Source organism: Parasteatoda tepidariorum, chromosome 8, assembly GCF_982258835.1.
Source record: "Parasteatoda tepidariorum strain Cologne lab strain chromosome 8, Ptep-v5.0, whole genome shotgun sequence".
Classification (NCBI taxonomy): domain Eukaryota; kingdom Metazoa; phylum Arthropoda; class Arachnida; order Araneae; family Theridiidae; genus Parasteatoda; species Parasteatoda tepidariorum.
The window spans coordinates 51644891-51782497 of NC_141762.1; the positions used below are offsets into that span (position 1 = coordinate 51644891).

Genomic DNA, 137607 nt, shown 5'->3' on the forward strand with positions numbered 1-137607 from the left:
AAAAAACAAAAACAATGAGCATCTAATGTATTGAAAAATTAGAGCCTGTTTAGTTACGAAGCATGCGCATTCTTATAATTTATTTTCATACAGATGCAAAAAGCCATCTTCTCCTCAAATATTTCAATGATTTATGTTTCTCTTTTTCCTTAAAAACAACTTTTAAATCTAATTAATGTTGATTAGTTTTAAAAACTATTTTTCTTTTATTAAGAAAAAACTGTTCTGCAGGTTGGTCTAAATTTATATAGTTCGAATATGGAGTTCGAATTCCTGAGAAATCGAATTTAAAAAAAGTCGATATTTAAAATTTGATTTCTCCCTAACTGTTCGATCAATTTCGTTGAAATATTACATTTTCCCACTTTAAATTACCTTCTTTTAAAACAATGTAAAAAATTTTTACCTTAGAATTCAAATTTTTTTAAGACTGTTATTAAATAAAATAATAAATATTTACTAAAAGTTTTTTTTTAACAATTTGCACAATTATAAACGACCTTCATAATTGTGAGGAAAAAAATTTTTCAATTTGCTTGAAAAGCTCTCGAATTACTTCTCAGATTGCGACTACACCTATATTTTGGGGTTCAGAAATCCAAATCCGTCAGAAAAAGGCATGTATAAACAGAAAGTTTAGAAAAAGTACGTTTTAGTATCGGATTATGTAACTTAAAATATCGTCCCTGCACCTATTAATTATCATATTTTAAGTCACCCCCTTGAACCATTGAGATGAGGAGAAAGTGAAGATCGGATCATTAGATCAAAAGTTATATCAGGGTGGTCCGTTTATTTATTTATTTTTTGAGCGCTGAACGTCTAAAAATTAATAATTCAAATATGTTTATTTTTTGCTTTATCTTTATTTTGTTCCATTGTGATGCGAAGAGAATTTTTCATAATTTGTTTTTTTATTAAATATACCAGAATGTATTCTGTTCTATTTCTGTACTTTTGTCCTTTTTTTTTCTACTGTTAGCAAATGAATTATTTCTAGATATTCATAAACTGAAACGTCAACTTCCTCTAATTTATTTCTTATTAAAGAATGTATTATTGTCGCTATTAAGTCTAGTGTCATATATGTAATTATGTGTATATTTTTCTTATTATCTGTTATTATTTAATGTTTGTAAAACTTAATTATGTTGAGAGCATCGTTTTTTTTATTGAACAGTAAATAAACTAATCAAAATATATATCATTTGATTGTAGCTATTTTATTTGTAATTATGATAACAAATCGTAATTATTTACACTGTGATCTTTAATGAATTTATTATATCGCGATGATTTTATTGTTTTGATGTTAGCAAAGCGTGATTATTTTTAAAAAAATATCAATTTCCTTCAGTTTTAATTTTGAAAATGTTGGGCAATCATCCGGTTATGTTATAGTTCTTCTTAAATTCAGAGTTACATTTGTTGTGTGTGAGTATTTTTGTTACCAAATTATATTTGTAAAACTTTAAAATATAATTGTGCTTAATTAAACAGCTGGTTAAAATTTTTATTGACAATTGGAAAAACGCAATAGAAACTTCTATAAATATGATAAAACGGGTCTTTTTATTTCTAACCAATGATGATTTTGAATACACGTGAATGCATACCTAACAATTAAAAAGAGATATTTTTATTGTTATATTTATTATTTATTTATAAATCTAATTTTTAAAAAAAATACAATGCAATCTTTTCAAAAAAATACAATGCAATCAATATTGCCAAAAGAGTTAAATACTTCAAACAATGCTTTTATTTCGTATTGCATAAAAAAAAAGATAATATTAATATTAGGAAACGTGCCAGTAAGATATTTGCCATAGGCGCTTTTTCCCATAGATACGCCTCTGCACTTTAAAACTATTAATTAATTTATAACTTTATTTGAGATAATATATAATTGTTTTCGCCGGAATCTAAATATTTTCAGCTCTACCCGATAACTCTCTGTGATAAAAGTTAGGGGGTTCCCTAACTTTTATCACAGGAAGAATCGACTGTACCCAGTTGCAGCTTATAAAACCAACACTTTGAAGCTCTTAAATAAATATGTTGTTTCTTCTTTTCTTTTTTTGTTGAAAAAATCTGAAATGTTTACCCAACTAATAGGCAATTTCAAAATTTTTAAACTTCTCCACTTCTCCAACTAATTCACTCCATAATGCATTAATTAATTTACAATTATCAAAATCGTTCAAAAATTTTTATACCAACTGAAATATTTTTAAAACTTGAATTTTTTTTTCTTCGAGAAAATCTAAAATGTTTTCCTTCCCAATAGACAAATTTAAAATTTATTAACTCACTACTAATTAATTTATTTTATGATGCATTAATTAATTTACAATAATTGAAATCGTCAAAAAAATTCTACATCAAAATAATAACTTTTGAAACGCTTAAACCTATTATTATTTTTTTTGCTGAGAAAATTCGAAATGTTTTCCTATTTAATAGGCAATTTTAAAATATTTAAACTCACACACTAATTAATTTATTCTACAGTACATTAATTAATTTACAATTATTAAACTCATCTAAAAAATTTTAGACCAATCTGAAAATTTTTAATGAGCCTAAATTGAACTTTTTTTTTTTTTCGAGAAAATCTAAAATGTTTCCTCAACCAGCAGTTTAATTTAAAATTCATAAACTCATCCACAAATTAACTTATTCTATAGTACATTAACTAATTTTAAAAAAATTAATCTCGTCTAAAATGTTTTAGATCAATGCATATCCTTTTCATTATTTATTATTTACTTTGCTACCAGAAGAAAAAAAACCTTTTTAAAAAAAAGTTCTTTCCTTTCCTCAAAAGCATTAATTTAAATAACTTCATAATTCAACTAAAAGCAGAAATATTTAATAAATTATAGATAATTGTGCAAAAACTTAGCTACGAGTTAAGAAATTCATGACTGATTAAAAAAAATTAATAAAATTTATACTCGGAAACCCTGTATCCTTACTCGGAACCCAATGCATCGGCAGAAACAACATTTAAATATACACTCCAGTCCTACCTAACTAACACTCTGGACACATAGTGAATGTCTATCTATATATCTATTGATTTCTAGAGAATAGTCACAACTGTCTGAATTGATAACCTAACAGCAACTGACGTCACATGATGTCATAAATAATATCTTCGATAACGAATAATTTAAAGCTTGTGCTTACATGTCCCTATACTATAAAATTATTTAATTGAATAAAAAATTTTCATGCTTATAAGTTGATGTTCATGCATATTATCATTTATTATAAAATTGATATGATTGATATTTTGTATGTTTAATTTACTGATTATTTTTTTATTCACACGAAGGGGAAAAAATTATTAATAATTAATAATCACAAGCATGATAATCTTTGAAAATAATTTTAAGTATTTTCAGTTCTTTTTAAACCAAGAAAAAATAATGGCAAGTATGAGTTACAATCCTAGAATAGAAGAAAAAGCATACAATAATAGAATGAATAGAAGTTAATAAGAATTTCAATAGATAGCGCCACTGAACTTTTTGCGCTGACAGGTGCTGTTGATAAAATTAAAAGAAGAAAAAAAGAGCAATGAAAACAGTGTCGCTATCTAGTGTTTTAGAAAACAAACTTTATTCTTTTCAGTTTTAAATTTTTAAGGTAACGTAAGAAAAAAATCTATATATCATAAATTATAATATTTCAATTAAAAAATTATGAGAAAAATATGCATGTAATAATTTTTGTCTTCAAGATTCATTTTAAATATTAAAAGCTATCTTTAGATAATTAATGATTCAGTTATTCAAATCTGATAAAATAAAAATTGCATTTTATTTGATCCCTGAAGATTTCAAATAATTAAATTTAAAAAAAATCTTTTTTTTTTCAAATGGTTAATCGTAAATCTATATTTTTCAATTAAAATGAATAATACTAATTATAATAATACTAAATCAATTATAATCCATTTCATAAAAAATCGTTTTTGATTCATGACAATTGCGCGATTTTTTAAATTTTTTTTATTTTATTTAAACAAATGGATAAAAAAAAACTTTCTTTATTATTTAACTTAACTCTGTGATGCAGAAGTCCTCTTAATAGATTTCTTTCTCTGACGCTCCATTTACAAGCAAAAATATGTTTTGGTATTTTTTTCTTATTAAAGAAATCTGTCTAATAGTTTCTAAAAAAATCTGTTAAATTATCAGATTTATAATTGAACTGAAATATAAAATTCTAAAAAGTAGTGTGAATTTTTTTAATTTTTTTTCTTTATTGATTTTCTGATATTTGCTAACAATTGATTTTGTAAATTAAAAAAATTTCAATGGTGAATATTTGTTAATCTACATTATCTTAAATCTACATAACTGCAAATAAGTGAAAATTTAAAAAAATTATTATTTGGAAATGAGTCATGTTTGGAAAATTTTACATTCAACGCAAGGATGAAAGAAAAAAATTTAAGTAAAAAACGGTGCTTTGTTCTGTATTTTATAAACACAAATGATCAAATGCTAAATGCAATATTTTTATTTTATTTTGACCTAAATTATTACAAAATAAGGAAAAAAGTGTAAAAAATATGTTGAATAAAAATTCTGCATCAAAGGGTTAAATAAATGCATGCATGCCCAGAAAGGTTATTTACACAACATAAAAAGATATAGGTACTAAAGAATAAAAATTGAAACATTCAAATATTTTAGTTTTAATTTTTTTTAAATACAAATTTAAATAATTATTTAACGAACCAAAACTAAAAAACAGATGAACATATAAGTAAAATACATTTCTAATATGCATACAGATTGAGACATTACGTATAAAATTACTTTAGCGATTACTGATCCTCGAAGCTGCTAGAACAGTTCCTTTCTCACGTTTAGAATCATTGAATAATCCTACTTTTATTACTTCTAAACTTTATTTTAAATATCGCTTAAATATTGCTACTTTAAAAAAATTTAAAGACAATTAAAAAGAAAAGTATATTGGTCCCAAGCAAACCCATGCATTGGGCTATTTTCAACCTTCTCATTTTATTTCATTGAAATTTAAGTGTACATTTTACTCTATTTTATCAACAGCGTCGAACAGTCAACCCAATTCTGATTTTACGACTATCAATGTTCAATTCATTAGCCTTGTAAATTTGAACCCAACCCAGAATACAAGGGAACTCCTGGATCAAGCACTGGGACGAACTAGACTTCGAGAACGATTTTTGGATGGAACTAATCCGCATTTGCGTTTCATAGCGAGGAAAACCTCCCACTGTTAGTTCGATGACAAGTGGATTCTAACCCATGATCCATCTACCACTGAGGATATTTTAAGTCAACACTGTCGTCGTACTAATATACAGTGCGGCTTTGAGGAGAACTCCTCCAGACTGAAAGTCTGGGGCTGTCTGCTGCTATGGTAACAAGCGAGAGCACATTCTAATGGGGGTAAAATGGAGGAAAGAAGGTGTCGATTGGTTTGCTCACGACGACCTACTTTAAGATTAAAAGAAAACTATTCACCCCACACCCCTATTCGAAGTGACCTTTCCTCGTAACCATAGTACCCGCCACGACGCGAGACGGGTGTCTGGGGGAGTTCTCCTGAAAGCCGCACTATACATTCATCCAATGTAATCCCTCACATTCGGGTACCATTTGACAAAATGATTCAAAACTGAAATAATGAAAATCTGATGATAAAAGAATGCATTTTTGAACTTTAAATTTTATCAAAACAATTCAGTCGCCAATAAAATGCTCTTACACTATCATACGACCATAAAAATCTACCACCACCAACAACAATAAAAGATTAAACTTTGTCACTTAAGAGACAACTTTAAAACGTTATTGTAGTATAGAAAATATGTTTTTAAAACTGAATAAACAAAGGAAAACTTGTTATGACGTTTATTTCATGACAAATTCGTTAGAAGTACTAGTTTTTAATTTGTTTTAATTTTTACCTTTTAGTACAGATATATTATGTACTTGATTATAAACTTCATTCGCTTCAAAAATACTCAAATAGGAAACAACGTCAACGTGCTTCAAACGTTCAAAAAATAGGCGCCCTTTGAAAACAAAAGTTTTGTTTCTTCTCATTTACGTCTGGCAAATCTTGAAAATGGATGCTTATTTTTTTAACTCTTCAAACATGTCGATTGTTATTTAAAGTTTGTGTGTTAAAGCGAATGACCTTTCTAATAAAATAATATCTTACCGTGTCAGTTTCTTGGGATTATTTATTTAATACAAAAATCTTGTTCTGTTACATAGTATTTGTAATGTCTCCTATGTAACTAATACAAGAACATAAAAATTTCCAAAAGTATAAAATATTTTCTAATTAAATGCTCTTCCATTTTTTATAATCCTAATTTTTTCAACAGCTAGGCCGAAGTAACCGCATCAAGGTCTTCCGTATATTATATAACGTAAGTCTAATGATTTCGGTCTTATTATTTTGTAGCTGTTTTGAAGTTAAAAAACAATAATTTTTATAGCTTACATCAGAAATGATATATAATATTACGTTTTATTAAATATCTAGTTTCTTATGGATGGAATAGATTGGAAGATTTGGATACCAGAAGAATGGTTTGGTGGTAGTGGCAACAGTATACGTAATTTTCCATTTTCTATATTGTTCTATTGTTGTGAAAAAGTAAACTAGCATTCATAGAATAATGTAGTCTTGTAATGTCATTTCATTTGCTAATAGCTTAGAAATACAAAAACAATAAGATACAATTCTACAACCATCCATTTTCGTTCGCTTGCTCTCATAGATATTGTGTATCCTGCAAATTGTTATGGATGGCAATTAAAAATTTTACCAAGATATGTATGCTTTAGTAGATGAACTAAAGAAAAATTCATGGTAATCTCTCTTTGTCAATCTAGTTTTAAGAGGTCGTTAACAAACGTAGAAAGATGAAATAATTTGGAATTTTTGCTGACTTCATCTCATCAAGGCAGCATATTTGACAAACATGAATAGCGCAATCTTTTATGCTTATTTAGTTGTTGGATAAAAATGCCGTTATGACTTTGTTTCCTTTCTTTTCCAGTCTTTATCCAGTACATTTTTAATGATTCTTTAATGTTAGTATAATTGAATGACTGTTATTTACTTTTTCTCCAACTATGGTAAAAAGTATACAATATGAGGGAGGCTCATCACGTATACATAAAACGCGCATATTGTAAAATGAAATAAAAGAAAATTATAATAACAAAATAATAATAGCATAATAATAATAGCAATAATTAAATATTCTTTTCGAGGAAAAATTTTCCTTGTAGTAGTAAAATATCAAATGAATTGACAATTATGACGAGAAACATTTTCAACTTCTCTATTATTTATACAAATTTTAAAAAAATAATTATGATGGCTTTAATATATTTTATATGTAATCAAAATTACTAGAGATTAAATTTATTGAATTTAAATTCATGTATCAAAGCACACATTCTGGTGAGTAAAGAAATGTTACGGAAAATCGGCCTCGTATAAATGACCAATTTTTCAGTAATATTTACAATTTTATAGCATGCATTATACAGCATACATTATCCAGCATACATTCTAGTGAGTAAGAAATGTTAAGGAAAATTGGCTTCTTATAAATGGCCAATTTTTCAGTAATATTTAAAAAATTTTGGCATACATTATACAGCATACATTCTGGTGAGTAAGAAATGTTACGGAAAATCAGCCTCTTATAAATGACCAATTTTTCAGTAATATTTACAATTTTATAGCATGCATTATACAGCATACATTATCCAGCATACATTCTAGTGAGTAAGAAATGTTAAGGAAAATTGGCTTCTTATAAATGGCCAATTTTTCAGTAATATTTAAAATTTTTTGGCATACATTATACAGCAGACATTCTGGTGAGTAAGAAATGTTACGGAAAATTGGCCTCTAATAAATGGCCAATTTTTCAGTCCAATTTCCAATTTCAATCTGGTTCATACGAGAGCTGTAAAGGAATAAGAAACAAGTGTTACGCAAAATTTTGATTTTGAACAAAATGTTTGTTAAGATTTCAAGGGGATGTATTCGTGTTAATTTATGTTTGCGTATGTAAAACTTTATATTATTAATATACAATGATAGAGGGAGCTACTCTGTTTCTGCTAAATTAATCCTATCAATGAATCTCTTTGTGCTGCCATTTTTTTCATTTTTGAAAAAAGTATGCTCTTTTAAAAAGACGCTGAGTACAAACGGGTTAATTAAGCCTTCCAAAATGTGGTGCATCTTCATGAAAACTGCTGATCGAAATTTTACAAATCAGTTTTGGCAGTAGCATTTTCTTAATACATCTTCTCTATACACATTGGTTAATTTTTTCTTGCTTAAACAGTCTTTTTACATTTCCGATAGTAAAAAAGTAAGATGTGTCGAAAATGCAGCATTTCACTTTCCTTATTTAAAAAGGTGCTAACCAAAACAAGAAGCTATAAATTTTTAACATATACAAGATATTTCAACATATTCATAAGCAAGAAGCTATAAATAGAAGCTATTTCTATTTTCGCAAGCTAGTTATATCTGCTTTCAAATTTTTTCACAAGCTATATCAGTTTTCAAAACATATAATGATTATGCGGTTTAAGTATGAAGCTGACTGTGAAGAAAATACAAGTAAGAAAGAGCAACACAATAGAAGTCAGTAAAAAATGATTTTTTTAATGAAATTTTCAACGATCGGGTTAAGCTTAAAACATTTTTTTTTTTTTACTGCACATATTTTAATCTTCATTTAATCATGTTACAAGTACAAAAATTTTGAGAGTATAAACAATACAATGTTTACAATTTATTTTTTTAATTATTCATAACTTTCTGTACTCATAATTAAAAAAAAAAAGAAGAAGAAAAGATAGAAAAAACAGCCCAATTAAATTCCGTTATGATTATGATATGCCGTTATGATTTTTGTAAACTGCATGATTGTAGTTTTCGTTGCACTAAAGATTTTTAAAAAATGAATTTTTTTTCAGAAAATGATGGTGATTTGATTAAAAAATTACATAAATAAGTTAGATTTTTATACATACACTAAAGACCAGTCAATTCAATTAAAAAATTTCCGCTCGCAACAACGAAAACTATATTTATTGTGAACATTGTGTCAAAAGTTGAAGTCGGTTGAAAATTGTAATAGTTAAAGATACAGCAAATAAGAGAAACTTGAATTTCGAGTAAATTGCGTTTAAAGTTTTGCGATCAATAATCCATATAAATATATAAAATTCTACAACTAATTATAATGTGAGTCGCTCAGAAGCCATTGCGAATAAGTCCAAAACACAAAAATTGAGAAAATTAATGTTTTTTGATACATTAGTTTTTAAAATTCTTGGTTTATTAATTTAATTAGAAAAGTGTATAAAGTCTTTTTTCGAGGTGTTGCAAAAAAACAAGATATGTACAGGATGTGTAAATAAAAACGTAAGTATTTATTGAAATAATGACAGCATCTTAAATATTTTAGGATTTATACCTTTTGGCAGCTGAAAAAGATAAGAAATTTATGTAAAAAATATTGATAAAAGGTGGACTTATTCGCAATGGCTTCTGAAATTATTATACAATATATTCAGAAGCTATTAAAAAAAGGGCTTTCTAACCTAGAAAAAAGTAACCAACGAGTAAATCCTTTAGTAACTAAGAAGATTATTATTTATTTCATCAAAATTTCCAAAAATCAGAAAATATCAAAAAATGGACTTAACCGCATTGGCTTCTGAGCGGCTCGTGTATCAATACCAGGTCCATAAGATACTTCTCCATTTTTAGCAGTCTCAAATGCTAGTCTAGCTCTTTTTCTTGTTGATCTACCGTCATACGACACACCAGCGTTTGCCAGCTGACGACCTTTCTCAGGTTTGTTCACATCGTTCTCCCAAAATTAACATAATATTATCGTCGGATACCACTTGACGAAGGCTGAGCCAAGTGCCAATTCCTGGTGAACGAACATTACTGTAATTTTCATCTTTCTTCCTTTTTTTTTAATATTTCTCTTTTTTCAACTGTTAATTTTTTAAAATTATTTTTTTAATGTAGTACATTTGGGGACATAAATCTATTCAAGCGACCTTGAAACATTAAACTGATATAATCAGCTCTTCAAGTTTTATACAATAAATTATGGGGAAAAAAGATAATATTATTACAAGACATAACTAAAAATATTTCATGATTATAAAGAAGATACAAAATTATTTTTATGAGGAAAATAAAAATCAAAAATCTAGATTATTATTTTTTCAATATGAACTAAGTAGCTCTCCCTATCCCCAAATAATAAATTAATGCGTTTTAAATAAATGAAGAATAGTAAATATGCAATGAATAACAACTGTTAACAGAAATGGTATTTAGTTTCGAAACGTAATGACATAAGAAAAATAAATTATGTACATCTATCCCTATTTTTTGCTTACTTATTTTTATATTTCGCAATGTGACCTTAAACTGTTGCCTTCAAGAGATGATTTCGATTTCTTTTTGGCGATGAGATATTTCAGATAATCAGATTAATTGTATTTTTTATTTATTTATTATTATTACTTTTTCATTTGAGGGACGTGTCTGTGTAGGCATTTCAAAGTCAAAGAAGTGCTTATTCTCAGCTCCTTTATATATTTTTTTTTCTTCATCTCTTTTTTTTATTATTATTCTTTTAATCAATTTGGTTGTCACCGTAGCAACTTTTTTAGTAGTTATTTTCAAATTATGTGTTGTAATTAGTTAAAGTTAATTACAGTACATTGCAAGTGCAACTAAGGAAAAATAAGTTTTTAAAATTTTTAGTCATTTTTTTTATTTCTTTTAACTGTACTTCAGTTGTATAAGAAGATGCAAATAAAGAAAGAAAAGTTGCTGAAATTTTTAAAGTAAATATTTTTTATTCTTTTTCTGCTCAGATATACTATAATTGTGTAAGAGAATTCAGCAAAAGAAAGAAAAGTTGCTGAACTTTTCAAAGTAATTTTTTTTCTTTCTAATTCAGCGCAGATATACTAACGATATATAGTTGTGTAAGAAAATTCAACTGAAGACAAAATATGTTTAAACTAAGTTTTTAATTTTTTCTTTTTAATTCTGCGCAGAGATACTATAAATGTGTAAGAAAATGCAACTGAAAAAAAGTTGCTGAATTTTTTTTCTTTCTGATTCCGTCCAAATGTACTATGATATACTATGTAGTTTCTTACACAACTGCTCAATTGTGTAAGAAAATTCAACTAAAGAAAGAAAAGTTGCTATAATTCAGTAATTTTTTTATTTTGTTCCAATTTAATGCAGATGTACTATTTCGTTGCAATATAAGTGTGCACTGCATGCACTTATGGCATTGTCAATATCAGTTGTGTAATCAGTTGTGTAATTGTCAATATGTGATCTAGACTCCAAAAATGAAAAGGAATGCAAGTTGCAATTTTTCAGTATTTTGCATAGTACAAGAAAGTCTTGCCCACTTCTTGTTTAGCTCCCCAACCCCCATGATTGCTTCACAGTGGTAACCACAATCTTACCACTTGAATTCTTTGGTAGTATACTTTCGTCAGTAGTTACCACAGACCATATTGCTAAAATAAATTATTCTTAAGGTTATATGAGTTTTGTATTAGAATTATATGGTATGCATTAGAATTATACGTATGTGAATTATGGGCTTTGTATTAGAATTATAGGCCACCATGATAGGGTTGATAAGATTTCTCCCCTGTTACAAATTAACTAATCTAACTATCTAAACTAATTTAAAACATAATCTGAATAAATGATGGATTGATGGTGCCGGTTAATGATTATGAGTAAACTGTTAAGTATGAAAGGTTAATTGTTAACATACTTTCCAAACAATCGGATGGAACAACAGAACAAGATTAATGTCAACATAACAAGTTTGATCAAATTATGTGTATGTGAGGTTGATTAGTACCCCGGGATTGGGTGATATCTGCAAGTTACGTTGTGTGGGTATCTCGATCCTGATTGCTTGTTGAAAGTGGTATTTGTTTACGTTTTCAACAGTTATTAATAAAGTTAAACTAAGTTGTGCGAAAGACGTCGAATACTTATATTTTAACAAATTCGATTAGCGATACGGCGTTGTATTTAATTAACTTTACGTCAATTAACATTCTAACTTACGTGAAGAGACTTCACTCGACTTTAAACACACCGTCTTGTTTATAAACGATCAGCTGGTGCTGAGGTCATAGGTCACGTGTATAGGTATCAGTGATCATCTTCTTCTCGAGTTGCAAGTACCCAATTTAAGATAAGGTGGAAATAAATAAATAAAACATGTAATACGATATTAAGTTTAAATGACTGACATTATCCAAGCTGAAATATTACATTTAAATTAGTAACAGAATGTTTCCAAAATTTTACGATATAAAATTATAGAAAAGGTACTCTCCATTAAATGCAATATCAAGGAAACTAATACCCAGCATGGAATGAAAGAAAGAAGCTTTTCTATTGGATGCCAAGATCATTATTTGATTTGGCACAAGACATGCGAATCTCATACAGGAAAGTGTATTGATATAGCTGTCTTCTTCATACATAATACAACTTCAATTTGAAAAAAGAAGTTTACGATTAATGATAGTAGATGATCACCAACATACTGAATCATTTATGTTTGTGGTAATCCCGAATGGATAATTTCTTTGAAAAATAGAGAAGAAACGAGGTAGTTTTGCTTCTATTTTTCAAACTTTTGAGTGGATCGCAGAAATTTTAAAAACGTATTTTTACGTGACCCGCTTGCAATGTGAAGGGAAAAAAAACTTAAAAATTTGAATTGAATCAGCCGATTACTTAGGCAGAAATAAAAAAAAAATACAATTTCTTTGAAAATGCGAAAAACATTAAAAAACGAAATTAATTTAATGGGGTTCAAACTTTAGACCGTTTTCCTGACCAAACAATATTGACACCATATTTTCTAGATTGCGGATACCTTGCATGTTTTGAAGGTCAAGAATCCGTCGAAAAAATGTATGTTTATTCAGAGAAAATATGTTTCATAGCAATAAATGTTGTGTAAATGTAGCTAAGAATTACATTAGTAGAGATGTTCTTTACATTAGATAAAGTGCATATACAGGAAATCATTCACAATGAATCATTAATTATTTTGTGAAATAAAAGAATTTTAGTTATATTACATTATAAAACGAATTCATCTGTATTATTGAAGTGAGGCAAAATTTCTTTCGTTCTCACAAAATATGTATGATGCACAATGCAAAATATATACACAATAAAATAAAGAATTTGTGCGTGTGCGTCAGAATACCGGATTTCGAGTAAATCAAAAAATGCTTCAAGTTCATAGTAATATTCTCGCCAAGTATTATCAATTTTAATTTTAATTTTATGCGAATAAAACAACTGTCTAAATTTTTCAGGACTTAATTTATATCGTTTTAGTAATAACTAGGAGGCTTCGCCTCCTGCTCGCTAGCGCTCGCCAACTCCAGAAACTGCTTTCGCAGTTCATTTCGGATTGCTTCGCAATCCGATCGTCGCTTTGCTCGCGCATTGAATACGTTCTTAACGTCTAGCTTTTGTATACTTTTTTGAACACTGAAGTTCCGAAAACTTGTCACTGTAGAAAATTCTAAACCTGTGCATTTCAATATTAATTTGAAATTGCAAACAGTTCGCATATTTTTCTTAATCGCACTATTCTAAATTTCAGTTGTTGAGAAAAGTAGCTGTTGTAAGTTTTGTTTTAAAGTCTTTCCCACCAGAGGGCTAAAACCATGCGTTGTAAAGCAATATGAAATAGTACTGAACGCCGAATGTAAAGCATCGGCTTCGATGAAGATAATTTTGTGAGAATTTTTTTGATAATTCGGTGAGAATTCACCCGATTAGACATATGATGCTCCCTACGTGCTCTTGCGCGCCGAAGCCTATCAATTAAATTAGCGTTTTATGTAATATAGATTAGCCATATGATGCTCACTACGTGCTCTTGCTGCTCACTACGTGCTCTTGCGCGCCGAATCTTATCAATTAAAAATGAAAACTGTTGCCAACGCGAGAAAAGAAATATCATCGGTTTTATTGATACATACGTATTAGCGTTTTATATAATATAGATAGATTCCTTCACAAGAAAATAGTTTTCCGCTAATTCTTCTGATTCTCGCATGATTATTTCAACTACATCTCTTGGTAAAACACTAGTCAAACAAGCCACCCATAAATTTAGCTCCATTTTAACTCGTTTCATTACTCTTTCGAAATGCACTAAGAATAAACTTATGTCGTCATTTTTCAAATCAAAGTACCTTAACTGAGATTGCCAGTCTATTTTTGGTTTTGGCGAATCAATAGGTAAATAAGTGCCAACGTTCCCTAGTTCCAATTTTCTTATTTCTAATTCATGCTTTCGCATAGCATCTCTCTACACAGCGGCGGCCTCTGCTTCTCTATCCGCATTTAAATTGAATATCATTCCTTGTACCAAATCCTCATCATAGTTTTTGCTATTTAAAATCAAGTTTTTTAGATCTACAACCTTAAAAGCATCGAGTACTTCTTCGCCAAGTTCCATTGCATTAACCTGTAACTCTGACTTACGTACTTTAGATAAATAAGACATCATAAATTAAAAAAGAAAAGAAACATAAACAACAAATTACCGTTCTTTTTATCCCGCTTCTGAATTGTAAGAGATATTTAACGTATATTTTAAATATATCTTTATTTAATCGTATTCGAATCCAAACTAGACATAGAAACATAATAATTGAGTATTGAGTATAGTAAAATGCAGCGAGCTCTCTGCTTATCGCTAATAGCTCTGCGTTTCAATAGGTAAGGCTTAATTTAGCACAAGGCAATAGTAGGTAAGGCTTAATAGCACAAGGTTAAATTCAATTGGTAAGGCTTAGATAGCACAAGATTGGAGCGAACTGCTAGAATCGGTTAGTGGCTTGGAAGAATTTTAAGAGGGATTGGATTTTGGTCCGGGAGTTGAGAGACAAGTTAACCAGATCAATGAAAGCTGGGCTCTGCAGGGATAAGGATTAATAGAGGTCTTTACGAGCATTTTGATAAAAGGAGCAGTCCAGGAGATAGTGTTCGTTCGTGTCTATATGTCCGCAGTTGGGGCACTTAGGACTTTCTACTAATTTACACTTATGTAGAATCGCGTTAGTTGGAAGTGTTTTCGTCCGGAGTCTGGCTATTAATACATCTAATTTTCGGGACTTGATAATGAGCGGTAATCTTGAGGTTCGTCGAGGTGCGGAAAGAATTGGAAGTAGTATTTGCACTTTTTACATTCTCTGTGTTCTTCATTGAGCTCTTATTTTTTTTCACCCTGTGCAAAGCACAGGTATTCATCTAGCAATACATTATATGAAAACAATATACATTGTAATCAAGTGCACAATTTAATTATAAAGTAAAATTATAAATGTCATTAATAGTTTAGTTCAAGATGTTCTTTTTCAAATTTTTCACAGTTTATATAACAAATACATGCTAGGTCTTTAATTTTATAAGACAATGAATGTAAATGTAGTTTGGAGTTTCATACGTAGAAATATTCTTTATATTTGACAAAGTTTATGTAGAGATACCAATTCACAATGCTTAATTACTTTGTAAAATAAACGCATTTAACATCTCTACATTTTACAACGAATTTAACATATTTTTGATAGTAATCGATATTTTCCTCTCACACGTAAAATATATATCATGTACTTTACAATAATACATTATAAAGAACAGTATTGTAAAAAAAGCACACTATTTAATCATAATAATGTAAGAAATAAAAGTTAGTAATGCTTTAATTGTTTAGAATGTTCCTTTTTAATATGCCCACTCTAAATACACTAACATTTTCAGGATATTTTAGTTTATAAGAGAACAAATGTAAATTTAGAATTACATTTGTAGAAATATGCTTTGTATTGGACGAAGTGTGTGCAGTGAAACTAATTCTCATCGTTTAATTATTTTGCAAAACAGATGTATTTAACATTCCTACATTTTACAACTAATTTATAATTTATTTTATATTAAGAAAGAACACAGTAGAAGTCTGTAAAAAAAGGATTTTTTAATGAATTTTTGACGGTTGGTGTTAAAATAATTTAAAATATTTTTTGTTTATCTTATTGTGCATAGTTTAATCTTTATTTTATCATGTTACAAATGCAAAAAATTTTAAAAATTAGCGCTTATATAATACTATGTTTATAACTTTTTTTTTTAATTACGTATAGCTTGCTGTAAATTTTCCTTCCATTGATACGCTACTATATTTTCATTCTTTCTGATTATTTATAGAAAACACACTTAATAATCAGTAAGTATTAAAATATACCATAACCTACTCCATACAAGCTCAAACGGTTCAAAATTTGCCTTATTTTTAAACGTAAGGATTTCATTTTGCTACCCGAGTCTTGAAACCGTTTCGCAAGTATTTGACACGTCGTCGCAACAGCGGCAACACAAACACAAAAATGCCAAGAAATAGCGGACTTAACGGCACAAGTCCCCGAGTCATGCGTGATAAAAGTTCTTCAATTAAGCCAATGGCCAGAAAAGAATCGCAAACGAACGGAGGATCCGGATTTAATCCCACACGATGGTGACCCAATTCTAAGTGTTCTACTTCCAATGTTCAACTCCGTAGCCTTAAAATTTTGAACCCTTTACAGAAGACAAGGGAACTCCTGGGTCAAGTATTGGCATAAATTTGCCTTCGTGGAGGACTCTTTGATGGAACTAACCCGCATTTTCGTTTCATAAAAAGGAAACCCACGAAAACCTCCCACGGTTAGTCTGACGGCAAGGAGACTCTAATCCATGATCCATTTACCACTGAGAATATTTTACGACAGCACTGTGGTCCGTACCAACTGGGTGTGGAATTCGTATCGACCAGCTATTGCTGGGATTCGAACCAGAGTCACCTCATTGCGCTCTATCCCCTGAGCCACCACGACTCCTCGTTATCATTCAATCTGGTAAGTCATTCAATCAGATAATTAAAAGGGTTATAATAAGTGATAAGGTACTTGGCGCCAAACAATATCGCCAATAGTGAATTGACATCAGACAAATATTTAAATTAAAATTTCAATCTAGACTTAAAATTATGAAAATAAATTAGTTTAATAAATTTTGAGGAAACAATTTTTCTCTATTTCTGCACAAAAAAGTGTAAAATAAACTTTCACGAGTAACCTACAAGAATTGTGTTGATATAGTCTCAACTAATTATCCAAGTAGCGTGTTTATTTTTTAAAGTTTATCATAAAATGTGTTGCAAAATTTTCGTATAAAAGTTTTAAAGAAAGCTGATAAAAATTCGGGGATTTATTTATTGTTATCTAAAAACCGCCAATGTTCCGTCTGCTTTCTTACGAAATTCGTAAGAAAGTTCTGCCACATATTTAAAGATAAAATTTATATAAAATGAACTTAATATCTGGAAAGTTAATTGAGTCTATATCAACTCGATTCTTATAAGCTGTTCGCAAAATTTTATTTCTTGCTTGTTTTTGCAGAACCATAGAAAAGTTGTTTTTTAAAATTATTTTATTTTATACTTTTTCGTATTAAGATTCGTTAAGTCTTTAAGAAATACTTTTTGCCTAATACTTTCTTACATGTTAGATTTTGGTATTTTTCATGTTTTTAAACCTTGTTTTAATGTCGGATTTTCAACATTGACTGTAACATATAACGAAAAAAACTCAAATAATCGATTGGGAATGTTCTTTGGAGCTATCAAAATGCATTAAAAAATACATATACTTCTTTAGAAAGAATACTTTCGGTTTTACATTACAACTAAAAGAAAATTTATTACGGATTGTGTCCTTAAAACTCTTTATAAAGGCCTACATACGTTGGAAAGAAGTGCAGTAGAAAATGCGAGTGGGAAAAACGGCATAACCCCGATGGTTTTTCATTAAAACCTCCATATTTCACCGTTATTTTATTGATGATAGTAAAATTATTCTCTAATTATTGTAAAATGCGTTTATTTCTGTATTATCTTACACACTGTATTTTTTTTGTTTTGTTTTGAAGTTTAATAAAAAATAAAAGTTGCATTTTATAGTAACATTTCTTGCTCCTGCATTACTGCAGACGCGACGTACTAAGATCCAGGGCTAAAGAGAATAGAAGGGCTGGTTCACTCCTTTGAAGTAGCTCTCGCCGCGCCAATCCTCCGATTTTCTCTAATGACGTCACTTTGGCGCAAAGCTCGCACTTTTACTTCAAGAACGGAGCGTTCGGCCTTACTAGCTCTAACTAGTATTGGAGCATTTCTTTTTGCGAGATATTCTAAGACATTTGTTATTTTCTATAATGACTTTCCTCAGTTTTTGCAGTGAATTTACAAGAATTTAAAACTATTATCGAAATGCCAGTTTGCGCGATTGCAACTTGAAAAAATTTTGATAGAAAAACAAAATGAAAAAATATAATTTTCCGCTTGTTCCCTAAAGTAAATGAACAACTATGTAAAGAATGGATTCCGAAATGACACAGTTAATATAAAACAGCAATAAGTTTATTCTGTCGTTAAGAACTTTTATAGAAATTCATTATCTAAATAGAAACCGCCTCGTTACTTCAAAAAGAAAGGCAGGTGAAAAAAATTGATAAAGTCAAATAAAATTAAAAAGTATAAATAAAATATATAGTATATAGTTGGAATTCTCCTAATTTCATAACATATTTTTTAATGTAGTTATTCTAAATATTTATGATATTTTTAAAAATTATATTCTCTTCAATTTAAATATCTATAAATTATATCATCGTAAATTTAAATATCTATAAGCAATTGTAAAATTTCTAATGTCATTATGAACCTAAATTATTATTTTGTTTCAGTAATTAGCGTTTAAGGCTGATGTTTCCTAATGATTAAGTATGAACAAATTGCTATTAACAGCATATTTTAAAATCAGGGATTCTAAATTTAACTCAACTTATTGTTATAAAAGAATATGAAGATAAAAAAAGTGTCGATATATGCTTTCATTTTTCTTAATAATTAAAGTTAAAACTGAACTTTTTAAAATAAAGTATTTATAGTGTCATTTTTGCCAACTAGTAAAACATTTTTATAAGTTTAAAATGATATTTTTTTTAATATAATGGCCAAGAAAGTTTTTTTGAACTATATTTATGAACGGAAATAATGTGTTAATTACGTAAAGTTTGAAAGCTAATAACCAGAAAAAGTCTAACTTATTTTTACGAAGAGAAAGATGCAAAGTTATCATAATATCTTTGCTTGCGATCTCCGAGATCTGTCGACACAGTGACGTCGTGAGGAGGGAAATCGTAGCTTCAGCTCTAAGAGCGGAGTGAACTAGCCCTTCTATTCTCTTTAGCCCTGACTAAGATCGACCTTCTAAAAACCCACATCCTCAATTAGCCTTTTCCGTTCCAAATAACGAGTTAAGTTTAGCAGAACAATTTAACAAGCCCTTAATAAAAGTTTTTTTAAATTTAAATACAATTTATGTAATTATAATTAAATAATAATAAATTTAATTAAATTAATTGTAATATTTAAAATTAATTTATATTTTTAATTTAAATTAAATGGGAAAGAAATCTGACTCTCTAACTGCCAACTTTCACTCATTTTGTGTCAAACTTTATTTTGATATTTAAAGGGGCAGTAGAATGTATGCTTTCAATTTATTCTTTAAATTAATAAATTTAATTTAAAAATAGTTTAATCGCTATTGTACTTAAATAAATAAAACATACATATGAATGTATTACAATTTCACTATTGTGTATTTAAGCTTTTACAAAATTCAGAGTATGTTTCTGTCTGCAATTGTACTTCAGTTTTCATTTAATAACTACTAATGAGGAAAATCTTCCTCGAAAAGATTAAACGTTGGCAGTGCCGTAGAGAGCTTAACTCGCGCCCGGGGCACAATACCTTTTTAGCGCCCCCCCCCCCCATTCGAAAACCATCTAATATTATAAGTAAAATATACTCGCAAAGTAATAAATAAATAAAGTAAAATAAATAAAGTCATAGGCTCAAGCTAGGCACTAAATTTGAGACAAAAAATCTAGTTGAGATAACAAGACTAGATTTTGAAATGTATATGATCATCTAGAATTAGTTCAAAAGATACCTATTATTTGTTTTACATATTAAAAAGAAATATTTTAAAAATACGCAGTTTTAAAACAATAAAAAAGTAAATATTCATTATCTGTAAGGAAATACATATATTTAATAATATGATTATAATACATTAATAAAACTAATTACTATGTATAAATTTTCCGCTATGATGAAGCAAATTTATCAATAACATCATTAAAGTTGATCATACTTTAATGATAAAGTTGATCGTAAGCTACTTTGCGTTTATAGAAATAAAAATAAATAGTGTTCTGAAAGAAAGAATGTTTGTACTTTGTACACTGTACAAACATACAAACACTTTGTACACTGATGTTTGTACCTTGTACACTGCAAATATTTGGAGATAATATATGTAACCACACAGCGTAGATGCCATAAAGAAGTGCTGACAGACACAGGTCGAGTCAGCCCTGACATTAGAAAAGACGCGTCATTTCTATTATGAATACATTATTACAGTTTGATAGTGTTCCTTTTTATTTACGAATTAACATTTATTATATTTCACTGGCACTAAATTTAAAATATATTTTCCAGAAATAAATTATAATAAAAATAAAAAATTATCCAACAATTTTTTTTGTTCTGCTGACCATTTGGCGCCCCTCTGTGAGTAGCGCCCAGGGCATGATGCCCCCCTTTTCTCCCCCCCTCGCTACGCCACTGAACGTTGGCTAGTATGCGATTTTAAAGTGGTTCTAAATTAGAGAATTTAAAAATAAGTTTCTATGATACTTCTGCATCTTACATAACAAAAATGCTGAGATTTATAGTGTTTCTCCACTGGAAAATTTGCCACTACAACGGCTAAGATTTTTCTTTTTTTGGATAGAAAAAAGAAGAAATTCCCTATATGAAAAGTCTACTAATCATTTTTAATAGGAGGGCAAACTTTCACACCCCTAAAGTTAAAATTTTTTGTCTGAGACGTCATACAGAAACATTTTCACATCAGAAATTTAATCCTTTGACACAGATGAAATACCAGAGTCATTTATATATATATATATATATATATATATATATATATATATATATATATATATATATATATATATATATATACATATATATATATATATATATATATATATATATATATATATATATATATATATATATATATATATACAGGGTGGTCCCAAATTCATGGTACAAACTTTAATGGTAGGTACAGGACATTGTAACAATGATTTATTGTATAGGAATGTATAGTCGCAAGTGACGCGGTGAGGCGTTAACAGGAGAAATAACGGCCGAAAGGAAAAACAAAGATTTTATTGAAAGCGTTGTTGACAAGTGTCATGTTTACAGTAAGTGTTCAAAATTGCGTCCACCAGAAGCGATACATGCTTGACAGCGTCGGTGGAGCGATTGGCGTACACGTTCAAAGACCCTGGTATTTCACGCACACCTGCAGCAGCTACAGATATGCAAGCGACGAGATCCTCATCTGAGTCAACTGGAGTCTCATAAACAAGATGCTTTAGATGCCCCCATAAAAAGTAATCGAGGCTCGATAAATCGGGAGATCGGGGTGGCCAAGGGATTGGTCCACCACGCCCAATCCATCGAGCACCAAACCTGGCATTCAGGTAATTCCGTACATCAATGCTGAAGTGTGCTGGCGCCCCATCGTGCTGAAACCACATGCGGTTACGAATGGCGATCGGAACATCATGCAGCAGTTGTGGTAACACTTCTTTCAGAAAAATAAGATAGCTTCCGCCACTGAGTCGCGTGGGTAGTAAGTATGGGCCAATCAAAAAGTCGTTCACAATACCAGCCCACACATTAATACAGAAACGCATGTGGACGCGTTGCATGTGGATTATCGGTTGCCCACACATGGGAATTGTGCGCATTAAAGACACCCTCGCGTGAAAATGTCGCTTCATCTGTAAATAGCACATCACCTATGAAATCCGGCTGCAACGCACATTGCTGCATCACCCACAGGCAGAAGTTCACGCGGAGAGGATAATCTGCCGGATTCAATGCTTGTACTTTCTGAAAATGGAAGGGGTGTAAGCGATTTTCGTTTAACACTCTGCATACAGTCTGATAACTCACACCTACGTCACGCACAACAGTTCTTGTGCTTAACTCGGGACTATCAGTCACAATGTTCAAGATGCTTTCTTCCTGCCTTGGAGTGCGTACAGCTCTTAATCGACCAGCGTCATGTCTGTTGACGTCGAACACACCTGTTTCAGAAAGTTGACGATGTAACCGTTGAAAAATTCTATTATCCGGCATTCGTCGATCAGGATACTCCGCGCGATACATTCGTAACGCACCTCTGCCGTTACCATTTGCACGGCCGTACATGTAATGCATGTCTGCTTTTTCTGCATACGTAAAGTCACCCATCGTCTACGGCAGCACAATTGTGAATTGCGCTTTTCCCTACTGCGATGCATCATTTTCAACGGCGGCTAAACATCTACTGCCCTCTACCGGCAATGATACCAACCGATCACTCCATTTCTCTTTCCTTTTATTTCCCCTGTTTACGCCTCACCGCGTCATTTGCGACTATACATTCCTTTACAATAAATCATTGTTACAATGTCCTGTACCTACCATTAAAGTTTGTACCATGAATTCAGGACCACCCTGTATATATATATATATATTTATATATATTTTTTTTTTTTTTTTTTTTTTTTCCCGCGCTCTAATTACAAGAAAAATATATTTTGGTGTTTTTGATTGTATAAAACAGTTTCATAGTTACTAAAAAAAATCTGTTAGATTATCGGAGCTATATTTGTATTAAAATGTAAAATCCAACAAGAGTAGATGGATTTTTTTTTATTCATATTCAAAGATTTGTCATTAATTGATTTTGTGACTTAAAGAAATTTCAATGATGAATAACTGTTTCTCTTAGATCTAAGTGACTGCAAATTCGAAAAATTATTGTTTGGAAGTGGACCATGTTTAGAAGATTTTACCTTTAACAAAAAAAAAAAAAAAAAAAAAAAAAAAAAAAAGACACCTGTGTTTCATGCTGAATTTCATAATCATCAATTTTTAAAACTCTTAAGTATAATATTTTCCCTTATTTTGACCTAAATAATAATACAAAATAACGAAAAAAAATATGAAAACTACGTTTCATAAAAATTTTGCGACAGAAAACTTATGTCCAATGTTGACGTCTATAATATAATATGCTTTACAGTTGAATATAAAACTATGTGAACACAAAAAATTAGTACAATTGTACTGAGACTTGAATATTATTAAGTTTCATAGTTTACATTTATAGTTTTTTGTAGCGCCAATGTCACAAAAATTTATTACTAAAAAAAAAAAAAAATCTCAATTTATTCTTGCGAAATAATAAGCCTCTGTTTATTGTTATATTTTTTAAATCTATTTTATGCAACTGAAAGTCATGCCATAAATTATTGCTGGAGCAATGAAGCAACCGAGCCACAAAGCATTTCACAACTTCTATTCAGGAAAAGAAACAAGCATAAATAACAGCCCGAGATTGGGAATTCTTCAGCGATGCCTATATTGTAAAAAAAAAAGAAGAAAAAAATTTTACAAATTCTTATATGTTATAAATTCTGAAGCCTCCTTTTTGTAAGGTTTAACGTCGCCTGGCGATGTGATTTTTAAAAAAAAATTCTGACGCCTAGAAAGCGATGCTCGATGGCAAAAAATGATAGTTTCCTTTAATAAAAACTGTAACTAGAAGAACAATTCAATTGTATTCAAACTGCGAAATACATATTCAAATTTTATTACAAAATCATGCCTTATTGTAATTAAGCTTTAAACTTTTACAGCTAAAGATGATCTTTTACCAGGAGGAAAATTTTTATGCCACCTCATGCATATAAATGATGATATAGATATAAAAAGAGATTATATGTTAAAATTAGAAATGAATCAAAAATTGGTTGCAATACACGGGTTTCTATTTGAATCCATAATTTCAACCAAAAATAGAAATTTCGACCAAACTGGAATTTTCTATACATCTCTACAATACATTCTAGTTAAATATTAATACAAATTAAGAAAAATCCAGAAAAATTATAAATTATTAAAAATTTTATTTAATGAAAACATATATAAAGAGGGCGTGAAATGAGGTTAGCAGAAGCAAGGGCTTAAACAAACAGTCGCAACGAATGCTGTCACTGTTGTCGGTGAATTAAGAGACAATTGGTGAATTGGTATTTTATGAAAATTAATGAAAACAAACTTATTAATTTTTGTAATAAGAAAATTAGGTTTATCATTAAGTTACTATTTAAATTCGTTCAGTTAGAATTAAAAAATTGTTTTAAAAAATGGCGTCAAAGTACTTAGTGCAAATTTGCATTAGTGTATGGATTCCATAATTAAAATTTTGGATTTGTTAAAAAAATTTATTGGTTTATAAAATGAAGGCTTGGGAAGCAAATTTTGGCAAAAAATTAATTTAGCAACATAAATGCACATTTATTTAGCAACTTACTGTTGATATAAAATCACTATTTGCTCTATTGTGCTGTGAATATTAAAGTAGTACTTAAATACTTTGCATTTACTACTAAAGTGCAGCATTTTCGCTTGTTTTGATTAATGTGTTTTCAATGTGATCTGTAATTTACCCACATTTGCTCAATGGCACATTGGTCAAGCGAACTGGCCTTCCAAGACAAATTAAAGAATTTTTTAAAGAAGTTGCAATTCTAGAAAATATTCCTTAAAACATTTTTAAAATCATGCATTCCTTTTTGTATTTTTGACAAATTGTATTTCATGTACTTAACTTAAATTTTCTCAAATAATAACGATTATTGAAATAAAGCTATTAAATCAACAATTTTTGATGAAAATTTTACATTTGTAACAATATTTGAGCTTTAAAATATACATTAAAAATAATATTAATCATGCTATACTTAAATACTTTTAACTAAGTCATTCTATGAGCACACAACCGAAAAAACAGTGAGTTCCAGTGCTCTGCACTAACATTTTCTTTTTTACTTTTTTATTAAAATATTATTTTGCTTTGCCTTCGAATTAACCAAGAAAATATAGCCTTAAATTTTAAAATACGCCGATTCATAAACTCATTTACTCTGAGTTTATGAATCGGCGAAAGTTCGATGTGGCACATAACAAACATTACTTGGAATTAAAATAAAATAAAAAGCAATATCATTTGAAAGCAATTGCGGGGGGGGGGTGGATTAAACCCTCATGACATGACCCTTTTGTCAGTTGCAATTGATTATTTACTAGGAGTAAATGAAAATCATCTTCAGTTCTTTTAAAAGTCTAAGAAGTTAAAACGGAGCTTTTAAAATCGTTTTAAAAAGAATATTTTATTCCTTGAAAATATAGTATCGCCGATTTCCTGAATCATTATCCCTGAAATATCTAACATTAAAGGAAATGCTTTTGATTTGAAATGCTAATTTCAATTTTGATTTGAAATTATAAGCCAAATACAATTAAATAAGATTTTTCTTCTTTTTTTTAGAAAAAATAGTTTTTTACTCCCCTCCCATCATTTTCTTAAAAATTTTGAATCTGAAAAGCGAAAATATTGGACAGAATTTTAACCAGTGGCGTGCATAGGGGGAACGGCCCCAGGTAGAAAGCCAGCCTCAGGTATTTCTAGCAATACGTATCTGGCTAAAGGAGCATCCAGTCGACGACTAAGAACACTAAAATTTAAAATTATGAAATTAAATTATTGCAACGATATTTTTTTTATCAGTTAAATATTAGGATTAAACAAACTATTTTATGAAGAATGAAATTAAGTTTTCAAACAAATTTAAAAGTGAAGTTTTATGTCATTAAAACTTGAATTTTTTTTTTTTACATCTAAGAAAAATTAAGAACATTTAGGCGAAAATAACAAACCATAAAATAATCCCCGCATTCATTTATGTAAATATATTTTTAATAAAAAAATATAAATTAAAATAAAAAGGAATTTAAATTATGAATTTAGATTTTTAAATGGATTTTTTTCTATAATTAAATTGCCTTATTTATTTATTTGACACTACTATTACTCTAATCCCCTTAACGGGAGCCGCTAATCGAAAAGTTAACCCTCAGAATCCACGTGCTTTGCACGCCACTGAGTAAAACAAAATCAGAATGCGAAATGAACACAATTGCATCATCAAGAATTATGTAGAAAAAGTACTATCATCAAAATTCGGGAGTGGAAAAAGGCATTTTTTTTTTCCTTTTCATTTTAATGTTTTTTATGGCTGAAGAAATTATATTCGTTTTTTTTTCTAAAATTACGTCACAACCACCTTTTGGCTAGTGCTCCTTAATGAATTTACTACGCAATACGCAACGTGTTACTCATCATCGCAGATCATCTTTTATTTGCCAAGAATCTCAAGGTGATTTGTACGCATGTCTTCACAACCTTGAATTCTCGAATTTCAATCAGTAAGCTTATTATCTTGAATTATTTCGGATTGAATCACTCCCAAAGCTGCACGCATTTTTTAAAAGAGAATTCGCTATATTTTAATTCTAATAAATTTTATATATTGTGAAGAACTAATATAAGGTCCTTTCATTTTATAACAAACTGTACAAGATTTCGGACGGCTCGTCGAACTCTATTTTTAAAACACTATTTTCATTGACCGGCAACACCGGCGAGAAAGGATTTTGTTTACTTTTTCTCTGTCGAATTTTGTGCAATGGCTGCTCGTAAGAAATTTAGTAACGGGACCAAACCTTTTCCAATTAGAGGTAAATTTTGATTAATTTATAATATATATGTTTCAAAAAGTATGATAATACTTGTATTTAAGTAACTGGTGTTTTTTTCTGTAATTAAATTGCTACGAATTTATATGAAATTCTAATGCGTATTTTCAAATGTCAAAGTTGGTTTTCATACAATATTCATCGAACCTGATAGTTATTTTTAATAGTAAAAAACTCACAAATACTTATATAGTTTATCTATAATTATGTTATCATTTACCAAATGTCACGATACGTGGTATAAGCTTGAAATAACATACAATTAAAATTCGTCTAGATATTGGGGAAAAAAATCTGCTAAATTCATATCTACTCTAAAGCAGTCAATACCTTGGTTATTTATATTTCTATATTAAATAGAAATTTAATATAAACACCTTCATACCAATTAAAGTTTTGAATAATGCAGTATCCCTAAATTTGCTAAAAAAATACTTCAACATAATGTGAAAGAAATCCTGGTGCTGTTTTTAAAAGAAAATTCGCCAAATGTTTTATTTATCATTCCTTCATATTTTATTTTACTTAGATAAGACTCTTTTGTAAGTTTTTTAAGTTAATGAATACCTTAATATCTATAAAGGAATTTTGAGTTTTTATAATAAAATTTAAACTTAGTTGGTACTTAATGTTTAAAATGAGAAATTATTTTATAGTGAGTTTTTTTCTTTTTTTCTTGTTTGTAATTAAGATTTTTTTACCTGATTTTCACTTATGTTTTTATTAGCAGATGTATGGTAAGTAATTTATGTTAATTTTTATGGAAAATAATTTATAGTAACATAGAAACTTGTTTAATATTGAGTTGTATTTTATAGGAACATTTGTTTTTATAATACCCTATGCATAAAAACAACTTTGTCATAAACTTTATTTGTATATTCATGCTGGCTCTGTTTATTTTTTGTTTCTGTTTGTCCTGAATGTCTACCCTTTTTTTTAAAAATTGTTTTCAGTTGAATTATTTAAGATAAATATTAAATTACTATAAAACTTTATTAGTAGTAAATTTTTTAATGTTTAGATAATCCATTTTACTTTATCTGAGACGAGACAAAAATCTATCAAACTTTCTGATATACTAAATTTGTGTTTACGAAGAGGAGTGTAAAATTGTTAATAATTCAGTGAAATTTTCTTAAAATAACTAATTTTTTTATTTTGCATTACATTTCTTACGATATTTTACAAACCACAAATTTAATATTAAAAAATGAGAATTGAAATAAAATGAATTAGTTATTATATATGTCGATCCCACTCCAGACGAATTTCTTTCTACCAGTTTGTGTTGATAAAACAGATCAAATGGTAGCAAGATGCATAATCTCATCCTGCTTTTTTGCAGAAAATATATTTTCTCCAGACAATAACAAATTATTTATTGCAAAAAACTTATTATGAATTTTAAAAACTAAAATGGTTGTGAATATAAGAATTTGATTTTATCTTCATCAATTACCACTCTTCAGTGATAAACACTTGTACTCAACTGGCAGCAAATGTTAAATGTTAAGATTATTTTTCTAATCCATGTTATGGTGTATAAGTCTAAAAAGGAATAAACACACAAAAGATAACTATTGAAAATTGGAACTATTGCGGGTGCCCTAGTGTGATTATTTTTCAGAATTAATAATTCTGGTGACATTGTAAATTTTTTAATTGTAAACCTGCTCTTTGTGTTTTATGATTAACCATCTTTAATTAGTAGAAGCTTGTAATTCAAAAGAAGTGAGGGGCTCTATTATGTATAATATTTAAGATACTATGTAAATTTTTATTCTAAAAACTTTTTATCATTAAATATTTTTTTTCTTACATTAAAGAAATTATAAATATCTAAGTCTTAGATTTGTACAATTATTTGTGTAGGTATGAAACATATATTTAAATGAAACATAAGTCAATATACTTCCTGACTAAACTTTTGAAGTTTGCCATTTTTCTTCTTCTTTTACTTAAAAAAATTAATTTCTCAGAAAAGTTTTTTTTAAATTTAATGCTGAATTTTTTCTTCCAATTTCTTCAAATTAATACCAAAGTTGAAAAAAAAAAAAATCAAGGTGCCCAAGCCTACTGTGGTATTTTCCAACCTCACCACTGCTGATTTACTTATCAATTATATTTACATCTTTTTGTTTCCCATTCTATTGCCCATAAGATAATTGTATCTGGAATATGTGATTAATCATATTTCAATTTGAAATATTGTTGAATTTGTAAAGAAATTAAAAACACGTTTGAAACTTTTTAAACCGAATACCTCTCTTAACCGAATGTAGGTTGCAAGTTTTTACTACATTTTACCCACAAACTTAGTTTTTCCTTTTCTCAAATTTATCTCAAATTTATTTTCTCAAAGTATGAAAGACTAGCATGAATGGAATGGAATGCCAAGGCATTTTATTTAATGCTGGATGTTTGTAGGCAAAATATGATATTTATTTGGTACTTTCGTTATGCTTTTTATGTAATATCTAGGCATTTTACAGAATGTCAAATGATATTGAGACAATTTATTAGACTATTTAAGTGCTATTTAAGCGAAGGATGAAAAAGTCCTGATAAGGCTATTAATGTTAGCAGCAAAATATTAAATGCTGACATTCTATACTGTGCCTACAGGGCCGGATTAACCTATAGGCACACTAGGCACGTGCCTAGGGCCTACGAAAAACTTGGGAGAAAAAAAAATTTTGACGAAAATAATTTAGTTTTAAAAACAAGTGTATTTTGCACAAAATTATGAAGATACAAATAAAAATATAATATTTTTCGGTAATAAATTATTTTGCAGAATCTTATGATCTAATATATTACTTTTTTGCGATTTTTGGATTCAACAAAATCTTGTATTATGCTGTCGAATTCCAAACTACGCAAAATGTCGTATTCAATAGACATAAGTGCGAGCGATGCCAAACGATCTTGATTCATTGTTGAATGCAAATAATTTTTTTTCAATTTTAATCTGGAGAACTTTCTCCTTCTGCATTTGATCCAAGAATCGACAAATATATTCTTAAATATCCTCTTATATTATATCCTCTTTTTGAAAAGAGGGGAGGAGTGGGAGAAGGAGGGGAGGGCCCAAAAACGGCTATGCCTAGGGCCTACGAAAGGTATAATCCGGCTCTGTATGCCTAGGTATTTTAAAGAAGCCTAATAGGCTCCTGCTCCAACACTGCTCCTCCATATACATACAGCACTGTAAAAAAACTAATATTTTGTTGGACAAATTTAAGTAAAATTGTGTATTTAGACACTCCCGAACAAATCACATTGTGCAACTGACAAATTCTGAGCCCAAGGTATGTGTGAAGTCATGTCTTGTCACATGGTGTTCAAAGTAAATCGCAGATGTATCCTACTTCAGCGGCTTTTCATTTGGTATTTTATAAAACTCTTAGGAAATGTTTGAAATAAATATTTTAAAACATTGCTGGTTAGTTTTACATATACAATCATATACAATGCCTAGGCATTTTACACATGCACCTAGGCACATGCTGAGTTTCAGACTTTTCCAGTAACATTTATGAAGGATGTTACCTCTATAATCTGAATACTTCAATTATTCGGTCTCTATTACTTTCTCCTGCCAGTATTCAAATGCTTCTCACAAACTATTTTTAATTATATTTCCTAAGTTTTCTATAAAAGATGTATGAAAAATTTGGAACAGTATAGTTTGGCACATGAAAAGTGACATTTTAACATGAAACTGCTCCTTATTGTTTCTAGAAGTATCTTTCAAGTTTCTAAAATTTTCTCTAATTTGTTGCACTATTTATAAAACTTCAATTGCCTACAGTAAAATCTGTTTTTCACCAAAAACTTTCCTTCCTGAACAATATGAAAATCATATTTCTAGAGCCTGATTTTGGTAATATTTCTTGAATTTATTAACTTTTATTGAGTTGCCTTCTAGTAAACATGGGTACCCTAACCTCAATATGCCCCAGTGATCTTTTCCCCCAATTTTTGGTTCTAGGCCTATTTTGTAGTCTGTCAGCTTACCTAGATTACATACTATGTTTGGCCCAGTATCAGATTCCTGCTCTTTTATCATTGAGTTTAATTTTCAATTCAACTCTTGTTTAATTTTGTTAAATTTTGAACAGTCTTAAGTTCCTAGATTGCTTGTAATATCTAGAGTTCTATATTGCATTATAGATGGATATTTTCTGATTGCTATTTTCTCTAATTTATTCATTTTTAAAAATACAAATTAATGGGTGATGATAAACAGTTCAAGAATATTAACTATTTTTTTATTTTATTTCTATTAGCCCATAGCCCTTGCTTGATGAATATATTCTTATTTTATAGTAGAATGAATATTTTATGTTATGCATTTCTTCCTGTCATACAGAGGGCGCTGTAATCATTCACAGTAATTCTGATAGTATATCACTTGTGTGACAGGCAATGGATTGATAAGAAAGGCTTAATGAGAAATGTAATGAATATTACACCATCATATTGTTTGTTTTTGTTTACAATTATTAAATTTGATTGTTATTAAATGACCTTTTTATTCTTCGCAACATTCACTAAGCCTTTTCTGAAATATATAATCAGTTTTAATTGACACTTAAGTTCTTAACAGTAATATATATAATTTATTTAAACTTATCTTCCTGAATTTTGACTTTTAAGTGCTTGTTTTTACTTTAACTTTAATGTTAATGTCGGAAAAAATCCTCTAAGTGTAGTAGATTTTTGACAAAATATTAATTATCTATCATTATTTAATTACATTATAAAAAAAAACTGGATATTTTCTGTGGATATTAACAACATTTAGTTGTATGAATAATTGTAAAGTAGGGATTATTAAGGCCAGGTGTGGTAATAAAACAAAACATTTTTCTATTTCTAATTAGATACTTGGAACTTAGATTTAAATACTAATTGAAAATAGAATTTTAATGTTTTTAAGTTTTCTCCTTAGACAAGTTGTTAGTTTGATGCAAATTGTAAAAACCTTTTAGTTTTTGCTTCTTTAGCATAACAGGTTAACATAATAAAAATAAAACAAGAGTAGAGAGCTTAGGTAATCATGTCTGAAGTAATGTTTTATAATTCTAAAAATAAATGTTCAACCCTGGTGTACAATCTATTTTGTATCCAGCATTTAGTTATAATTTGTCTTTAAATCAGACTGGAAAAAAAAATAGGATACGGGTCAAGGCAACAAATTTTTAATATAGTCTACATCAGTTTTACTTGCATACGTATCAGTTATACGTATTTTTATTTCTTTGTAAAATGTAGTAGTTGTCGCTGAAATGAATTTACATCACTTCCTTGTTACTATTTTTGTGAATCAATCTGGAGTGTTTTGCAATATCCTTGATAAAAGGTCAGAAAATATCAGACTTTGTATGCCGCTACTTGATTAAATCAAATTAATCTCTAATTCATCTTATTTTTATATAAAGAAAAAGATATGGAATGCGATCTTGATTTATCAAGATTGATATTGCACTTCACTCTCTTTGGATATTGCACTCTTATCTGATTTACAGATGAATACGAATTCTTCATAATCCATCTTTAAATGTAACTAAAGGACGCTAAACTTACTGTAAAAATAAAAATGCGTATTATGTTAAACTAAGACTTTTAACTGAAAGAACTCATCGAAGTTAGTTAAATTATTAATAGCGACACATCAGGATTTTCAAATTCAAATCTCAGTTGTACCAGAAAAATCTTGGGCTGAATTCTAGGCCCATTTGAATCCCTGCGATGGCTGGTCGAGACGAATCCTACACACGATTCGCACCAACCACAAGGCAGACTTAAAATATCCCGAGGGGAAGACGAATCATGGATCAGTCTACTTGCTGTCGGGCTAACCGTGGGAAGTTTTCGTGGGTTTCCTACCCATGTAACAAAAATGGGTGTTAATTCTATCAAAAAAGACCTTCAGGAAGGCTAGTTTCTTCAAATGCTTGATACAAGAGTTCCCTTGTCTGCTGGATTGGGTTCAAACTTATAAGGCTACAGAGTTGAACTTTGGTAATCGTATACTCAGAATTTGTCTGGCTATCCAACGTCGTTTGTAAAATATGAAATAAATTACTGGGCCACATTTTAGCCACTGGGCCACGCTACCGCCAGCATATTTTGAATTTGGTATCTAATGAAAAGTGATTAACTCAGAGAAAACACGTTTTGGTGCCCTCATTTTTGTAGTTTAACACACTTCAAGTCTGGTTGTGTTGCTGAAACCATCCATACTCTTAAATATGTATAAATTAAGTTTCTTGGAATAATCCTGTGAAGACTTAAAATCTTCCATAATTTTACCGAATAATTAAATATTTAGCTGCTTTTGCGATATTATTTATAGTAAAATGCCAATATAAAAACGAAGTAGCACATTTCTTTTGAAAACAAAAATGTATTTTTTAAAAAACAATGTAATGAATAAACCATAGAGTTGGACCAACTCTATGGAATAAACTATGAAAAAGACGTGCATTTATATTGACTTAGTAGGTACTTCCCATCTCGCTTTCCAAACCAAAATAAAATGGGTTAGACTTTTAATTAATATTTTTCTGCTAGCCATATTCAACTTTTATTGTAGTTCTCCTCAGTTTTTATTTCAGCGAAATCCATAATTCTGTTTATTTCATTCATTTCCAGCTTGTGTTTATTCACCAAAAAACAAATTCATTACAAAACTCTATTCAGCTTTAGGACTGTAAATTCGACTGCCGGATATAAAATCTATTTTAAGATTGGCATTTTTTCTTCGTCTTATCATTTATATTCTTCTAGCAACACTTTTTAGGAGTCATTGAGTTAAACCACTAAAATTTTAACTCAAGCTTTGTGCTATGTGACATTAGAATGTTCCATCCTTTGATGCAGAATTTATTGTTAAATATAATTTATTATACACAATTTTAAATGTGTTCCGACTAGCTAAAATAATCAAATTTTAACTAGAGCTTTGTGCCTGATGTCTAAAAGTTTTAATTGTTTCTGCTTGCTAACTGCGAAAGAACAGAATTTATCGTAATCATAATTATTTCCAAATTCTATCGTAAGTAGAAATTTTAAATATCTTTCGTTTCCACAGTTGCAATTTCAAAGTCTACAATTTGTATGACTAAGTAAAGGTTGCTAGCGTATGTCAATGCGTCAAGCTAATTTGAAAATCTACATTATTTTCTAATTTGCCTATTATTTTTTGGCATTTAGGGAAATGTTCAATCTCAATTTATCTAGCAATCTTGCAATGGACCTTTAATAAGATATTTACAAAAAAGCCTTCATTAATCTGCACTTGCTGTGTTTTCTTGACGCATTACAAAATGTCGGCTACAGTTTCCAAAGAACCGAATTAATCAAATAATTTTATAAAGGGCCGGAATAGCCTGGTCGGTAGGGCACTGGACCCATGTCCAAGTGTTCGTGTGTTCGATCCCAGGCCGGCCGAAGACTCCCCGTGTTGTAAAATGGTGACTGATGCACGTTAAATCTGTCGAGTTGCTAAGTCCTCCATGTTCCCTTAACAAATCAATACCTCTGGGGGTACTGATCCAGGAGTTGCCTTGTCTTCTGGATTGGTTCAAAATTACAAGGCTACGGAGTTGAACATTAGTAGTCGTAAACTCTAATTGGGTCAGCTGTTCAACGTCAAATATATAAAAAAGTAATTTTATAACCAAATAGAATTAATCTCTAATCGCAATTTTTACCACTTTCCAATTAGTTCCAGCACTCAAATTTCAGCTGAACCTCTGTGCCTGATGCTATTACAAGTTACAATTGTTTTTTAAATAGTGCAAGCGAAATTAACCGCCAATTCAAAATTTGACCTCTTTCTGGAATAAGCTGATATAAAACTAAAAATGGGGCAATAGCTCTATTTTTGATAGACTAAAAACGTCGGATGCATTACTTTTGTAATTAATTTCTATTATCACCAAAAATCCCGCTTAGTTCTTGAAAAGTAATGCGCCCTACATTTTTGTTTTAAAAAAGTAGATTAATTTCTTCCAAGACTTGAAAAAATGTAGTTTTTTTTTTTTATTTAAATTTTATCTGTATTTACTGTACATGTCTGTAAATGAATAGCGTGATAAAAAAAATGTAAAATAACACTGATGTAATGAAGCAGCTGATAAAAGCCTGATAAGTATGTTTGTAAGATTTTTGCTAAAATGAACGAGACAGCCCATTTTATTAAGTAATGAATAAAGAATTGATTTCGTCAAAATGATATCTAGCATTTTTTCCCAATTTCCATGGACGTTATGTAAACAAAATTTATATTGCAAATATATTTGTCATTGTGAAAATTCAGTCCATTGTTATCAAGCAATAATTTTTTTTATGATTTATTGTTTAAAGTACAATTGAATCATATTTTAAAAATTTAGTACTTTTTCGTAACTTGGATTTCTGTTATAAGTTAAAGGAACTAGTATTTTTCAGGGTTCGCCAAGTGGGCCCACTTTGAAAAAACCCGCCCGGGTTTTATTGGGCGGGCCCACCTTGAAAAAACCCACTTGGAACGATAAGTGGGTTTTTTCAAAAAAAAAATTTTTTTTTTTACTAAAACTTATTGTTTTGCATTTACTTTTATATAATTTATAGTGCAGCATAAATTTCTCATGATTTATATGATTAAGTTTTTAATATTAGTAAAGTAAAAGAAACTGGAATCTTCATGTAATTTTACAGTTGGTATCTACTATTGAAAACTTCAAGTGGGTTTTTTCAAAAAGTAATATTTTAATGATATTAAATCAAATAAAAATTTAAATAATATACTCTGAAAAGATCAATTTTTCAAATATAGTTGCATGCTTTATATATTAATAAACAGGTTATTATTATTAATTCATATGTTTAAAAAAATTGAAAAGAATTTTTTTTTTCTTTTTTTACCAAGTGATACATTAACAAATTTAAACAGTTTTATTTTCTGGCTTTAAAAAAAAAAGCTAAAACTTTTTATAAGAGAACTTTTTAAAATTATTTATCTAAAAATGAAATCATTTTCCTAGGGTTAATTATTTGAAAACAAATGGGACAAGTAACTGATACTCTTTATAATTATTCATAGTTTTAATTCCACTTTCTATTAACCTTATTATAAAAACATGTAAGACCATTAAATATTTATTTCAGTTTTTTATTTAACTCAAGTCAGATGAAATTTTGGTTTTTACTGATTATAAATATTTACAGATTATAATTTTATAATAGGTAATATCCATATGTTTAATAAATATAGTAAATAAATGAGTGTGAAAACAAAAAGATTAATAAACTTGTTCCTTTTATATTACTGCATTTATATTTTATAATTCCAAATTTAAAAAATTATGAAACATAATGCACTTAACAATAAAGAAGATTCAAATAGGTAGTGATAATGCGTTATTTAAACTTAATATAAAATACATATAACCAGGGTTCCCCAAGTGGGCCCACTTTGAAAAAACCCACTTGGTGTTTTTTTACAAATTGGTTTTTTTAAATTTGATTCAAAAAGAAGTAGCTCCTAATACTATCATTGGACGCATCGTTGAAGTTAACAAATATTTTAGAAATGTGCATCAAGCACATGGATGGACAAATGAAAAAAACTGCTTGATGACCCAATGACACTAGGTGGAATTCATATTATGAGCACGTAAAAACTTTTGCCAATAATTACCATAAATATGAAGAGATTGTTCTTCAACATCAAAATGAATCTAATAATAATACGTCAAAAATATTAAATAATGTTGGGCTTTACCAATAAACTATCAATTGGGAAAAACAGATATCAATTGTTTCTTAAGCTTTAAAAAAGCTTCAATCAGAAAACATTTCAATTTCAGAAGCTGTTGAAATATGAATTAACTTACTATCGTGTGATGAATTAGAACCCCATAAACATTTTGTAAAAAGATTCAATCAGGCTGTTCAGCCACATCATTTATTAGCATATGCGTCCTGGATCCCGAAACAAGGGGACAATTTTTAAATGATGAACAAGACCAATTAGCAGAAAACTGTCTTTCTAAGCATCATCCAGAATTCCTGCCACGTGTTATGGCATTCAAAATTTCCGATCCTGAATACTTTCCAAAATCAAAGATGCTTGAGTGCAAAAAATAGTGGAAAATTATGGCAAAAAAAATAGGTAAATAAATAAATAAGTAAATAAATAAATAAAATTCCTAGCTTCCACAAAATTTCTGTCAATTCTTTTTTATTTGAACTCAGCACCAGCATCCTCTGTCTCTATCGAAAGACACTTTTCAAGTTTCGGTTTGGTGCAGAGTAAACTTCGAAATAGATTAGGAATAGATAAAGCTACAAAACTCGTAAAAGTGTATCACCATCTAAGAGAGAAATGTAGACCTTTTGAATCTGTTGTATGATAATAATAATAAAGGAAAAAATTGGACCTTTTTTTTTTAAGTTAACTCTTAACATCTGCTGACAATTTTTAACTATTTGGAGAAAGTTTATCACAATTAAAAAACGGTTAAAAATTAAAATATTACTTTAAAGATTTTTTAAATATTATTTTTAAGATTTCATTTGAATACAATTTATTTTGTTTCTTTTAATCATGTTTAAAATAATGAAAGCAAACAAAAAAAAAAATTCTATGAAGTGATACATTAAACAATAAACAAATTTAAAAGTTTTATTTTCTGAATTTAAAAAAATAAGCTATAACTTTTTATATATGCTTTTTTTATAATTTTAAGATTAATTTGTCTTTTGAAACTATAAAGTTAAAATGTATCTAAAAATGCATATATTTATCTAAATATTTGAAAAAAGGGGCAAATAACTGATACTCTTTATACGTAAATTTAATTTCACTTTCTGTTAATCGTATTATAAAAACATGGAAGACCATTAAATATTTATTCCAGTTTAATTTTATTACAGGTAAAAGTCAGATGAAATTTTAGTGTTTACTTATACAACTCTATTTAATAAATAAAAATATTTTCACAGTAAAATTTATGAGCACTAAATGAAAAAACCCAATTTTCCCCGGGTTTTTTCAAATAAAACCCAATTTTCCCCGGGTTTTTTCAATAAAACCCAGGTGGGTTGGGTTTTTTCAAACCCTGGTATTTTTGGCTATTTTTTTTTTATTTGATGTTTTTTTTTTTTTTTAATTTTATTTCATTTAGCTTGTGTTAATTGATAAACAGACATACGTGTTATCGGGAAGTTGGTCCAAATTCACCAAGTTTAGTTCGAAGTTAACCATTACATAAATTTTTTAAAAAAAAATGCTTTTGCATAATTTATCACCTTTTTTTTTTAATTAAACGTGTTTTTAAATTTTGACAAAAAAGGAAAATATTCTAACGTTTTTACGTAATTTGATTTTGAACAATAAAAATTCGTACGTCGTAACATGGCTTTAAATTTTTTTAAATCAAAAATCTAAGAACAAAATAACTTTATAAAATATGAAATACTGTATTATCAAAGTTTCCTCTAACCCTTTTACTACACCTCCGTTTTTTACGCACTGAAATAAATAAAAAAGGGGACTAATTTTTTTTCTTTTTTGCAACGAGTCATTTGGAGAGGTAGAATTTAAATTATCCTTCCCATAAAATAGAAACTCAGAAAAGGAATTTTTGATCAGAAACTGAGAGAAATGTGTCCTTTAGAACATAAAGAGAAGACTCGTATCTTGACCAGTGATTTTTTATTTTTTGGGCATAGACAAATGGGAAACAAAAATTAAATAATGAAAAAATATCGAATGGCAATATCAACTACAAGTATTTTCTAAATGTTTGAATCAATTCAATATTTATAAATTAAAGTATTTTTTTTATCACCACTTATCTTAATATTGCACTTTGAACATGCTGTAATTATCATACATAACCTATTTACCCCTTTTTAAATTTTTAACATAGTTATTTTAGTCACATGTTTTGGAAATTTTTGAAAACAAACAAGGTGATGGAATACTCGGCGCCATTGTAGCCCACTTGCTTCGTTTGGAACAATCACTTGATTTTCAGAGCAACAGAGAATCCCTGCCAAAAAAGTTCTTTTTATTTTTTCTTGTCAAGTTCTAGTTCAAGCTCTCCGTCCTTACTCTTACGTTAAAGGTCGCGTAAATTAAGTGTTACAATCTTACTTGTCTCGCAAATTTTATTATTCCATTGAAGAACTTCTCAAGAATTAAGTCATATTCTTTCGCACACAAAAGATTTTGATGGGATTTATGTGAATGAGGAAATCTTTTTTCCTCTGAACTGACTAACGAATTTGAAGACTCGTTTTATTCTGAGATTCTCGCTGTGACAGGAAGTTCCCGATCAGGTGTTCTGGTTTCCGATTTCATTAAGTTAAGTTATCATGAATTCATGCAGAGGCAGGTATTTTCCTCGCCCTTTCGATATCAGAAAGCTATCGGGCTATAGGGTTACAGGTAATTATGTATTTGTTTATTCATATTTTTAATCAAGCAATAAGTAAAGTCACATTTGGAAATTTATTTTAAAACTCGCACCTGAATTACTTCTCAATTGAACAAGATTACTTTTGTTCTAAAATATGTTGGGCAAGTTTACAGCTTAATGTTGACAGCGTATGTTTTAGAAGAATAGATAACAAATTTAAAGCTTTATTCGAATTTTTTTCAAGCAAACGCTTCTAAGTAATCTTTTTTTATGCGAAAAGTTTAGTTTAAAAGAGGTAGTGAATTTTCTTTTAAATTATGGAAGTGAAGAATTTTTATCATGGTAGTAGCAGCCGCCCAGTTCTTTAGGGAGCGAAATTGAAATACGTAAAATATTTCTCAAAATTTCACAATTTTTTTTTTTTTTATCTGCTGAAAGATATAAATTTATTTTCAATTTTTTAACTTGCCAGCTAAATTTTAATCTGAGATCCGTTAAACCTACAAATTACCTTAAATTAACCTACAAAATATTCTTACATAAAGCTACAATAATTGTGTATTTTGAAAACTGTGTTCTGGGTTATATGTAAAATCGTGGCTTTTAAGGAGGGAAACAATGATGATTGAGAAACAATTACGGGGATTGGTGAGCGGAGCGAGCATATGAGGAGCCTCCTAGCGTACTAAAAATTGATTATTCCTCCTGTTTAAAAGATTCCGAAACAATCGTGCATTAAGTAATTTTTGTTCATATTTTTAACGAATTTATTTTATAATAGTAAAATTTCTTACATTTTTTGTGTATCGTAGAATTGTTCCTCTGGCCCAATACTCTGAAAAAAGATTTTTTTTATACGGTAATGAAATATATTAAAGAGGAATTATTTTAAAAATAAAAGAGACTTCGATTAAAATATTAACTTTATAAACAAAATGTACAAAAATGCCAAAAATAGTATTTCTATATATGTATACTTGTATATATATGTATATGTATAAGTTTTTCCTCTGCTTATTTCGTCAAAAATGTTTTATATAATGTCGCTTAAAATTTTATTTTTGGCATAACTTGGGCCCACGTTTACTTTCAAGCAAAGTAATTTGGTCAAAAAACTGCAAATTTTAATACAAACGAACGCGCCAACGCAGTCTGCGGAAAATTTTTACTATTAGTACTAAAGACAAATAATTTGCCTCTTCAAATGAAGTTTCTTTTTCGAATTTTCATGAAAAACTCGTTTACGCTCATTTTTCTCTCTTTTAAAATTCACAAGATTTAAAACATCGAGTTTCGTATTTACGCCATTTATTATCAAATATCGTGTTTCGTATTTACTCGATTTATAAGCCATGATTTTGATTTGTGTTCAAGTTAATTAAAAAATTTTACGTCGAAAATCTTATTCACGCGATCGTATAAATCGTATTAAATCGATCACGAAAATCGTATTTTAAAGTTAAATGTCGAGGTTCGTATTCGCGTTATTTAAAAAATCACATTTTATTCATATTTACTCAATTTGAATAAAATCTTACATCAATATTTTTATTAAAACTTTGATAACATTCTATGGATAAACTCTTACTACGTACTTTTTTCTTGTTTAAATTTTGGGTATTTTTTCAATTATTTGGAAAGTTTCTGCAATTTCGATTTACAAATTTTTTTAGTTTTTTTTTATTACCCTAAACTCATCCAAGTGGTATGGATCAAAATTGAGTTCTAAAAAAATTAATCATTTTTAAGAAAATCCTTGATTTTTCAAACTAATTTCTCCAAAATGAGGTCTAGTTAGGAAGACTGAGGTGGGCTGGTTAAAACTAGTTATAAGAGTTAGTGCATACAGAAGATTTTTTTAATTGAGATTTTGTGTTCCAAGAAAGTTTTTCATATTATCTTAGTCTGCCTGTAACTAATGAATGAATTCTTATGTCACAAACTTTTTATTACTGTATAGTACAGAACCCGTTATCCGGAAATCAGAAAACCGGAAAACTAAAAAAACCGGAACGAAATTCGATACATTTTCCAGCAATTTTTTAAGAAAAAAAATTTTTTTTTCCTCTTAGGATTTTAGGATTTTTCTTTCTTTTTTGAAAGATGTTTACCTTACCATCATTTCAGAAATAATCATTAGCGTATTACCTCATCGTTTTTTCTTATTTTTAAGATTATTTCCAAATATTTTTTTTTTTTTTTAGTTGGGTTTTACACTAAAAAAACGGCTTTTTGTAGCGATTCAGAAAACCGGAAAAATCAGTTATCCGGAATAGCGGTAGTCCCGATCGTTCCGGATAATCGGTTCTCTACTGTATTTGGGTTCCGACTGCATGACAGAATTATAACAGCTAAACATAACTTTTTGGCAGGAAATTTTTTTTTAAAAATTAATTTATCACAAAATGGCAGCTTATTTTGCAAACTTTTTCTTAAAATATACTAAGTAGGAGGTTACATTGTAATGTAAAGTACAATGTCAGGGGCCTGTCCAAGCCAGATTTACTCCTGTTTAGCGGTACCTTCCCAAATTGAACTTTTGGAAAAACTGTAGTTTCACAAAATACTTTTTCTTAAAATTTTATCTTTGTATCGTAAGAAAGGATAAATACATATTTTTGTGTTGATTTTTGATATAATTTTTAATTTTCACAAATTATGTCTAAATTTTCACATAATAGGTACCTCTCAGAAAAACCTAGCCAGACTTCTGAATGTAATTTCACTGAAAATGACTGAACCGAAGTAACCTCATTTTGACCCATCTCTTAAAAAATATTCCTTTTTATATAAACCCGCCTAAATCTTTTGCTTTACTCAATTGTTCACACACATCAAAATTTGTGACAATAAAATGATCCAAAAAGATTATGGCTAACATTTATTTTTACTGACCTAAATTTTGTAAATGCCAAAAAAAAAAAAATGAAGTCAATAATAAGGTATTAATAGCATTTGTATGTTGTGTTTAGACCATCAGATCTTTCAACCATTAAACTCTTACATTCAGAAACTTTCTTAAATGGCATTTCAGTTCAAACTTTTCAGATTATTGTCAAATTTTTATTTGTTATACTTCAAATTATTCTTGAATATTTCCAAACTTTTCAGATTATTGTCAAATTTTTATTTGTTATACTTCAAATTATTCTTGAATATTTCCAAACTTTTCAGATTACCGTCAAATTTTTATTTGTCATACTTCAAATTACTCTTGAATATTTCCAAACTTTTCAGATTACTGTCACATTTTTATTTGTTATACTACTTTAAATTATTCTTTAATATTTCATCATGTAAAAGTTTTTGCCAATTTTCTATTTTCATTTTTAAAAAAATTAGTAATTATAGAGTTGTCATCTGCTTATGGTCTGTGTTAGTTTAATGATATAATGTAATTTCTATTTAGATATTTTTTGTGATAATTGAATTTTTATTATTTTTTTTTTATAGGTGATCGTACCAACTATGTTAATTTGCCTCATGTTATTGCAATGGTTGGTTTGCCTGCAAGAGGCAAAACCTATATATCCAAGAAATTGACTCATTATTTGAATTGGATTGGCATCAAAACTAGAGGTAAAATTAAAAAATTCTAACTTATTATTATAAAATACTTTTAAAGTAACAAAAGAATTGGTCAATATTTTTTCATACTTCACAATCACAAAGAATTTTTTTATAGTTTATCTTAATATGCGTTAATGTTTGTAACCATATGTTTTATTCTGAGAAATATCTCTACAGCTCAAAAACTATTTCAAAATTTGAAGCTTAGTCCATATGTCAGGCCCATCCGGAATCTCCACTTCACAATTCATGTGAAAAAAAGTTTTTATTTTATCTATCTATTCCATTAGACTTTTTTTTAGATATGTATTACTTGAAAAAAATTTAAAATAGTTAGCGCTTATTAAGAAAGTCAACTATAAAAAAAAAATTTTTTTTTTTAGGACATTCAATTAGAAATTGAAGTGAATATGAATCTATGGGAATTAGGTCCGTTATGGATTCATTTCAATTGTAGTAGTGTTGTATAACTATTATATGAATCTGAATGGGGGTCCACTATAAATATGATTCCTAGTTCACTATGAGGATATTTATTTAACATCAGTTTACTCAATATTAATGTAAATTTATGTTTACTTTAAAGTAAAAATTGTTTTAGGTCAAGTATTATTTTTTTAAATTATTGTATAAAATATCAATGTCCATAATGGATTCTACTTCTATAAGAATAATATCAGCTTACTCAATATCAATGAAAATTTATATTTTAAATTAAAAATTATATCTCAATCAAATTATTTTAGGTCAAGTATTTATTTGTTAAATTCTTATTATAGTATAAAAATATCAGTATCTGCAATACTTAAATGAAAACAACTGTAGTTTATTATTTAACTGTAGTCCATTATTTAAACAGATATGCCATGGGACCTTTTTCAAATTCTGAAATTTATTTTCTTTTATTGAATTTTATGTGTCATTTTTTGGCTTTTGCTAAAACAGAATTTTAAAAAATGGCTACTAATATCCATTTCTTCCAGTTTTTAATGTTGGAGAATATCGTCGTTCTGCTACTGAGGCCTACAAAAATCATGATTTTTTCCGTCCTGACAATGCATCAGCGATGGCCATTAGAAAGTTAGTTTTAATTACTCAGCAATTTTCTTATTTACTACTTACTTAATAGTTTCAAAAGAAGTTCTATATTTTTAATATTCTTTTCAGCAAATGTGCTCTAGATGCTTTGGAAGATGCATGTAAATGGCTTGAAACTGAAGGAGAAGTTGCCGTAGGTTTCTCTTTTTTTTTTTTTTATATATATATAGAATAAAAATAGTATATAGGTAATATAATATAGGTTTCCTTTTCTTAATATTTTTATACACTTGCATATTATATTCCTTATGACAAATACTAATGTCATAAAATTTTACATCAAGAATGTAATGTTGTATCACTCAGTAGAAAATTATTTCTTCTGTAATTGATATAATGATAACTAGTTATAATTGATATAATTTTACCTAGTGTTTTCAAATTAATACTACAGTACAGACATGGGTGCAAGTCTTCTGTCCCCAGGACGGATTTCCGTCTTTCGAAAATATCCGCGGACGGAAGTAAGATGGAAACAAGACTGACTCGAAAACGGAAATCGGAATTTTTTTTTTCTGTCCTTAAAAATACTTTTTAGGTCTACGTTATTGGTCTACTTTCTTATGTCCTGTTGTTATTTTATCCAAAGACAGATGAATAAATATTTTTTGTACAGTATTTAAACTTGATGTATTATGGTAAAACTTTCTTAGATAGTTTGTATATGTCGAGGGGGTATTGTGTATGTTAGGTATTTCAATCAAAAAATTTTCAGTCTTGGCCTTCTTTCCAACTTGCACCTATGAGTACAGAACCCGTTATCCGGAAACCAAAAAACCGGAACGAAATTCGATAAATTTTCTCGCCATTTAAAAAAGAAAAATTTCTTCCTAATAAGATTTTACGATTTTTCTTTCTTTTTTTAAAGATATTTACCTTACCATAATTTTGGAAATAATCATTAGTGTATTACTTCATCGTTTTTTCTTATTTTTTTAGATTATTTCCAAATTTATGATTTTTTTTCGTTGGGTTTAACAATAAAAACACGGCTTTTTGTAGCGATTCAGAAAACCGGAAAAATCAGTTATCCGGAATAGCGATGGTCCCGACCGTTCCGGATAATCGGTTCCCTACTGTACTATACAATTCTCACACACAGTTTCTAAATAAAACTCTTCAGCTCAATTTTTAAAATGAAATTTATATTGAATAATCTAATTTGGAATTTTTAACTTAAAATCTTGTATGTTGAATAATGATGAGAAAATATTATCAGTGTAATGATAAGGAAACTCTGCATTTGTGAAGTCCTTGACACTATCTTTAGAAAACAAGTTAAAATGTAAATCTATTGTAAATTAAAATAGAAAGAATTATTGCAAAATTATTTTAGAACAATAATCAAAGCAAACTAGAGTTTTAGTTAAGATGCAAGGTAACAATTGGTTCTGTTAAACCTTTCTCCGCTTCAAAGTATTTAACAGAAAGCAAAATTAATAACTACTGCTATATAGCAAAATCTAAGCTTTGGTTTAGATATTAAGCTAGATAATAAGCTATCCAGCTTAAAGTAAAAAGTAATACAATCATGCCTAATCTTTTACATTGTGGTTCAAGCTAATAAAGGCATAAGTTTTATTTTTCATTATCTATCATTCTTATAAAATTGTAAACACAAATTTTGTCTTTAGTTTTCATCCCTAATCCCTTTAGTTTTCTCCACAACTACTTGGAATGGTTTTTACTATATGTCTATAAAATAAAATGTTATTTTTAAAAGTAATGTAGCGTTAATGGTTTTGTTGATTAAGGGCCACCCTCCAAGGGAAATATACAGGGCTTGGACAAAATAATGGAAGCACTTCTACAAAACTTTTTATCTTTCTCAAGATACATAGAGAATCATCTTATAAATTTAGAAGTGTTTACATTATACAATTTCTTGTACTTATCAAGGAAGTTTTAAAGCTTTTAGAGGATTGAGGGACCAACAATAAATTACAAATGGATAATAGTGTTTTTGGACACCCTATGCCTAAAAATGTAGCAATTCATTTGTATTTTGTAACAATTATTTTGGTTATTATATGCAATAATTGCACGGAATTTCGTAAATCTAGTTTAAATATTTATGGAGATGTGCATTTTTATAAACTAGTTTTTTTGTCTTACGTTTTTTGCTATACTATGATATCCAATAAAATTAAACAAAATTTTTGTAGCAATTTAAAATTGATTACAGAATTATATCTTTAAAATTTGAGCAAAAGGTGTTTAAAACTGTGCAAGATGAATAATTAAAGTAATTTTTTATACTGCCCATGCTCAGAAAAAAATTAACCTTTTTTTCTTATTTTTGTAGTGAATCTTATTTGGCAACTATTAAAAAAGTCCAATTTGAGTGTCTAAAAAAAGTTAAAAAGTTTCAAGCAATTTTTGAAGTAGCTTTTGAACTTTTTAAAAGAAGCTCAAATTGATTATGCTTTTCCCAAGAACTTCATTTTGTAATATTAAACAAGATTTATTAAAAATGATACCAGCAATGTTGGGGGTCATCCCATCTAAAACTATCTTTTCTTTTGCTTGTTTTATTTCCTTATATAATCACATTTTGGTGTATGAACGTTTATTGTAAGGTATCATAATTTGTTATTTAATTTTATCTTATGATGCAAAATATTTGTGGAACTTAAGAACTTTAAGCTTTCTTTTAAAAACTTCAAAAATTGCTTGATACTTTTTAAATTAAAATATTCTAATCTAGTTTTTTTCATTGGTTGCAGATATGATTCTCTACAAAATTATGAAAAAATTTAATTTTTTCCACACATGCAAAATATAAATAGACTACTTTAATTACTTATATATAGTAGCAAAGTTTTCAATGAATTTTTTTCAAATTTTAAAGCAAAAATTTTATAACTAATTTTAAATTGCTCTAAAAATTTTGTTTAATTTTACTGAATGTTTTTAAAGTTAAAGCATAAAAACAAAAAACTTAGCTTTTTATAAAAATGTATCTTCATAAATGTTTAAGCTTGGCTTACGAAATTTTATGCAATAATTCCATTTAATGGCCAAAATAATTTTTACAAGTTATTAATTTACTGCTTCATTTTTAATTTTTTTGGCACAGGGTGTTTAAAAATGCTATTTTCCATTTGTAATTGATTGTCAGTCCCTTAAACTTCTAAAAGCTTTTAACTTTATTGATATGTATGAGAAATTGCAAGATCTAAACACTTCAGAAGTTATAAAATGATTCTTTAAGTATTTCTCAAAAAATATGAAAAATTGTATCAGTGTAGAAATGTTTCTATTTCGTAAATCCCCTGTATAATTTATAAGACACTCTTAATTGCCTTTTTTAATGCTTGAAAAGCTTCCCTTCATAATCTTGTATAAAATTTTTTTGGTCAGAATCTAAGATAAAAATGCTGTGTCTTTATTTTATTGAAATTGTATAACTTAAATAGGTTTATGATGCAACTAATAGTACACGTGACAGGCGAAAATTGATTCAAGACTTTGTGTGTGAAAGACATGGGTTCAAGTTGTTCTTCATTGAATCTGTGTGCTTTGATCCTTCCATTATTGAAGTGAATATCAGAGTAAGTATGTTTGCACTTTCATGTTTAATATATATTGCGGAAGCTAGGCTTGAAAAATTTAAATAGTTTCACAGGCTTTGCTGAGCATGTTATTCTAACAGAATGCAAGCTCATATTAATAAAAGATTTTATATGCACCTAAAACATTAACAGTGCATCTTCAACACTTTCATTTGAAATATAAACCAATTGCATTAAGTAATTACAAAAGTAGTAGCTATTGCTACAAATAAATAATATGCTCAAATTAGCATTGATGAAGGCAAGCATAGCATTATTATTAGAGCATTATTGGCAAGTGCATGCTCTTCAACAGGCCTACTTCCTTTCTTCCAAAGTAGGCAATTGACGTAAGCTTTTTTTCAGCAAAACTAAGCATAATTAGTATTTTAAAAAAAGCTATTGTTTTATAAATTCTTTTAACAAAATTCAGTAGCTTTTAGTGTCTGTCAAATAAAATGGATTCTTCCTGGTACCATTTATCCACCTGGCATTTGGCAATTTTTATGTTAACTGGTGGAGGGCTTAATCAGTATTTTGCAATATTTTATTTCTGATTTAATATTCACATGCCTAGCAGATCATGTTAAGCAATATATTTCTAGAACCTTTGTGAATGCATGACTTATGTTTATATTTGTATTTATCTTTTCTGAGTACTGTATTACACACATAGATCCTTCAATTTGTTGAGCAATTCCTGGATGCTAAATCTTTAACAAAATATTTTAAATTTAAAAGACAATTTATGTGGCGTTCGTGACTAATGTATTCATTTTTGAAGTCATAATTAAATTTTTTAATAATTAAATCTTGTTTAAAATAGTATAAAAGCAAAAAATGTATGCCTGCATTTCAATTGTATTGTTGAATTTTTTTTTAGTAAACTAATATTTTTATTTAGAAGTAATTAAATAAAATTTAAAAAAAAATTTTATTCCTAAAAGTTCCAGTCAAAATAAATTTATAAATCGTGCATTTGGAAAAGTTTTTTTCCAAGATATTTCAATTTAATAAGTACTCAAATAATTTAATATATGAATATGCTAAATTCAAACCAAATTTAATCTTTTTTATTCTAAAATTTCAAATTTTACAGTGAAAATTGGACTTGTACTTAACATAAAGGAAAAATGCTAAAATTAGAAATTTTAATAAGTCCCATGGTTTCAGACCAGGGTTAGTCTATTATCCATTCAATTAGTGATATTAGCTTTAAATTTTTATATTACATTATTCATTTTAATTGCTACAATGCTTTGAATGGGTTTCTATATTGTTGGTATTTTAGCTTTAGAAGTGATATTGTAAACTAATTAGTTGAAAATTTTTTCCTCTTACATAAACTTATAATTTTTATAGAAATAGTTTTAGATGTGATATTCAATAATACAATCAGACAATTTTTTTTTTAAAAATAACATTTCATTTTATAAGAGTTTAATTTTAAATCAAATGTTTTTGTAGTTTTTTAAATAATTACCTATCAAACAGCTGTATAGTTTCTCCCCTTTTTTTAAGGAAGTTAATATTTAAACTGTTGGTTATAATTTTAAATCACTAAACTTGTTAAATTTAAAATCATTAAATGTTTCAGGAAGTGAAAGTGCATAGTCCTGATTACAGAGATAGTGATAAAGAGGAAGCACTAAGGGATTTCATACAAAGAATAGATCATTACCAGAAGGCTTACCAAACACTTGAAGAACAATATGAACCGAATTTCTCTTTCATGAAGATATTTAATGCAGGAGCTAAGGTCCTGGTTCACAGGCATGAAGGTGAAATAGTTATTTTTTCAATTTTGACAGTGCATCTCAAATTTAAAGCCCTTTTCAAAAGGCTCACTCTGTAATAGGTTAATTCCTGTAAGGTCTCAAAGCAGTATAGCTCTAAGCTTTTACCTTATTCGGATTCTTTTTTTCCTTTAAAAAAATAGTTACAAATTTTGGTATTATCTCTAACTACATTTTATATCATCATTCTTGTATTTTTTTATAGTTTTTTATTGCATTATATTTAATACAGTAAAATTTAAAAACAATGTTCTGCCTTAGAATGTTCCATTGGAAAAAAAAAAGTTCCATGTCTATTGATTTAATATTATATATAGTACTTCTTTACCCTATTTAATAGATATTTTCATATGTTTTTAAAATAACTTTTAGACTTATAAGTAAAATTGAAAATTCTTATTATCATGAATTTTTATTTTTCAAATTTTCGGATTGTAAAGTTAAAATTTTTATTATCTAACTGAACTAAAAAATAATATATGAGTGATCTTCTGCATTCTATTATAATGACAATGGATAATTTTTCAAAGATAAGGCTGTATTAATAATATTTTGATTAGGATGAAAACTTTGAGCAAAACTTTTGTTAAATGTATGTTATTAAATTTTGTTGTATATATATTCTTGACATTTGGGATTGGTTACTGGTTAATTTTGTTAAATGTTTCATTTTTATTGCAGGTCACATCCAAAGTAGAGTTGTTTATTACTTAATGAATATCCATATTTTACCACGATCCATCTACTTAACTAGAGTAAGAGTTTTTTTCTTTCTTTCGCATCATGAAATAATACATCCATTTTAGATGCTCTGATTAACATAGTGTTCTGTTTTGCAGCATGGTGAAAGTGTTCTCAATGTCAGAGGTAGAATAGGAGGTGATGGAGAGTTATCTGATAGAGGATGGGAGGTAGGTTTTTAAATTGCTTTAATGATTAGAGAAGTAGATATTTGGGCACAAATTCTAGTGGTCCAACTTTATTTGTACAGCATTCATTGAACTAAAGCATTATGACCACCTATTCAATAACACGTTGCACCAATTTTGGTTTTCAATGCAGCTGCAACTCTCTTTGTTATGGGTGCACCAAGTTTTTGGTAGATAACTGGAGACAGGTTGTACTAAATGTTTAAACAGCAGTCACATAAAGTCTAGATATTCTGACGTAGTTGTGTTTGATCTCTAAGCTGCCTTTCTATCACATGCCAAGTGTGCTCTATCTGATTAAGATCTATCAACTTAGATGGCCTGGACAGCAATTGGAATTCATTATTGTGCTTCGATTTACTGTCTTTGAATCACTCCAACACAATTCGAGACTAATAAATTGTGGTGTTGTCCATTTTTAGTTAGGTGAACAGACATTATGTATGGGCTAAACTGATCCACACTTCTGTCCAGAGCTGCCCATGAGAATGACCAGTCAAAGCATAATCCTGTTACCACCAGCCTGTCTATGACCTGCTGTATGTGCGGGGAGTAACTGTTTGTCTGAAAGATACTCGGATACAATAATTGGTGTGATAAATGAGAAATTTTGATTCATCTAACCAGGCAAATGTAGGCCTGAGAACATTGACAATGACACTTTGCCATCTGTGTCAAGTTTTACACAAGTGGGACATCTGCTATGCAGTCCCATATCCAAAAATATCTTCTGAACTGTGTGTTTTGAAACACTTGCACTTGGGGCCTGCATTGTATTTAGTTTTTATTGGTGCTAATTTAGTTTCTCTAAACAGGTCAGTCTCCAGCATTTCTTTTCTTTAATGATGCCTGGTCATCTGGCATCTACTGTTGGTTTCTCATTTTTTCTACTTTGCAGCAATACTTACAATGGTCGACTATGCACAACCTACCAGTCGTGCAGTTATGGAAATACTCGTTCAGTCTTCAGGCCATTTAGATCTGCCCTCTATCAAATTTGCTTATAAATCAGTAGCGTTTACCATCTCTCGCCAAAGTAAATGAAAGAATTCCGTACCTTTCCAGTTTCAGTTTAATACTATTCCAACTTAATCAAGTGCCCTCTTTGTCATCCGCGCGAGTTTTGTAAAAAATGTGGGGGTGGTAATAAGGTTTTGGCTCCTTTCCTTTTATCCTTTCTTTAAATTGTTCTGGTGTTTATCCTTTCTTTAAAATGCATTTTTTAATGTTGAAATTAAAAAATTTTTAAAATATATATTTTTTAGATTTAAGAATTGTTACTAGAAATTTTGTTTTTAATGTAATGTAGTTTTTTTTAAAGTCTTTTTTAGGAATTCTGAATGTTAAAGTGAGCTTTTTAATTAGTATTCTGAAAACTTTTCAGGTGGATAATCAAGTGTAATAATTTTTTTAAAATTTCATTTCAGTACACCAGAGCTTTAGCTAAGTTCATCAAAGAACAGGACATTCCTAGATTAAGAGTGTGGACTAGTCAATTGCTGAGAACTATACAAACAGCTGCTGGGATTGAAGCTCCCCAGGAAAGATGGAAAGCATTAAATGAAATAGATGCTGTAAGTTTTCAATTTTTTTCCGTGCAAAATAATTAAAATAAAATGTTTATCAAAAGTATGGTTGTAATAATTTATTTTTCAACACTAATTTTATATAAATTGTTTTAGATCATATTCAAAATTAGCTTCAATAGGTACGTTGAGAATTATAATATATATGTATATAATGTAATTTTTCCTCTTAAGTTAATTCCTCAACTTAATTATTTTAGTTTTTGTTCTTCCTATTACTGGATATTTATTTTTATTAAGTGTTGCTATGTGGTCAGGGAAACTTGAAATTGTCAGGTTTTTTGATTTTGGGATAAAAAGTTGGAATAATGCAATTTTAGGCCAAAACCTGAAAAATCTTGCAACAAACCTGAAAAATAACCAATTTTAAAATTGCCAGTATTAAATGATGCTCAAAGTAAATAAGTCTTACATTAATTTTAATTATTTTTGTAAAAAACATTTTTTACTAAGTTTTTAAAAATTGAACTTTGTATAAAATGTTGGTGTTTAATCGGAAGTAAATTTTAGATGGCTGACTATGCGACTCTTTAAATTATGTTTCATTGAAATTTTAAGTTTTTCAAATTTTTTTTTTCAAAATATGACTTTTATCTATGATTTATATTCTTGAGTGCTATATAGCTAGCAGGATCTTCTAGTAAGATTTTTTTTCTTAAATTAATATTGGCCTATTTTTTTCGAAATAGTGGGAAAAGTCCAAATTTTATTTCTAAAATTGTATGAAATCTTGTTAACTACTTTTTCTAACCAATTTTATATTTATCTTTATAATGGTTGTAAAAAAATAGCTTTTTGAAGTATTCATTTATCTGAAAGTTATGTAATTAAGCCCAATTAAAACCTGTAAAATTGAGTTGCATCATCTTTATTTTCTGTTTTAGGGTATTTGTGAAGAGATGACCTATGAAGAAATTCAAGAGAAATATCCAGAAGACTTTGCTGCCCGTGATCAGGACAAATTTCATTACAGATATCCAAGAGGGGAAGTAAGTAGGCATTAGACTACCTTTTTAGAATCCATTTGTGCAAATCTTTTAATTTTAACTCTTTGCCAACAAACATTTGACATTCGATCCCTTAAATTTTTTTTCCTCACTTAAATAATTGGGTGGCATTAACCGGAGGAAATTTTAAGAATTTTAGAAGACCAAATTTTATTAATTTCTATCTTCCAAGATATGTTTGTATATTAAAGGAAATTTAATATTAAAACTAGCCAACTTATTTTTGTTCCAATAGTAGTCTGATTTATCCTATGACTAATGAAGAAAAATTATGTTTTTATACATACAAATTATTAGTTACTTTTTCCATATTTAAGAATTATTGCAGTAAAATATTTATATATTTTTAAATCTCATATTTTTTTCTTTCGGTATGATTAACTAATTGGTTTGTACATCTCTCCCGTTTGTCATCAGTAATAAATTTTTTTAATGCAAATTACTGCCATCATTGTTAGAATATTTTTTTTTCTATTACATTAGAATATTTTTATTCTATTACATACCTGCCAACTTGTTCTGATTTATTGGAACATATTTTTTCCTTACTTAGTGGTAGTAAATTTTATGATTTAATATTATGTTATTTATTTAATATTGTTTATTTAGCAATTTAAATTTAAAATGATTGTTTCCACTACTAGATATACAACAACTAAAACATATTTATTTAACCTATTAATTGTGCAGAGAAGTTCATTAATGTAGGTCAAATTAAAGAAAGTTTACCATGAATTATAATTTCGCTGCTGTTTTAAATATTCTTACTTCTGTGGTAGGACTTCTGTAATGGCAGCAATGCTATCAAAAAATGCAAATAATTGTTTTGAAATTGTTCAAAAAAGATTCTTTTGTAAATTTTGAGTTGATCAGTAGGTTTAAATATTGATTTATTAGCTATTCACAATAAATTTCTTTAATATATTGCTTTTATTTTGTTATAGTCTTATGAAGATTTGGTTGCTCGATTAGAACCTGTGATAATGGTATGATTTATTTTCTCGGATTATTTTTTAGATAATCTGTTGTAATTTTTACACTAAATGATTTGTTTATTTTACAGGAATTGGAGAGACAGGAAAATGTTTTAGTTGTTGGGCACCAAGCTGTTTTAAGATGTCTTTTAGCTTACTTTCTTGACAAAAATTCTGGTACGTTTATTTTATTCCAAATTTTGATGTGTGCCTAGTATCAGAAACTTCTGTGATCATCTGCAACTAACTGCTTATCGAAAACTGATATTCTCAAAAAATAGCTTGTGATAAAGTTTTAAACCATAAGAAAATGTTTAATACTGCTCTAAGAGGTATAAATCATGTATTTATATGACTACACTGCAGACTTCAAGGTAGTTGTTGATTTGGGTGCTGAATAAAAGATTCAAGATACACTGGGGGCTTTTATTTGGCCAAGCTTTTATTTAAATTCATTCCAAATTTCAAACTGGTTAGAATTTTTTTAATTTGTAGAAAAGTCGCTCTAATAGTTAAAAACCTGTGATGCCACAATAGGCATTATATATATCCTAGCTTTTAAAATTTAATTTCTAATACTTATTTTTTTAATCATTATTAATCGAATTTTAATTAAATTAGACTAATTATTTAATTAGTATTACATTTTATAAAAAGCAAATATAAAATATTTTATTCTTTTCTTAACAATCAATGTAACGGCAAAATTTTTATTTCAATACTAAATTTAAGACTCATTAATTCACTGTCTTGACTAAATCAAAAACAAAAATCTATTTCTAACTCTTTATTTCTTACCACAAAAATGTTTCATTTACATGGTTATACTAATTCTCAGTCTTTTTGGTGATTCGCTTTCACCAAATTATTTTCAAATTTAATATTGGTTATGGGGGGTTGGCTTTGTTATCTTTTGATAAATCACCAACCATGGATCTCTTCCCATGCTTCTATCTGTTAAGAACAGTTCAATGTTTAATTTGGCTTTTGAGTAGGCTGATCATGGGGTATCTATCTCCCATGGCCTGTGCTTATTGATATTATTATGTAAAATTTATTTAACTAAGAACCTCTTATTATGGATTAAATATAATTTTGTATCTAGAGTTCTGCAAATACTAAATAAAAGCTTTATTATAATTATGATCTAGTTTTCATCTTCAACTGTCATTTTCACTATCCCGTTTTCAACACAATCTTCAATTAGTCAATTATACCATATACTTCCAACCACACCTAATTTCGCCATTATGAAACTATATTAGTTCAATTTGACTAGAATTTAATAAGTAATTTCTTTATCCTATATCAGGGTTGCCACAGGTGACTAAAATGCTACTATTTGCAACTATTTTCGACCTGAGGCAACTATGGCAATTTTTTTGCCTGAAAAGGCTAAAAAAGCAACTATTTTCAGGAAATGGAGACTATTGGGAGATTTTTCTGTTCTAGCAATGTTTTTTTTAGCATAAATTGGGTTGACAACCTGCGGCCGTGGTAGCTTTTAAACATAATTTCTTTTTCTTAAAAAGGAAAAAAATATTGAATTGCAAATTTGAGTCATCACTTTTAAATGCACTCAATTTGCACAGATTCCATTGTGAATCTATTTTGTTTCTCAATCGCCTTTTCAACAGTTATTGCTATGAAATTCTGCATGATTTTAAAGAACTCAATTTTTAATACGATACTATGCCTAAATTTCGAATTTTAGTAATCACTTTTATATATATATTTGCTAAATCAATTATTGATCAAGGAAAAATTATGTGAAATTGAAAATTAATAGAAAGAGTATGTTTTTTTTTTTTACAGAAAATTATTTTTCTGAATGAATTCTAGCATTTAAAAGTATTTAGTGTTCTGCAAATATACAAATTTTTTTTATGTAAAAATTTAGTGCTAGAACATAAACGTTTTTTTAAAAATTATCATATTGGCCATCAACTTGACTAAATGAATCATGGTATATAACAATGAAGTCATTTAATAAAATTTTAGTCATAATATTGAAAATTTTTTGTTCTTATTTAGACAACTATTTTCATAATTTTAGGCGACTATTTTAATGCTTTAGGCTACTAAAAGCAACTATTTTGTTCATTTTTTTCTGTGGCAGCCCTGTATATAGGCCTTTGCTGATAATATCTCATACCAGGATAATTTAAAATTTTCTTACCTACATTTTCTGTCTTATTGATTCATTTTTGATTTTATGAGTTGTTTCTGAAATTGAAAAAATACCTGGTATAATTAATATTAAATAGCATTTGTTAGCCTTTTGCTGAAAAAAAGAAAAGCATTGAAAGTATTTGCTAGCTTTTTACTGATATTGTTCTTTCTTGAGAGTCTTAGCTTGATTTTGATGTAAATACGCATTTGGAGATGAAATATTGTCGAATTATCTTTTTTTCTGCTAATCACTTTCAATTCTTTTCTTTCAGAAGAATTGCCATATCTAAGAGTACCTCTGCATACTGTGATTAAACTTACACCTGTTGCTTATGGATGTGAGATGGAGCTCTTCAAACTTGATGTTGATGCTGTTGACACTCACAGAGAAAAACCACAGGTAAACAAGGGTGTTTTGGCCCTTTCTTATATATCTATCATTTATTTTACCTTAATCGGTTATAATTATCTGTGCAGTGTTTGTTTGGTGTGTATTACCAATAAAAACTTTTTTACATAAGAATTTATTTTTATGCTGTCCATTGTTTTTCTTCCCAAAAAATAAATTTTCAAAAGCTGAAGAAAATGAATAAAGATTTGTTATTAAAACTGGATGTTTCAAAAATTGCAGAAGTAAGAGGAAACTACATAATCTAACGTTTAAAAATTTGGAGTTTTAAGTCTGAAATTTAATTTTTTTTTTACGCTAAATTCGTTTTAAATTCTTCTATTTGTTTAAAAACATATTTTATATAATTTAGACAAAAAAATTTTGTGCTTAAGAAATAGATAAAAGGTAAAAGTGACAATATGTATAGATACTTATATTTATTTATTTATTGCAATTAATATTTATGCAACTGAATGTAATGTACTGGCAATTTAAAAATTCACAACAGTTGTTAATACCCTAGCAGCAAAATAACTTAAAAACTCATTGGGCCAATATTCCTATGGATAGCTTAATCAATACTTTATTGCCCTTATTTCACCAAAATCGGTCCTATGCAGATTTATTATGTTCACCTGATATTTTATTGCCATTTTTCAGACTATGGCGGTTGGATATAGAAGTATCAGACTCAAGTGATGTTTTACACCCGTTATTCAGCCAATATGAACCCTACTTAAAATTGTTCGATTGATCCAATATTTTATGGCTGTTACTCAACCAATACAGACAATATATAGAATTGTACAATTCACCCGTTATTTTAAAGACAATTCATCCAATCTAAACCCTATTTAAAATTAACAGATTAACTTGATATTTCCTAGCCGTTAAATAAAACATAAAAGATAAAACAATAAAAGCTTTTCTTTAAATTCATATTTAGTTTTGAAATATCATGGACAGATAGATCAATATAACTCTAGTGCTAAATCAAAACATGCGGTGCTCTTGTTAACTCTATTTTCTACTGTCAGAACTTGTCATTTTGACCAAGGTGAAAAAATTTTATAACCGCCGTTGAACAGCCGACCTAATTCTGTTTTTATGACTGCCAATGTTCAATTTCGTGGACTTGTCTTTTTGATCCTAATCCAGAAAACAAGGGAACTCCTGGATCAAGTATTGGGAGAAATTTGCTTTTGTGGCGGACTTTTTGATGGAACTAACTTGCATTTGCTTTGCACGGAGAGGAAAACCTCGCATGGTTAGCTTGATGATAAGGGGACTCTAACCCATGATCACATACCACTGAGGATACTTTTTGCAAGCTCGCAACCGGTATGACCCGGGTGTGAAATTTGTATCAACAATCCATTTGCTGGGATTGGAACCCATTAAGAGGCAAATGCTCTATCCCCTGAGCCACCACGGCTCTAGGTGAAAATGTTTGTAGTTATTTCCAGTAATTCGGTAAAGATTGGGTGTTTAATCAGATTGCATACCAAGTTTTCTGAACCCCCCTCTGAAATATTGCCAATCGTTCAAATGCAGCTTTATCACTCTAATTTTTAACTCTTGCATCTTCAAACGTAAATTTTGACCAAAAACTTGCCTTTTGAAACAAGGTGAAATTCATTTCCAGTTATGCTGTACAGACTGCATTTAACCGGTTTGTGCATTGTGCTTTCGAAGTCCACTCTAAAATAGAGCCGATAGCTGAAGTGCAACTTAAGTAATCATCCGGCAGTATCAAGAATAAGAATTAATTTTTGAGACCCAGGGATCTGTCCAGGGCAAATTTACTGCCGTTAAGTGGTAGCTTCACAAATTCAATTTTAGGAAAAATGGTAGCTTCACAAATTCAATTTTAGGAAAAATGGTAGTTTCACAAATTCAATTTAAATAAAAACGGTAGTTTCACAAAATACTTTTAACATATTTTCGAGAAATATTTAAATATTTTTGAAAATATTTTCTTATTTTACCATATTTTTGTGTTGATTTTTTTATAAAATTTTTAAATTTCACAAATTATGTTTAAATTTTAACAAAATAGGTACCTCTAAAAAAAGACCTAGACAGACCCCTTACATCACTTAGTTTTCTAGGCCAAATCTCACCGTATTACCTTCAATATAACGAGTGAAAGCAGTTTTTACTTCTTAAAATATGTGTGTTTAATTGTTCTATTTATTAATTTCAAGATATTTGGATCAGCTGAGAGTTTTAAGACAAAGCATTTACAGTGATTTTTCTTATTTCATAATAAATAATCCTAAACAAAAATTTTCTTTCAATCCTGTACAATTTTACCAAAATTTTATGTAAACTATCAGAAGTTTAATAGACAAATAAAGAAATATATCTTTTCAAAGGATGAATGTTTATATTTTACTTGAACTATTGTGAAGTAAACAAAAATGACTTGCAAGCAAAAAAGAAAAGTCTGTTATAGGTAGGTTTGTTTGTATTGTAAATCACTTATTAGGGAACTGGATATAGAAATAGATATTATTAAAATAATTTAAGTCTTTCCAGGTTTAATAAATATAAATACAAAAATGGATCTTAATAAAAAGCCTGTAATGGTGTTATATATTTCTAGATAATGTTCTTAAAATGACTTTCGATGTCGGACTGAGATTGCGCTTCATAAGTTTTATAATAATAGGTCCTAGAACAACGTTACATTGTAGTCAAATATTTATTTCTATATAGGACCTTTCTAGGCTTATAATATAGGGCCACTATTGGGGTATCTAAATGTTTTAATATTGGTCCGTGAATGGTTTTGAACATAGGACCAATAAAGGACCCTTATAGGCTTACAATACAGAGCCTGTAGCATAGCTACTACTGCAACTATGGAATTCCAGTTCACTAGTATATAAGACTTGTTAACTTGTTTATATCTTGGGGTACCTCTTGATAGATGAAGGTCGAAATTGTCAGTAGTCTAGCCCTACAAGGGAAGCTCGCTTGCCTCAGCGAACACTCTAAATAGGTAACTTTCGTAAGTGATCTGAACACTACTATCTCGATATGAACACGCCTAGTTTGATGAATGGAATACAGTGAACAATTGACTTGCAATTTGTAACTGCATCATTGAACTCCTCATGCTGTTGCTACTCAGTCTAGATTAGACACAACTGGATCCTTTTGCCTAGCCCCACATGGGTGACTGAACATGCTTGCCTCAACCAACACTATACAAGCCAATATTAGGGTATCAATATTTTTATATTGACTCTAGAATGGCTTTCAATAATTTACCGATATTTTCTCTGTAGGCCCCTTATACACTTATAATATTGGGTGAACATTGGGACAGCTAGATTTTTCAATATTGGTGCTAGAATGATTTCCAATAATGAGCCAAAATCATTTTCTATGTAGGACCATTATAGGCGTATAATGTTGGGTAAAAATTGGGGTGTCTAGATTTATCGATATTAAAAAATCTAGACTTGCCAATATAAGTCCGGCGCAGCATGTTCTCCTTTGGACTTTGTGCCATTAAATCCTACATTCAATTCAATCCCAATATAAGTTCCTTGGTACATTTTTTATGGGATCCATATTTGCTAGTTTTGAGCCCAACAGGGACCAATTTAAAATTGTTGCTAGGGTAGTGATAGATTTGTTCTGTTCTGTTTAGGAAACAAGAAATTTGTTCTTACCAAATTCCAAAATTAATCAACCTATTATACTGCTAACTGAACTGCAAAACAGTGTTTTATGGTACTGTCTAAAGTTAAAATTAAGATGTCTATTATGTTGGCCATGATCTCTTGACTTACTTTAAACTAATTTTAAAACATGGGGAGAAATAGAACATTTTCCTGCTCATAATGCAAGACTTCAAACGCTTCAATCTTTCTGTGTTTTTATTTTTAAAATCTTTAGTCAATTTGAGGACATTTGATAATTAATCCAATGTTTCACCATAGAAAATGTTGTAAGCTATTATACATGTTGCCTAGTTTTTTAATTTTTAACGCACTATACTTAAAAGCTAATTATAATCAAAGCTGTTTTAATTTTCCTAAAGCAACAATATAGTATAGCACAACCTCTGTTGCATATGGTTCTCTCAGTTATCACAATATCTTAATTTCTATAGGTTTATTTTCAATAAAAAAAATTAAATGCAGTTACAGAAATCTGTTTGTATCTGCTTAATATACAAGTATTACCTCAGCCTATCTTCATAAAATTCCTATGTTTTAATTTCTAAAAATTCTATTTGAAACTAAAAGAATTTTAGGTAATAAATTCATAACATTTGCAAGTAGTTACAATGCTACAAGAAAACTGCATTTTACTTAATTACGTTATACTTTTTTAGAGAATAAGTTGAATTTCCAATATTCTGTTATCTGCAATACAATATTTTCAACTACTTTTTCATTTGAACTTTTTGACCTATTCTTAAATTATTATATAATTGAATTTTCCTGGCTGCATATTTTGTAATACTGCAGCGTCAAATTTTTTTTTCTTAATTTCAGCGCAATCTACTGCTAGATTTCTATCTTTGTGTTTAGGGTATTTTAACTGTACAACAATACATCATTACAAAATAATAAAAAATGATTTAATGAAAAGCTTTTTAAGTATCTCATTTTATGTTTCTGTAGTAACACACTCTAGTTTAGTCTAAAACAATCAGAAAAAAATGCTTTTTTATCTTATATCCCTTGCTAATAATATCCAACTAAATGTATCTAAAAGGTATTGTAATGTATGTATCACACTTGTAAACAATATGAAAAACTTGTATGGTATTTGTTTTATCATTAAATAATTCTAGCCTATTTTTAAAGAACTTTTTAAGCAATTAATATAAGTCTTCATCATTCTGTATTAGGATATGGAATGTATTTTACTTTTGTTAATATACTGGAAACTTTTCTTGAACTTTCTATTCCTGAAGTTGTAAATTAACTGTTCTTGTAGTGTTATGTTTGTGTGTGTTGTGCTGCTGTGTTGTTTGTGTATCATTGTGATTGTTTAGCATTAATAATTGTCTTTAACAAGTATTATGTCGTTTAAATGTATTCTAACCTTGCATTGCTATTTGAAAGAAACCACATTTTAGAAGAATTTTTTTTTAAAATTCTGTAATAAAAATTATAATGCAGTATTAGTTTTATTTACAGCATGCACACTGAATAATGACTTAGTTATAATAAATTAAAAGTAAATTATATGCATTAGCTGTTTAGAACAGTGTATTAAAAAAATTCATATCATTTATATTTGAATAATGTGTTAGCAATACTATTTATCTACAGCCGATGTGATAATTGTTTTTTTAATTGAAGATCAATTTATTGCTTAAAACTTTGTGTTAAATGAAAACTTTAAGCAAAAATAATTCTATTTTTTTTAAAAATTGGATAAGTAATAAATCAGTTACATATCTTTTAATATAGAATTGCTTATTTAACTGTTATTAATAACTGGTGTAAAAATAAGTATTTAAATTTATGAAGCCTTATTAAGGATGAACTTTTTTCACTATTAAAGTATAATCTTTGAAAATATTTTATTTAATATAATAACCAGGTGATAATTTTTTATACACAGAGTTGCGTTATAAAGCAAACTTATTTTGTAAACAATTTTTTTTTTTTAATTGAAATTAAATTTTTGTGGGAAGGAGTTTGTATTTGCCTATCTAACTAGTAGTTTTATTCATATGATTATGTTAAGACTCTCACTTATTTTCTGCACTTGATTTTCATAGCTTTCAATTAAATTCTTCTAAAAAAATTTCTTACTACATTTTTAAAAATAACAGCATAGTAGCAATAAACACAAACACAGTAAATCTGGTCTCCTTTCTATTTTGTGCAAATTTTGTCAACATATACTTTCCCTTAGAATTTTGTTTTTTTTTAACTATGGAGGAATTTAAATGTTGAAACATTAAACATAAGATTTGTTATATATATCTAGTTTGAATGAAGAAAATTCATTATAGCAATGCATCTGAATTTGTTTCATATTCCTAGTATTAGTCTGGGGGAAATAAAAGCATTAAGTATTTTAAGTTTTAAAATTGAAAACAGTGTGTTCCGCAGTTTCGAGTGCTAAAATTTCATTCAGGGTATGCTAGTGCTATAATTTCATGGTAATAGTTTAGTTATGTTTTGATTACATGACATATTAATAGTGCTTGTCATTCTACAGGCTTGAAAATTTTTATATTCGTAGTTTTCCTTTTTATTGTTTTATTTTTTGTTTTTCATTTTATTTCTTTGACTATTGGAAATTAACCGAACCGAAAAATTTTTCTTATTACACTTTTCGAAATTTAAAACAACTAATCAAATAGACTTAAGAATCCATGTGTGGTGCTGATAAATTAGTTTTCAGTGTAGCTTACTTATTAAGTTTTGTTGTTTGAAAGTTACTTTCAGTAATCAGTTTTGCTATCAAAGTATTTTATATTAATATTTTGAGTTTTTTATGTAAAACAATCTTACTTTATGAAAGCTTATTTTCCGAGACAATTTTTAAAATTTGCAAATGCTATATTTTCAGAGCAAACTACTATTGATATATTAATCCTTATGTTAAAAACTTAAATGGCCTGATGTAAATTACTAGTATATATTTGTGAAGGAAGCATATTTAATCCTGTGAGGAGACTTTTAATCAATATAGTTAATAAGGTCTAGATAAGACCATATTTTTCTTTTAAAAAAGAAACACATTCTTTTTGTAGTCTTATTTTGCATCCTTTCCTCTTGTTTTCTTATTTGCAATCTCATACCTGATTCTTGTTTATGTATTTTCTCCCTTACGAAAATGGAACATTTTCTAGGTTGTATTTGAGAAAGGTTTATTTCAAAACTATAGTCTTAAATGACTGAGTATTAAATGATGAAAAGCAAAAAAGTGCCAAAAAAATGTTCTTATGAAAAATTATAATGGGAGTTTGTTTGAAATAGCAACCTTAGCATCAGAGTTGCAAGAAGTGAAGTACAAAATTCATTTAAGTGCCAATGATAAAATACAGCAACTGATAACCATTGCACAATTTGCTCTTGTTTGTCTGGCTCATGTATAACATTATTAATAATTTTGAAAATAAAAATAAAAAATGCTTAGAAATATTACTGATATTGGTTATTTCAACATTAAGCAAAGTAATGCCAGGTTCCTATATTTTGAAGTATTTACTATGAGGCCAATAAGGAACGAAATAAAAAAATTCTGAAAGTACCAAAAATGTTTTTTTTTTTTTCCATTAAACTATTTCCTGTTTTTGTTTGCTTGATTTAGTTTTTGACTTCTAGCTTATTCTACTTAGACCTTATTTTAATTACTATCCCTTAATACATTGTATATCCATTAAGAAACCTTTTCAATCTTATGTGCCTCTTTTAAAAAAGTGAGAATCATTTCAACTTATCTTTCGAAAAAGAAAAAAAGATTGTAGCCTGCTGTAAAATAAATTTAAATTGTTCTCTCGTTATTTTAATTACTTTTCAGCAATGTAAGTAATGTATTCATCTGATGATAACATGAATTATAAAAAAGTCATTGTTTATTAAGATGAATAGGAACTTTTATGGTGCCAACAATTTTCGAACAGTTGAAGTATTTAAAAAAAAAATTATGTTTAGGAATATATTACAATTTTTTCTTTTTGAGCTAGCTAGATAAAATAAAACAATTGCTTTAAAAAAAATATATCCTCTTAGATTTTCTTCCCAGTATTCCCTTTCTGTTGAATTATATCTGTTTACTTTTTCATATTCTGCCGCATTTCTTGGATTGATACTTTCCTTTTCTCTACTCTTGAACCATTACAAAGAAATCATTCACTTTCTTTATTGTTTACAAAGCATTATGACCAAATACAATAGCAATCTCCAGTTTCTGACTAAAAACTGTTACACGTGCATTATATCATCCCAGAAAAGTTCTAGGTTATTACTAATGTAGATTAGACAATTGATGAAAAAGCAATAGAAATACTGAAGGAAATAGTGAACCCATCAGGTTTTATGGTGTGGGAATTATCTTTCTTTGAATTACGATGAATTAGTACAATTCCACTGTAACAGAGGTGATGAAAAATTGCATTGCTTAATTAAAAATACTTAAAAAAATTTATTCAAGCCTGACATTTAGTATGTGACCAGTGGTCATAAGTAGGGTACTACTAGTGTCCTACTTAAACTACTGTGGTCACTACTTAAAAAAAAATGTAATTTGTGGCGATTCCTGGCTACTATTTTAACTCGTTAGTTCAGTTAAGAAACTGGACTCTTAACGTCAACTATTTTTTTTTTTTTTGAATGATGGGAGCAAATCATTGCAGATGTAATAAAAATGCCCCTGTGACTGTGCATTAACAGGAATTACGAATTTAGAATCACATACAACTAATATTTAAACTAGCCATTACAAATAATAGATTATTTATCTCTCAGGTCAAACTTTCACATGTGAAGGTAGGCTCGTGAACATTGTTGTTTCAAAGGAATGGAACATTTTTTTGATGTACTTAATTTCTTAGGCAAAATAAGAAAAGCATTAAACAATTAACAAAATTGCAAGTATTTGATAATTTCTAACATTTCTTAAATAAAATTTCGCTTTCGAGAAAGTTAAAAAAAATCGAAGGTTAAATTAGCAAATTTGAAAAATAAAGCTTAGGGCTGGCAAACTAGCTAATGAAAACATGAATAAATATTTCTTAATAATTCCTCAAGTTTATTATTATCCAATTTCTAACTCAAAATAATTTTGAACATAGGTATAAATTAAGTTCTCCAGCAAAGTTAGTCTCCTTAAAGTAGTGGAAGTAGTTTGTAATTGCTAAAATCTTAAAGTAATTATAGTCACCACATTTAAAAAAAAGTAGTTGTATTTATCTTTCAATCAATTACTTATAAAATACTGTTTAAAAAAAAGTAATTTCTTTTATTAGAAATAAAGATATTACTTCCATGAAATTTAACTGCTGTCAAATTTAAAATAAAAAAAGACAACTGTTACCTATAAAAGAACATTAAATTTAAGTCTTTTTAATAAATATTACAACAAATAGTGTTAACTTTATTTTTTATTTAATTTATTTTTTAATAAAATCAATGTTTTGAGATGATCACCAATTATCCCCTAGATATTTTTATAAAAGTCGATCATACAATTTGTAAAATTGGCTTGGAATTAAATGCGCAATTTCCTTGAAAGCTTAGAAATAGTGTTATACATTTTTTTCTTCAACAATCTGTCATACTTTGAATGTGTAATAACACCAGAGTGTCACATTTATTTATAAGTGCGGTGCTGATTGAACATAATTGTTAGTTTTTATTTTTTGTATCTTATAACTATAAAATATGAGATTTTGTACACTTCTACTCGAGTACTCAGGCTTTAAATTTTAAGTTATGCAGTATCCTAAAAATACTTTGAAGGTACTTTTGGTAAGAAATAATTTTAAAATGTATGTATAGTTTTTTAATGCATGTGTAATGAATTGCTAAAAATTGCGATTATTTCTCTTAAATTTAGAATCTGAAATGAAATTTTTTTTTTCTAATGTACTCATTTTTGTCTGAGAGTACCAGACTTCACAATTTTTAGTCAATTTTACCTGCTTAACATTTTCTACCTTTTTTTCGATTACACATGAATTGAATTTGGGCATAACAGTATTTATCTCATCTAACTATTTGTAATGGTCATTTTTGATAATTTTTATGCATCACTCTTACATCAACACATCAAAGAAAATGTTTCATTCCTGAAATGAAACATTTAGCTTTGAATATTAAGCATTGATTTCCGTATTTACCCAATTTAAAAGTTACACATTGCGATTCACATTCACTTAATTAAAAAGTCATGCATTGCGATTGGTATTCACGCAATTTAAAAGTTCAATATAGCGATTTGTATTAAGGCATTTTTAAAATCAAATTCATATTCACGAGAGTTAAAAATCAGATAATTCGTATTCATGCGTTTTTGAAAACCAATATCGTGATTTTAAAATGTAATATCGCGATTCATAATCTTCTAAATTTTAAAATCCAATTTCGCGATTTAAATCCACGCTATTTTGAAATTCAATATTGTGATTTTTGTGAGAACTAAGATTTTTTTTTAAATTGCTATAAAGGTGCAATATTCTTCATTAGTTATAAATCTTATTTCAAAAAATGACACTTTAGAATTCTGAATTTGATAGTACAATAAGAACTTCAGTTTAATTTTACTCTAACCTCTACATTATTTTTGTTTATAATACAAATCCTGTCTAAACAGTAATTCTCTGAACTCGCTTCAAAATTAAAATAATTTGCTTTAATAATAAGTATGTGTTAAAACTGAAATTATTCACACAAATTGTTTTTGCTCGAGAAAAATATGGAGCAGCTTACCGGGAAATAGTTTTTTACTTGGGAAGAAAATACAGCTACAATATAGGTCAACTCTTGAGTATTTTACCGGACATCAATTTTATTTGAGTAGATTTTGTATTAAAAATTAGCTTAAGAGCATGTTATACTAAAAGAGAAACCCTTCTCAGTAAATTCTTACACCTTCATAAACTATTTAAAAACTTAAGAAAAAGTGAGTTTAGACATTCCTAGAGTAAGCCATGAGGTTTCAAACTGTTTAAAAAAAATCAAAATATACAAATGCAAGCAAATTTTAAGAAGTTTAAATTGTGAGAAAGTTCTAACAATTTGTTTACATTTTGATATTTTTAAAACCTTTTATCAATATTTGAAACTTCAATGCTTACTCTTAGTACGTTCGAATCCATTTGTCTCTAAACTTTTAAATTTTAATACACAGATGGAAGTATAACAGAATTTGCAATGAAAATCTTCTCTCACTGTATAGTGTTTTCTGAAAATTTGAATCGAAAGAATCAATGATTTCATCAAAATGGAATAAAATTAAATCAAATTTTAAAAAAATTTCATTTTAAGTATTGAAGATTCAGATTTTTCCATAGATATTGCACTTTTAAGCTTGTTAAATATAATTTTATATACTGCTTACAATCAGTATTCTTATATTTCAATGTTGTAAAAATCTACATCTGTTTAGAAGAAAACCATATTCAAGTGATCAACTTCTAAAATTCTAACAAAGTTTAGTAAAAATGAATTATTAAGAACGTGTGCAATAAAATGTAGGATACTATATTTTACAGTTTTAAACTATCAAAAATAATTTATTACTCGTAATTTGCTATTATCACTTTTAAACGAAAATCGTATGTAATCAGCTACGAAAGTTTATCTTTTGAAAAATGGCTTTTCTGTGGATTTGTTTTCAAACGATTGGTCTGAATTTCAGTCACCATATTTTTTGCACTCTATTATTACTTTTATAAACGAGGTTTTAAATTTTATATGTTGTTGTTTAGAATAGTTGAGTTGAAGCTATTTCAACTTTTTTATATCAAGCAGTGTTTTGGTATTCAGTTTATTTTCATTATCCACTGGTGTTCACATTTTCTATGGCCCAGTGATTCAGCACCTTATCTTTTGATTTTAGACTATTTTAGCATACTTAGAAAGCCATGAAGAGCGAAATAACTTCCAGAAGAAAGGAGTCATCGAGTTAGAATGTAAGTTTTGATTCATCGCTTTAAATTTTTCAAGTTACTAAACTGCTTGATATATTTTGCTTTCCCCATTGTTTCCAATTTATTTTTTAACTACAAAATTTCTGTGTATTAAATTAACTTCCAAAGGGAACTAAATTGTGTTCCAAGTACACATTAAAATTATTGTTAAAATTAAAATTGCTGATGTGTTGCTGCTTCTAACAATATTGTGATCAATAAAATTTTAAGAAAGTTAAATGTAATGCTTTTTGTTCAATTAAACTTCAATAAATCTAATATAAGTAAATTCGAAATTTTTTAATTGTTATTAAATTATTGTATTCTTAGTTTGTACTAACAATACTTGAAAGTAAAAATGTGGTTTCTTTCAAACATTTTTAAAATTACTTTTTGTCAATTTTATTAACGCTTAACAGCTTTAAAAAATTTTGCCTGGAAAATTCCTATGAATAGCTGACTGAAATTAAAAAGAAAAAAACTATTCTTAAAAATGAATATTTAGCAAAAGCCGTAAATCCTTGAAAAGTTTATTGTAACTGGCTTGCAAAAATGTCAGAATGCACTTAATATTTTTCAATAATTTTAGTTACATTTAGCAGTGCGAATTTAAATTTCGTTAATAATTATAAAACAAAGCGATTTCGAGAAATTATAATACGTTAAGCCAAGTATTGTCAGTCAGTTACATAGGGAATTTTGCCACTATGAAAATGAATTTGGCTAGTTAATAGCTTCTGTGTTTTGTGTCTTAAATGTTTAATGTGTAGATTCATGCATGTGATAAAGATAATTGTTTTTTAGGTACCGGGAGAACTTGATGACAAATTCAAGTTTAAAGAATTAAAGGAAGATCTAGGAATAGAAGGATGTGAGGGTGAAAAAAAGTTCTTCCTGTTTGATGCAGCAACAAAAGTTTATTAAATGTCATCTTATGTCAATCTGTTTAGGAACATTCATAGAGGAATGTCAAAATTCTAGTCCTGAAATTATTCTTACTGCACTGAATGTTTGTAATTACTAAAATGGTCTGCTTGAGTGTATCTATTGTAAATGGAATAATTGTGCATTCTAATGGAAGGCTTACTTTTTTGTAATGTAAAGTTCTTGTCAAAATATTAGTAAGGTTTATAAAGAATTGTATATTATGAGATTATTTTTGAGTAAATTATTTTGACTTTTATAATGTGAACTAGGAAATTCAGAATGTACAGGGTTTATACAAAACAAATTAGTGCCGCTGAAATAACTTTGCTATTTTCAAATTTATTGCCATAAAATAAGGCTTTCTTTACATTTGTATTCTCATTTTATATTGTAAGCTTTTATAGCAAATTATTATTTTTAAAATACAAAAGAAAATCATTTTATTGCAAGTCCTTATAAAACCTCTACTGAAAACAAGCTGCTTTCAAGGAATTTGTTTGACAGATCTTTGGTGTAATGATTGGTTAACTATTATTCCAGCTATGTATTCTAAATGTGCTTAATATTCAATGCAATTATTCTAGAATTTTTATATTTAATCTATACTATTTTTTAGACTATTTGTTTTCTAAATATAGTAATGTTATTGTAAAAAGTGTAATGAGTTTTGTTATTATTGTTCATGCATATTTTTTTTAGTTTAAATATAGGATTTTCAAATTACAGTAAAAGCTTGAGTATCCGAAATGTGTGGGATTTGCAAAAATTCTGGATACTAGAGCACCAAAATCTTAATTTTTAATATTAACTTATTTTCTAGAAAGAAAGAAAATGAACCACCTCAATGAAAACAAAAGAAACATTACAATTGAATCTTATGAAAAAATAAAGATGAAGGAAGAAAACCTATAGTAGTTATTCATTAAAATTAAAAGGAAAAAATTATCAGTAGTTTTTTTTAATATATAATCTAAATGCTTGTTTATAATTGAGTGAAATTAAATGTCTTGTATCAAATATCGATCAATAAATTACTACTGTGTGATTTCGAAATGTTCTTATTAATCTTTAGGAAAAAAATTATAAATTTCTGAAAATTCGATTTTTGTATTTTTCTCGCAGTTTAATTCCAGATAACCGAGCTTTTATTGTAATTAATTTCTTATAAGTTTGTTTTGTATCTCACATAAGTAATTCAAAACTATTTATTTACACTAGTTTTTAAAGGGCTAAGAATTGTTGCTTTTTAGATAAGATTTAGAATAGATTGCACATCCAAGAAACATAAATATTTCAAAGTATGATCAGAAATATCATATTTTCAGAAACTTAAATTTGTTGCTTTGCATTTTATGCCCGTCTATCCTATATCATTTTCTAACTATTTGGAATATTTCTTACATTCCAAATTATTTCTTATGGAATATTTCTTATACTTAAATTTTATTAAAAAAATTGTGGGGAAAAAATAGGCCAAAGTTGTCCTGATTTACAGTATGCATGAAATTACTGCGTGATATAAAGCTCTTCCAAAATTGTTTGCTGTAATTATGCCCGCATTTTATTGGTATACTTAAAATTTAGTTATGATTACTAGGATAAAATAAATTTATGAAGCTGTGGGATAAGGTTTCGAAATTCTGATATAGTAATTCCAATATAACATTGGAAAAATGATTATATCGTGAAATGAATTTTTAAGAAAAATATTTATGCAAGTACCATTACGGAGAAGTACTCTGATGTTTCATATTTTAGGTATCTTGTGTGGTAACTTTTATTTTATTGTACTTTTTTCTGTGTTTTATTTTATTTAAAAATTTTATATTGAATTATATATTTAGGGGCCAAAGAAACTGACAGTTATTTAGTGGCTACCAAAAATTGTGACGTTGTTTTCAATTGAATCATTAGATACATATTGAACATTATAAAAAGATGTGCATTTTTAAAGAATTTAGTGATGTAACTAGTAGTTTAGTAATACTGAAGGAGGTCAATGTTTAAGTATATCAGAGCTTACATTTGAATGAAAACTAGTTGTTCATTTTCTGAAAAAATTTATTGGTATTAAAATCGGAAAATTTACTCACTAAGTTTCTATTTTCTACTTACTCTAACTTAATTTTTCACTCAAAAACTTCTGTGATGGAAATATTTTGATCCAATTTTCTCCCATAGATACATATTTACATGGGCTGTTTTATGGGTAACTAACATTTCACAAAATTAGATCTGTGAGAATTTTTAATGCGTTTTTAGCTAAATAAAAATATGTCGTTAAAATTTAAACTATTTCTCGTCTTTCTTTTTTCTTTCAAAAAATTTATTGCCACCGTTTAACCATTATTTTAAATGCTTGTGTCAGTTACCCATGAAATATTTTCCACTTATTGGTTCAATCTATATTTTGAAATTTATATAGTTGAGTACTCTATATGATGTGTTTGTACTTACTCTTGTGTGTGAATTGTATGTGTGTATTTAAATTATCCCTATCTTATTCTTAAATATTGATGTGCAATATAATGTAAGCAGTTTTCAATATTCTTTTCATGACACATAACCCAAAAATGACAAGTTATTTGAGAATCGGAGAGAAACAAAATTAGAAGGAAAATTAAAGGTTTGCTTTGTTCTGCTAAAAGAAAGTTTTTCTCACAAATTTAGTTAGTTTTTGATACAAATGTTGTCAACAGGTTGCGCTAGTTACTAAACATTGTTTTCTAAATAATTACTATTTGCAGCAACGTCTTCTGAAGACAAAATTAAGACTCCTTCAAATATTTCTGAATATTTGCTGGAGATAAAATTATCTGATATATGCTTCAGAAAACATTTGTTTTTAAATTGTGCATTCTGCAGCGCCGTTTGTTGGTAAATTTGTAACTAATTTTAACACTTAAAAATAGTTTTCTGAGAACAAAATGCAGCAAATCAACATTTATATCTCCTTTGATTTTTGAATCTAGATCATTTTTGAGATTCTTGATAATTATAACTTATTGAAAGTTAAATGATTATGAGTTCTTTTTTTCCCCTTATTTATTTTTGCCCTGTTAACCCATCAAACAACATTTAATAAAAATGATTTCCTATGCATTTTTTAAATTCAATAAATCTTTACAAGTTAATTTTTGGAAAACACTACAAAGCCACTTTTTTCTTTTATGTTTAAAAATTGTGTGAATAATTGATATCTATTTAGGATTTTAAATAAACCCAGTACTCTTATTTGTAAATTTAAAGATATGCATGATGTGAAACAAAACCTTTTCCAAAACTGCTGCTTAGTCAGAGTTTTAAAAGTTAGTGCTTTTAATTTAGTACTATTAACTAAGTTTTAAATTCTGAAGTATGCTTATTGTAAAGTAGGTTAAAAGTTGTCTTCATTAGTTACTATAAGGAGCCCTATTTAAATTCTTAGTCTTTGGTAAAAAAAAATGATCAATGTTTAGATTATTTTTCTCTAATTATCAAAATCAGGAATTTTGATCAAAGTTTGCAGAAAAAAGAATGTATTTATTCTCAAATTAGCTTAAACTGTTTTTGAATTTTTAATGCTTTAATCCAGTTGTTGCATTTTCAGAAATTAAGGATTATATCCATTTTTTGATAGTTTCTTCTGGTTCTTTATCACTGATGAATTTGTCAGAACTTGGTGCAATTTTCCATACTACTCTTACTAAAAATAATAATTTTAGATTGTCACTATTGAAAGAGGATTGAATTAATCTTAAATGCTGAAAGAAATGTTATTGTGAGGCAAAAATCTGTTTCTCGGTTGGAAAAATTACATTTTATTGATAGTTAAAAGTGCAAAATTCGACTTATCACATAATATTTTGAAGGGTGCTGCTGGCACCAATTTTTTTAAGTTTTAAAATGCTTATAACTAAGTTTATAGCATGTATTTTACTGCTGAAAGATTGATTGATTGATTTATTACAAGAACATAAAAATTTTCCAGGAAAATAGACATTTAATCAGGCATTGATGCCAGTTTATAAGTTTTCTGCTAACAAACTTTGAAACAAAGTAAAGACAAAGTATTAGTAAATCTAAGATTTAGATTTAAAAATGAAAGATTTTGGCTTCTAATGGGTTAACAGGGCTTATTCTAAGTTGAAAAGTTATTTACAGTGATGGACTGGATGAAATAATAAGTTTTTTTTAGATATTTGTTACTTATCCCCCATAATATAGTCAATATTTAACAAGGATTACCAGGTAAATAGACCAGTTCATAACTGACCATTAATTTTTTTTTTTTTTTTTTTTTGAAGAATATTCAATTTTGTTAACTCAAAAATTTTATCTTTCATTCGTATGAGATGTTACAAGTTTTGAAATTTTATTGTGCAGCTCTTATATGTTCTATTATGTTTAGTTTCGTATACACATATATATTTTTTAGATTTTATGATATTTTATTTGAGTCAATAAAGTTTATTTTTGTTGTTCACTCTGTATCTTGTTTTGTTGTTACCATCATTTAGCTTTTTAAGACTTCTTCATAAATTGCAATTTTCTGTAAAATTATTTGAAAATTTTTTAAGTATTTTTAATTTTATCACCGTTGTTGTGCCAAATTTTTTCGAGTTTGACTACCAATGTTCAATTCTGTAAGCTTGTAATTTTGAACCCGACCCAGAAGACAAGGGAACTCCTGGGTCAAGTATTGGGATAAATTTACCTTGTGCAGGACTTTTTTTTATGAACTAGCTTGAATTTTCTTTACATCAAGAGGAAAACGTCCCACGGTTAGCCTGATGACAAGGGAACTCTAACCCAAGATCGCTCTATCAGTGAGGATATTTTATGTCTGCACAGCAGTCTGTGCAAACCAGGTGCGGAATTCGTATTGACTAGTCATCTCTTGGATTCGAACCAGGGTTTCTCATTGGGAGACAAGCAATCTATCCCCTGATCCACCACGGCTCTTTATTAAGTCATTGAATAAATCAGATTGAAGAATATTTAAAAGAAACTAAATTATTCTTAAGGGTAACATTGGACTAATTTTTCGCCTTGTGTTTAATTGCAAACCTTCGTTTATTTTTTTGAACCCTCGCATGTTAATTTTTTTGTTTGTTATATTTTCCATAAATTAGTCTGATTTTTTTCCCCAGATAAAGATAAGAGGATTTAGTGTCTTGCTATATACTCCCCTTTTTTGTTACCTGAACGAAACAAATTACAAACTGCTTTCTTTTGTTCAATGCTTATGAATATTTGAACAATCATTATGCATACCTATTTCTGTTGTTATGACATAAGTTATTCTACATTATGTTTTCAGAATTAAAAGCAATTTTTTTTGTGTGTTCATAGTATTAAATATGTAAGTTTAAGTAAAACGTTAAGTCTAGACTCTTATTTTTTTAAATTTTAAGCTTTTTTTAACACGTTGAATACCATGGGGGTCACCGGTGACCGACGAAGCCAAAATTATTAGAAATACATAATTCAAGTAAATTTTTAATGCTTTTAATTTTATTTTATATTATCGCTACTAAAATGGTTTGAAGAAATTAATGCAATAAATACTGAGAAAATCATTTTGGCCAGATGGGCCAGCCATGTAAAATTAGCGTGGCATTCAACGTGTTAAATAAACTTGTTTTTATGTATTTCATGACTTGTAATAAAAGTAAAGTATTCTAATTTGAATATCTTTTCGAAGGTAATTATTTTAATAATACAATTACAAACCTGGGACTTACATATTTCGGTTGAAAATTAGTTCCATGACCTTGGGCGATCCAAATAATCTTATTTTATTTTTTATGTCTGACATTAGTTTGTACAAATATTTGAACTAACCTGTCCAATGACTTGAACCCATTCTGGTCCATTTTGCCACTCCACACATTTGAGAGTTATTACAGACTGGTTGTGAGGACAAATTTTGGCCTAAAATTTTCCCTTTAGCTGCGTATTCTCCAGAAGAACATTATTGATCTGGAATGCCTTGCAATATACTATGCAGAAAAGGTCTCCATCTTGGAATTTTGTGGTCTCCAACCCTACAGGATCCATGGTGTGAATTGCCTCCAGTATACTTACAATCATTAGTAAACCCATGCAACGTCATATTGATGCACTGCGGGTTGTTAGGGCAGGTGCATCAGTTTTTATTATTTTTTGGGGGTCCTCGGTGTAAATAATAGACTTGCAGCTTCACAAAGAAAACTAAAAATTCTATATTTTTCTAATTTTTGAGATCATTAATTGTTTGCTTCCTTCAAAACATTGTTAATCCCTCATTTGTCTCCTCCAGTGTTTGTTAAAAAAAAATTTTTTGTGTGTGTGTATAAAAGTTTACGTTTGACGCGATATGAATCTTTTATTTTTAAAATTTATTTATTCAATGAGTTTTGTATAGTAAAAAGTTTTATTCTTTGTTGAATCTAAAAAGTTTAGAGGCGCACTGTTTTTATTTAAAAAATAAAAATTATCTCTTGCATTTTCAATATAATAATTGTATTACTTTTTAATAAAAAAAGTTTTTAAATTATAAAAATTATATTAAATTATAAAATTTATACTATTTTTCTTTTGTTTTAAGTGTGTATAGTTTTGCAATAATGCGACAAAAAATGCGAAAACATTTAACCTGTTAAGCAGGTAATAAACTTTAGTTCAACTAATTTCATAATGGATACTTATTCTTCAATCGTTATAACTCTTAATTTTTTCAGTTATAAAATTTTTACTGGAGTTCTGAATCGGGACGACAGTACAAGTTACAATCGTTTTCTGACCGCTATAAACTCCATATTATTGTTGAATGGAATGTCTATTCGAATTTCGACCAGTTCCCGATTAGCTAGGTCGCTCAAATTCCAACCGAGGCTCGTGATGTCAATACAAATTAGAATTGTTTCATAATTGATACAAGCAAAATTTACCGTAAGGCGAATTTTTCCAATTAAAAATTTAAAGAAATGTGGTCATTATTCATATTTATTACTTTAGTTTAGTTTTGTTAATGTAAACATACTTACGAATGTTGTTATGTGTTGCCATGTATTTTATTGTAATTTTATATTTATTTCAGAACTGTGACATAGAACGGTCCGATGAAGATGCTTTGAAAACTGTACCTGAACACTCATGATGGTCTTAATGATGATTAGCTATCTTCCTAAATCGAGTTTTATCATTCCTAAATTGAATAATTGGCAACAGGCATAGAAAACTTACTTGCCATTTTTAGAAACAAGTTATAAATCATAGTATTTTATTTATTTGTAAATAATTACTGTTAGGTATAAAGTGCAATAATTTATTGCTGTTGTTGAATAACTTAATGCATTTTTAACTGCCATATATATTTTAATAGTGTTATTTGCAATTACGTGATTTTAACCTATTTTATATGATTTTTCAAAGTATTTTGTTGCCATATATCTTTATAATGCTATGTATGTTTTAGAAATGTAAACTGTATATGTGCTCAAATTTTTTGTACAATTTTTAATTTCTCTATGTGACTTGAAAAATGACTAATAAAATTCACTTTTTTCTATTTATGTTTGTTTTTAATATTATAAAGAGACATTTTAGTTCCGTTTATTTTTCAATTTACTAAGGCCAATAATGTGTAACTAGTAAGTCCAACTTTTTATATCAGATTTTTTTTAAAGGATAATTTAGCTATTAAATTTTAAATTAATAGTACTATTTTGTGCCGTTCTCAACTTAAATCCAGCCGTATACCCGATCCCTTTGATACATACTAGCAAACTACGACATTTATTTTTAATGCAAAAATGTTACAAAATAGAATTAATAGATTTAAGGCAAGTTTAACATTAAAGAGTCGCTGTTTACGATATTTTTGATAAATCTGTTAAAATAGTCCTCTAATCTACTGTGTGCAAATGTAAGATAATTATTTATCAAAGACTAGATGATTTACATGATGTATTATTGTTATAAAAATCGGACTTGGATATTGAGAAACATTTTTTATTTTAATTATTTCTTAAAAAATGCTCGTCGAATCTAAAGTTACTAATTGTACTTTTCATTTCAATTGAAAGATTCGCTGCAAAATGGTGGCTTCGTTTTTACAGTTTTCCGCCTAAATAGTTAATAAATTTTGTTACTATTTTCTAAATTATATATTTTTTTCTTGAATTGGACTTGTTTTACTTTGCTTTTAGTTTATATTCCTACTAGTGCCCCTTATTTTTTAACTTCTAAAAATTTAAATGTCCTATATCTAATTTTGTCCGTCCCGCAGTGGACTGATCGTTAAGACACGGTTCGTTCCCAGCAGGTCACCGAAGTCAAGCATCACTGTCTGCGGGTGGGTGACCACTTGGATCAGTCTGCGTAGGGACCGAGGGTGGGCGGTATTGGTCCTCGTTAAACTGTTCTACCTCACTTCGCGTGCAGGTCGTCGGGCTACCGAAACGGGGGTGCCATCCCCTCTTCAGAGGATCAAAATTGTGATGGCATGTCTTCAGATCATCCTCGGGGATGCTTCCCAAGCCGTCGCCAATAGCCCATTGTGCAGTTCTAGTGCGACGTAAATGAACTACAACAAATAATTTTGTCTAATTTGCTTCAAAGCCGATCTATATAAATTTTTAGGTCGATAAATCTATTCTAACCGGCTATTAAATTATATCCATATTTAGGGGGGGGGCATTAAAAACAAAATATTCACACTTGTGAGTTGGTGATTTATTAAATGCAATCTTTAATACTCGATCCTTGATTTGTTTTATATCCACCATTCATTTGTCGAAAATTCAAGCTCATATCGGCGAAATGTTTAATTTAAAATGGTCGGTCAAAGCTAAAGAATATTGAAGTGCTTAGTCCTGCGATGTCCTACTGTTTCGCCGAGATTTGATAAAATAAATTTAAAAAATAGAATTAGATTGACACACATTTATACTGTAGTTAATGTTTGAATTTATCCAAGTAATTGAATTTTTTTTTTTTGTATTATGTTTTTATTTTTGTGTTACTTTTTTAATTTTGTATTATATTTTTAAGTTTGATTCTTGCATCTTTTTTTTTTCACATTGTTCCGTCTTAAAAATTTAAATAAATGACTTCTGAAATTGTATATTACGATAAAAGTGAAGAAACTGATTCACTCAGATGTGTATCGGATTTTCGCAATGCTTAGGGGGTTCCACACCTCAAATTTAAAGAAACCCTGTAACAGAGAATAGTCTAAACTACTTTTCAAACCCCCAAAACTCTTAATATTTTTGGCTAATGAGATGGAACATTTTTTTATTCTGTTGCTCCTGGCAAAAGAAAGGACTCTATTGATAAGGTAACGAGTAACTCATCAAACATAGATGGGACCAATTTAAATGTTTGCTTCTCACTTTTGAATATTGAGTGCAATTAATTTTTCAATCTGTTTTTTTCTTCCTGTTAACTTAAAATTTTGAATAAAAAAAAAATTGAGTTTTTGTAACACAAGTGCTTATAAATTTTAAGTTCCTTGTTCTGTGCTAGGTATATCAGTGCTCCCCAACCTTTTTATAGCCGCGGACCAATCAGCATTTGATAATTTTCCCACGGCCCGCTGAGAAGGAGGGGTGGAAGAAAGAAGTTTTAGATTCTTTTAATTTAATTGTGTTTGAAAATTCCTTTTAAATAAAAGGCCCGTATCGGTGTTGTAGTTTATGTCACACTAAAGCTGCATAATGGGCTATTGGTGAACGTCTAGGAAACGTCACTGAGGATGATCCGAAGACATGCTATCATAATTTTGATCCTCTGCGAAGGGGGTGACTCCCCCGCTTTAGTAGTCCAGTAGGTGAAGTCAAGGACTTAACGGTAGAACAGTTTAACGAGGACCAATACTGCACACCCTCTGTTTCTTCGTAGCCTGATGTGAGTGGTCACCCACTCGCACACTGACCGCAGCCTGTGATGCTCAAATTTTGTGTTCTACCAGGAACCGTGTCTTACGATCAGTCAGTCCACTGTGGAACGCACGCTATTGGTGTGGCTTTAGGTGACTCACGGTTAACCACAAATCCGAGACAAATACACCACAGTATATAAAATGGAAATTATTTAAAGTTAAATGGGTGGCCGGGTACCATTTAATCCATGGAGAGTTTCGCGACTCAGATGTTGGGATACCACTTATGTAATATGTAATCAAAAAAATGTGTGTATAAAAATTGAGTTAAATTTTATTTTCCATAAACTGCTTCTTAGAAGTTATAAGTAACAGTTAAGTATAAAATTTTGCCAGGTATATTTAAAAAATTATCATAGTGTTCAGTTAAAAGTGCATAAATAAATTCTCGACTATGCGATCATGAAATTTCGTCAAGAATCAAGGTATAGGAATAGCAGAGACAGCCATACTTTCAATGTTGCATTCATTGGTGCTTCTTCGGATCCTGAAATATCCTTGCTCGCCCCAACCTGTTCCCCAGCTGTTTTTCACGATCCAGAACTTTTCTCCAGTTTTCTCATCCACCCCGTAACCAGTAATCAAGACTCCGTGGTTTACTTCGTGGAATGGATTGAATTTCGCACCCACTCCTGTGTGGTGGTAAATTCCACTTTGATAAAGCATGAAATCTGGATAAACTTGGAAAGCAACTGTCAGAGGACCATTCTTTACGATTTCCAATCTCATCAACTCTTCGTTGCACCTATAGAGTGTATATTTACAATTAGAAAACATTTGTTTAAGATAAGAGGCATAAATACCTGACCAAGTGACTTGACGTTATTAGTTTATAGAATTCCATCTAGACCAGCCATCCATCTCGTTATAGAATTCCATCTAGATGGCTTTCGGCTACTAAATTTTCACTTAGTAGCCAAAGGCCGGTAGACTCTAGTAAGTAGTCACTTTTGCCTCAAACCTAATAGGTCGGTGATCGATATCGATAGGTCATATTTTTTTAATAGCCACTTTTTGCTTGGATTAAATTATATATTTTTTGAGGGAAAAATTCACATTAGTAAAGATCTGCGGCTGCAAAAAGTTTATTTAACTATAAAATCACTATAAAGATTTGTTAAAATCTAATTAAACGTACTGATTCGACTTCGCTGTGCAAAAAATAAAGCAATTTAAAGCCCCATCAAAGTGAAAATTATCTGTATTCAGTATCGTTTGGTAAGATGCTATTGCTCGATGTCAACTCATAATAAATTAAATTTCATACAATTGAGCAATTTTCTCTGAACTTATCCTTTTCAGAACCGTCCATAAAAACTATAACAACAGTAGTACCTCTATTACCAAAATTAATTAAATATTATTTGCGGTAATAATTGTATGACGATTTCTTACGGTCTAATAACGAATAAGTATCTTTTCTTTATTAATTTTATTTTTTTGTTCATAACTACTTTTTTTATTTATTTCAATAACTGTTCATTTTAAATTTGGTTTTGTGGAAACGAATTTCAAAAGCGTGTCTATAAACAATACAAACATATAGTTCCAGATAGCTGGAAAATACTAAACCGGAGATTTAGCACTCTCAATATGAATCCACATTGATCCTTGAACTTGCCTGACATATAGTACAAAAAAAAAAAAAAAATCATATGGCAAGGAACGCAAAATAAATATTAATTTTGATTAAATAGAGCTTTAAGCTAGCAGACATCACTGATGATATCTCTTAAATATTTGGAAAAACAGAATGGTCCATAGTTTAACTTATAACAATGAGAATGAAAAATATTCATTTTTCAAACGTCCCTCCCGAATAGATCGGCAAAAAATTTTGAACGACTTTTAGGCTCTGGATTAAAATGGTCCCTTGCACCCGCTGACCCAGATTCCAGGACAGCGCAAACTGTTCTGGAATTATAATTGAGACACACACAAACACCTTTTATTTTTATAGGTATAGGTCGTTTTGAAATTATTACAAGCAATTTTTTTTAAATAAAAATGGTAGCTAATAATAGAAAATTCCCACTTTGCTCTATCGTAAATGACCTTTAACTAATTTACACTGGAAAGGTTTTTAATCGCGACAAAATATTATTGCGTTTACACACCCTAGCAGAGAAAATGAATTACTAATAATACACTCTATAGCTATGATTTTCTTTAAAAAATGCAATATCGAGACGCTTACTGACACATAACCTTACGCATGAATCTAGAAAATTATAAAAGAAGTTGTGTGTTAAATTTTAAACTTACCCTCCAAAAAATCCTCCAACATATTTATAATCTGCAACATAGTATCGTTTGCATTTCTTTTCATTGCAACCACTATCTTGTCCTTCATATGGAAAGCATTCTTCAGGTAAAACTCCAAAATCTTGGGCGTATTTTCCTGCTATAGCATATGGAAAGCCACCTTCACATCCTGTTCGAACAGATAAAATTTAAACCGGACATCCATCTTTTAGAGCCGTGATGGCTCACGGGTTAGAGCGTTCGCCTTGCAATGAGGCGGACCGGGTTCGAATCTCAGCAATGGCTGGTCTATACGAATTCTAAATCCGGCTTGCACCGAGCATAGTGCTGGCGTGAAATACCCTCACTGGTAACGGATCATGGGTTACGGAATGTAAAAGCTTGTGAACTATTCCAAAATAGAGATATTAAACTCATACTTACACTACATTATAGAGAATTCGATAACATATTATCTACTTATAAAAACAAAACAGAATTCGTGGTAGTAGTTTTTGACAAGCAGGGTATTTTGAAATGACTGCCCTTGAAGTATAATTTTAGAATTCTTGCTAAAAATTGAGTAAAAAATGCATGTTTATCAAGGCTTGTAAATAAATTTTAAAAATGAAAACAAGAGCTTAATTTCAGACGAATCATACACCCCTGTTTCCTCACTAGTGATTCGACAGAAATCGATGGTGTTCCTGTGAGTGCGTGCTTTCTTCAAATATTTATATGAGAACCATAATATAAGCATACATTTTTCGCATAATTTGTTTTTGTTTCTCTTTTGCTGAACACAGTGCATGTGGAATGCGGGTAACTTTTGAAATATTTTTATTTAAAAATCATACAGTATAAGATTAAAATTTAAAGAAATGGTTAGTAAAATTTTATCAAAACTAGTGCAAACTTATCGCGATAGCAACTGTTAGCTTTTTCCACCGAGTTTTTGTAATACTGAATACACATCTTTTGAATTATTTATGTAAAAAAAAAAATAACGAATGCGTGAGTTTTTTCTATTTTTTTCTTCGTTTTGGAAACGATCGATTTTTGTATCCCCTTACTGCGTTCAAAATATACTTCTGAAGCAAGCTGTAAATTTTAAAAATCTAAAGAAGACTTACCTTGAGAATATACCGAACAACTGACAATATCCTGAGGAGAAAATTGCACTTGAAGAGAATTGTTTGTCATGATGCGTAATCGAGATTCAAGCATAGCCAACGAAGAAAAAGCATAACAGCTTCCACAACTTCCTAAAATATATTTTATGTTTCAGCAAATATTTAAAACAGAAAATACAGTAAAAATTCTATATAACAAGTACAGCACTATGTGAGAAGTCCATTATATATATATAAAATTCCAAAATAACAATCAAAGAGCCGTGGTGACTCAGAGGATAGAGCGCTCGCCTCCCAACCGGGTTCGAATCCCGTCAATGGCTGGTTGATTCGAATTCCGCAGCCGGCTTGCACCGACCACAGTGCTGACGTAAAATATCTTCAATAGTAGGCGGATCCTGGTTTAAAGTCCCCTTGCCGTCAGGCTAACCGTGGGAGGTTTTCGTGGTTTCCCAATCCATGTAACGCAAATGCGGGTTAGTTCCATCAAAAAGTCCTCCACGGACGCAAATTAGTCCCAATACTTGATCCAGGAATTCCCTTGTCTTCTAGATTGGGTTAAAAAATTACAAGGATACGGAGTTGAACATGTAGTCGTAAATGAAAATTTGATGGGCTGTTCAACAACGGTTATAAAATCACTATTATCAAAATGCTAATATTAAAGATACAAAATGTCCGTATTTATAACGATCTGAAAATTGCTATTTTTTCGCTATGGCCGGGATAGCCTGGCTGGTAGGGCACTGGGCCCATGTCCAGGAGGTCGTGGGTTCGATCCCCGCCGGCCGTGTAGTAAATGGTGACTTTCGCACGTTAAATCTGTCGAGTCACAAAGTCCTCCATATGTTCATATCAAACCATACCTCTGAGGGTACTGATCCAGAAGTTTCCTTGTCTTCTGGATTGGTTCAAAATTACAAGGCTAAGGGGTTGAATATTATTAGTCGTAAACTCAAAATTGGGTCGGCTGTTCAACGACGGTCATAAATTATCCTTCCGCTAGTGTGACAATTTGTATTTTTAGGGAAATAAATTTTTCTACTGTTGGAGTGAGCAATATCCTACGAAAAAGGCCAAATTCGAAGATATTTTTATTCCTTTATGATATCAATACGGAAAAAGTAAAAACAAACTTATAAAGTTATGTGTGGGCGACCACCGACCAAGTTATCTTTCGCATAACGAAAGAGAAAGTCTTGTGCTATTTTTAAGTATCCTGTAAAACACTTCTTAAGAATAACCCTTTTCTCAATATACATCTACAATGCCTTCTTATTTCCCCTCTTAAAAAATTACTACTGAAATCAATGTTAATGTTATCAAGGACGGCAAGAATTTTGCATTTCATTTCACTTTTTTCTCTTGGATCTTTCAAAAACACCCAATCCAGACTACGATCTGTAAGTAAAAGCATTCAATTCTAGATATGTATTTTAAATCAAAATAATTGTTCAAAATAAAAGGGAAATAAGTAAATTTGTCGTAGGCGTAGCAGGGGTTCTGTCCACTGGAAATCGTTCAATGATCAATCAGTTAAATAGCAACCAATAGGAATACGTTTCTATTGGGATGGAAATACGTATCGTCCAATAGGGATAATGCAAATAACTAGTTATCATTCACAACTAAGAAATTACGTCAATTGATTGATTGATTTCACTCAAGGATGCAGTTGAGCCTCTGGCTTACACATATCTTGGAGAAGAAAGAAGAAAAAAAAGTGAGAAAGATTTGTTTGGTATTTTAAAAAACCTCTCTAGTGACGCCAAAATTGTCTTCCTGTCTTACCTCCTGCTGTTAGGGTGCCTTAATTTTTTAAACTTTATCTCAAGAACTAATTAAGCAGTTTCGCTCAAATTTTGTCACTAGGCATCAAATAATATTAATCGCTAGGGTATATGAGAATTTAATGTTTTCTGCTCAATCATGCATTATCCGTCTTAAAATTTATTTAAAGAACCCTATAAATTCCGCAGGGTATTTTAAACCATACATTTTATAGGCCAGTGTTATCTTACCTTGGTTTCGAATGGGGGATACGTAATTAATTCCATTCACATTTCGCCAATCAAATTCGTCTGGAAGCAGAGAAGACAATTTTTTAAGGTTATGATGAACTCGTGTTGTTGGAGGAACTCTACAAATAATAAATAAATAAATAAACATTAAAGGCTAATTTTTTTTTTTGCTTCATTTAAAGAACGCGAATAAAATTCTAACTTAATTTAGTGAGTTATTTATATTTTTAAAAATACGCAAAAGAGTCCGTCCCCTTATCAACGAAAATAAGCTATTCAAAAACCGCCTCCATGCTTACGTTAGAAAATCGCAGTACACCCTCTTTGTTTTTCCCTTTGATTTTTATCATAGCAATCTAGTTTAAGGATACAAAAAATAAAGAATTTAAATTTTCGTAATATAATAAAAAATTAAAATTGCGTAATATAATTGCGTAATATGATAAAATAAAAAATTTAAATTTGCGTATAATAAAATTTACATTTGCATTCATTTTACAAAATTTTAAGCCTGATATTCTTTAGAAATCGTGTTTTCTTTCTGTTTTCACTTGACCTCTCAAACTCATTGAAAAATTTTTGTCCATCTCTTTCTTTTTTCAAATTCAATTCGAAATTTGAAAATCTTTTAATTGTCTTTTTATTTACTACTTTTTATTTGCATTAAAAAAAATTGAAAATAGGAAGATTTTATTGTCTTACGTAAGCATTTCTCAAACCTCTTCTAATCCTTTGTTAGCAAAATAAGTAAATAAGGGGGCAAAATAAGGAGATTTCAATGTCTTACGTAAGCATTTCTCAAACCTCTCCTAATCCTTTGTTAGCAAAATAAGTAAATAAGGGTATTTCAATGTCTTACATTTCTCAAACCTCTTCTAATCCTTTGTAAGCAAAATAAGGAGATTTCAATGTCTTACGTAAGCATTTCTCAAACCTCTCCTAATCCTTTGATAGCAAAATAAGTAAATAAGGGTATTTCAATGTCTTACATTTCTCAAACCTCTTCTAATCCTTTGTAAGCAAAATAAGGAGATTTCAATGTCTTACGTAAGCATTTCTCAAACCTCTCCTAATCCTTTGATAGCAAAATAAGTAAATAAGGGTATTTCAATGTCTTACATTTCTCAAACCTCTTCTAATCCTTTGTAAGCAAAATAAGGAGATTTCAATGTCTTACGTAAGCATTTCTCAAACCTCTCCTAATCCTTTGATAGCAAAATAAGTAAATAAGGAGATTTCAATGTCTTACGTAAGCATTTCTCAAACCTCTTCTAATCCTTTGTAAGCAAAATAAGGAGATTTCAATGTCTTACGTAAGCATTTCTCAAACCTCTCCTAATCTTTTGATAGCAAAATAAGTAAATAAGGAGATTTCAATGTCTTACGTAAGCATTGCACAAAGCTCTCCTAATCCTTTGTTAGCAAAATAAGCAAATCATAAATTCCCTCCCCCTGTCCGGTGCTTGTAAAATATATTTGGACGGCCCCCAAGGGGTGGGAGAGTTGCTAAGAACATTTATATCACTAATTTTGGTTACAAATAAAATATTTAAAATTAACAAAATAAATACTTTTATATATATATTTTTTTCATATTTTTTATTAAAATAAGTACAAATCTAGCCTTTATAAATAAAATGTCAGGTAATGTCTTTTTTACAGATGTCACTATAATACATAATTTAAATTCAAAAATAAAATTTGAAATATTATCTATAACGTGTATTTTGTTTCTGAACCAGTTGTGTATGGTATCATGTAGCTTGTCGTGGTCCCACTTTATTACATATGTAGTGAAGCGGGGCATGTGACAGGGGTGGATAAAGGTAAAGTGATCTGTGACGAAGGAAAGGAGGGGTTCAAAAATTTTGTAAAAAAAAAAAAAAAAAAAAAAAAGGAAGAAAGAACACGAAATCATTTATGAACGGCTCCAAAAACAATGAATTTTGTTTTAGAAAAAAAAAGAGAAATATTGTATGGATGCTTCTTTTACATTTTAAATTTTATTACAGGCATATCTTTAATTCGTGCGTATAATTACAATCCATTTATGTCAAATGAATGTAAATTCAATTTATTATTATTACATATCATTATATTAAGTATATTATTACATATTATTAATATCAGTTTCTAATTTTTTCGTGATCATATAAACATCATAAATGTGGCTTGTTGTTGGTGTTTTCCAAAATAAGAAATAAAAAAATAATTACCTATTTATCCTAGATCTCAAGCCGCCAGCTTTCTTAATTATTTCAGTGAGAGACATTTCATGCAGTTCTGGATATTTTACAGCTGTCCACGATTTTTAAGCTTTATTTATATCTTGGACCATACTCTCATCAAATAGACGAGGAAATTGCTGAAAGTTACTGAAATAAATAGTTGTAATAATAGTGTTACTGCTTTATGTTAAAAGTAATGAAGATATGTTTTAGTAAGAAAATTATAATTGTTATTTGGATTTAATATAATACAAAGAATTAACGGATTTTATTTACTTATTTAAGTTATTATTTCTGTTGGCGATAACCCATGATCCATCTACCACTAAGGATATTTTACGTCAGCACTGTTTTCGGTACAAGCTGGATGCGGAATTCGTATTGATCAACTGTCGCTGGGATTCGAACCCGGGTCACGTCATTCGAAGGCGAATGCTCTATCCTCTGAGCCATCACAGCTCCTAAATAATGTATTTTATTTTATTTTATAACCGTCGTTTAACAGTCGAACCAATTTCGGGATTACGACTACTAATTTTCAACTCCGTAGCCTTGTAAATTTGAACCAACCCAGAACACTAGGAAACTCCTGAATCAGTACCCTCAGAGGTATGATTTGTTATGGGAACATGGAGGTAACATAAGTATATGCAAATTCTTATCAAGAGGGAGAACTGTATATACAGTGCGCGTTAAATAAATTAAAAAAATAAATGAACCTCTCTCTTAACCAAACTATTGAAACCATATTTCCCAGATTGCAGCTATCCCCTGCATTTTTGGAGTTAGAAATTAGAATCCGCAGGGGGAAAAAGCATGTTTTTTCAAATAAAACATGTTTTTGTGTTCAGAGTTGGTTTCCTGGTAGTGGGAAGAAAGCAGTTTCAATTGATTTGAGAGCCTAAGGCATCAGTCGCAAAAGTCTGACTTAGCCCAGATTGCCTGCTCAGTGCTTACTTTAGCTGAACATAAACAGGCCTCCCCAAACCATATTCTCAAATCCTTAGATTTTACTGTTCCTGAGATTTTAAGGGATCCGTACTTGTTTTTAGACTTTCTGGAGATTTTTGGTTTTATACAGACGGTGTAGCAGTTGGTGTATCTGGGAATAGAAACAACAACAACAGCGCTTTTGTGTCTGAATTCATAATTTTAAAAATCGTCTACACAAATTAATTAGCATATTTATAGCCACCCTTCTCGAACCATTAAGATTGATTTCTAGAACGTGAAGATCCGATGATTAAATCAAAAGTTATTCAGGGTGGTATTGAGTTATCAGCACAAAGAAAAATCCCGATTCAAACCGGGATTCGAGCCTACTGTATCTCCAAGCTTCAAAAATTTTGGAGAAAACCATACTACACGGCCATTTTATAATGTCTGGGTATTTTTGGAATTATAAAATTAAATATGAAAAAAGTGGAAATATGATGCTTTTATGGTCAAATTATGTACATTATATCGTCTATCAGCTACCCGTTAGATAGATATAAATAACAATGATGATTTAAGATTCAATTGATTTTTATTTTAATTGAAATTTTATTTTATTGCTCTCTTTTATCTTTGTGTATGAAACCAGTTTAACCAGCATTGTCATTGTCAACGGATTCGAATTTATGAACCCGAAAATATAGGGGATAGCCCCTATCTGGGAAATATTGTCCCCAAAGTTTGGTCAGGGTTGCGATCCAAAGTTTCAAACCCTTAATGTTAATTTTACTTATTGCGTAATTCGCCATATCACGAGAACTTTTTAAGCGTAACGAAAAAATTTTGCGCACAGTTATAAAATTCATTTATCGAAAGATAATTCCATGTTAAAAATAAGTTTTAATAAATATTTTTCTTTAAGGTATGCAATTTTTACGTTATTTTAACGTATGTAATTTTAAATGGCAAATTACGAAATTTAGGCGAAATCCACTGAATAAATATACGATTTCCCTAAAATTCAATTTCCCAGGAACAATTCAGCCGATTTCGCGCAAATTTTGTATTTTACCATGTAATACTTTAAAATTTTACATACTGTAAAAAAATTGCATACCTTACGATTCAAAATTTTTTCAACTATTTTTTAATAAAACAAAAATTAAAAAAATTTTATTTCAACCGTAGTAATTTTACTGCTATCGGATGATTCGTAATCTCATTCTAAAGAAACGTATTCCTATATTGGTTTCTATCTGTAACTGATTAGTCCTTGATTGAAAGCCAGTGGACAGGTGAGTCAAAAGTGACGTCAGTTTAGACATATCTATAGAAGTTTCGGGTGAAGTTTTAATTCTTTACTATTCGATTAATGGATCAACTTAAAATTAAACTCTTATAAGACTATTCTGATCGAAGATATTATTTTCTTACTTCCTCTCTTGATGTTCTGTTGTATGATCAAGTTTCTGAAGTTTGAATCCTTTGTAGCATGCCCAATTCTTTCCAAGCACATCATGACTCCAACCTGGCAGAGTGCGATCACATAAACTAGTAGCTGTGCCATTAGGAAAACTTTTATACGAAGAAAAAGCAAAATATTTGCGATAGTTGATTACCACTTCAAACCCTTGATTGTAGACAATTGTCCAAAATCCTTTGTTTCCAAAACTATCAACAGCTACGTTTGGAAAGAGAAGATTTATGTGTAACGTGTGCTCTACCTCGAAAGTGCCTGGAAAAGTAACAGTTATCATCAACTTAAGTAAATCGAAAACATGAATCTCTTAAAACGACAGAAATATCATCAATAACATTAAAACAAAGTAAAAAAAAAATTCTGAAACTATAATTTCACATACATTATAATTATATTTAGAGTAATCAGTATGGTACTTCTTCCAATTTCATTTGACTAGGTTTAGATTTGTAAACATACAGTGTGCCATAACACAATATTTAATGAGTGAATAGTTAATTTTATTGTAATAGTTTATTTTGTTGTCAGTTATTATATCAAAGCACCATACTCCCTTACAAAAAAATAAGGTGCTCTTGAGGTTGACAGACATAAAAAAATGCACCTGAGGTGGAAAATGAGGTTATGTTTTGCACTAAAAATTACCTCATTAATAAACCTCGATTTCAACCTCATATCGCCTCAAAAAATAAACCTCATTTATAACATATAATAATTTTAGTTTATATCGGGTGAAATTATTTTCACACCTCAAATATACAGATTTGCTTGAAGTGTAGAAAAAAAAATCGGTACACCTTAAAAACAACCTCCTTAAGTTGGTTGCTCTAACGTAGATTTCCATCAACCTCAAAACAACCCCTCCAGTGTGAATAAAGGAGCTTCATACACCATGATTATACACCTTTGAAGGTTGATCTTTTAAAATCACTTTTTTGAAATCAAATTTGAATGAGCCTCAAATTAACCCTTACATCTCAAAACTACATCAAACAAGCCTCAAAAATACCTTAAATTTCTGTAAGGGATCATTCGTTATTTAGAGTAAAACTCTCTTCGTGATTTGTACTAGACTTGAAAAGCTTTATAATTCGTTACAAAATAACTAAAGTATTAATAACTTGTAATAAAAATGAAATTGATACCTCATTCAGGATCTAAACAGAAATATTCAGTGGCATGTGTGGGACAACGACCCAAGCATCTAGACAAAGGAGCCAACCATTTGGACGACTAAGAACACTAAAATCTACTTTTATGTTTTTATCATGAAATTATTTCTTTTAACAGATAAATACTTGATATAAAAATATTTCAGTTTATATAAAATATGATATTTAAACAAATTTAATAATGAAGTTTCAGATCATTAAAATTTAAATTCACTCTGCACTTCAGAAAAATTTAAGAATATTTTGTTAGTCAGAATATATTTTTTAACCACAGAATTTTTTACTTTCGGGGAATACACTCCTCTTTGCAGGGGCGACAAGCGAACAGTTTGCCTTGGACGCTTCTTTGCCACCGCCCCTATTTTTTTAAAAATAAAGATTTTGATTTTTGAGTAAAAAATTATATTTATCTGTTGCATTTTGGTTTATGGAATATAATAAATGATTTTGCAAATTAAGAAAATTTCAATAATGAATGATTGGTTGTTTTAGATCAAAATAACTGCATTTAAGTGCAAACTTGAAAAAATATTATTTGGAATTGAGCGGTGTTTGGAACATTTTATCTTTAGCACCGAAAGAGACACCGGTGTTTCATGCTATATTTCATAACCATAAATTTTTAAATGCTAAATACAATATTTTATACTTTATTTTTACCTAAATATAAACAAAATAATATAAATGAGTGAAATATATGTTCTCTAAAAATTCTGTATCAAAGAATTAACAGCATCACGCGGAATTTGTATTCGTGTCGTATTTATTCAATAATAACAAGAAATTATTAAATTCATTTTTGCTTTAGATTTTGTTTCGTATTAGGAAGGGAACCCCTCATCTTTTTAGGACATCTAAATATTAAATGAGATAGATTTAACTTTTTACAACAAGTATCTTCATACTACCATACATACGTAATATTTATTAGTGTTTAATAACATTTCCTCTCATGATACCATAATATGTCAGGAGTTAATTACATTTAATAAAAAAAAATTTAAAATAATTCTAGTTCATAATTAAAAAATATTTTTAGAAATGACATATTTCCAGATAATGATGTTTAATACTTTATGAATATTTATTAAACATCACTATTATGAATAATAATGATATTAAATGAATTGTGATATTTAATTATTTCTTACATTACATACATATATGTGAACATGTTACCCATCATGCATCTTAAATAATATTCTAATTCTTACCATTTGCAGAACAGTCAATACTAGAATTTGATTCCCTTTTTCCTTCCAAAAATATCCATTTTCCTCTAATATCTTCATAAGTACAATTAGCGGGAGTATCACAATTTACATAACTAAAAATGAAAATCAGCGAAAAAACTAGACAAAAAGTATTCGAAGTCATTTTAATAAGAATTTTAATTGATCCACTTCCATGAAAGTTCTGACAAAAATTTTTTTACATTTTTCCTTTAGTTCGTTAAGTCATAGTCCTCATTATTTTCAACTCCTATCTAATCAAAACTCCATTTGCTCGTGAAATCTGACTGATAAGAATCATTTCTTGTTTATATGTGATTGTTTATACTTTTTAATTGCGATAAAATACTCGAGAGCATAAAGTACTTGTTTTTCGAAATTTATTTTTGCAAAAAAGGTTTGAACTTTGTTTTTAGAATGAAATAATGAAACACAATGCATTCGAAATGTCGTCGTATGACTTCATTCTTATCAATCCTTTATTTGAGAATGATTACAAAGTTGTTAACAAATTTGTAGTCAGGCAGTTTTCTTATTTTTTTAAAATTTAAGTTCCACTGTATTTTTTGAGTCAAAATTTAAATCAAGATTCTAACCGGCTTTAAAAATTTTAAAAAGTTGATTAATTGGGTTCAATAGACGCAAATAAAGTCGGAAGTTTTTTTTTTCTAAGATAGAAATATGTTTTTAGAGACAAAAAATCAAATTAACACGTTTGCTATCGTAACAATTGGGGTTGAATACGATTAAGATCTTTCATTAGAAAATGTAAAAACTGGTAGCTCAATTATTTTCAGATTAGCTTTCATGATATAAAATGATGAAGAACAAACTTAATATCAAGTCAAATGATAGATGTCGAAATTCTTAAAAGCTATATGCTAAGAAATATTTTATTTTGTCCTTATCGATATCGTGCTAACAGCTCAGATGTCGCTTAAATTGAAAATGAGGCAAATCTGACATAAAGCGATTTAAGAAATTCTGTGTTTATTTAATGAATACTATTTTCCATTTCTTTAATAGGTATTGCTCTCCTTTGTTTTTCAATTGTTATTAAAACCGTATTATTAAAGGGTCATTTACCGGACACTTTATGAATTTTTTATAAATTTTGGATTCAAAAGAAAACTTTGATACTAATATCAAGTCAAAGGGGTGTCAAAAGTTCTTTAAATAAAAACATATGCTAAAAAATACTTATAAAACAGTTTAAAAAAAATGTTATTTTGTTTTTGCAACTCTATATAGTTAGCACAGGTGTCGCTAAATTCGATGATGGTGAAAATAAGATGTGAGGAGAGTTAAAAAACGAAGGTAAATTTCTCTTCAAGAAGTTCCCTTGTCTTCTGGATTGGTTTCAAAATTACAAGGCTACGTAGTTGAACTGCGGTAGTCGTCAACTCAAATTGGGTTGGCTGTTCAACTACGGTTATAAATACATATTATTAGAAGTTGCATTCGAAGGAGCGTTTGGAGGACACTTTAATGATTTTTTTTTATAATTTTTTGGTTCAAAGGTGAACTTTGAAATAAATTTCAAGTCAAAGTATAGGTGTCAAAATTTCTAAAAACCTATACATATGATGTTGACGTATGCCTGTTTAGGCAGAGGGGGTGCAATTGTCCTTGTTTTCCATTGGCGCCATCTATGGCCAAGAATTCGACTTCTGCCACACCATACGTCGCACCCGTTTATAGGGCGGACCCATTCATGCATCCATTTATTCATCCACAGATCGTAATTGTGACCTGAATCAGAGAGTGATCGATCTAGAATCCAGTACCCCCAGAGGTATTGATTTGTTATGGGAACATGGAGGACTTTTGCGACTCGACAGATTTAACGTGCATCAGTCACTTTACTACACGGGGAGTCTTCGGCCGGCGGGTTTCAAACCCACAAACTCTCAGACATGGGTCCAGCTCCCTACCGACCAGGCTATCCCGGCCTTATACATATAATAAATATATTTTTAAAATATTTAAAAAAGAATTTGTCTTTGTCACTCTTTACGGTTAGCGCTGGCGTCGCTAAAAACAATGATATCAGGAGTGCTCTTTTATAAAAATTGCTTTCTGTTTTCTAATTATAATTAATAGCTGCACTTTAGGCTGTCACTACCCGGACATTTTAATGATTTCATATAATTTTTTGGTTCAAAAGGAGAACTTTGATATTAATGTCAAATCAGAGGATAAATGTCAAAATTTCTAAAAATATTTATAAATTAAAATTTTTTTAAATTTTTATTTTGTCCTTGTTACTCAATCTAAGCAGCATAGATGTCGCTAAAATGGATGATGATGCAAATATGAAATGAGGCTGATCGAAAAATTCTGTTTGGCTACATTTAATGTATACTATTGTCTATTTCGGTTATAGGCTTTGCTGTCCTTTATTTTCGAATTATTATTAATAGCTGCGTTTTAGGTCGCCGTTTCTCAGACACTTTAATGATTTTTTTAAAATAATTCTCAGGTTTAAACTAGAACTCTTATAATAATATTAAGTCAAAGGATGGGTATCAAAATTTCGAAACACATACATGGTAAGACATTTATAATTTTTTTTAATTAATTTTTTTCTGTGTAGTAAAAGGTGACTGATGCACGTTAAATCTGCCGGGTCGCAAAGTCCTCCATGTTTCCATAACTAATTAAACCTCTGGGGGTACTGAATTGGAGATTGATGTTTCGCTGGTTCAGGTCAAAATTACGATCTGTGGGTGAATGAATGGGTCCGCCCTATAAACGGGTGTGACGTACGAGTGCGGCGGAAGTCGAATTCTTGGCCGTAGATTGCTCCCCTGGAAAATAAGAACAATCGCACCTTCTCTGCCTAAATGGCCGAGAACAACAATCTTTGTCTAAGAAAGGGGATGGGACGGGATTTTTAACGTAGCATTTATTTACAACTTTGGTAATTTTTTTCTTGAAAATGAGGTGAGATCCCATTGATTTTCTTTTTGTTGACAGATACATTTATCTACTAGATGGTGTAGTTAGTTTTTTTGATCAACGATACGTTTTTTTTAAAGTTAAATAAGAAATTGCAGATTTTGCACTTTTTTTCAAAGTTTGATTGGCTATGTCTACTCAAAGCATCGATAACTCAGGAAAGTGCCGGATCACAGAACTTGTCCTATTGGAGAACTTTAATATTCAGTTAAGAAATTATTAGGTGTTGCTGTTTTACCTAGATTTTCAAGGCAGAAAAAAAGCCCAAAACCGAATTTTTCACTAACTTTGACAGAGCATAACTCTGAAAAGCAACAATGCTGTATCAAAACGAGTGCATGTCTATAACTAGGCAGCGATATACTAATGATAAAGAAAAACAGAAGTTTGGTATGCTATTGCTTTCTGCTGATAAACCCCTTAAGACATGCTTATATTTCACTTTTAAAGAAATGACCTTGAAAATTGATATTTTTTTCAATGGAGGAAAATTTTTTTAGGGGTTCAAAGTTGCATGATACTCATTTTTCATAACCAACCTTAACATAAAAAAATAATAATAATCAATCCAATCAAAAAATGCAACTATCACACATAGTCTGAAATTTAAAATAATGGCTCTTAATATATTATCTATCATTCCTTTCATATAGCAATTACTATATCATTGCAAGAAAGAAATAGGACTTTAATGGATATTTATTATGGGTGGAAAACCTCGGTATCTTCCTACCATTGCCGGAGCACCGTCAGTAGCTACAGAAATGATATTAGTCAAGGGTATAGCTTTTAATTCAGTCAATAGCGTTTGATCTTTCGTATTGCTTTCTAAACATTTAGCAAATAACAATTCTTGGTAAAATTTTTATTCTTTTACAAATCGTACATAAGCTAAAAGTAAAAGATTCGTTTCCTGGATAAGTGGACTCGTCAAGCTGTATAGAAAATTCAGAGATTTTTAAGTACTCACATAAAGAATTTTCTACGCACTGAGATATTTTGTCAATCCTTCTTTGTACATTATTATTACTCCGTGGAATTCTTTTTACAATGTTAAAATCTGGTTTGTGCAACCCGGTAAGTATTACATCACTTATAGCTAGTAAGATAAGGACTTCAATAGTGTGAGGCTTTCCGGACTTTGCAATCATGTAATATATCGAAACATGCAATCCATCGTTACCTCGCTTAGATGTTGTCCCTATAAGTTGTTGCAGCGACGGTGTTTTCAGATATTTTTCTTTGACTGTTTGAAAAATAGTTAAATCTTTATCTTTTTTGTCACTATGGATTTTTATCAATTGTTCGTTAAGCTTTGGAATGTTTCATTGAATCACTTGTTATAGTTTTATCATATAGAAGACACATAGGCAATGTACTATTTCCTGGTAAAGAAATAAAGACATACTTCAAATATTTGACACTGTATTTTCGGCGTCTTTTCTTCGACTCATTCATATCTCTTAAAAAGGGAACAAAAGATATAAGAAAATTCGCAAATCAACTGCTTAATTTTTAGCAAACCACTGTTAATAATTATAAGCACCCTCCTTTATTTATAGTTTGCTTAGGACGTAAAAATCGCTACTATTTTATTTATCTTAATTTCTATAATAATAAAAACCAATCACAATTTTATTATTTTATATTAAACCTCACGCGGACCCCCTGACGTTGTTCAGGGACCCCTAAATCAGTTTTTATTTTTCATGGACCCCCTGAGTTGTACCATGGACCCCTGGGGGTCCAGATGGACCACTTTGAAAACACTGCTATGACCTCTCGATAAACAAATTTTATTTTAATGTAACAATAAGTTTATTGTCAAAAAATAAATTTTTTTACTAAGCTATCGCAGGGGTTGGTGAACGCTAATAGTTGAAGGCAGAATTCCTAATATTATAACAATTATAAAAGAAGAAATTAGAAGTACCTCTTTTAATGTTAAATTTTCTTATTTAATTTCATGCGCATGTTAACTGAAGATATTTTGATTGAGAATCATGTCATATGACTTGTTTTTCGATTACGGTGTGACTCAATTGATACTATGGGAAGTTATTTTACTCTATAGATAGTATCTTGATTCACGGTCATTAAATGTTTGGCGTGAGTAAGAACGAATAAAAATAAGGGTTTCAAAAAGTTTGGGAAGATCTAAATTGTATTCGCCTATTGGGTGTTTTGAATTATGTGAATGTGAGCATTTACCTCACGTGACTAAATCAATTAGCAACTCTTCTTTCACTGTACTAAAACACAATAGAAAACAACAATCGGATAGAAACCTTTCTGTGCATTTAACACTGAGAAACTCTCAGATAACATCAATTACAATACGTGATACGAATTATCAGGGATTTCTAAATTAGGATCTAATCAAAACATGTGCTTGAATATCAAAAGAGTGAATAGTATCTAAACTCGTGATAAGTTCGTCACTCAGAGATAAAATCCACATACTTTAATCAGCTGTTTTTGTAGCTTTAAGCGTCTCTGTTTCTTTCAATCCACTATCAAACTATTTCTTACGATCAACATGGAAAGAGGTTGGATAGTTGCTGCTCTGTTGGGTATCTTGGTAGCCTGTGTAGGGGCTGATACCCCAGCAAATTGTACCTATGAAGATGTCAGGGGTACCTGGATGTTTTATGAGGGGGAAAGAAGCGGGGAAAGTGATCTAGATTGTTCTAATTTCCGAGGTCAGTTAATTAATATAAGTGTCATTTTTTATTTATTAAGGTGGCCACAACCACGAAAAACGTAAAAAGTATTGACTTTAATTGCACTGTAATTTTAAGAATTAGACTGGGAAAATTTAATATCTGTTTTTTTTTTCTCTCTCTTTAATTTACAAATTTATTTTAGTTCATGGGAATTAGTAAAAAAATTTTTTTTTCTTCAATATTTTTCAACTACTTTTTAAATTTTTCCGTGGTCGTGGCCCTCGTATTATTATAATGTTGCAGGGGTCAAAGCTTCCTATTGAAATTCAAATAGTAGTAAGAGAGTAATGACATTTTTCGTTTATTTTTGGATGTAATGAGATATTTTAATTTCCACATTTTGTGAGCAATGTGATTAATGATTTTTAGTTTTAAAAATTGTTGCTCTGTTGTTTTTAATTTAAAGTGAAAACTAAGTTTTTTGCTTGTTTGACGGTTTAAGTTAAATCGACTGTCGTTTTTTAATCCTTAAGGAGGCTATACAAAGTGCTTTGACTCCTAATTTAGGATGGTGTATTCGTATATATTATCGTGCATTTTAAGTTCAATTTTCTTTAGCCTTAAAAATATACTCTGAGTCTTATAATGAGTAGAAAATAGGTACAAATTTGACCGAATTATATATATAATTTGATAAATTATACATTTATTTTACAATGTGTATGGATTTTTAAACAGTATTTTTTCCGTAGTATCTTAATTTAATGCTGAGTTTCTTTTTATAACTTCTCATTTTAATGCTTTTTTTTTATATTTTTTCTTTACAAAAAATAAAGTGTATTGTTTGTTATTAACAAAGTTCTAAGAGAAATTACTTTGAATATTGTTGTTTACTTAACATAATACTTCATACAATTCCTTAATAGATTTATTAAAGCACCAATAAATGCAATAAGTAAGGAAAGCACTAAAAATGCAGTAATTTTTACTGCCTAAGCTACTATATTCAACCAATTTAAAATTCGAAAAATATTAAGTGATAAGCTTTGATTTGGATGTGGACTAGAATTTGCATTACTCATTTTTCAAAAATTTTGGTTCACATTTTCGTGTCAGTTTTCCCCAAAATATTTAACCATCTTATCTCTTGCCTTATTATTACTAAATAGTATTATTTTCAAAAAAAAAAAATTAAAAAATGGTACTACAAATGCTGTTTCATTATGTGGCATTTATAGAAGGACAACACTCTCCCCCCCCCCCAAAAAAAAATAGAGAGGATTTTTTGACATTTATTTTGCTACATTAAAATGTTTGTGTCAACCAGAATATATTAATAACATAAATATCTTTAAGTAGGTCAGAAATCATTAAAAATTGATAATTGAAACTAAAGGTGGTTGTTAATAATAGAAAATATCCACTTTGCTTAAGTGCAACTGGCCTACAATATTCTTTACTAATCCAGTTTTCTTATCACTAGAAAGTATTGCATTTACGCAGGAAACGGAAAATTCCGACAGGAAATGGCACAAAATGATTTTCACAAAAGCACTCGTATTAATACCTAAAGGTACAGTTCCATCGATTGATCCATTAGATACTAATTTTCCGTCAACGGATTAGTTGAAAATCAAACTAAAAGAAAACATCTAAACTAAAATCCAGTAAGAAAATATCTCATTAGGGATGATGAGAATTCTGTTTTTCCGTAGACTTACCAAAGCTGAACTAATACCTAAAGTAAATATGTATATGGTGTGGTAATTATAAATGTATTCTCTGTTTCGAAAGCAATCTGATCGAAAAAATATTCTCCACCACTTTTTAATTTTATGAATAAAATGTATGTCGAGTCTCAGCCGTCAAATAAAAAATAGGGTAATTATTTAAAAGGCCACTTCTACGGAATTTTTGCTGCGATTACGGAAGATTTTTCCAAGTGTAAGAAAAATGTATGCCTTATTCTCGGTTTAATAAATTCCATTTAAAAATGTGTTAAAGTCTAATAATACGTAATTTAAAAATGCCCAGGCATACCCTCAGATGAGGAATTTTCATAATTTTAGAAAGTATTTTTTCTAGTGGTTGCGAAGATTAGAATTGTTTAACTTTAAGAATTTACAATTTTATGATTATTAAACTACAGTTCGACAAGAAAAGCATTTTATAATATTAATTAATTACAGTAATAAGAACTATATGTTAGATGTTCCATTGAGGCTGTCTTTAAGGTATATTTTTTGATTCTTTATCGAAATGAAAATAGGGAAAACTATAAAAAGTGCATTCTTTGAAAACTGTGAGTATAATCATAAAAAAATCAAGAAATATAATTTCTGCAAAACGCAAAATACCTTCTCTCAGAGGATATATAACGTCCTATCGTTCAATAGTAGTATACAACTAAATCATTGTCCATTGATTTTGCCAGTGGAGCATATAGATACCATTTTATTTCTTAAATAAAGTATTATTTTTCATGCGTGAAACTTTTCTTGTATTTTAATGAGTGTAGCTTAAGCATATTTCAAGGAAAACAGCACATTTTATAAAATTTTTATACTTAGTTTAAAATTGGTTAAATGTCCGTTTTACTGTTTTTATTTTATTTTTTCTTCTTTCTTTCTGTATCGTCACCACGGAGCATTCTGTAAATATGATATGAATCTAATATAATTTGCAGTAGGATAAGGAAAAACGAGTTAAGAACTTAGACAAATTTTAACAGAGTGTTGTGTTGTGAAAGCACTTCCTTATAACTAAGTGAATTTTTTCTGTTGCCTGCTATTTAATCAATATGAGGTTCTCAGTTTCAAATACCGACTAATAAACTGTTAATATATCGTCGTGGATACCAATGAAAAAAAAAAACTCTAAATAACTTTGCTACCACTATTTACTTTTTGGTGTATGTTATTTATCAAATATAATGACAAGAAATGCAAACTTGTTCCAATTTGTACGTAAATTTTTCCTAATGGTTGCAAAATTTGTATTTTCTAGTATAACTCTTTCGTTTAGTAATAGTTAAAAAATAAATTTACCCACCATACATGCACCGAAGAGCCATTACATTATGACCACCTTTAGCCCTCAAAACTACTAGCACCCGCAGTGGCATTGATTCTACAAGGTGCTGATAGGTAGTCTGAGGTATCTGGTACAAAGCACTCACCAACTGGTCCTGCAATTCCCTCTCATTGCGTGGGGGTAGCGTGGCAGCACGAATTTGGTTTTCCTAGTAGGATCACAAATGCTCTATTGGATTAGGGTCAAGTGAATTTGGGGGCCAAGACATGACTTGAAAGTCACTGCAATGTTCCTCGACGGTTCGACCCTTATGACATGGTGCATTATCCTATTGGTAAACACCATCCCCCGCAGGAAAAACTGTTGCCATGAATGGGTGAACCTGGTCTGCAACTATGTTCAAGTAGCTTACAGACGTCAGAGATTGTTCTGTGAGGATTATGGGTCCTAATGTGTCCCATGAAAACATTGTTCCTGGGCGAGAAACCATGAAAATCTAGGCGAGCCCATTGTTATAGATGGAGGGTGGTCATAATGTAATGGCTCTTCGGTGTATATATGTATATCAGGGCATCCAATGATCAACCAAAAATAATCAAGTGATAATAAATTAATCATCAAACCAAATAAAAACTTCTCTGAATAGCCAACCCCCTACACTTAATTATCTTTCATCTTATAGATGTCAGTTTTCTCTGCTTTAAAGCTTTAAAGTTTTGGGAAAAGTGGAAAAAAATAGAAGATAATTTTCAATTCCTTATCACTTTATGAAATTTCTAGACGACGCAGTTGGAATTCCTGATAATTATCTGAGATTCTCACATCAATGTTACCAATTTTCTTTTATAGTAGACATATAGAATAGTATTTTTTCTCCTGAGTTTTAAGTTTTTATAGGTAAAGGTGGTATCATGGATATATCAATTCTCTCAGTTGCAGAAAGCAACTTTGTAACCCTTTCAATTTTAAAAAGCACGATCCTGATTTATTAGGGCAACAAACTCTTGAAAAAGGTTCACACATTTCTTGTTTTTATGCCTTTTTTCTATCTCTTAATATAAATAAATTTAAAATTAAATGTTTCAATTTTTAAAAAATTTGAAATACTCATACAAAATTAGAAATGCTCTGTTTTTTTAGAAACGTCCAACTCTTCAAAAAATGTTATTCAGATCATGTTTTCAATTGTAGTTTTAATTCTCTAAAAAATATTTTTCATTACTATAGGACCCACACTAAACTCTATGAAGTTTGAGTTATTATTTCCTAACATAGCTGTAGACGAATTAGGAAACAAGGGTTACTGGACCATCGTATACAACCAAGGATTTGAAGTTGTAATCAATTACAGAAAATATTTCGCCTTTTCAATGTACAAACAATCAGGAAATAATGTTACGAGTTACTGTGATACTATACTACCTGGATGGAGTCATGATATCTTGGGTAAAAACTGGGCCTGTTACAATGCCCACAAGATAACACCTACAACAGCACCTAAGTTCCACATGGAACCGTCACTGTAAGTAATTGCAATATACCCTTTTTTCAATACACTAAAAATTGTTAAGTTTCGCAGGCTTTCACGATTACAACAATTTACAACTCTATTGAGAGTATACATATACACGCACTGTAAAAAATCGTAGTATATCTGGTCGTATACTATCTCGTAGTGGTAAGATAAGATACGCATTCATAAGAGTCAGTGAAGTTATTTTTGCGATGCAATGTAATGCGAGAATCAGGTAGTTTACGATGCATATATATGCAATATTTCATTGAATACACATATTCAATATATAATGAATATGAATACGAACAAGGCTTAACAAAATCGAAGCGGATAGAAATTAAATAGTATAAAATTATTTAATACAATTGGCAAATCATAGAATGCATATATTCAATAAAATATTAATACAAATTCGAGCAATGCGTAGCAAAATCAAGGTGGATATAAATGAAATATTGCAGTTCATATAATGTATAAATTCAATAGAACAGGGGTTTCCAACTAACATGAAGCCGGGGGCCACAATTAAACACACAAATCAAACGGCGGGCCGCAACTTCATCAAAATTTTTTGTAGGACTCTTTTATGTTTGAAGAAACATTAAATATTACTGTCAGAGTTTTACCAAGTTGTGCAAAATAAAAGTATTGAATTACGAATTAAAATAAGAAGTAGATTTTTAAAAATATTTAATTGTTATTAATAATAATTTTAAAGACATAAATAAATAATAAAATTTCGGGCTACAATAACTTTAATGTGCACCTATGTATTAAACAATTAATGTGTAACAGATATCTAATTGTTAAGGTATTAAAACTTACATCGTAGCACACAAAATATTCAATGAGAAAATTGAGGTTTGTCTGCTGTAACCACCAGAGAATCGATATTTACATTTTAAATTTACAAATGTGTGTGTAAATATTTTCGTCAAAAATGAGGGGTTTCAAAAAGTTAAATCGGAGAATTTCTTCGAGAAAATTTTTGATACGCACATGCCAAATTATATTCACAAAATACAAAAGAAAATGAAATAAAAAAGAGCAACATACACGATCATTTTTGTATTTGAATAAATATTTTCTTGGATGCAAAACATGAAAAATAAATTTCTTTGCACCGTTGGTATGTTAAATTTCACAGAAACGAAGAAATTAGGTTTTTATAAACGAGAAAATATTTTAAACCCGTATAGAGCTTTTACGAAAACTGTCCGCAGAAAATGACAACTAATATGTTTTAGTTCGCGGGCCGCCAGTTGGAAATCCCTGCAATAGAATATTAATATGAATTTGATCAAAGTGGGTAGAAATTAAATATTATAAAATTATTTAATACGATTGATAGATATACATGAATTATCTTAAGAAAACATAATTTCCTTTATTATACAACTAAAAACATATCTGCCCTTTTTTATAACAGTTTACTTACTTCTTCCGCTCCTGTGACATGTTCAGCATCGTGAGAGGCATAGCCAAACTTTCATCTTCTCTGCTAGATTAAGAGACTATAATAAAAAATGTTGCTCACCTATTTTCAAGCGTGCGCCAAAATTGGAGAAAATAATTCATGAATGGAGTAAAAGCATCTGAGCTTGGTGTACGCGTTATCAATTGTTGGTGTTAAGATTTAACTATACCCTTTAAAGTATGCATGAATGATGAACGCTCAACTCGGTATTAATTTTAAAGAACACACAATTTTTATATTTTTTCCACATCAAATTTGAATGGGTATTATACTAAGGTTTTTACAGCGTGATTAGATGCACAAAGAAATTACGAATGAATCATCTACTAAGAAAGAAAACTTAATTTAACACTCTTACGTAAAATATTCATTCTAAAATTATTCATTGCTTCATGGTATAAAAATGAGATGAAAAAAATTCTAAATATTCTATTAATTTTTCATTGAAAGCTGTAGATTTAAAGTAATTTTTTAAAAATTTGTATTATAGTTATGTTTTGAGAAATTTCTCACTATATGTTATATTTAGTTTTGTAGCTCAAAAACTATAAAACCTATCAGCTTGAAAAACGAAAAATGTACAGAGAGTACGATGAAATAAAAAAAAAAAGTTATCCTTTGATGATATGATAATTAATTTAAAATTATTAACTGCATGTAGCCAACAGGCGAGCCACTCTGCATTTCAGAAAAATGCAACTAAGGAGTTGGAATTTAACTAACTGAAATGGGTGATTTTTATTCGTGAACTTAACATCTTTCTTTTCTTAGAAATTCTAGTTGTGTTATTAAAATTTTATACTTTTTGCTCTAAACGTAACAAAGACAAGCTAGTTTGCTTTTCTTTTTGGTAAAATAAAGGGGCACAAAAAGACGGGTTAAATAGGTAAGTACCGTGATTATTTGTGAGAATAGTTAATCGTAGTATTTTCAAACACATATTTTTTTTAATTGGAACACAGTAGTGCTTCTATAAATAAAAAAAAATTCAGTCTAAATAAAACTTCTTGGTAGGCAAAAACTATCCTTAAATCTTAGGTTACAATCATGTAACCATAGGATTTCACGGTTTGCACCTTCTTGTAACGGGGGAAACTGCTTATCATGAAAATAAGTTTGTCTTAAAGCTTGTGACAGAATTGGATGCAAAATTACGTTTAAAATGTGACAAATATAAAGTGTTTTTTTTTTTTTCAACATAAAGGCTATTTAATGTCCTTCGAAAAAAAAAAAAAAAAACTACGCGAAGACTAACTTTTTTCTTGTAATAATTGTTTTCTAAGTTGGGTTTAAAATTACAAAAAATCACACTCTACAGGCCTCTCCTATCAGCCGAACGTTCTGTTGCGTAGAGTTAGCTGGTTCGAATCGGGAACTCTGATGTATCTTTGTGATGTCCTTTTTTAATTAGTGTTTTCTGCTCATTTTGATGTAGTGATTGTAATGGGCGCACAACCCGGCATATGCGTAACAATAAATAAATAAGTAAGGATGCTAATGTTGATTCATCACAGGAGGCAGCAGTAAATATTGTTCTTTCAATGAAATTTTAGTTCAACAACGAGAGGCAATGATGATTTGTGACTTCAAAGCAATCGAAAGGGTTGGGGAGGCAAGTGACACCCTTTGTATTTCAAATTAATGAAATTCTTATTTAAACTTTTGAAGCAGATGGAGCTCTAATTACAAGCCAAAACATATTTTGCTATTTTTTAATTATAAGAAACTGTCTAATACAGGGGTGTCAAACTCAAACGCTAACTTGGGCCAAATAAAGAATGCTTAACTTTAGGTGGGCCGCAAAAAAAAAAAAAAAAAAAAAAAATCAGTGTTCATAGAAACAAATATTTTTATTTTGAATAGTACATTGTAATAAAAATATATAAAGTAAAATTATTGTTTGATATTTGACATCTGTTCGCAGCTACTATCCTTCCTATTTCGGGAGAAATTTTATTTGCCGAGACTACTTTCAAAGTTGACCCAACGTGAGCGTTATTAATACGGTTTCGGACAGGAGATTTATTTCCATTCATAACAGAAAATAATTGCTCGCACTGATAAGTACTTCCAAACATGGAAATAATTTCATATGCGAATTTTCGAGTATTTTCAAACCTAGCATGTAAATATTTGTAAAATTCAGGCACACTCACTTCAATGAATTTTGCCTTCAAATTTGAGTCGCCCTGAATCTCAATCACTTCCATTTGCATATTGCTGGGTACTGAGTCTATATTTATTGAGAAAATCGAAGAAAACAAACGAAATTTGTTTTCCAAAGAATTAAAATCTTTGTTTCAAATTCTGTTCTAAGATTTTAAATTTTTTCTGCGTATTTTTGATACGATGCAGTATCCCTGGAATGGCAGGTGCCGCAAGCCAATTAGAATTTTACATTTTCACGCGTACAATTTAAAATGATCCTTATAGTTTATAAATAAAGTATATTATAATTTTAAATGCTAGTTTCCTTTCTAATTAACATTTCTATTTTATTTTTACTTTGAGTCGAATATATTGACTGGGCCGCAAAAATGTTCATCTCGGGCCGCATGCGTCCCGCGAGTTTGACACCCCTGGTCTAATAGTTACTTAATTGATCTGGAAATGGATTGGCCATGTTCTACGTAAAGCTGAAAAATTTAAAGTAAAACAAGTTTTTGATTGGAACCCTCAAGGCAATAGAAAAAGAGGAAGACCTGAAAATACTTGTCGCAGGACGATTGTAAACGAATTGAAAATAATAGGAAAACATTGAGAGATGCAAAATATCTGGCCACAAATAGTGAGATGGAAAGCTATAGTAGAAGCCCTATGCTCCATTTCGGAGAAAAGAGGAATATGTATGTAATAGCTACTAAAAAAAAATCTGTTAGAGATTATCAGACTTATAATTGTATTCAAATACAAATGGAAGTAGCTCGAAAATTTTTTTCTTCACTCGTATTCAAAAATTTACCAATAATGATGTTTGTAAATTAAAGAAATTTCAACGATGAATAACTGTTTCTCACTGATCAAAATAACTGCAAATATGAAAAATTGTTGTTTTGCACTTAAGGCAGAAACAGACATCGGTGTTTCATAATCATAAATTATTAAAATGCTAAATATAATATTTTTTACTTATTTCAACTAAATTAATATACAGTCTCTAGTCAATTTATTAGACGCACTATAAGATTCTATGTAAAATCTTAGTGATACTATGCAGCTTTATTGTTTTTACGCAACTGAAACCGGTTTGTACTTGTTTACGTTCGTGCATCAATTCAGGGATGAGAGTAGTTGGAAAGTAAAAAAGAGGAAATTCAAGATGAATATATATATATATATATACACACACACACACACAAAAATTTGACAAAAAAGTGCAATTTTTATACTTGTAAACCATGTGATTATAAATCCTTATGATTAATTTTAAATTGGCATGAATATATAAATCTGAATCACATGCATGATTTTAAATTAAGAGAATATGAATCCCGAAATGAGGCTTCTAAATCACATGAATATGAAACTCTATATCGGATTTAAAAAATGCGAAAATACAAATCATGGTGCGTAATTTTTAGATCACGTAAATACGTATCACGATACGTAATTCTTAAATAGCGCGAATACGAATCCCACTGTCTAATTTTTAAAGCACGCATAAATAGGAAAATCGATGTTTGATATTACAACCGCAAAAACGAATCACGACATTGGATTTTAAGCTCGCATGAATACGAATCGCTATATAGGGCTTTAAAAGTGCGTAATTACAAATCGCGATATTGGATTTTTAAATCTCGTAAATAAGAATCGCAATGTACGACATTTAAATCGCCTGATTAAGAATTGCAACGTTCAACTTTTAAATCAGGTAAATACAAAAATCAATGTTTGAGGGAGGAATGAGGACTTCAATACTTTCGCTTCGCGGAAAATTTAATTCCTCATAAAATATTTTAACTTGTGCAAAAAAAATTTCAGCGGAAAAAATGGAAAAATCTGAAAAAAAGCGGAAATCCGCGGAAGAATCACATCCCTGTCAATTGGTTAAATTCGACGATATATAATATAAATTAGACGATATATTATACAAGTATAGAATATTTATTATATCAGGTATTATATTATAATCATTAGACCAAATTATTAGACACACAGTAATTTTTTAATAATTACATGTGTTACACGAAATTACGTGCAATACTTTTATACTTTAAACATACATGTAATGAGTTTTTATTCAGAAGACTTTTTATATACTTCCTATTTGTATTTATTTTCAACGTGTTGCATTACGATGTTAAACAATTCATGCATGAACGCAAACAAGTGCGTAGCGGAGTAAAAACAATAAAGCTGTATAGAGTATCACCTGATAATTAAGATTTTACATACAATCTTATAGTGCGTCTAATAATTTGGCCAGGGACTGTAAAATAATAAAAAGAATGAAAAATATGTTTAATAAAAATTTTGCGTCAAAGGGTAAATGAGAAGAGAAAATAATAAAATCAATTATTAGAGTTATTTGCAATAAAATTGCTCAGATAAAAAGTAAAATAAATGATAGTACCACTGAATAAATTTAAAAAAAATTATAATTGGTTTTATAAAACTCTTAATACAGAATAATTTATTAAAACGCACCCGCAATGAAGTTGTGCGTGAGTTATCATAATATTCCAAAAAATTTCCAGAGTTTACTTGTAACCTGCAATATTATATGCTATATACAAACAATGGTGTTAGTTTTGATTGGCTATTGTAGAACAATATTTTACAGAAAATTAAGACTTACCAAGCTTTATTTTCTTTAAAATATATCCATAAATACAGGGATGAGATTAGCCAAAACGCAAAAAAGCTGAATTTTCACAATAGTAAATTTTACGCAAGCGCAACCCTTTAATAATAAATTCCAGACAGTTTAAGGTAATAAATAATGTGTTGACATACAATTGTGTACTAATCTATTATTATAAAATCGATGATATTGCTACTTAACATTTAGTGAAAATAAAAATTACCAATTGAAAAAATAAAGCTGTAAATTATATTTTTCCTCAGTTCACATAAGAGACAATTACTACTTGAAAAACTACCTGGTTTAGCAAATTAAAACTACTGAGAATATATATTAATATTTAATTTCTTTTAATAAATACTGTTATGTGATTTATAGCAAATATATCAGTAATATTACTTTTTAAATTATATTGGAGAAAAAAAACTTTAACAATGGACCGAATCATTATGTTCATATTATAGTCTAATCTAACTACAGCCCTCTGAAACATATCAATAACAGTGAAGTAGAAATATATAGTAACTCCTTAACATACAAAAATTGTTATTTTAATTTGAAAAATTACATGACAATCAGCAACTGTTTAGATAATTGTTTTTTATTCGATAAGAATTTTGCATTTTATAGCATAAATAACAGCAATTATAAATAAAATTTTGATGATGAGTTAATTAACTCTTTTTCCCCCAAATTTTTTTTTAATTAAATCCCTTTTTAAGTGACTGCTTTTGTTTGCTATATCTTTTATGCTTGCTATATTTAGTCATTAGTCCATCTTCAAACATCTTGTGACAAATCCTATTTTTTCTTCTTTGCAAGCACAGAATGTAAGTTTTGAATATATTCCCTTCCAGTTTCTCTGATGTTGTAACACTTACATATTACTAATAATCGTCGTTAGAAAAACAGTCACCTTTATAGTAACTAATTAAAAAAATTTTTTATTTCTTACAAGAATCGCAATAGTTGATCTTAAAATTGCGTGAATATGAATAACAAGTATGGATTTTGAAATCACATGAATATGAAACTAGATATACGATTTTGAAAATGAGAAAATACAAACTGGGAGAAAGAATTTTTAAAACGCGTAAATACAAATCACGATTCATAATTTTTAGATCGCGTAAATACGAATCATGATGCGTAATTTTTAGATTGCATAAATAAGAATTATGATGCATAACTTCTACAATGCGTGAATGCGAATCCCAATGCCTTATTTTAAAATCATGTATAAATATGAAAATCAATGTTTGATATTATAAACCGCATGAGCAAATCAACACATTGAATTTTAAACTTGCGTGAATACGAATCACTACATAGGTTTTTAAAAAGACGTAAATACGAATCGCAACGTACAATATTCAAATCGCGTGAATAAGAATCGCAACTCGCAAATATGAAAAGCTATGTTTGATATTAAAATCGTGTGAAGAAGAATCGAGATATTAGCAGATTTCAGGCTTGGGACCTCTAAAAGGCTTGTCAGAAGCAGCGTCGTTTCAGCTACGAAAATCGGATCTATCAGGAGGGCGGGTAAAAAATTCGGATAATCTTATCTGCTGTGGGTAAAAGGAAAGAAAATATGTAAAATAAGTAAAAATGAGAAAGAATTGGTAGCTATGTAGTTTGAATTTTCTGTTTCTCTTTGAAAATCGGTGAATTTTCTGAAAAAGCGGAATACTTATAATAAAAAATGAAATTTTTAGAAAATCTGAATTTTTGATAAAAAAGTCGAAATTTAAGAGATAAAAGTGAAAAATCTCATCCCTGATTAAACAGTAAAGCGTGATTTTTAAAATTTTGTGAATATGCGTAATTTTTAAATCGCATTTATATGAATCTAGATATACTATATGCAAATCAAAATTATAACAAAGGTGAAATAAGTCTCAAAGATTACATAAATCGTGTATCACAACGCGTGATTTGAAAATCGAAATTGAATTGCGGTTTGTTTCTTAAATCGGAACAATATGAATAGCAAATGATACAAAACGTAAATCACAATGTGTGATACATGAATCACTTCAATATAAATTGGAAAACACTAGCAAAAAAAAGGTTAGCCTGGAAAAAACTTCTTGAGAAGGCCAAGGCCCATCTTGGGCTGTGGAGCCATTGATGATAATGAATTTCGTTGCGTGATTAGCTAATAGTTTTCATGTTAATATGCAAACTGCAATTCATGATTCGAAAGGTGCTTAATATATAACAGCTGCGTGTGATTCTTAAATCATTTTAACGAGAATTCTTAAATCTTTCTTTTGTGAATCGCAATGCGTGATTTGTAAACTACTAGAATGAAAATTCCGAGGTATGATTCTGACGTTCACGTTATATGATTCAGAAATAACTTTAATTGAAATCATGTGTTAATCCTGATGAGTAATTTGCAAATCACTTTAAAGTAATATTCACAGGGGTGATTGTGAGCCTAAGTCAAAATTCCAGAAAATTTCTCAAGTTAAAATTTAACACATACCTATGATGACCTGGAGAAGTAATTAAAATTTACAAATATGTCTTTCTTGAGTTTATGATTATAACAACTATAATGAATAGAATATTAATCATGAATATAAGCTTATAAAGTATCTCTCTGGCTCTCTCGTTACTCACAAATAAAATAAACTGTGTTTTTAAGTTCCACCTTTGAAAATTTGATTTCCGGTGACTTCTGTGATCAATGATTTTTTGAAACGTCTAGACCTTCGATCTCCGGAAACTTCCGGATCACTGTTGGCGAAAAACCCGGAATTTTTCCGGAGCACAATCAGCCCTGTATTCAATATGTGGTTCATTAATCACTTTAATTTAAATCGCAATTCGTAGAACATTTTCAGGGTGGCCACTCAAATCAGATTTCAAATTTCCCTGATTTTTCCAGATAAAAATCTTAAAATTTCCAGGTTTTCGTTTCTTTTTTCTTATTAAGTGTAGGATGTGTACAAGAAAAGTGTCTATATTATAAAATATTTTATTCAAAATGTTATTTTGACAATTTGGCAAGATTTTTTATTTATTTTTCAAATGTTTTGGTACAAAATATTGACCAACAAAAGAGTAAAATTAAATATTAATATATAGTTGGTTCTTAAAAAAACCATTTTTTAAAAATATGTTATAAAAGGTTAAAATGAAATAGAAAAAATTAGCATTAATGCAACAATTGTAACGATTTATCGACAAACATTGCTGTCAGCGATGGTAAAATAATGTGTGATTGGTTGGCTTGCTGAGAAAAAATAATTCACAGATTTCCTTGAATGGGAGTAGAAAAAATTTCAGTAAAAGAGTGCAATATAAAATCTATTATCAAATTATAACCAACTAATTTTTGGAGAATTTTATAAAGTTAAAAATACAAAAACATTTTGTCAAAATAGAAAAAAAAATTAACACCAAAGCATCGGAACAAACTTGAGCCATAAATGGATTCAGCCCAAAGACAGCATTTAAAAATAGAAGCTAATATCCTAAATCTTTTTCCACCTACACCAGAATCTTTCCTAAATTGCACAGTCCCATAGCGGTCAAAGGTTTCTGCATTCGTTTAGCAACAGTAGGAGAATTTTATGTGACATTCTAGTTTAACAGCTGTAATGGAGTAAATTTTGATGCAAGCAAAGTATAGCTAAATTGATGATATTTCAACTGTTTGGCGATACATTTCCGTTAAAAAAAGTGAATATAATGGAGGAAATAATTTAAATTAAGAAAATTAGTAAATAATTTAAAAAAGTGAAATTAAAAAAATTATCAAAGAAAAAATTTCCATCTTTTCTTTAAAATTCCCTGATTTTTCCAGGTTTTTATCCAAATTTCCCTGATATTTCCAGGTTTTTTCCAGTATAAAAAAATTCCCTGATAATTCCAGGTTTTCCAGGTGGGTGGCCACCCTGATTTTATATGAATTCCGATCCGTCAATCAAGAATCAGTTTAATGTGAATCACGATGCTTATTCATAATCAATGAAACCTGTAGAATTAAATTTTATTTATTAGCAGTAAAAACTAAATGTAAAAATTTGATTACAAATGAAAAAAATTAATTATCCTTCATAGGTAAATAAAAGAACAAAGAGGATAACAATATTAACCTGTTTTAATTAAGAAGTTAACACATTGAACATATTTCTAAATCGATTAAACACTATATATCATTCGAAAACTGATGTCAAAACCTAAAATTTGCTAGAAATTTCAGCTTTAAAACATCAGAGATGAACAATAATCTGGTGTGAAAAATCTAGGAGAGATCTTCTTAAACCCCTTTTCACTTCAAGCATTAAAAATTGCATCTATCATAATTTCTATAATTTTCCTTTGAATTTTATTATTTTTTTACTGCTTTTTTGTAAGAAAGATTAGTATTATTTTAATTCCTAAAAATCAAGGACTTTTCAAGTACCCTATGGCAGAATTCAAGGACTCTTCAGGACCCTGATTTTTTTCCAACAAAATTCAAGTACCGTGGGAACCCTGTGGAAGATAACTTCACCTTACAGCTGCAATGGTATGAAAATAATATACTGTGTTAGGCGTCAACACAGGCTAAATACTTTTTTCTTTATAAATCTAGATTCTAACGCTGCAGAAATACAGTGTGAATACCCAGTCAAGATACATTTTAATTTTAAAATATGATAGAATGATAAAGATTTCTTTTGAGCAATCATGACTATCAATCTTTCAACCCTAATGTGTGCAACCTTTTTGAGTGAAAGGCCACTTGCACAGCAGGTCGATTAAGGAAGGACCACACACATATTTAGTCATGTTAGCGGAAAATATGATAATTTTTATATAAATATTTTTTGTCAGTAAACTTTATTACATACTTGCAAAAAATTAAATACTTTTAATTATTTGAATTCATTAAAAAAAAACTGATACTTTAAATAAATTTCTTTATTGCGTTCAGAAGTTCCTAAGGGCAGCACATGAACTGTTGGAAGGCCGAACGTGGCCCAAGGGCCACAGGTTGTGCACCCCTACCCTTCTGGTTTAAAAATAAATCTAAGATGACATAAAAAGTGTAAATGAAAGAATTAAATATGAAGTCTTACATTTTTGTTATCGCAATCCATAGTCAAAACAAAACTTACGTACCACACACTTTATAAACGTGCTAACATCATAGCTAGTTAGCGCAGCCCAAGTCCAGAAAGAATGATTCAGAAAAATTCTGAATTCAACTAAAAAAATTGAAAGGACCTACCTTTATCCTTACACTATGAGACTGTGAATATACAAGAATTAAATAATTTTATCAACATTGAGTTAAACAAGATCTCTTCAACCACAAGTATTGTTAGCTACTAATTTCAGAACTATTTAAAAGAAAAATTTATATTTAATAATTAACAACATACATAACAGCTTAAAGAAAACAAAACTTAATAAAAAAGTTTTTAATAAAATAATTTACAAAATCTAAATAATTTTTCGCTTACAAACTCTAGTCTATATGAACACACTTTATTTTTCACAGTAAATACTATTAAAATAATTTTATCAGTTAAAATTTTAATAAAATCACAATAATTTTATTAAAAGTAGTTACGTACATATAGAAATTAAAATATAAATGGAACAAATCACAGTTATAAGCATTATGTAAGTTAGATTATTAATAAGATAAAACTTTATACATTTGATCCTTATGAAATGATGCTGAAAAAAAAATGTTTCTAAAAAATACATTTACAGGGGTCTGTCTAGGTTTTTCTGAAAGGTACCTATTTTGTGAAAATTTAGACATAATTTGTGAAAAATTAAAAATTATATTACAAAATCAATACAAAAACATGGTAAAAATATAGATTTATCGTTTCTTAAAGGATAAAAAAATAAAATTTTAAGAAAAAGTATTTTGTGAAACTACCGTTTTTCCTAAAGTTGAATTTGTGAAACTACCGTTTCACCTAAAATTGAATTTGTGAAGGTACCGCTAAACGGTAGTAAATTCGGCCTGGACAGACCCCTGATTTACTATGTTAATTTTCAAGTAATTAAAAAAAGCACTACATTGAAAATAACCTGTATCGTCAGAATTAAAAGTGCATTGTTATAAAATATCTTATTTCATCAAAATACTTGTTTAGCAAATAAATTCAGTCAGTAATACAATATATTTCTAAAAAAATATAGGGAAGATTTCTATAACAGCATTTGCACAAATATAAATGTGGAATTTTGGAGACATATGGTCAGTAGCATGTGCGAAAATATTTAAAAAAAAAAAAAAAAAAAACATCCAAAAGAATAGTATAACTTACACCCACACCAAGGCAAATTGTTAGGTTTCTTAAAAAAAATTTTACACGTAAAAAACAAAGGCAATTGTAATGAGGTACCGATATGGAAATATCCTATTAATATAAATTATGCAATGATTAGGTAAGAAGCATAGAGCATTAGTAAATAAAATAGTCAAGTCACATAAATTTTAAACAATTCTATATGTCTCTATCAAGAACTATCTCTACTAAATTAATCTACTTAAGAGCATTAAATACAAAATAAGCTTAACTGCAAAAAAAAAAAAAAGTTTTTTTTCCTGAAAAAACATTTATGTATGAAAATTATAATATTTAATACTTATTGAAAATGAAATATATCTAGCATCAAATTTTGTAAATTTTAAATTCAATTACAATTTGAACTATTTAAAAATATACCTAGTACTAATTCTATTTTAAAATAGCCTATACATTGACATTTTTCAATTCTTTAAAATGTATAAGTTTCAATACCATATAAAACACAGAATTCAACTTCAGATATATTAAAAACATTCAGAGTAAAAGAATAATTGAATAAAATGAGTACAACACTCTTCATCGCATCAAGAGTAAAAAATTTTTTCTTTCTAAAACACCAAGATTCAATTTAATCTAGAACTGAGTTTGGAAATAGCACACACAAGATAGTTTAAAGACTGATTTCAGTTGACACACTTAAATTCAGAGTTCACTGGTGTAGCTACTTTCTCAGTTGTAAAACAGTCTTTATATAACTTTTCAACCATACCCTTAGCATAGCGTAAACGAGACGCCAATAAAGCAGAACAACCAAACTTTTCAATGAGTTGAAAAGTGTATACCGTGAAGTTCTTATCCTCATCGATTAAAGAAACAGCTCCCATCAATGGACACAAAATAATTTTTGTGTGATCTTTGAAAAAATTAGCTTGAAATGTTCCATTCGAAAGGTGGAAAATAATGGCTGACTTTGTACGAAACCAAGCTCGAAGATGGGGCACATTGGCCATTTCATCTCCTTCCCTAGGACGAGCACTCTCACCAGCTTTTACTAAGTTGTCTGTCATGTAAGTATTAAAATAGTTCAATAGCGTGATTTTCTTGCTCATTTCTTGAGGATGGTTTTCCATAGTGTAAAATATTTCTACGTTATCGCGCTGAGTATATTGAAGATTTTCTCCATCAGCTAAAAGAACTAAATGAGTGGCATCGTTAAAATACACACCGATACTGTTATCACAAAGCTGATAACCGATTCCATACTTGTCAGTATAATCTACCCATTTACTAATCCAAACAAAGGGAACGGCCGATGGATCCTGAGCGTCTTCGGCTTGACCAGTGTAGAGATTTTCTGGATGGCAAGCGATAACAGATTCCAACATTTTTAGCAACTCTCCAAGGTAAGAATCCTTTGGCATATCACTTCGCTTGTTTATTTCATCATAGTTTACAGCTGCAGGGATTTCAGGGGCAGCGTTTACCGTTTCTGGAATGGCTGTCCTGATCAAGTTTCCACTATCTACAAGAGGTGGACGGTTTACAATCCTGGATACATCACAGAAAGACATATTGTGGTTGAACCTAGGCTGCATAGTGAGACAAGAAGTAGGTAATCGAGACGGAATGTAGCCGGCTGTAAGAAAATCATCCATTAGAATGGTATCAGCATTGGGTCTCTTATCTGGGTCCGGATGAAGAAGTTTCTGAATTAAATGTCTTGCATTTCTATCCAATTTTGGTGGAAGATAGTAGTCGCACTTCTTTATCTTGTTATATGTGTTCTTTAGTGTACTTGTCTCAAAAGGAGGAGAACCAACTAATAAAGTATACATAATGCAACCCAGAGACCAAATATCTACTTCATAACTGTGTCCCCGTTTTGTAAGGATCTCAGGGGCTATGTAATTGGGTGTTCCGCATAAAGTTTTCTTCCTTTCTCCTTCATGGTTGATTCTAGTAGCAAGGCCAAAATCTCCAACTTTGATCTCCATATCATCATTGATGAATAAATTTCCAAGTTTCAAATCGCGATGAATAACTTTGTTATCATGCATATATTTACAAGCTAACGCTATCTGTCGCATAAAATAGCGAACTTCAGGAATAGTGAGGGTCTTGCGTCTTTTGTGCATTTCCATCAGGGAACGTTTTCTGCATAATTCCAAAACGATATACATGTTACTTTCATCCTCAAAATAGCTGTGCAAAGAAACGATGTATTTGTGAGAAAGAGAACGGTGGATTTCAATCTCTTGGCACATCTTTTCTTTGTGATGAGGTTTCATTAACATACTTTTTGATACAACTTTTCCTGCGAATACTTCTTTCGTGAGAGCATTTTTAAATTCATAACATCTAGCGAACCCACCTTTTCCTAAGAAACTACCTCTTTGGTAAGTAACTTTAGCTTTGGTGTTCACGATAACTTGCTTGAGTTCTTCGAATTTATTTCGTTCTGTCATATTGACTGATTAAAAGTCAAAAGTTGAATAGAAATATCACAAACACAACTATAAAAGAAGCATAAGTTCTTAGAAAGTTATTAAAAGATGTTTTCTAATAAAAATTAAAAATGACAATTGTAAAAACAACGCATAACAGTTTACCAGCATTCAAATTTGCCAGATTAAAAAACCGTTGTGATAAAATTTCAGTCGGTTGCCGTTAACGTTTCATATATGACATTCTGATTTCCTCCTAAATGATCATTTTGTGATATAATAATTATCGTATAGATAAAATAAGATAAATAATTTACGAGAAGCAATAATTTTTAATAAATTTCAGTATTTGCAAATTATGGAGTTCTAGTGGAATATTCAAAACGCCGACCTTTTATCAGAGACGATACTGCCACTTCAATTTTTGTTTATGTAAACCCCTGGAAGTAAACTGTCAAATTGAGAACACTGAAAAAATTGTTTTGAAATTGAATTATATTTAAAACTTGAATTACTTTTCTATAGATCTTTTCCTTATCTTTAGAATCACTTCGTTTTATTAGTTTGACAATTAAATGAATAATATACAATGCATGCAAACCTATTGCATTAAAAATTCTCCCTTAACTAATTCCTGAAAACAAAAGTTCTAACTATGGCTTATAACAATGTTGTTCGGTACAAAATTAAAAGAGAAATCGAAGATGGATCACAATACCGTTTTATGCGTAAGCTTCATGTAACAAGAAATTTTATTGATCGACTAGGCTTAGAAGCAGAATTGGAAGGACACAGTGGTTGCGTTAATTGTCTCGAGTGGAACGATAGTGGAAATCTTTTAGCTAGTGGATCTGATGACCTGCAGATTATTTTATGGGAGCCATTTACTAGAAAGAAGCTTCTTAATATTCAGAGCGGTCATCATGGTAATATATTTTCATTAAAATTCCTTCCTCACTCAAATGATCAACGTATCATCAGTGGAGCTGCTGATTTTAGAATAAGAATATACGACATTCAATCGAAGGAAACAGTTATGAATTGTAGCTGCCACTGGGGAAGGGTCAAACGACTTGCAGCCACTTCTAATGTCCCTCATATGTTTTGGAGTGCTGCAGAAGATGGGATGATAATGCAGTTTGACCTTAGAGAAAGTCATCAATGTTCTAATATATGTAAAAACGTTCTAGTCAATTTAGTTTACCATGTAGGTAGAAATGCAGAAGCGAAATGTTTGGCAGTCAATCCATTAAGACCGGAACTCTTAGCTGTGGGTGCAAACGATCCTTACGTTAGGCTTTATGATCGTAGAATGATTAAACCTACGACTGTTAAGTATCCCAGAGAGCATCACAGTGCGGGGGCGGCATGGAACACGCAACCTTATGTCGAGGAAATGATTGAGCATGGTGATGACAATTTGCCATCGGGTTGTGTTTCTTATTTTGTTGCTGGACATTTACCTTTAAAACAAGATGATTTCAGAAAGCGATATAGAACATTAACATCTACTTATGTTGCATTCAGTCCTGATGGAAATGATGTACTAGCTAATTTAGGTGGAGAGCAAATTTACTTATTCAATATTCTGTCCAAAAGAAAATTATTAAAGGTCATAACGATGAACTTTTCCGCAAACAATCAAGAAGCGAACAGTGAGGGAATGCATGACAATAAACCTGGTTGTAGCTATTCTGATGGAATAAGTGCTTCCAAAACTTGCAGTAATGGTAGAACGACAAACGGGGTACATTTTTCAATTTTACCGTCTGATATACCCGACAAGTCTTGTGGGAGAAAGCAGACACCCCAACCTACTTGTCAAAAATTTCAAAGTATGAAACGTAAAGCGAACGAAGCATTCGATAAACGAGAATTCACCTTAGCTATAAGCCTGTATAGTAAAGCAATTGTGAAATATCCTGATGTCGCTTGCTTGTATGCTAACAGAGCTGCTGCCTATTTGAAACGAGAGTGGGATGGTGATTATTATGCAGCCATAAGGGACTGTTATGCTGCCATGCGGTTGGATCCGGAATACCTAAAAGCATATTTCCGCTTAGCTCAATGTCTGCATAAACTTCATTGGGGGAAAGCAGCTATGGAGTGTTTGGCAAAAATTCGAGAAAGATTTCCCAACTATGCCAGATCTAGAGCATTTGAAGCATTCGAGACGGATATAAAAGTGTCTGTCTACGCTGACTTGGAAGGAATGGATTCTGATAGTAGCGACGAGCCCGACGCTACCGTACTGTCTTCTTCTTCTACAAGTCAACGTCGGCTAAACAATGCAGCGAAAGCTCTAATGGCATTATCGGAAAAAGAACGAAAATGGAGAACGTCATCCTTTGACTATGAAGCACGATTTTGTGGTCACTGTAATACTACTACTGATATTAAAGAAGCTAACTTCTTTGGCAGTGATGGACAGTATATTGTAGCTGGGTCAGATGATGGATCGATATTTATCTGGGATCGAGTCACCACCAATATTTCAAGAGTGCTGCGAGGGGATGATTCGATTGTTAATTGCTTACAGCCGCATCAAGCTACTTGTTTGTTGGCAACGAGCGGGATTGATCCCGTAGTGAGGCTGTGGGGTCCAAAAGCAGAAGATGGTTCAACCGACGAGCGAGAAATTGTCGATTTAGAAGATGCTGCTGTTGCTAATCAAAGGCGAATGAATGCCGATCCGTTAGAAATAATGCTTATGAACATGGGTTATCGCTTACCTAGTGTCTTGGATCTACCTAATGTTTAAATAATTGCGATTTACTACTAATAGATAAAGTAACTCTGATTAATTATTCACAGACTATCAAAAAACAAAATCAGCTATTTTGGATTGTTTTTATTTTGAATTTGAAAAAAGTTATTTTTTAAATGAGATGTATTTTTTCTTCATTTATTATTATAATTCGATTAAAGAGTTTAGGTGAGAGAGGCTTGCCCCATGTTCTTTTTTTCTTGCCATAATTTAGTCTTTCATAGAATATGCCTATAACTTATTATTAAAGTCGACTTTTTATATTTTATCATTGATTAAGTTTTCCACTGTAATATACAAGATTTAGATGCAAAGATATGTGATATTATTGAGCTGACACTTAAGTTGAAAAAAATTCTATTTTAATATCACAAGAGGGTGTACAGTATTATAAGTGTTGTATTTTTTTTTTCTTTTAAAGTGCTGTCCTATATGGAAACACAATTATTGGACTTTGGACAAAACACTTAATGTGCATTATCTTAACTTATTGTTTTGGTTGTAAGTAACACTAAGTGATATGGCAAATTTTATATGAAGATTATGTTTTAAATTTAATGCAGGTTTCTTACTATAATCAGTTAAATATTTGAAAATTATTTATCATATTAGTATCTTTATTTATTTATTTTTAAAAATATTGGTTACTATTTCGTTTTGGAAGGCCAAAAAAAAATTTCACAACTATTATTCACATCAGTGATACTTTCTTAATTATGGTAATAGGTAATCACGTAAGCAGATTTCTTCTGGAAAAAATTAAAATTGAGCAATACAATTCTTTATCAATTAAGCATTATAAAAGTAGTTTAAATTTAAACAAATTAAATTTAATTCCCGATTGCTAGTATATTGCTGTTAATTGTGAATTCAGATTTATAGCATGATATTTGTTAAATGTATTTTTTGTGAATTACTTGTTTAAATCAAGTTTTACTTTATTTAGAGGTGCACAACCTTTTTGAGTGAAGGGCAAATTGCACAACAGGTTCATTAAGAAAGGGCTGCTAGCGTATTTAGACATGTTGACTGCAAATATGATAATTTTTATTATAAACATTAGTGTTTTAAGCACTAAATTTCTTTATCAGTAAAATATTCACAGAAAATTAAATACTATTAATAATTACACTTTATTCAAAAGTAAAAAAAAAGATTTTTTTTTTCTCCATTTTATTGAAAATTGATATATCAAATATATATATATAATGCAGTGATGGAAAATATATAAAAGAAAAATAAACACATATTTTAATGAGTAATGTAAATTCAAGTTAAATATTTAAATTAAAGAAAACTTATATGGTTTAAACTAAAAATTAAAACAAACCCACTGTGGTCCAAAATAAGATTCAATATTTATTTGGTATTATGCTTCAGATATTATTTCTATTTCTTGAATTATTAGGGGTTTTATAAATTTTAAATATAAAATGTTTTGTTTTTTCCTAAAGAAATCTCTCAACCAGCACAAAGTTTAAAATTAAATTGCAAATAGTGGACAGCTTGAAAATCCAGGTTTTCCTCCACTTTTTGAATTTCTCATAATGCAGTAACATTGTATTAAATATTTGGATACTAAATACCACGTAATGAATGATAGAAATACATGGTGCTAACTAATAAAGAAACAGTAGAAAAATAGTTTGGGTTTATGATGAAATGGATGCAAAATTGTATCAAAAAGTGATTACTATTTAAATGGAGGATTAGAAACTCGCATGTCATAATATTGTAGTTAAAAAAGAAAAACATCTCAATGATTGTGAAGAAATAAAAATACCTACACTTACGATGAAATTAATCATGGAATTTTTAAAACCACATGGAAATGTAGAGCCATAACTGCCTAAAAAGTTGTTGAAAAAATTCTTGAATTTACGATGAAATTCGTACCTAAGTCGAAGTTGTAAAAATATGGGAGGTTCAAAATCATGTGGAGGAGCATAGCAATAACTGCCTTTAAAAAAATTGAAATCATTTAGTTGCCCCATGAAGTTGGTGCGAATGAAGAACATAAATGATCAATTAAATACCCGATTTATAACTCGTGCATCGTAATATCGTATTAAATGTGTCAGGATTTTAAAAGCCACTTAAAATTAGTACAGTATAGAACCTGTTATTCGGAAATCAGAAAACCGGGACGAAATTCGATAAATTTTCCCGCCATTTAAAAAAAAAAATTTTTTTTTCTCATAAGATTTTAGGATTTTTTGTTCTTTTTTGAAAGATGTTTACCTTACCATCATTTTAGAAATAATCATTAGTGTATTACTCCATCGTTTTTTCTTCTTTTTAAGATTATTTCCAAAAAAAAAATTTTTTTTAGATGGGTTTAACAATTAAAAAACGGCTTTTTGTAGCGATTCAGAAAACGGGAAAAATCAGTTATCCGGAATAGCGATGGTCCCGATCGTTCCAGATAATCGGTTCCCTACTGTAGTTATAACTGAAAAAAAATATTGGATTTTAATAAAATTGGTGAAAATAAAACAAATTCTGAATATACGAATACTGAATTTCGAAATTTGTAACTTGTAAGTAATAAAAATATTTTTTTTAGAAAAGGAATCCTGCATAATTCCAAAGCCGTTACTATGGAAAAAGCAATCAAGAAACAATATATATAAATTGTTTCTTTTTCAAAATTTTCGAAAAAGTTTTTTTCTTTCTTTGCATTTAGAAGATTTTGTCAGAAGCATATTAACAGCCAGCAGTTGTGCACCCCTACTTTACTGTTTTACATAAAATATTGAGAGAAACAATAGTTTTTTTAAAAAAAATTTCAGAAATTCAATAAATTTATTTTTCTTCATTCATTGTAGCTTTTTAATTTTCATTTATTTAAAATTGATGTATCAAATTGCTTTGGAATTAATACTTTTATTAAAACTAGATTGCAATTGTGAAGTGTTTTAAATTTTTTTGAACTATTTTAATTACACATTTACTTTTTTTGAGAAAGGGTTTGTTCTCTTTTTTAACTTTGTTTAAAAAAAAAAAAAATTCTATTTCTTCTGAGGTGATTTATTTCCATTCTGGAAGAAACTTCTCACCCCTGTTGGTAACTACTGGTTTTGAGGTAATATGTGCTTAATATAGATACTGTGGTGACAGGGCCCCATGATGAAATGGTACCAAAATTGTAGTGATTAGTTTTATTTAATAATTGCTCATTCAAAGGGCAAATAATGAAATACAAAATGGTTCCTATGACAATTGTATACAATGTTTATCTTAGTAAAATTATTGTCATTAATCTTTGCTAAAAGATCAGGTTTCTCCTAATTTTTATTATCAAAGTGTCTGTTTGTGTGAAAGATCTATTCATAATTGTGTGAGTTCAAAATTAGCTTAAAAGGACTTTTTTTGCCAGGGTTCTTTTTTTTTTTAAAATTTAGTAAAATAAGTAAAGTATTCAATAAACATTGTTTATAAATCTGTCTCTTATCTAACTATGTGCAGATCACCAATTCATTGGGTCATCGACATTTTCTAAAATAATTTTGCTAAGGGTCTGATTTTAAGATAAAATATTTTTTTAAAGGACCATTTTCACGATTTAATTATCTGTAAAAAATCCTTAGGCCGAAGCTTCTCCAGAACAGACCCTTGAAACGACATGTTTAATATCTGAGCAGTTTTGCATATTTCTCTTATAAGTATGGTTACAGATAATAGTGTTTTTTCAATGACTGCAATAGAGGAAATTATCAAAAATTTTAAAAGTATGTAAGTGCAATGTTTTAAATATTTTAATGAATGAGATTGAAGTTAAATTTGATTAACAAGCCTCTATGAAATTGTTGACTGTACTTAAAGCAAAATTAAAAAAATAGTTTAATATTTCTCATAGATCCTATAATTAACATTATTTCTGTTTTATCTTATCTGTGTATAAGTTATGGTCATTAGAGTGTATGGTAGTGCTCATTTGATTATTGTGTATGAACATTTATATAATTAAAAGTAAATTTAACTTGCAAGTCTATAAGTTATTGTCTTTACACCAAACAAACTATGATGTTCAATTGATAATTAATGTCATAACTAATAATACAACTAATGATACCATATTTTGCCATCTGTGCAACTTAGATTATTAAGTTGTTGCTTACGTAAATGTAGTGACTGTATTAATCAATGCAACTATTAATTGACAGACCAAGTTGCTTTAAGCATATTTATATTTCAATAGTAATTATATGATATGATTCGATAATTTTTATAATAAGTTCGATTTTTTTTAAATGTGATTTTAAAAGGTTTTTCTGGAATAAATATTTACTAAAAGATGTAATTTAGAATTCAAATGCAATATTAAATGTGATAGTTAATTACATGTTGGTTAATTTTATGTAGGATTTGTAAATGATTGTATTGAGATCTTTTGTTAAGAAGGGAAGTGCATTTAAGCAACTTTCACATTTTCAGATTAAAAATTTTTTTTAAAAATTCAATAACATGATTTACATATATTAGCACATTAAATTACACTAGTATACATTATGTCTTTTACATACATTAGCACGTAAAAAACCAAAATTCCTTTTGCAACAAACAACCCAATAAACCAGGGGTTTCCATACTTCTAAAAATTTTACATTCAATTTATTATTATTTTTTTAATCTTTCAACATTTTCATTGTTAAATCAGTTCTTAATATGGGGAAATGTGCAGGTTATAAAGATATTGTATTAAAGGTTATTGATACATAGTTACAAAGATTCAGGCTTGACCATGATCAACTTTCTCTCTATTAAAGTCTCCACTTTAAACAAAGAAATTTTTTATTTTACTTAAACAATTTTTTTGTTGATTTCGTTAGTATTTTTTTTTTTACACATTTTATCACTCACACAGTTCTATATATTTACCTATATCTAGTAGACTCTTTAATCTGAACCTGAACAATTTGATATGACATTAATTTCCCTATAATTTCTATTCATACCAATTTTAAGATTCAATATTTGTTCAAAATTTTTTCCTACAATTTCGATATATATTTTTTTTTTTTGAAATTTTTATCCAATAGTCTTTTCTAGATTTTACATTATTCCGTTGTTGAACCACACATGCATTTGCAAGGGAAAATGGTTTGCGGCATTTGCCACACAAGACACACTTTCACCTGTTATTTTTCATGAGGAAAAACCATTTTCCCTTCTTACTCTGTAAGAAAGTTGCTCATTGAAGGGAAATTTCTTTACAAGCTTGCCAAAATTTGAAATGTGTGGTTAAGTTCTCTACTTACAACATATAACATACATATAAAAAATAAATATTCATATATACATAAAACATTAAATAAACAAACGATTTTCTAAGAACGAAAAGTGTACCCCGTCACGCTAAGCCTATGATTATCACAAAACTTTTTAGGTCATTCTGAATAGTGTGTTATAAAAATAAATTGTGCATATAAAGGGTTGGGTCAACATAATGATAAGCCACATTTTCGAAAAATATCTTGAAATCAAATTAATCCTTAATAGGGTTTATAGATAGGTATTTAATTTTCACTTATAACTAACACAACTAACTGCTAACATAATCTCCTCAACAAGTATGAAAATGTGGTTTGTCCCAAGTTGCAGGCAGTGTAATATATCTGTGTGATTATGAATTTTTTAAACTTATAATAATATTATCTTAACTACTAGATCATGATTATAGTTAAGTAATTTTAAGGTGAGGTGATTTAATACAATCCAATGTTATAGTAGTTAATTTTTTAATCAATGTGTGTTTTTGCTGGTTTAAATTTGAGATTATTCGAACTTTTATACTTTCCTCTTTGAGTTTGAAATACTAAGAGTCCTTTGTGTTATCTTACTTGACCATTTATCCATTCTCTAATTTTATTCATTTTGAAAATCCAAACTTTTATTACCTTTTACGCAATAAAAAATAGCTATTAAGCAATAAGAATAGTTAAAAAACAATAAATAAGTAACAATAACAACAGTATTATATTTCAAAATAGAACTGTGAGTCATATAGCCAATCTAAAAAACCAATCTGAGTCATATAGCCAATCTAAAGCAGTGGTTGCAAGTTAAATCTTGGTAGCCAATAAAAAAACCGGTGTATATACTTAGCAAGATGCATGTAGTGGCTATGAATAACAATGTATAATTTTAAATTACGTGAATACAAAATGAATATTTAATTTTAAATGGTATGAATTTGAATCCCCATGTTTAATTTTAAATGACGTGAATGTGATTTTAAATCTTGTTAACTTCGGTAGGAAAAAGCATAGAAAACGAATTTAAAAAGGTGAAACTTTCCTTGAAAATGCAGATTTTTTTTCGTTAAATTGAAAAAAGCGGAATTCCGCTGAAAAAGCTTGTCCTTTAGTAAAACATTTTAATAATATATTTTAAAAAATTACTTCTCTTATCAGCCTTGAAGATGGAATTTATCGACAAGACAAAGATTTTGTTCATGCTATCAACTCTATTCAAAATTCCTGGACTGCTACTGTATACCCAGAATTGGATGGTATGTCATTAACAAGCTATTTCAGAAGATTAGGCGGTGTAAAATCTCGTATTCACAAGTAGGAATTTCTTAATTTTATATCAATTTTCATATTTTTTGAGTTTCAACAATTTAATGCTTCTCTATAACTTTGGTTTGAACTGTTTAGATCTCCTTCACTACACTCTCCAAAAGTTTGGCCTATGTTTCAAGATCTACCTGAAGAATTTGATTGGAGAAATGTGAGTGGAGTTAATTATGTGTCTCCAGTGCGAAATCAAGGTAAGATTTTTTTTATAATTTCTAAAATTTTTCTGAAAGACGTTCTGATGGAACTTTTGTTATTTGGTGTTTCGATATTAGAAGAGACAAACTTGGAAAAGTTCTTCATACATTTAAAATTTCTAAGGTTTTCTAAGGAAATTTTTTTTTAAACTGCTGTTTGTAGAAAATGCAACACCATGAAAGAATCATCAGAATCAAATGAAATTTAATGCAGAAACGACTTGTACTGATACAAATAAATGATGAAATTTTCAAAACAAAAGAAACAAATTAAGCGTCCGAAATCAGTATTTGGTGCAGCCACCACGCGCTGCAATAAGTGCTGCTATACGACGTGGCATGGAGTCAAACAGATGTTGAATATCTGCTTGAGGAAGAGAATTCCATATCGCTTGTATGCGCAACCAAAGTTCGTCTTTGGAAACTGCAGGACGCGGATCACGAGTGAGACGCCGACCAACCATATCCCACACGTGCTCAATAGGCGACATATCCGGCGAATAAGCAGGCCAAGGAAGAAGTTGCATGCGTTGTGCTGAACAGAAGTCTCTAACAGTCCGCGCAACATGTGGGCGTGCATTATCCTGCTGAAAGATAGCTCCAGGGATGCCTTGAAGGAAAGGAACGACTTCGGGCTGTAGCACTTCACGGACGTATCTGTTGCTATTGAGATTACCCTCAATTCGTATCAAATTGGATCGTCCATGATACGAAATCGCACCCCAGACCATAACTCCGGGTGTTCGACCACTATGTCGTTCAATAATACACTCAGGAAGGCAGCGTTGACCGGCATAACGTCTAACACGAACACGGCCATCATGGGTCCACAAATTGAAGCGTGATTCATCTGAAAAGACAACTTGGTGCCAATCAGCTCGCCAGTCTCTGTGCTCAAGAGCCCACTGCCGACGCAGCCGTCGATGATCCGCCGTGAGGGGAATCCTGTATAATGGCACCCTTGCATGCAATCCACGGCGCAGCAGACGACGACGAATTGACGAAGCCGACAATTGTACACCTGTAGCAGTAGACCAATGTGCTGCCAGCTGCCTGGAGGAAGCTGTGCGATCATTTACCGCCATGCGGAGCAGGTGTCGATCATCGCGCTCTGACGTCACCTTCTGTCGTCCAGTGCATGTTTTTCGAGTTGTTCGGTGCTCGTCGGTCCACTGCTTCCAAACTCGCATCACTGTGGAACTGTTCCGCTGCATACGAGCTGCTATTGCGCGATAGGAAAATCCTCCTTCTCGAAGGCCGATTATCCTCCCTCGTTCAAACTCCGTAAGTTGCTTGAATTTCTTATTCTTCCGTCGTGGAGGCATACTCAGGTCTCACTAAACGTTTGCCACTAACAAATAATCATAGACTATTTTCAACGTCCCGCTACAGCACTTTATTTATACGCTTTCAGCAACAATTCAGAGGGCGCTGCGCGCGCCACGCACGCGCGATGGCTCTGAAACTTTATTAATTTGCATAATATCCTATAATTGACATTTGCTGCGAATTTCATTTGATTCTGATGATTCCTTCATGGTGTTGCATTTTCTACAAACAGCAGTTTAGTTTAAATGTGCTAGTATTTTTTGTTTCTATCTTGTAAAATCACTATTTTTATTTCCATTCTTAAGAACCTTTAATTTTTTTCCATATACTTCCTTATAAATTTCTTGGTTACATTTTATTTTATAACTAGATATTTTGTCGTTATTAAATTACTGTAAAACTTTGATATTCAGGACAGTGATGTGATATTTAATTTTACTTAATTTTTGCCCATATTAAAGCATTTTCAAATTATGATTCAATTAACTTTCAATGTTATCCAATTATGTCAGCCAGTTATAAACCAAAATATGAAATTTTTTACATTGCTTGGTGCTGTTCAAAATCTAGAAATCAACAAAAAGGACTTCTCTCAAATTTCATATAAACTGTTTCTCTAATTGTTTTCCCCTCCAAAGTAGGTAAGTTCATGTGTTGTGCAATATATAACTAAAAAATTCTACATTATGGCTTTACTCAATATACTTCTTAACTGTATTCAAGTTTTTTTTATAAATAGTATATTTGACAACCAAGTAATGTTATTCAATGCTATTAATTTAATGTTTTAATAATCAAAAATACAGTTTATGATAATATCATCATTCTATTATTATTTAGGGTGTAGGTTCAAGAAATTGTGACAAGGGAGAGAGGGAGATAACATGAAGTGTGACTACACGCATAATATTTAAAATAAAAACACTTAAAATTTCAGATGAAATATTTTTATTTTGCTTATTTTATCTTTCTTATCAAAATAACTACTTCCCTAATCATTATAATTGTTAATCCCACAAATACCATTAAAACACTATTCTACTTAAAAGTTTAAAAATAAGATTTGCGTGTTATGTCTCTGAATTGATAGTATATCTTTATGTAAATGTGACAAGGGTGAAGTGCGACACTTTGTGATAAAGGAGAAGAGAGGTTAAAATGTAGCATATATGTATAGATGGTCTCTGAAAAAAAGATTTTATTTGATTTAATTATTTTGCTAAGACCAAAAAATATTCTTGGAATTGAAGTTTTGAGTAGCTTCATACATCTTTTGATGAAAATAACAAATAAGATTATAAAATTAAAATAAAATACTGACAAAATACCCAGTTTTATTTATGTCAATATTTTATTATAATTTCATAATCTTGTTTGTTGAAATATGTTATTAAAACTTAAAACGTGTTTCTATCTGAACAAAGAAAATAAACAATATAATATAAACAATATAAAACACTTAATTTTCCTCTGCATGCTCCCTTTTATCCTTTGCCTTCCCTAAAAGTTTTTTTTTAATTTTTACTATCTGTAACTCAGTACTGTTTTAAATTTTTAATAATTACTAGGGAGATATAATATTAGAGAATAACTAAGAACTTTTTGCTAAAGAAAAAACAAATGTGGGGTTCCACACTAACAATAACTTCCAGAATAACTTCACCTTTATATGTGTTTTATTTAATATTTTCCTTTGTTTTTAAAGCTATCTCTATTCATTATTATTTTAATTGTGTGTAAATTTGTAGTGTATTTAATTGGGCATTTTTTCATTAGTAACTATTTTATTATTTTTTTTCTTTCAAAATATATTATTTCTTAGTTTTTTCAGTATAAAAATTTCTGTTTTTTATGTTTAATGCGAAATAATCCAATAATTCTTACTCATTGTGTTACAAATGGTCACCAGCTTAATAAACAATTGAGCAGCATATTTTTTAAAAAAAAACATGCTTCTTTTTTCTTTGCTTATTGATAATTATTTAAACTACTGTAATAATTTTGTTTTTATTTTTAGGAGGTTGTGGCAGTTGTTATTCTTTTTCATCAATGGGAATGCTAGAAGCACGATTAAGAGTTGCAACTAATAACAAAGATCAAACTATATTTTCTCCACAGGATATTGTTAGCTGTTCAGAATATTCTCAAGGTATTCATTGTCATTCCTTTGTTTAAAATTTCTAAATATAATTCTACATTATTTTATTAGAAATTATACTACAAATTTGTTGTAGCTCTTCATTAATTTTAACTCATTTTTTTTATTACTTTATTACTTTTAATATTACTGTCAGTTTGCTTCTACTTTTGATTATTACTGTAAAAATTTACTTATCAAACTCTGGTCATTCAGTTTTCTCTTAGTTTAAAAAGATAAAAAAAATTTTTTTTATGTTGGCCAGATACTTTATTTTGAAATAATGAAATTTGTAAATCTTTCTACATTTTGAGTTCCAAATTTCACAAATTTATATTTTTAATAATTCAAATTCTACTCTGCTACTCCTTTACCCTCCGGACATTTGGGTTTTGCTATCTATGCTCATTTATCTGTCCTATTAGCCATGGGAGGGATTACCAATAAAGTGTCAGAAAATTTATATATTTGTTCGTTTAAATATTATCAAAAACTAATTAGAAATTTAAATAAATTGAGATTTGTTGCTTATCTTCAAACCTAATGGTTTGTGGCTGCAAAAAATAATTCAGCTACTAGTTTCCGTTTCTAAATAATGCAAGGCAAGAAAAAAAATGTCATAAATAACTCAAAGACTACTGAAGGTATCAATAACATTTTCATTTCGGAATGTTCCTTTTTCTCTATTTCTGTTTTTTTTGTTTGAGCGAAAATTTATAATTTTGACCCTTTAGTTTTCGAGTTATGAGAGTGTGGATCATACACAGAGAACATTTTCTGAAACAGGGGTGGGAATGAATTTGTTTTGTAATAGAGACTGTTAATGCATCATGGGTACAAATAAAATATAGGAAAATGGTATAAATTTTACTTATTAATAAAATTTGCTTTAGAACAAACTAAAGATGACTGCAAAGCAATCATGAGGATTGACAAGTGAAGCGAGCAAGGGATGGAGACTTCTACTATTTTAAAAAATAGGCCTAATAACAGCACAGTTACAGACGCTTTTTAACATTGAGTGAAGAAAAGTTAAAAATTTTGTTCGCGAATTAAGATAAACACATTTTTGAACAATTTAAGAGAATTATAGTGCAATTATTTTTCTAAAATGCAAAATAATTTGAAATATTGCTAGATGTTACTTACTGAATCACATTAAATAATTTGATTAAAGTTACTTTTTAAAATAGCACAAGATTTAACTGGATATTTTTTAGAATAACGTTGTAAATTATATGCATCACACATCATAGCGTTTTATTAGTTTCCATTTTCTGGTATAAAAACCCAAGTTGTATGTAGTTTTTTTTACTTGTGCAAGAAAAATATTTTTTTTCCCTTTCAATTTTACAGTGAAACTTTGTTGGAAAACAATAAATATTTAATGCTTTTCATATTGAAGAAATTGAATTAGTCGCTGATCATAACTATGGAAACTTTATAGCAATATATTACTTAAATATTGTCAAATATCTGAATCTGGAGTTAAAACTTATTCAATGAAAGTTAACTAGCAAAATCCTCATCAATCATTTAAAAATATGTAGCGTAAAAAAATTTAATTTTTCAATTATTTATTATTCAAATGCAGGTTGTGAAGGTGGATTCCCATATTTAATAGCAGGGAAATATGCTCAAGATTTTGGTGTTGTTCCAGAAGTGTGTAACCCTTACACTGGTAAAGATGATAAATGCAACGAAAAGAAATGCAAACGGTTCTATGTTGCAGATTTTAAATACATTGGTGGATTTTATGGCGGGTAAGTTATACAACTATTAAAATTTCAGTAGTAAATGTTTGATAGTATAATTTTTCATAAATTTAGTAATTACTCATGCGATTTTCAAATAAAATAGAGAAATGAAAGAACAAATGTGACCAGGGGCCCCCACCAGGGGGAAGGTGGGCGCATGATGCGTCCACTTAAAGCTTGAGGGGGGGAATTTTTACACTAAATAAAACGAATAGTTTGGGAGGGGAATTTAGAATTGCCCAAAAATGCGCCCAAGAGCTTGGGGGCCACTGAGTGTGACAACTCCTTTAAGAAATATTAAGCATTTAAAGTTCTAAATCAAAAAGTGCCATAACTTGAATCATCTTAATTTTTGATCTGCTTTGAAATTATTATTTTTAAACCCTAGATAAAGACATATTTGTTGTACATAGCAACTTTTATACAGTGTTTAAATTTTAGCAGGGCTTGAAAAATCTAAAATTTTTTACAATCCCAAATGAAACATTTATTTATATGCTGGAACATCTTTTTCGATTTGCACATTAATGAAAACATATGCATAGAGCTATTATTAAGCTGAAAAATAAATCGCATTAACATTATATTTGAATCACCAACATCTCACATAGGTGTCTTATTTCAAATCTTTTTATTGAGGCTAGTATTAAGCATGTTTTAGTTTGTTTCCTGATATTTTATAATCTGTAAACAAATGGCCAAAATAAAAACCATTTATTTTAGTCCATATTGGGTATGATTGACCCTAAATGTCACTAATAGATGCTTCTTCCTCTACAAGTTATTTATTTTCATAAAATCGAGGAATAAGGAATCTGATGTAAAAAAGAAGGAAAAAAAATCTTAAGCTTAGTTAGGTGCATTACTTGTGTATAACAACACACAGACTCTTACAAATAGATATCTTTTATTTTTCACAATTGAAAATAACTTCCGTTATAGACTTTTAATTTAATTTAACCTTTTGGCCATGTGCCTAACACTTGCTTTTCTGATGCCTTTGTGATATCAGTCATAAGCAAACGTTTAGTGTGGGAAAAAAGAGCTGGTTGACACTAAATAAGTAGTGTGACTTATTATTATTAATGAGATGTGTTTTAAGTGGTACCTAAATCTTACTTGGTTTATTACAATATTCAAAAATATATACTATGTGCATTAGGTATTTAGAAAGTATGAAAATGTTGTCCTACTTACACATAAATCTTTTTATAGATGTAACGAAGAATTGATGAAAATGGAATTGGTGAAAAATGGCCCCATAGCTGTTTCTTTTGAAGTCTATGATGACTTCACTCATTACAGTGGAGGTATCTACCATCACACAGGTCTTCAATCTCGATTCAATCCTTTTATGATAACAAATCATGCTGTTTTAGCTGTTGGGTATGGAGCTGATAAAAAAACTGGTGAAAAGTATTGGATTGTCAAGAACAGTTGGGGAGAGACATGGGGAGAAAAAGGATACTTCAGAATACGACGAGGAACAGATGAGTGTAGCATTGAAAGTATTGCAGTGGCTGCCAAAATTATTCCTTGAATATGTCTAAACAAATACTTTGAACAATAAAATCTTGTTTTTAATAGTTTTATCGTTTTGTCTTAAGTAATAAAACAGACAGACCGAATTAAGTTAAAGCAAAGGGCTGAAGATGTGCCTTAATTTTGAAACTCATCAATTTTAAATATTGATAAATTTCAAAATAATTATACAAGAAGAATCTTAATGACCAGCATCAATTAGTTTTCTTTTTGAATATGAGAACCAATGCTAAACTTTCAAAAAGTGGAAATAAACTATCTAAAGAAAAAACTTAGTTGAGAAAAACAGAATTTTACTAACAAATTTAAAACATTATTTTTTTAAACAGATGAATAACCATGTATGTTACTTTGAAATCTGAATTGTATTACAAATAGATGTAAAGTGATACTGTTGCTCAATGCCTGCTCTGAATTAATCAGTTTGACCCCATCAATAGTCAATGACCTCTAAAAGTATATTTACTTTTTCAGTATTTACTTTTTAATAAAAAATTTCTGAAGTGTTAATGACCTAAAATTCATTAATATTACTGTCTTTAATTTTAAGTAGTTTTGATTATACTCCTTTTAACATAATTTTAAAATAAACAACTAAATATATATTGTTTTATTATTATTACACAGTTTACTTGATGGATCACAGTTGTACACAAATCAAAAATGTCTTGGATACAAATTTATGATTGTTTTACTAATACTAGCAAAATAAAAATGTTCTTTGAACATAATTTTGATGTTGCAACAAAAAATTTAAATAAAAAAAGCTTTTTTCTTCGGTTAAGAACTTAAAGTGGGAAATTAATTAATGGACTTTCTTTTAAAAAGGTGCAGCATTAAGCTGATGAAAATAGAAATGAGTGTATTGAAGCTGATAAAAACTTGATACACTGTCTATATTTACGAAATATACTAATCCAAAAGTGTAATTAACAGGTTGCTGTTAGACAACTCAATTGCACTAATAGTAGTATATACATGTAGAGGCATAACTGACTAGTATAAATGGGGTAGCATAGGAGAAGTTTCAGAAACACAACTCATTGAATTCCCAATTTTTTTGATTATGTAATCCTAACTGATCAATCTTCTTTTGGCGGAAGCCCAATTTTATAAGTAAAGTAAATACAATAAATGTATTAACCAATAAAAGGTAACTTTACTTTGAAAAGATCTAATAAGAGGAATGAAATTTTTTTGTTTTATCATGTAATAATCTTAGATAAGGTTTTATGTCCGACATTAGAACTCAGTGGTAGAGCTAAATATATGAATTTATTTTTGGTATATATATTTATATATACAGTTGAACCTGTTTATCTTGAACCTCTTTATCTCGAAAACCTCTATCTCGAAATTTTTAAAATTCCCTACATTTACTGTCTAAAATCAATGTATTTTCCATGTTTATGTAGAATTTTTTTTTTCAAAACCTCTGTTTCTCGAATTTCTAATAATAGAGCACAAATGTCAAAATTTTCCTCCTTATCAGTAGAACTCGTAGACAGAGATGAATTTTACACTACTAATTTTACTCGTATACAGACGTGAATTCACGGGAAGTAGGGATAAACAGGTTGGGGGTGTTTCTTGGAATTTTAATCACTACCCCTGCACTTCCTTAACTAGAAAGGAATACAATGATTCTAGCAATAAGTGAGGGGTTAATGAGTAGTGACCATCAGGGGTTAGCTTTTCAACATAGATAAGAAAGCTAAAAATAGAAAATCATTTTTGACCTCAAAATTGCAACCAATGGATCAAAGGATAATTAAGAGTTTTAAAGTGAACTATAGAAAACGATGTATGAGGAATTTGCGATCTTTCTAACCTCAAAGAATAACAGAAACAAATAAAATCAGTAAAAATCTTGGAAAATTATTTTCAGTATGTTAAAAAACTGTTATGTAAATAGGCGTATTATATGGTATAATTAATTTAAAGAAATGTCTATATTTTTCAACTAAAAACAAAGCACTTTTAATAGAATTTCTTAATTAAATAAAATTTTTTATAGTACCTGTATAGCTTGAAACCTCTTTATCTCGAATTTTTCGCCTTTCCTGTGAGATTCGAGATAAACAAGTTCGACTGTAATATATATACGGATAAACAGAAAATAAATCAAAAAGTCGAATTATGGTTTTTGTATAATAACTAAAAACAACTGTGGTAGACGTTAAAAAATGGTTATATTAGCGAAACATAATTTTTAATTAAGGAGTTTGGCTATTTCATTTTGATATGAAAAGAACGATGGGAAATACTATTGCAAGTTTTAATATAAAAGCATGGTTTTTTGTAAAATTTATACAATACATTATTAGAAAAATTAAATTTTTAATAGAAATTGCCCTTTCTTTCTTATGGACCTTTTACTTTGAATAGTTTCATAAACGTAACCAAAATATTAAATAAATAATGGATTATTGATAAGATCTAAATATAATAACAGATTTGAAAAGTATTAAAAAAATGCTTAAAATAAAAATTTCAACTATCAAAACGCACTTTACTCTTCCAAAGAACCTTAGGGTGCCACAAAACACCAAGGCTTCGTGGAACATCATTTGGTAACTGCTACATTATTGAACTACCCCACGACATATTAAAGAGATTTTGCAAAGCTTTACGATTACCCATAACTTTGAGTAAAGCTTAATAGCATGTGCGTAAAAAATTTTCCTACAAATCGCAGTGCAGCTAAGAGGTATAAAATAAGGTTAGCGTTTCATTTAACATAAGACAAACTATATGCAAAACCACTAAATTATTGTACTAGAGATATTTTGCAAAGCATTACGATTAAATACAACTTCGATATCAATGCTATTAAAGCTTATAATACCATGCGCATAAAAATTCGCAAATAAATGGCTGTGGAGCTAAGAGGCAGAAAATAAGGTTAGGACAAACTCTCTCTAAATAATAAAACTTATACTAAAATTTAAAAAAATATTAAGTTTGAAATTTTTTTATGTACCAATACCTCCTTATTGCTTTACAAGAAAACAAATTTTAGAACTATTCACCTCTCTTTATAATTTTTCATTTTGGGAGAAAAAAATAGCACAGGCAAGGCAGCTGCGAGATAGAAGCATTAAAAATAAAGATTTTTCTTAGTTACCTCAAATTCCTTTGAATTGTAGAATGCATATCTCTCGACTCTGATGTTTAAATTGCAATAATAAAAAAAAAGAGATTAAAAACTATACATAGTTATTCAGAATAGAAATTCAATCACATGATTTTTTAACATTTTATTTATAAATCGTTTAGTGGATGCAATCACATATAAATTTAATATCTTTTGCCAAAAAATACAGGAAAATTTTTATACTGTACATTGAAATATTAGAATAAAGTACATTGGTCTATTAAAACCTATTTGAAAATCAAAAGCGAAAGAGCAGCTGAAGCACCACACGAGTTTGAAAGAAAATAATGCAATTGTGCACGTTAAAATATTATATTTTGCGCATTTCAAAATTGTAAGATACACCTCTATATTATGAGAATTATTATCACTATATTCAATTTTACTGAAATCATATAAGCATAAATGAAGAATAAATATACTCCATTGATTTAATATACTATATATTGTTTCGGATAGGAATTTGTAACAAATGCCCTGCTTATAGATGTCACACCTTCAATCAAAAATTATCAGATCAAATTTTGTAAAATACAAATTTAAAAAAATATTACTTTATAACCACTTATGAAACCCATAATTTTTCAAATGAATTGCGATTGCAGGATTATTTTTCATGCTTTCAAATTTAATTTTGCTACATTTTTAAAATTGTTTCCTCAATAATAATTATTACTTGGTTGAAAAAAAAGAGGGATAATACTCTGAAATTCGTCAGTTCCCTTGGAAATTTCAGATGCATAAAAAGAAAAAAAGCAACAATGATAATGCAAACAAGTTTTTCTTTTAAAGAAAATTTTAAATGGTAACAAATTCAGAAAACAATCTACTTTAATAAAACTGAGGCATGTGAATGCCCGAGGCAAACTGCTTGCTTGGAGCATCCACATGCTATAGTTAGTGCCCTTAAAAAGGAATGAAAACAAACTCTAGCATGACCAAGAGAAAAGAAACTTAACAACAATCCTATTCAGATTCATAATTCTGGAATGGAAATCTATTAAGAAATTATTCTTTTATGCATGTTTTTAAACTTATAACAAAATATTCTTTTAATTAAAAAAGGTAATTAAATTTATTGACACAAAACTTCTTTGTTAGATGTGTTTAAAGATCATACTTATTTAAGTCCATAAGCTTAAGCCAAGTTTTTATCAAATAAAATATTTGATTTCTTAAGAAAGATACCAATAATCTTGGAGTACTTTCACCTCTTTTTCTGCTTGCTACAGTTTTGAAATGAAAAAACTAAAACATCTGTCAAAAAAAATTTTTTATTCTAGTTTTTTTCATCACCTGATCAAGATCACACTGAATTTATAGATATATAAAGAATTAAGCTAACCGAAAAAAAAAACTCTAAAATTTCGACTCTATATAATAAATTTGCAAATTCATATTACAAAATAATTAGTGAATGGCCCTAAAAAAATATTCACTATTTGTTACTAGGTTTAGTATTTAATTTTCTTAAATGGAATGCAGAAAATTTAAATAATTTTGAAATATAAACGAAATGAGTATTGAAGCTAAACAG

The 137607-nt window shown here is 29.3% G+C and overlaps 5 protein-coding genes across 15 annotated transcripts; 3 read left to right on the plus strand and 2 right to left on the minus strand.

The window, feature by feature from the left end:
- Window positions 1-26356: 26356 nt before the first annotated feature.
- Window positions 26357-76599, plus strand: LOC107450223 (6-phosphofructo-2-kinase/fructose-2,6-bisphosphatase). 10 transcript variants are annotated; one of them, XM_043049889.3, is made up of 15 exons: window positions 39054-39467; window positions 42892-43017; window positions 43992-44088; window positions 44176-44239; window positions 47526-47660; window positions 49258-49441; window positions 50138-50211; window positions 50296-50367; window positions 51813-51959; window positions 52856-52960; window positions 53923-53964; window positions 54042-54129; window positions 56397-56524; window positions 68069-68141; window positions 68943-69500. In XM_043049889.3, the coding sequence occupies exons 1-15, from the start codon at window positions 39395-39397 to the stop codon at window positions 68957-68959; spliced, it is 1425 nt and encodes a 474-aa protein (XP_042905823.1). In that variant the 5' UTR covers window positions 39054-39394; the 3' UTR covers window positions 68960-69500. The 10 variants fall into 10 exon arrangements, with proteins under 10 accessions (XP_042905826.1, XP_071037499.1, XP_071037498.1 ...); XM_087150304.1 differs by having other exon boundaries at window positions 39310-39467; window positions 56400-56524; window positions 68943-69194; XM_043049892.3 differs by lacking the exons at window positions 39054-39467; window positions 68069-68141; window positions 68943-69500 and adding exons at window positions 26357-26995; window positions 76129-76599.
- A 2632-nt stretch (window positions 76600-79231) lies between these two features.
- LOC107450247 (dipeptidyl peptidase 1) lies at window positions 79232-91701 on the minus strand. The gene is given in 7 exon segments (XM_043049894.3): window positions 79232-79720; window positions 81241-81409; window positions 82353-82484; window positions 84374-84492; window positions 86590-86748; window positions 88972-89272; window positions 91404-91701. Coding segments are annotated over 7 exon segments (1368 nt in total). The 5' UTR covers window positions 91567-91701; the 3' UTR covers window positions 79232-79395.
- Window positions 91702-96628: 4927 nt separating this feature from the next.
- Window positions 96629-132957, plus strand: LOC107450228 (dipeptidyl peptidase 1). 2 transcript variants are annotated; one of them, XM_043049896.3, is made up of 7 exons: window positions 96642-97084; window positions 101309-101603; window positions 125787-125942; window positions 126033-126145; window positions 129495-129626; window positions 131209-131377; window positions 132587-132957. In XM_043049896.3, exons 1-7 carry the CDS (start codon window positions 96922-96924, stop codon window positions 132909-132911), a joined length of 1353 nt encoding a protein of 450 aa, XP_042905830.2. In that variant the 5' UTR covers window positions 96642-96921; the 3' UTR covers window positions 132912-132957. The 2 variants fall into 2 exon arrangements, with proteins under 2 accessions (XP_087006432.1, XP_042905830.2); XM_087150306.1 differs by lacking the exon at window positions 129495-129626 and having other exon boundaries at window positions 96629-97084.
- polo (Serine/threonine-protein kinase polo) lies at window positions 113293-116822 on the minus strand. The gene is made up of 2 exons (XM_087150305.1): window positions 113889-116822; window positions 113293-113609 (listed from the first exon to the last, which is right to left on the minus strand). The coding sequence occupies exon 1, from the start codon at window positions 116622-116624 to the stop codon at window positions 114843-114845; it is 1782 nt and encodes a 593-aa protein (XP_087006431.1). The 5' UTR covers window positions 116625-116822; the 3' UTR covers window positions 113293-113609; window positions 113889-114842.
- adp (WD and tetratricopeptide repeats 1) lies at window positions 117023-119544 on the plus strand. The gene has a single exon (XM_016065974.4). It carries the CDS (start codon window positions 117259-117261, stop codon window positions 119362-119364), a length of 2106 nt encoding a protein of 701 aa, XP_015921460.3. The 5' UTR covers window positions 117023-117258; the 3' UTR covers window positions 119365-119544.
- Window positions 132958-137607: the final 4650 nt, after the last annotated feature.

Coding starts and splice junctions, on each gene's coding strand:
- adp (XM_016065974.4), top strand. CDS start 117,259: ATGGCTTATAACAATGTTGTTCGGTACAAAATTAAAAGAGAAATCGAA.
- polo (XM_087150305.1), bottom strand. CDS start 116,624: ATGACAGAACGAAATAAATTCGAAGAACTCAAGCAAGTTATCGTGAAC.
- LOC107450223 (XM_043049886.3), top strand. CDS start 39,395: ATGAATTCATGCAGAGGCAGGTATTTTCCTCGCCCTTTCGATATCAGA. Junction 44,240..47,525: donor AAACTGAAGGAGAAGTTGCC/GTAGGTTTCTCT, acceptor TAACTTAAATAG/GTTTATGATGCAACTAATAG. Junction 50,368..51,812: donor TATCTGATAGAGGATGGGAG/GTAGGTTTTTAA, acceptor ATTTCATTTCAG/TACACCAGAGCTTTAGCTAA.
- LOC107450228 (XM_043049896.3), top strand. CDS start 96,922: ATGGAAAGAGGTTGGATAGTTGCTGCTCTGTTGGGTATCTTGGTAGCC. Junction 101,604..125,786: donor TTCCACATGGAACCGTCACT/GTAAGTAATTGC, acceptor TTCTCTTATCAG/CCTTGAAGATGGAATTTATC. Junction 129,627..131,208: donor CTGTTCAGAATATTCTCAAG/GTATTCATTGTC, acceptor ATTCAAATGCAG/GTTGTGAAGGTGGATTCCCA.